Below are 144179 nucleotides of genomic sequence, written 5' to 3' on the forward strand. Positions count from 1 at the left end.
CGCCGTGGGGCCCTTTTGCCTAGGGCACCAGTTGACCTAAGGCCACTCCTGTGCACTGCATGCTGTCTTCTAGGCCACACACTATGACCTACATGGATATATGCACATATCGACCTTCACTGACAGATAGCTGTCCACCCTTCACTAACAGTTGCAGTATGTCCCTTGCCCTATGCACATGTGCAGATACAGATAGATACATACTGCTGCCACACATGGATGATTTGCAGTGTGTAGATTACTCTTCGAAAACATCTACAACATGCCAACACATACATGTGAGTCACATACCTTACCTTTGTATTTCCCTGCTCCATGTGTTATGGTTTTGTAGTTTTTTTTTTTTATTGGTGGTTTGTTTTGGGTTTTTGCCCTCTATTTAACCTTCAGTCTCTGTTTCTCACTCTGTTCTTTCTCTGTCTCAGTCTGTGTCCGTGTCTCTCTCTCTCTCTCACTCTCTATCCCACAGCACCTGCAATGATATAATTGCATGTGTGGACTGTAGGTACAGCCTGCTTTTCTAGGTATCTGCACTTGTGCATGTGACCGCCTCTGCAACAATTGCTGCCCACCATTCAGTAATTGCATGCAGACTGCTGTTTGGTGAATGCATTACTCACTGTGATTGCAGCCCACTGCTATAAAATGCTAGGCTAGGTAGGTGTAGCCCTTTCAAATTTCAAAGGTCGGGCCCATTCCTGTTTGCTCTGGACACCACTGTGTCAGTCTGAAGGTTGGTATATGTCTCTTATCTGATGCTAGGGTTGTAGCCAGTTATATGCATGTTGTACTCATACCTGCATGTTGCTGCTTCCAGTACACACATCTCAGTGTAGACATGAAAGCACCTCTCCAAATGCTAACACAGGATACATGGGAGTATGTACTTTTTTCTCAATTACACAATTAACTGCCATACAAATGTGGTTATTGCACTGTATTCCTGTGGCCAGTATTTATCCTGGTCTGATATTGTGTGGTGTTTGTAAGGTGCTACTGTAACATTATTCCCTGCTAGCATGGTTGGTTCTCCTTTCACAGTCATGTCATGCAATTCCATAACCACTGCTGGTAAAGACCCACAGAAAAGGGTTTGTGTTATACCATTCCTAATTTCCATTTACATTCCCTCATTGTAATGCATGATATATTTATTTCAGAACCAAGTTATTTGTATATCTGTTGTGGCTTAGTGGTAATTCATGCAGTCTATTGTGTCAATGGTCTGGGGTTCGAGACTGGCAGAGGTTTTTTCCCTGCCATAGAGTGACTAAGGCAGTTTTAGGCGGGTTTGCGTGATGCTTAGCAACGCTTAGCTAAGCGCACACATGCACACACTCGCTTAATCCCGCTTAAAAGTGCTTACTCCCGCTAACCCCCGTGCTAATTTCTTTGAAAGAAAAGAAAATGGGGAGATAGGAAAGTGGTGAAAAAAGGAGCACAGAGAGGGAAAGACAGTAGGAAAACAAGCTTGGGATGTGCAGGACGGGTGTATGGAAGGTCCATAGCTGCCCATTTCTTTACCAGCAACAGCTGTGCATATGTTGAAAATTTGGAGTGAAATTTGAAACCTTCCACCGCTGAGAGAGGGGTGAGGACAACATAGTTTGTTGTACTGCCAGTTAGAATTATCAGTGTACATGTCCAATGGACATGTGTGAGAAATGGGAAGCTATGTATGGGGCGTAATTATTTTTCGGGTACAGATTGCCCTTTTTTTTTTTTTTTTTTTTTCTGGGGAGAGTGGAAAGTGAGGTAGCGGAAGTAGGTATATTTGGGGAGGTAGGTTGGGTAGGTAAAAAGACAAGACAAACAAGACACATACAGGGGCGGAGTATGACACATGGGGTGGGTGAACACAATTGACGGGGACGGATGATTGGAAATCGCAAGCCCATGAGCCCACAGATGGTAACAGTGGGACTGAGATCCCCGCCCATGGGCAGTCACCACTGGACCTTCACAGACCCGAGGATCACTGTGCTGGGGGCTGTGTAAGACAGGCAGGCTCACCTGTGAGTCGAGCCACTCTCGCCTCGAGCTGGCTTATGGAATCAGCGACTAAACACTGGATCTCCCTACGTTCCACAACCCGGACCCTTCGGAGGGTGACAGGAGGCCCTTCTCTGCCCATGCTTGCAGGGGAGGAGAGCCCCATCCCCTGCAGTGCTTCCACCCAAAGGTGGCACAGGACCTTACGGAGGAGTGTGGCCTGGGCTGGGCACCAGACCTGCTGGTACCAGGTGCAACTACCAGCTGAGGAGGGACAGGTGGGTCCACTGGGACCGGCCTTCCCATATGTTCTGAGATTAGGTGTGTTTAATTACAACATGACAACAGCACTCCAAGTTAGTTGTAACAGCATGCAGTAATATGCCCATTAACCCAACAAACCAGGGTTACAACAGTTGAACAACAAGCATAACACATGCATGTATTGAACGACAGTGGACATTCCAACAGCATGCAGGGATGATTGGTGGCAACAGGCCACCAAGATTGTGGTGTTTTAACAGGGGACATGCATCAAAGTAAGTGCAGATTTTATATAACAATAGGACATATGTCCCAACAAATGTTATAAGATTAGACATACCCACTGAGGTGTGGAATTGCATTGTTTATGCACATGGAGTAGGGTGTAAGAGGAAACCTCCATTAACATCTTATTAGTACTTTAACTGTACACTACATTCCTATTGACTGCAGGTGTATATCCCCTACATGTATTCTTACACTAGGCAACATGCATTTGATTGTGTTATGGGTTTTGCTACTTCCTGATATACCTGGCCTATATCTGACATGGTAACTGTCCAGGATGCAGATGTTACTGCTTCATACTTGTATTAAATTGACTTTTTTATGTATCTGCACATCTGGATGTGTTCACATGGGTTTTTCACTTGTTTTCACACAACCCTACTTTTCAGGTAGCACACTAACATTTCTGGGGAACACCTTGACAGGCTACTCGTGTGCCAGATTTACCTATGCATGTCAACCATTTCACAACTGTTTAGGACTGTTGCATACTTAACAGCCACTGGCACTTCCTTCATCCACTTTATGTGGGAATGCACTACTGGGGGTTGTCAGTACTTATTACAACAGAGTAACATTTCTTCACTGCAAGGGTACAACAACATTTCTGAGTAATTAGCACATACAAACTGCAAATATTATAACTTTCTTATTTACATTAAAACTCTTTTCTACAGGCTTTCTTTTGTATTTGACATTACACTGCATACAGTAGACCTATTCAGGACATGTTATACCTTTATTGATAGGTTACAAGACTGTTTTACAGGCTCATTCACTTTTTATCTATAACAGTGCATGCAGAGATAGCATTCCAGACATGTTTTTGATTTATTCATGGGCTACTACACTCTATTCCTAGCTATCTGACTTATGATATGTAACAGTACATGCAGAGGATTTATTCAGGGAATGAATGTTTTATACTTCACAGCTACTGCCACTTCCTTCATCCACTTCCAATGGGACTGCACAACTGTGGGTTGACAGCACCTAATACAACAGTACTATTTTTTATTTCAAGGGTACAGCAACATTTCAAAGTAAGTGACACAAACACACTCCAAGTTTTATACCTTTATTAATTACATTGAACACTCTTTTCTACAGGCTCTCTCCTTTACCTGTTATTACAGTGTATACGGAAGACATATTCAGGACATAGTATACCTTTCATGATAGGTTACAACACTCTTTTTCAGGCCTGCTCACTTATATGTTATGACAGTACATGCAGGGATAGTATTCCAGAATTATTTAACCTTGACTGGTGGGTTAGTACACTCTATTTCTGGCTCACTGACGTTTGTTATATAACAGTACATGCAGAGGATTTAATCAGGACATTTTATTGCTGTATTATTGGGCTTAAACACTTTTCTCATGCTCACTCACATATATCATGTAACAATACATGCAGAATATTTACTAACCTGCCTGGTGGCGCAGCCTTAGCAGCCTATCTGCATAGGCTTGCTGATTCATAGCACGAATACCTGCAGATGTGGAGTAAATAAAGGGATATTGAGACATACCTATCCATTATTTAGACTATACTAGCTTATCTTACATACTGCATTCCATGGCTACCTACTTAGTAGTGGGGCATCCCGCATTTGACGGGCATCCTGGATCCACTGATTCAGAAGGTCCTGCTTCCACCTCTTCAGGTCTGCATGGTGATGCTGGACCTGCTCACCAGTCCAAGGGACGCCTGTGGCACTGGTGAGTTCATGAGCCAACCTGTTCCAAGCCTCCACCTTATAGTCCTTTCCTTGGAACTGGCCCTGAAGGAGTTGAGTCTCATGCTGATGGACTAGGAGCCAAACCATATATCTTGACTCCTCGATGCCACAGCGTTGCGCTTGAAAGCATGCACCCTCTCCAGCACCAGACATTCTAACTGCAGATGGGAGCTACAATCAGTTATGGCGAGTATTCCTATGCCGCATTTCCCTCACTTTTCTGCAATTGGCCATTTTTGAATATTCTCGGCTGACTGCAGACCTTCTTAGCAATGGTTAATCATACATTTATTACTATATATATGTTAACAGTTGACGTTTATCCTAAGCTGTTGTGGCTTAGTGGTTCAGTATTTTGATTATGGTGCACAGTGTCCTGGGTTCAAACCTTATCATTGCATTATCTTTTACTACTGTCCAGAAAAGTTAGGGGGCATGGCTGTGTTTAAGCAACTTTGCTCTACGTTGCTCCACATAGCCCGACGGTGCACTGGCTGGTGCGGCGCACACCTCCGCGCAAACTGATTGCGCTGGGTAAAGCGCTATTTAGCTATGGGCAACTACATTGTGCTGGGTAAAGCACAAGTTAGCTATGGGCAACTATACTGCGCTGGGTGAAGCGCTACTTAACTGCAGGCAATTTTATATTGCGATTCTTTAATATATTTATTTTATTCATTGATACTTTGGCCATTTCACTGCTTTTTAGTTATGTTTAAACATATATCTTGGGTATTATTCCATATACTGATTTAAAAAATAAATACGAAAGGGAGTGGTGGGACTCAAACCGTGAATGCCTCTTCTTTGTGCAAACGTTATTGCTATTTGGTGTGATTTGCATAAACATTCTTTCTTATGCTCTTCCATGTCAGAATTGTTAACTGTAGCTAAGCAATGGGCACACCCGCACACACACGTGCAAATACAGGCAGCTATTTTGGGTATTTAAAAAAAAATTAAGGTTATGCGTTTTAGATGTGTGTGGTGTTGGGTGCAGGGACATTTGAGCGGAGTCACTCTTGTTTATTTCCTTTTATTTTCAACACTTGCAGGGGCATGGACATTTAGACTGCTCGGCAGTCGGACACGCCCCCTGCTTTCTTACATGGTCCGTGTAGGACTTACGGTTGGATCAGCATGCCCTCATGCATATTCATGGCATGCTGACATCATACCGTTCAACTGCAGCCTCCGAGTAAGACTTATTAAGTCTTACACGAAGGATTCGTGAATCCGGGGGATTGCTAATATTGTTAATATGTTTACTATTGTAAATTTGTAGAGCTTTTCTCCCCAGGCCTCCACTGAAAAAGGGTACCTGCTGTCCAGTTGGTCTATCCCAGTAAACAACTGTCAAATAAATAAATAAATAAATGTTAAAGTCCAGATTTTGCCCGAAAACCATTCCAGTCACCTACACACATTCCTGTGTAGAGACTGTGTTCATCTGCCATACCCATCTATTTTCTTGTCAAGCACATCACTAGTCAAGCACATAACTATTCAAACTCTTATTATAAACATGATCTCCAGATACATAGCTTAGTCATCTGTCTCTCGGCAGTCCTTACAACTGGTACTTCCAGCAACCTGAGGTATACAAAAAAAAAGTTTTTCCCAAAGTTGAATGGAAAAGAGCGTTCCTCAAGGTGAGGTCTAACAAAATAAGAGCTCAAAGAACTGCAGAACTCTAAGCTGCTGCAGTGTAGTAATGGAGGAAAAGATCTGCCATCCCCCACCCCACCAAAAAAATATATATATCTTGCAGAACTCTATCTGAGCTGTAGGAAAGAAATTATTCAAGCTCTTTGTTAAACTTAATAAACTAACTTAGTGTGTTAGTAACTGAAGCAAGCTCTAACAGCAATTACTAAATACATTCATTGAAAAGCTACAATATCAACCATGGCTTCAGAAATCAAGGCCAGTGCTGCACTCATATCCCATTCACAAATGTTAAACTTGTAGTCTAACAGTTTGTACCTAGAGCAGGCCACGCCCTTCATCCCATCCCACTTATTCCTCTTGAGGGTTGTTGACTCAGCACACTCTAAAGTTCTCACAATATATGAATTTCTGCAGAGAGATCTTCCTCTACTACTAATGGCTCATAGTCACTGCTTGTTGCGGATACCTCCTTCACTGACAACATATCTGAACAGCTCATCACACTTTGCAAGTGTGTCCATATTGCATGGACTAGACAGAGCAGGCAGTTCTGCAATGGGCACTGCTGCAGGCTTCCTTAGCTGTGTAGGTCTTCTTATATAGTAGATAAAGCAACATCATCAGAACACTGTTGTTTCTGCCTATTCAGAGAAGAAGGAGGATTGCTAGGCATCCATTTGTCACACTGACTGAGTGGGAACATTTGTATGAGCCACTTGTTAAATGAATGTGATGCAATTTCTGAAAGGAACCATTTGGATCCTTCGCATTTTATTACCACAGTGGCTGGAAATTTTTAAAAAAGTAGCGATAATATGTGTGTATCAAATGAAACATACCTCAGCACCAGATGTGTGACACTCCAGTACCACATTGGAGAAGTCTTGGATTAGTTTTACTTCTGCTGTACCAGAATGAAGTTGAGTTGTTTAGCACTTGTGAGAAGGAGCTATAGTTTAACAGTTCACTAATGATATCCCAGTAGGGAAGTGTCCATCTTGGTGGTCTTCACAATGCCCTGTGAGCTCTCTTGCTGATGATCTAATGGGGGCTGCCCAAGGCTGCAGTTAGCTGCTCTTCCACATAAGCTGTCACTTAGCCTCCTTTTCTAACTTCAAACAATCAGTTTTTAGGTTCATAGGTTCATAGATTAGTACTAGGCTAACTGCCCTTGCGAGCCATTTTAAGCCTAGCCAATTATCCCTTGTGAGACTCCAACCCTGCACCTTGTGTTTGTAAGGCAAACACCTTAACCATTATGCCACCCTTTTTTGTTTCTTTGATGCCTATTCCATAGGTGATCAATATTTTTTAAGGAGCTTCATTTCTCATTCCAGAGCAATCAGTATAGCAAATCCTGAATAGAGGCTTCAATGAAAGTTGTGTTTCATTGCAAAAAATCAGAAATAGTCAGAAACGATTTATACTTTTTGTAGGTCTCTTCTTGTTAGTGTTTATTTTCTGAAGCACTCACTAGTGTCATTAAAGAGTCAAGCTTTGATTCCCATTCCCTGGTCCAGCCATGAGATGCTGCATCAGAATTAAAGAAATCTGTTGAAAAATAGTGTATTCATCAATAAATGGATACCTTGTCAGTGGCACAATGATTCTGGGTACTATAAAACATTGTGTAAGGCACTTTTCAGTCACAACAACAAATATAAGACAGGAGATTAGTAAACCCATGACCTGGAACTTCACAATAGTGTTCTTTCTACCATTAGCACTGCAGGTTTCAGGTCCCCAAAAGATATTGAAGTAATGATCTTCATAAAACAGATAAAGCAGAAAGTGAAGCTGTGACAAATGAAGTTTGGCAACAAACCAAGTTGTCCCGGGACATCTTCATGTGGGTTAGTAAGCTATTAGTGGATGTTAGGTGAGTTGGGGAGGTGAAAGAGTTAAGTGGAGGCAGGGATAATTGGGAGGAAATGAGATAAGGGTAGGGAGGGGCTTAAGAGGTTCAACAATGTGTAGCTGGGTAAGCAATCACATTTTGGCATGAGCTTGCTATAGGCAGGCTTATGCCCATGACGATCATTCGGTGGTGAGGGATCAGGTAGGCCTGGGATTGATAATTATTTTCAAGCAGACAGGATAGTATTAAAGCAGGGAGAGAAAGTTGGGTAAATTGGTAGTGGGGGGTGATATTGGTAGAAAGAAGGTGGGCAGGAGAAGCTCAAACTGGTAAATGCTCTCCGGTTGTTGTTTGACAGCATTTTTTTTTTTTTTTTGGTGTTGTTGGGGTCGGCGCAGTGGAGTAAGTTCAAGAGGAGAGTCCCAGTTTGGAAGGGCATTGCTGGTGTCTGGCTGGTGCCTTAGGTTCTGCTGGCAGGGCTGTGCTTGGCAGACTCACAGGCGATGGTTTGTGGCATTTTGCAGGTTACCTGAGCAGTGTTGCTCTTGGTGCATGCGTGTCTGCAGTCGGCCTTGTTCTCATTGCCTCTCAGGGGTGCAGGATCATTGAGAATCAGGAAGTGTGTTCAGTTGTGAGTTTTGACATCGGGGCTGGGTTGTCAGCAGTGGCTTCATCCTTGCTGGCTGCTGGGGTGCAGGTATTTTTATTGCAGCGGATTTGTTCTTTCACTCCTTGCGATGGTTTTGCCCCTCGTTTCGGCCGCTCATGCAGGTCTTGGGTGTCCTTCTTTGCTTCATGTTTCGGTGGGGTTTGGGGGTTGGAGGAAGTGGCGGTGGCCATTTTCTGGGCTGCAGGTTTTATGGGGGGAAGGAGGTTGCTACCGAGCATGCTGCTGTAGTGTTGGCAGATAATTCATTAAAAAAAATAAATAAATAAGTAGTAAAAGTGAACTTTGAGGAAGGGTGTTATAGGCTGGTTACGAAGCTGATACAAGTTGTGATTTAATTTTGTGAGTGCAGGTTGAGCATGGTTCTGGCAGCAGTTTTGGGCTGTCGTGGAGGCACGAGAGCACTTTGGCTTTTGGGGTTTGCATTTCAGTCATGCTGTCACTAAACTTGTTTGCTATGAAGGCTCGTGTATTTGGTAAATAATAATATAGGCATGTAGAATATAATTCCCGTGGCCACAAAACGGGATTTGTTTATACTAGAAAATTATAATTTTTTTTTTCACCCATCTGAATATATAGATGTGTGGTTTGTGATTCTCAACAGTCTGCATTGCAGATAATCGGTCAGCCCTTTGTCAGCAGGGCCATGGTGGGTTGAGGCAGTGACATGAGAATGAATTGGATGTGACTCATGGCTCTTGGTTCTCCAGGTTTTCGTGGTGTCTTCAGATTTTGCCTCATGTTTTGGCCTTTTTCTCATGGTGTTTGTGGTTTTTTGGCAAATCGCTGGGATGATCTGAGAATTAACGTCATTAGGTGGTGACATACATTTGAATTCAGAGTCTGTATCCTTCGGAAAATGCATAGTGGCACAGATTCTTTATTTTAGCAGATTTCTAGAGTTATAAGAGTGACATTAGGGATCTGTCCCTATTTTGGGCCTTTGTCCCCCATTGGGCTTTGTCCAGATTTTGTAAGCTAACAGGTTGAGAGGTATGATATAACTATATTGCAAAACATGAAGCATGCTGGGAAAGCATACCTCTCATCCTCCAAGCATTAAGGGTCATAGCATTGACATTTGGAAGTCATGGTGGGGTGTCAGAGGGAGGAGTGCAGTTTTTTTCACTGTGGAAGGATTTTGCATACTGCACCCTGTGTAGTTAGTGGTAATGAGTCTTTGTATAGGGTTAGCTTATGTATCCAGTAAAATGTGTACTGAAAAACATGTCTGTCTTTAAGAGGAACATCATAAATCTAGGAGGAGGCGCAAGGCTAAATCTGCATAGGTATGCACTAATTTCAAGGCCTCACTATGCCTGCACTTAAAGACTACCTGGCACTATCCCTAAACCAAGGCCTCACTACGCCTGCACTTAAAGACTACCTGGCACTATCCCTAAACCTCTCTGCCCCTCTACCATTCAGTCTGAGCACAAATAAACTACAAACCAGCCCAGTTTAGCTACCCGGTGCCTTTATTTCATGATTCTGCTCAGACTGCTCTTCATGCCTTACGGCCTTTACTGGGTTGCATACTGTTGCAGAAAACTATACTCATTGAAGTTTTAGGTAGTTAAATATTGCTCATATCTATATTGATGTTGCTTGTTGAGTATTATCTACTTTTTATCTTTATGCCTGTGTTCATGCCAGTCTATATCTGCAGACTTCAACAGCTGTTTTCAACACTTTACTAAGCATGCTAACCTTATTGTTCTCACTTTATACTATTCAAGGAATACCTCGCCCCTCTTTGTTTTATGGATTATGAACACGTATTGCTTTAAATGGTGAAGTGTGGACTTTGCCCGCATTGTCTGGGCTGAGGTATATGGGTGTTAGAGTTTTGGTCATTGCTTGCAAGCAAACGGGGCACAAATGGACAGAATGTGATACACCTACTAATGGCTTAGTATGGTAGATTAACAGCCTCAACTGGGAAGGTTAAACAGGTTTATAAAAAAAAAAAAAAAAGAAAAAAAAAGTAAGAAGGGAGCCCTAAGTCATAATTACATTTGAAAGAGTTGATGTGAGGAATATTGCAGTGGTGTCCCCTTGATAGCACTGTAAGTTGCTTGTAAGCTATTAGGTTTGCTGTATTTTGGCCATTTGTTCAACATTATGTTTGGTTAGTGTGCCTCATTTGAAGATGGAAGGTTAAGAGCTAGGTAGATGGTTTTGCAATATAGGTTATCTTGGCTTATACAATGCCCTGTGCACTAAGTGATGTGCTTTGGAATTGCAAGGCTACCTTGGTTGTGGATATTGATAGGTCCCTTCAGGTGTGGGGGTCTAGTGGTAACATATTCGATTGGTAGTTAAATTTATAGTGGGTGTTTGTTAGGTTCATTGGAAGCATTGCTTCACTTATGGCTGCTTTGTATAAATGTGTGTGTTGGTGGTACACTCCTTCCTGGGTTGGCAGGTTAGGTTTTTTTTTTTTTTTTTAGATGTTTTGAAAGGTGTGTTATGTATTTTAGATGATTTACATGTCTTTTCTTTCTTACAGATGGGTGTTTTTGGAATGCAGCTGCTATAATTTGGAATAGGTGGGTATAAGGTGGAGCCTTCTCTTTACATCTTAGAGGATTTACTTTTGTCTGTTTTTTGTAGATGGTGGTGTGATGCCTACCAGTTGTGGCACTACACAGTGAGTTCATAGATGATGGAAGCAGTGGTGAGTGAGGAGGTCGCACATGGGTAGCACAAGTGAGCAACAGCTGCGGACTGAAGTTAGTGGATTTCAAAGTTGTTATGTTTTGGTAGAGGATTTACACTGCTAGCCAGAGAAGGACAGGCATTTGAGTTTGTGATCTCAGGGTTAATTTGCAATCGGTTCTATTAACCATTTCAGTATGTTAAATCAATGTTTGAAAGGTGCCTGCAGTGAGCTTGATGAGGTTACAGGTAATGCATTTTGTTTAGTGCTCATTTAAGGTATGTGACCGGGGATGGGGTTCAGGTAGAGGGAGTGGAGTCACCACATTCTTAATAGCATAGGAAGTTATTAGGCTACAGGCCTTGGGGCAATTACAAGTTAGACATGTTCAGCTCTTATTTCTGTAGGTAGCACTTCTCACTCTTGTCCAAAGGGGATATGAGGCATATAAAAAAAAAAAAAAGCGGGGACTGGTTCCATATTTTGGTGCAATGTGGCAAACACTTAATGAGGGTGGCAGGGGTCCTTGTTAGTACCTCCACATTAAGAATTATTGGTATGGTGTATGTAGAATTTATTGTTTTTTTCTTTTCCTTGCAGATTGCTGAAGTGCAGAAGGCATCATGCGGTGGCTTGAAAAGGGGATCAGAAAGGTAATGTTTTTTAATAGAATGGATGTTCTTGTTACTGGAATGGGGCACAATAAAGGTCTGAGTAATCACCTTATTAAGGCATGTTAGAGTGCTGAGTTTACTTAGTGGGAGTTGATTATTGCGCTGGTATAGGGGGCAAGTAAGGAAGAGGTAGGTAGGGGGGCCAGGGGAAAAATTGTTGGGGTGGTTTATGGGGGGTGATCCCACTGTATGAGTAGAGTCACGACATTTGAGAAGCACAGGAACTTATTAGGCTAAAGTCTTACAGCTCTGGTAAGGCAGTGAAGTTTAATCTTTGCTTCTAGGTGCATTGTTTACATGGGAGCTAGAAGGTTTAAGGGAAGATTGGTTGCAGAATAGAGCAGCTGTAGGTCAGGTTTTGATTCTTTACTACAGGTAGAGGTAACATAGGGGAAGTGAACCTTCGAGGGGAAAGGCCAGGGACAAGTATAGTTAGTGATTTCAGTGTTCTAGTTTGGTGGTTGATAAGAATATAGGAGGTTCTGAGTGGGGTGGCCTGGGTTCTAGTCCGGATTGTCATTTGGTAATGTGTGAATTGGGGGTGTTTATGGTTGGGTATGGAGAGTACTTCTTTGCTGCAAATATGTGAATTTTCAGGAACTAGGTCAAGGGGTGCTGGTTTTCTGGCATTTAGGGTTAGGGCATTAAAGTTTTGGAGTTAGATTATTCCCTACAGTAATCGGGTTAATGTACAGCCAGAACTGGGTAGTCTGGGGGGCTAAGGTGATATGCTACAGTTGACAGGGTCGTGGATATGGGTAGTCATTCTGTTCAGGCTGAGCCATGTTTAGTTGTTGGAAGGAAGAGGTTTAAATGAATGTATTCTCTTGGATGAGATGTCCCAGTGGTACAGTGGAGTCATGGGTAATTCTTACTTTTATTAAGGTGTGTTTCATGGAGGGCAGATGATGGATACACCAAATGATGTTTGGCTTAACCCTTCCAGTTATGGGAGGTAGTTGGTTGAACATTGTTGGGTAGAAGGGAGGAGGGACAGCCTGGTCAGGCTGGCTGGCAGAGAAGAGGGACAGGCTTGCCCTCTTCTGTTCCCCCACTGTTGACTGGATATTCATTTCAAGGAGCTGGGGAAAGGAAAATGAGCAGCTGGAGGAAGCTTGCTGAAGAGATGGGTAACCTGAGGTAAGTATGTTGCTTATTCCGTGGAAGGTAATTCAATGAATAGTATATGAAGGGAGATGGGATGCTGCTTCATAAGTAAAGTAAATAAGCAGAGGCATGGACCCTGCTTACTGAGCAGGGTGAGTAGGTACACTGCCCTGATTAGCATTACAAGGACAGGATGGCACTTTAAAGTAAGTGAGCAGAGGTATGGACGTTGCTCACTGGGCCAGGGTGAGTAGGTATGCTGCCCTGATTAACAGTTCAAGGATGTTTATGCTGTGTTTAGAATCAATGATATTATGTTCAGTTGTAAATAATAAAGTTGGTGAACAAAGCTGTGTTATGGAAGTTTTAATAAAGTCCATCAAATGTCATTTGGTGTGATGTGTTTATTAAAGGAGACCGGGACAAATATATTGATTTTGTTCTCAAGCAGTGGATTTGGGAAGTCTGATATGTCTGAGGTCAAAACTGGAAAAATGACCTCCAAGTAGTCTGTAAAAGACATGGACTTAAGGGAAAAAAATACAAACCACAGAGAGAAACTGCCTAAGTGAATTAATGGAAAAGAAAGTAAGGCCTAAAGTACTATTAAATTTAAGTTACAGAACAGTTACAGAACTAGTGGGAGTCAAAAGAGTTGCATCTTATACAGATATAGAGTCGATGAAAGCCATGGCACTGGAACGTGTCAAGTAGTTTCATATCATATGTAGTCCATGTGAAGAATGGTAAAATTGTGAGCAATAACATGTGATACCAGGAAGCAACCTATGTATCTCTAACAGACCCTTCCAAATCATTCTTTCCCAGTCACTCTCTTCCACAACCACTTTTAAGACCATTGACTAACAACATATAATTCTTGAGCCATTATTTTTCTGTTTTTATAAATACAGGTAATTTCACTTGATCTTCCTCACCTTCGACAACACTTATTGATGATCCTACATTTACTTTAAAAATCTATATCCATTTCTGAACTGCAAGCTTTTATTCATGTTGACTTATTGTTTACTCCTCATGCTTCTCCCATCTTCCCATCTTAGAATCACATTAACACAATATCCCTCAAGAAATCTAGTAAATGCTTACACATTGTCCTTCATTTACACATAAAAATGAATCTGCATTTGGACATGACTACCTCTGTAAAGTCCTGAACCAATTATACCTTGTGCACTCATCTCCATGCTGCAGAGATTTGTAACTCCATTGCTAAAAACATCTATTTTCCTAAATTTAAAATACCTTTCCACTAACATCTCTAGCCAGTTCTCAGATCACAACCATTTTCTTTAATGTTACCAAGATCGGTTGTATATTACGTTATCAAACTTTTAAAGGTTCGAATGTCGTATGGTTAACACCATCTGATCAAACTTTTAAAAGTTTGAACGTTTCAATGGAGATCTCTGTACAATGTGGAATGGGAAGATTTCCCTTTTCTGCACTGTAGTGCGATCTCAGAGTTGGTATATTTAAAGAGTGGGGGGTGTGGGGGGTGCAGGGGTGCTTGACCCCTGCTTAAAATGGTCGGGTAAGATTTTTCTGTTTTTTTTTTTTTTTTTTTTTTTTTTTTAAGCTTTTCATACTTTTAACAGTTCAGTCATATGGCTTCGACCATATGACGTTCAAACTTTTAAAAGTTCGATAATGTAATATACACCCATTAAGATCCAATATCCACTTACTTCTCATTCTAAGCTCCTCTTATACACCAACAAATATACAAATATTCACCTTATGCTTTGCTTCTACCATTTACAAACTTACAAGGTTAAATTGTTAAGATCTGAGTGCAGGGATTCAGATGAGATTATTACCAACCAGATTTCAGATAGAAAGTCCAAAAGTCTGCTTTTCCATAACATAACTTTAATTTGTACTTAAAGTTCAATATGTTCTCAGTATGTCTTATATCTACAGGAAACATACTTCATTTACTTCCTGCTCTGAACTAAACATTAATTTCAGAGTACTTTCTTCTCTTTTCAAACTTCTACTCTCTGTAACCATCCAAAATGCAATAACTCCATTATTTATAAATAACATAAAAGCAAGAAGCGATTTATTGAGCTGTGCTGCATTATTCAATGAATGAGCCTTCAGTAAAGTTGTCCCTGAAGAATGCAACTCTGAGTACTTTCCAAAATTCAGAAATTTCTCTAGTATTCCATTCTTGAGATAAGCTCTTCAGAATCACCTCTGTTATAACCCATGCACTTAATTCTCTTGTAACCCTTATTTCTTCTATCTATCATTCACCATTACTCACTTTTTAAATCTTAGTGAAAGTTCCCTTGCCTTACCTTTCCTTAAACTAACACCTGGTCTATCTTTAAAATGTCATCAGTTATCTGTGTGATGCAACATGTGTGGAAGGAACCTTTTAAAGTTACATTTTAGAAAAAAAAAATGTTGAATTCACAACAGCAAATGCATAATAGCATTTGTTGTTGTGAATTTGGCCTTTTGAGTGGAGATTGCAGTATAGTGGGGATCAGGAAATGTACCCTTTCCCTAACTGTAGTGTGATCTCAGAGTTTGTATATGTAAGTAGCTGGGGGGTTGGGGGGGTACAGCCCCCACATGGGGGTGCAGGGATGCTTGCCACCCTGCAAAACATTCGTAAGAGAAATCTGGAAGTGTAGTTAGTTTCGGTGAAAGTCGACATTCCTGAGTGTTGACTTTCTTAAAGTAAGCAGTTTGCACATGTGAGTGTGCGCAAAGTGTTGTTTTCAGCATTTTCGTTCAGATAAGTGAACACTCCAAACATATCATGTTCAACATTTTAAAGGTAAATCCCAACACTTATACACTTGCCCTATACACTTGCATTGTCACTACACTCTTTTGTGCTTAGGACTCTCTTACTTAAAATCATGCCTAAAAGTAAATGTCATATGTTTTCCTTCATTACAAAGCTTATAAAGCTAATTAAATATGTGTACTTTGCGTTGTTACCTTTGCTGATCAAATAAAAATGAGACATATTTATAATGGATTCTGTTACTAAAATATATTCTTTTTTATTACAGCATGTGAATTACTTTGTGTCTCTCATCCACACTGTAGCACAAAAGGTCCTTGGGCAAACCCTGCTATCTTTTAAGTTGATAATAATGGCTAGCTAGTTAGCAAGGTAAATGTAAAGACAAACAGCCAAAAAGATAAAAAGGAAGATTGCAGCAAAAATGTGGGGATTGGTCAGGGGCAGGAAATAGTAGAGCAAGGATGGTAAAATGCAAAAATGCAAAAAAGGATTACATTTGCCACTACATTTTCATAAAAGAGAAGGAAGCAGGAAAAATAAACAAATTAGGTGGGGAAAGAGTGAGGGCATTTACAAACAAATAGCTGCTATACTCAGGAAAAAAATATGAGAAAATGTCACTGATATAGGTTACATAGCCAAGGAAATTATAGAAAGAAACTAAAGGAGTTATGGGAGCAGTCAAATAATATGTTTACACATCCAGACACTCACAAGCAGTTTTGGTTTCACACTCAAGGTGATTGCAATAATAAAGACTTGATATACCTTGCACATTGTATGCAGTGCAAAGTTTTTTATGCTATTAATAAGGACCGTAGGCTATGTGAACATATTAGAGATCATTTGTATTGTGCACAAAAGAATAATACCTCGTGTGATAGTGAAACACGTGCTGCAGTTTTTGGGACATACTTTTAAGTTTTTGATTATAAAGAATATGAAAGTAAGTGATCGGCTGGGGGACATAGTTAACGACACTGAGAGAGCTGAAGTCCAATGGATTTTTGAACTAAGAGCCAATAGAGGTTCTGGTTTAAATGACCATGTCTCCCTTAAGCCGGTCTTGAAAGCTAGGAGACTGAAGTGCTGATATCTGTGTGTGTGCTTTTAAGAAGTGTTTTAACTAACTATGGTTGCTATGTTACAATGTTTGCATGGGATGTAATTGGAGAGTTTGGATTTCTAGAGTGATGTCATTACTATATTAATCACTGTTTGAAACTTGATTTTACTGTGGTGTGATGATGCTAATATAACAATTGAAAACGCTTACCTATTTTTTACTTACACTTGGATAATTCATTAGTGAATAACAACCTGGAATTTATTTCTGTTTTTTTGTTCTTGTTGTGTCATTCTCAAGTCCAACAAAGTGCTGTGTTTCGGTACAAGCACATACACATTTTCTACTGGATTTTCTGCAGCTCTGCACCGTTAATTCTGTGGGGTCTATTATCTTCACTGAGATATATATATATATATATATATATATATATATATATATATATATATATATATACATGTTATATATATATATATATATATATATATATGGTTCCCATTCAGAAGCCTGAAACATCAAAAGCCTGAAAATCAAAATCCTGAAACCAAAAGCCTGAAAATTCAGAATCCTGAAAACTCAAAATCCTGAAAGCCCAAAATCCTGAAAGCCCAAAATCCTGAAACTCAAAATCCTGAAAACACAAAATAGACATACTGATGTCATTGTGGCTTTGCTATTGTTAGCCCTGTGGTGTTAGGTCATGCGTTGGGGTAAGGTAAGTGTGCGGTTGGTTTTATGTTAGGGTTAGGGGCGGTTTAAGTGAGTTAGGGTTAGGGCGCAGGTTAGGCATGTATGCAATAGTGACAAATATTGGGGTTAGGGGCGGTTTAAGTGAGTTAGGGTTACGGTGCGGGTCAGGTGAGTGTGCGATAGTGACGGACCTTAGGGTTAGGGTTAGGGTCAGGGTCAGTTGGTAGATATTAGTGTCTTTATAGTGACATATTAGCATTATTTGTGTTTTCAGGATTTTGGGCTTTCAGGATTTTGGGTTTTCAGGATTTTGAGTTTTCAGGATTCTGAATTTTCAGGCTTTTGGTTTCAGGATTTTGATTTTCAGGCTTATGATGTTTCAGGCTTCTGAATGGGAACCATATATATATATATATATATATATATATATATATATATATATATATATATATATATATAAAGACAGAGATAGCTATAGATATAAATATAGCTACATATATATATATATATATATATATATATACACAGAGAGAGAGAGAGAGAGAGAAAGAGACAGAATAATAATATGTAAATACATACATATCTAGATATATCTATATAGGTATATCTAATCTATATAAATATATATATATATATATATATATATATATATATATATATATATATATATACATTTATAGATATTTGTTATAAGGCTTCTGAATAAATGTACCTCAAGGCCATTTCTGCCTCCATTTTAGGCTTACCTTCTCATTCTTCTTTCAAGGAGGTCCAGGCCAGTCATACTAGGGATGAATTTATGAACATGCATCCAGTAGTCTACATCCTTTTTAAAATGCAGATAGTGTGCCGCACTGCTTAACTTAGACTGGGAGATTATTCCAGAGAAGGGGTGGGTGCTGCATCACAAATATGTCCTTTCTCTTAGTCTTATTTATTAGTTTGAGTAAATTTAGATCTCTGATCTTACTGTTAGCTGGACTGTTTGATTATTGGACTACTAGATCCAGTATAGCATTATAATCAAGATACTTGTCTCCACTAAGCAGTCTATATGAAACTGAGTAAAAATGATAAAGCTTACAGTTTATCATGGTATTTAAGATCTTTTAGACTCCTGGTCTTTTAGTTACAAACCTCTGAGGTCTTTCCAATTGCTTTATACACTTAGTAAGATAGATCCCGTAGGGGGCATTGTACTTGTACTTAATGATGAGTGGTACATCCCATTGTATGTAATGATGAGTGGTACATGCCATAGGAAGCATTGTACTTAATGATGAATGGTACATCCCATTGTACATAATGATGAGTGGTACATACCATAGGAAGCATTGTACTTAATGATGAATGGTACATCCCATAGGGAGCATTGCAGTTAATGATGAGGGGTACATCCCATCGGGCGTATTGTACTTAATGATGAATGGTACATCCCATTGTACTTAATGATGAGTGGTACATGCCATAGGAAGCATTGTACTTAATGATGAATGGTACATCCCATAGGGAGCATTGTAGTTAATGATAAGGGGTACATCCCATAGGGCATTTTGTACTTAATGATGAATGGTACATCCCATTGTACTTAATGATGAGTGGTACATGCCATAGGGAGCATTGTACTTAATGATGAATGGTACATCCCATAGGAAGCATTGCAGTTAATGATGAGGGGTACATCCCATAGGGTGTATTGTACTTAATGATGAATGGTACATCCCACTGTACTTATTGATTAGTGGTACATGCCCTAGGGAGCATTGTACTTAATGATGAATGGTACATCCCATAGGGAGCATTGTAGTTAATGATGAGGGGTACATCCCATAGGGCATATTGTACTTAATGATGAATGGTACATCCCGTTGTACTTAATGATGAGTGGTACATGCCATAGGGAGCATTGTACTTAATGATGAATGGTACTCCCCATAGGATGCATTGTACTTAATGATGAATGGTGCACCCCATAGGGAGCATTGTAGTTAATAATGAGGGGTACATCCCATAGGGCGTATTGTACTTAATGATGAGTCTAATAAAGGTGGGGTAAAAGAAGATGAGGACTTCTTTTGCTGTGGAAGACATACATTTTTTTATGAGATGTGCAAAAAAAGTAAAAGAATTTCACAATAACTGTTGCAACTTGGTGGTCAAATGTCAAGGAGCTGTCTATCTATGTCTCCAGGTCTCTCACAACCTTATCATTTTTAAGTGGTATGCTGTCTGTGCTATAGACTGGAGCTAGGGAGCCTTTACAAAATATTATAATATTATACTTTTTGACATTTATTGTACACTGGCAATTGAAAAGTGTACGCTCATGTTGGAGTGGAGTGCATGTGTGTCAGAACAGGATTTGTATGATGACTCCCAGCATACAGGCATCTACAAACCATGCTAATGAAGACTCTCATTTGTTATGTGAAGATCTGAAAGGCAAATGCTAAACAGCTGAGGTCCCAGCTCAGATCCCTGCAGGACTTCGCTGGTCACCCTAATGCTCTCAGAGGACGCAACCCCTACTCTTACTGTGTGAACCATGTCTGTAAGCTAATTGGCTATCGTAATGCACAGGTTCATTTGGAGATTATTATACTTGCATTTGGATACTATAGAATGTCTTAGCTAGATTAAGGTGCTTTGTGTGGACAGCTTGTCCACAGGTTACAGCATGACTAACTTTCTCAACATGTTTACAAGATTCATTAGAAAGGATCTACCCTTGATAAAGCCAAACTGGTGGGGGTTAATTCTTATATGATTTTTGATATCATGGATGTACACAGGCTTGTGTACATGGTGGAAGCTTTCTAAAGCACTCACCCCTCTCGTATACAGTTAAGCTTAATTTGCCAGCATAAAATGTGAAAATAAGAAGACAATACTTCAAATCAGTCAGCTGGAATATATCCCAGTCCCTGAGGTACACCTATATATTCGACAAGCATCAGTTGTTCACTTAATTTTATTTGCAATCTCTCATTACTGCCACAACCAACTATTGCATATATACTCAAGAGGCAAAATTGCGGAATTTGACAGAAACACATTGATGGACATAAAAAGTATAAAAGAGGTTAAATAGTCTTACAAAAACTTTTCAGTTGACTGCAATGGATATTGCTGAAATTATCCACACCACAGCATATCACAAAGTCCATCTAAATCATATTCTATCACTGCTACAAGCACAAAAGCAGGAAATCACAGATAAAAATGTAACAAATTCATCTTCCTTAGCTAAGCTTCTCTCAGATGTTCTCTTCAGTCACCAAGGTAGTCAACAGTGACAACTTCAAGAACAGCTCAGAAACATCATTTGAACCTTGAGACTACCAGAAAATGCTGAAGGCAGTGCCCCCAGTCAATTTGTAGTTTGTTTAATGCAAATGACCTTAGGAGTAAAAATTGTACCAATTAAAGAATGAGTACATTGATTCACAGCAAGGATTAGGAATAACAAATACCCTAGACTCTTTATTTTTAAATGCTTGAACTTGACAGACAGAGAACTTATTTTACATGAGGCCAGATCAGGGGTAGAAGTGTAAATTACAGGTGCAGCATTAAGCATGGTTCCCAGTTGCAGCACTGTTCTGTTTTAAAACACAGAACCTTGCCACTATATCTGTGGTTTATTTGGGTTTTGCTATAACTTCACTTCCTAGCTATCCTCCATATTTCTTCTGGCAGGAAAGTAACAATTTCTGCTCAGTTGAAGAAGTGGAGAAATATGTGGCAAGGAAGAAGGGGAATTTTATCTATTAATACCCAAAGTTATTAGTAGAATTTTTTAGGGCCTTAACACGGATGACAAAGAGATGTTATTACAATTATTTAGAGCATTAGTAAAGCTTAAGGTGAAATCCAATTTGATCATTATTGTTGGAAAGTGTAACATTGTACTACAACTAGCCCAGGATGAAATACCTGCAGGTCAAAATAATATCACCAGCCATCCTCAGTGTTAAGAATTAAACCTCACTGAACTTTTAAGGATGGAAGAACTACATGCAAATAAGGGCAACTGCACTTTTATGGCACCCAGTTTGGGAACAGCTAGCAGGACTGATTTTTGATTCCTTCCTAAATATCTGCTAAATGCGAATAAAACTATTGAGATTACACCCACAATGTTGTCTGCTCATGCCTTTTACATCTTGAAGATACCGACTCAACAGCCCCATCCAGGAAACTAGACTCCATACTACTTAAATCATCCCACTTTAAAAACTAAAGATGGTCCAATATTGGTAAAACTTTGCAGCAATGGAAGAAAAGATTTGGGCCCAGATGGGTCAGATTAAAATTGCTATAAAATCATATGCCCAAGTGTTAAAGAAAGATTCAACATGAGAAAAGATGAAGCAGTGGTACATGAGTGTAACATGAAATAGAAACAGGTTTAAAGAAAATAGGGTTGCAGATGCAAGCTATTAGGTGATATAATAAACACTGAAAAGAGATTACTAAGAAACCCACATAATCAATCAATACAAGAAAGTGGAAGTATATAAAGCCATGCACTGGGCTCAAGAAATTATCTCACCGAAGCTGACTGCAAAAGGGCTTGGAGAAAGAAAGGAGTTTGGAATGACAATGTGGGTTAACATCAATAACTCCTTAATAACTAACCCCACTAGCATTAACAGAATTATGTTGCAGGAATACATGCATCTTAATAGTATAAGTAAACTCATGTAAACTATTAAAAGTAGCATCCTTTTTAAAATGGCTCTCTTATCCTACAACAAAATGTAGAAGGTAACTGAATCAATATTAGATGCAGAAATTATTGCAACAATTAAGACAATAACATCCAGAAAAGCCACAGAATTAGAAAGCTAACCTTAAAAATTCTATGAAGTACTTAAGGAAACTTTAGTGAAACACCCAACAGTGTTTTCTGAAGAATGGGAATCCTTAGAGGAGTCCTTAGTGCTAAAGGTCTAATGATCCCCAAACTCTACAAAGTTAGACCTCTCCTCAGTATTTATAGACCCACATCATTATTGCAGTCAGAGACTAAAATCTATACCATAAACTTTGCCAGTAGGTTAATTAACCTTTTACCTGATATTTCCATGTATCAAAAAGTTTATATAAAACATATAATAACTACCCTAGATTATTAGAGTTTGGTTAAACGTATAGACTCATTGCTGGCATCAAAATATCAATGCAGCTTTAATTCTTTTAGATTTCAAAAATCATTTGATTCAGAAACCTAGGACTTCATCTGGCAGATCTGTACTATTTCTAGTTTCCTTCCATTCTAAATGTAGATTATTATATAACAACACTCAATTCAGTTATACATGAATTATACTGTATCCCAGCCATGTGTCCTTAGCAAAGGTATGATACAAGGATGTTCACTTCACCCCTTACATTTTTACTCTTGTTCGAGAACTTGTTAGCACGTTGCATGATATAGTCTCCTTTGTTGAACTAAGCTTTATCTTCATGGTATGCACATAACTGGGTAGTCTGGGTTTCATAACACAAGTTTAGTTACAGCAAAGTTATGTCCTGTTTTAATCAATTTGGACCCCTTATGGGGCTCCAAATTAATCTGCAAAAAAAGTTTTTTATTCCCTCTGTCAGAAGAGTCTTAAGACTATCCTTGTCTAGGAATAAGAATGTCCTTTGGCCTTTCAAACATCATAAAATTGAATTGCAAACCGGTATTCTAATACTTACATTATATAGTTATCTGTTGGAAAAAGTAATTCCTTCATTTCTTACCAAATTTCAATTAATAAATGCATATCTATTCTTGTTACTACTTAGATCATTTGAAGAACCATGTCTGGAAAGAAAATCTGATTTTTCTAGCTATAGATGTAAAAGACCTTTTCGCTGTTATACCCAAGGATGAGGGGTTAGAATATTTCCACTATAGTTTACTGTGCTGGTCTAACCTTTCCAGTGATAACACCGACCTCATTTTGGAACTGTATCCTTGATTTTAGAACACTATTACATTTACTTTGAAGGGGAATTTTTTCAGCAATTAAAAGGTGTGGCTATGGGAGCATCCTACTCTCCTACTTTTGTCAATTAAGTGCTTTAGGGTTGCAAAATAGTTTGCACTCGACAGCCACTTAGCAAATAGATTGTATTTACATGTAAGATTTTTGGATGACATATTTGTCTTATGGAATGACATAGTTGCGGAAATCCACGCCTTTACAGACTACCTGAACAGCACCAATGATTTTTTGCAATTCACTTACTCATGGAATAAAGAAAGACTACACTATTTAGATGCACTCGTTTCACACACACCCATGGATTTCAAATCAAAGCAGCAAAGAAAAGCAAAGAAAGCAAACGTTTTGCAATTCCTATTTACGTTTTACAAGTTGCCACCCAATATGGCATAAATTAAGTCTAATTAAGGGACAAGCCGTCAAGGTGGCACATGTGACATCAGATAGGGAGGATGTGTGGGATGAGTTAACCAAGTTAAAATAAATGGTTTTAGCAAAGGGGAATCCAGAACACCTGGACAGTTTGTTGTCAGATGTGTATAATGAATAGGGCAATAGGTATAAACCCCTATTCGGTACTGGCCTAACTAACACATCAGAATGAGACAAGCATAAATATGAAAGGGCATTAGTAGTACAATACAATCAATTCTCTAAGGAAATCAAAGAGATTTAAAAAATGGTGTATTTTTTTAAAACCAGCCCTGCATTATATTCATTAGTGAGGCCTGAGCTGGTATTTATTTCAAAAACTGACTCAAATTTCAAAAGATTGATGGAAAATAAACATGCCACCTTTTCTAAGATTTCCAAGGGCACAATTAAATGCAGACTGTGCGACCAGTGCACATACATTAATAGGAAGCAAGTTGTGGTGCTAGGAAATGTAAGGAAAACAAAGATCACATTCATGATGGTAACTGTACCACTCAAAGGCTAGTTTATGTAGCGATGTGCACAGGATGTCTGGCATTCTATGTTGTCAAAACTGATCAACTCTCAGAACATGTATTTATGAACACACAAACACACACACACACACACGCACACACACGCACACACACACACACACACACACACACACACACACACACACACACACACACACACACACACACACACACACACACACCATATTGCCAACAAGAATGAGAACAGTGCCCTGTGTAGACATTCCTACCAATTTAACAGTTATAGTGAGGTTCACTTTGGTATTTTAGAAAGGATCACACTGAATCCCGGGGGGGGGGGACTGGAAGAATTACTTAAAAGTATGTAAACTACATTGTCAACTTAGACTGGGTGCTACCTTTCCCCCCTGGTCTAAATGACAGTGTCAATTACACCTGTTTTAACAATGAAGGCTAATAAGTTATAGCCCATATTTTTACAAAGTTTTTTGTTACATTTATTATATATTTTTTACACCATTATTTTTAAACAATCAAATGTTTTGATGCACTTTGTTGCACTGCTTTTTTGCTTGGCAGGGACTATGTGTATCACTGCTTATTACTGTGTATTTGTTGTTTGGCCCTTTAAACAATACTACACTGCTTATTAATTATCTAACTACCAATGAACTATTTTTATGCACTATTTAATGGCTCTGTGCTAGGACCAATTTCTTTTGATGAAGTCTCTTGTATGAGACAAAAGTGTTCATTTTATTTTTTCAGGTTGTTTTAATAAATTAATTCATGGAACATTTCTCGACCCTCGTTTGGCATTGATTTTCTTTGGTTTCAGGTTTATTTGTTTGATGCTGCGCCATTTTGTGTCCTTTCAATGCATATATTTTCCCGAATTATTTTATCTAATGAGACATCATTCTTAATTGTACAAATGCATATATCGAAAAAAGTTTCACACTTTACTGCAAATCTTCTGTGGGGTAAATTTCACCCCAATATAAATATAAAAATAGCTCTCACTTCCAAAACAATAGGAAAGGGTTAGCCTTCCTAATTTCTTTAAATATAATGATACCATCCCCAAATTCCAACTTATTTTGTCGACATTCCATCCTATTTACTGGTTACCCATTGAAATAGCATGATTAGAGAGCACTCAGTGAGGAGAAGGGCTTCATAACAACAGCAGCATCTGCAGTCCAGGGGGATAGGCACTCTGGGTGATAAATAAGGCATTTCAATTGGGTTCCATTTCAATAAAAGCACTCTTTGGACTCTGAAAAATGCTGTGGAGCTTCAAATATTTTTTTTTTATTGAAAGTGAAAACAGATATTAGAGTAAAAGGGTTATGTCAGGTTTTATGCTCTTAATAGATATTTGGGACATAGATATAGAAAGTTAGTAGACTCTTCAACAAGAAAAGTATACTCTAAAGATGCTAAACTCTAACAGTGGCAATTCTTGCAGATTTAACTCATAATTTACAAATAAAATGTCCTCAGTGGAATCAAAGAAGATGAAATTATGAACATAATCAAAAAAATGAAAGGTGAATGCTACAGAATTCCACTATAGTTTAAAACTTTGCCATTTCTATAAAGCTCCTGAAGAAAATATAGTGACTATATCAAGGAAACCACAGGGAACTGGTCATACCTATCAGCAGTCTCCACTTTTTTTGCACCAAGAACCGGTTTCATGTAAGGAAATTTTCCATGAAATGGCCCTCGCATGTGCATAATAAAGTGCATAATATTTATTTGACATTTGTTTACCGGTGAGGACCGATCGGACTACAAGTCCACTTTCAGCCAAGACCCAGGGAGAAAAGCTCCAAAGTACAAGACAATTGGCAATAATTGCAAAAAAAACCCCAAAAAACAAAAAAAGCACATGCATTCTGCTTAACAGCATAACATTGATCTACTGATCTGCTATGGTTCAGAGGTACTTAAACCTAATAGCAACCTTAATGATTTTCTAGGTTTACAAGGGCAATTTTTAAAATCTGTCCCTATTATTTCGTTCCATCCAGCATACCTCCGAACTGTACAGATTTGCACAGAATATCCAGATTTTTGCTTCATATTTTTGGTCTATTTATCATTAAATTGTGGTTTTCCTGCAAAAATGTGAGGACTGAAGTCAGTAAATAATGGCAGGCAATTGAATTTCAGACGTCATATCCTTCAGAAAAATTCAAGCTAATGTAAAACCTGTTATTCTATCAATTTCTAAGTTTGTAAGAGCAATATATAAAATGTGACCCTAGTTTTGGTCCTTTGTCCTCCCATGATTTGTGGCTATGTCCATATTTTTTACTCTAACAGGATGAGATGAGTGCTGTCCAAATATATTGTGCAAGAGATTGAGTGGTATGGTCGAGAGGTCTGCAAACTTCATTGCTGCTTCTGCCAGAGATCACTCTCACAATTCTCTCTCTCTTTATGTCGCACACACACACACACACACACACACAGACACAGACACACACAGTCTCTTGCATTCATGCACGCATTTTCTCACACAAGATCATTCTCTCTCTCTCTCTCTCTGGCTCACAAACACACACACACACACACACACACACACACACACACACACACACACACACACACACACACACACACACACACACACACACACACACACACACACACACACACACACACACACACACACACACACACACACACACACACACACACACACACACACACTTTTACTTTCATGCATGTATTCACTCACACTCAGACAGAAAAATACACACACTTTTTTCAGTTTTATTTTACATTTGCTAACCAACAAAAGTGCTCATTAGCAAGAGTAAAATAATGGCTTGGTCTCATACAACACCCACAGACTCTTTTCACACACACACATACATTCTGCTTTCTTGCACTCACTCACACATGCGGACAGACACATAAACACAGTCATACATGTACATACAGGCATCCACATTTTCTTTTCACTGCATGCTTGGTGGCCCAGTACCAAATGATCAACAGCACGGTGGTTGGGACCGCTGATACCTATACTTGAATTTATCCTATTCAAAGTATATTCTGATCTTTTTTTAAGTAAACTGTTATCCAAATATCCCTCCTATTAACCAATTCACAATGTTCAAATAATTTTACAAGTGCAACACTACCCTCTCAGACCATATACCTCAGGCCTGATGACTTTTCATAGTTGCTGGCATTGCAACACATCATTTACTATTAACATATGGCTTGAGCTTGCCCAGTTAAAGGAAAACTGAGTGAGACTGTAATAGAAGCATGTCAGTCAGCTATAAGAATAGCTTTAACCCAAATGATTGCTTGTCTTTCTGGTTGTGGAGAATCTCTTAACCAAACACTATTGGCTTTCCTTCACAGCTGAATTGGATCAGACTTGTATGTTCTGTTCTCAAATGATTAATTTAAATGCTGGGAAGAATACCAGCTCACTGGCACAATCAATTTCTAAGATAAATATAAGTAGATATACATGGTGATAACAACCAAAAAGTGTTAAAATTGAATGAAACTCTTTAGGAGAGATTTTTATTCATATGATATTAAACACAAATAAGCTGTAATCACCTTTGTGCTAGACTAGACAATATAGTTTTAGGGCATATCATCACACATTTTGGCAGCAACTGAAGAGAGCAGAACGGATTCATAAGTAAGCATTAGGTTAGCTGCCTTGTGGGCCATTTTGAGCCTGACTAATTTACCTCTCAAAGGTGATAAACTCTATACCTTGTGTTTGTGAGGTAAACCCCTTAACCATTATGTCAAAACAAATCAGAATGTGAACATTTGTTTTTCAAGTTGATATTTCAACATTAATATTTGATTTTTTTATAATAATATACATAAAACAAAGTTGTACCTTCCTGATTTGACTAGGTAGCAAGCAGCTGTTGCATTATACGTTGAATGTATGTTTTGTGGTGTATACTTGTGTATTCTAAGTGATAATGCTAATCCTGACATTTGCATGTTTTTCTTTGTTTCTCTTGCATTTCCTTTATTCACTTGATACAGATATTAATGAACATTTTGTTTTGTTGTATATTTGAATTTGTGGTGGATTTTGTTTTAATTGTGACATAAAGTATTTGTTTAACAGTTATGATGTGTTTCATGGTTTTGCATACAAAACTTTTTAGGCTGATGGATCTGCAATGTCTAGTGTTGTTGCCAGGTACACCCTTGTGGAGTAGCTTCACAACTATACACTCCAGTGGGACAAAACTAGTTGTTAGGCTTGAGTTGAAAAGGTTGAGGTGCAGGTCCACCAATGCATGCTTAGTGTTATTAATTAGTTAAATGTGTATTTTGTCAGGGCCTGTAGATGAGGTATTTTCTGGAGAGTACATGTTCTTTCATGATAATTGGTGGATTGAGTCAGTCAGGGATAAATGTTACTAGAATAGATGTGTCTGAGATGAAGTGGGCACTGAAGTTATTAGCCAGTATGTTGGTAAAATTCACCTAAATTGAGGTAGTTGTAAATTATGAATACACTTTGAGTAATGATAGGTGTTCTTTCTTATTTTTGTGACATAACTAAAGCAGTCTTTGGCTTCTACACCTAGTCTGAGTTCATGGGATTCCACTGTTTTTCTTATGCCCTTTTATTTTCTTATTTAGCTGTTTGATATTCTCTTTAATTTGGAGGTCATTTGTTCTAGCATATAGATTTAGGGAATTCTTTCTTTGATCACAATGTTTATTAATGCTTGTGGACCACCACACTGGCTTCTTTTAAACCTAGGATCTCAAGGATCCTACCAATTTATTAAATTTATTCAGGTGTGAGTAGAACTTTTCTGTATAACTTTACCATAACATTTGGGTAATGCAATCATACTTCAGTTTAGAGATTTAATCACATAATTGTAAGCTTTTTACACATCTGCAGTCCTTGAATTCTGTGATTTTTCTTTCAAATACATTTCTTTCATAGGTTCAGAGGAGGTTACTAGCCTAAGGGCCTAGGGCCTTTACAAGCCTAGCCAAGTTCAACCCTTGCTCTCTTAAGGATTGAGAGGTATGGTCTATGTTCTATGTAGAGCTAAATCAGCACCAACTGCCCCTATCCAAGAGGGACACAGGTGAAAAATCATGGGGTGAATTTACAGTTTCCCATCCAATCATCCAGTTTAAACTTAAAAATAGTTAACAAAGGTCTGTGTTTAACCTGTATTTGAAGTTTATTCCAGAGAAGCAACCTCTGGAAAACATATCTGTCTCTCCAGCAAGTCCTGTTGATGTCACATGCTAGGTTAAGGTCCCTAGAGCGAGTGAATCCTGTACAGTTTGACTTACAAATATGTATCATTTCCATTAAGGCAGGATCAGAGGTTACTCTGTATGCAAGGCACAGGTTGCCTCTGAGTAGTCTATACGATACAGAGTATAGTGACAGTGATTTCAGTCTGTCGACTTCAGACATGTGCTGAAGACTTTGAATTTTCTTTGTGAGGAACCTTTGACGTCACTCCAGTTGTTGCAGGTACATGTTTAAGTACATACTAAAGGGCGCATTGTACTCTATTATTGGCCTGATGAGAGAAGAGTACAGGGGGTTATAACATCTTCTGTTCTGGAAGCTATGCCTTTGCTTATGAGGTAAGCAAATTAGAAGGCCTTCCTTACCACTGTGGAAACATGGTGATCAAAAGTAAGGTTGCTGTCAAACTGTGTGCCCAAATCTCTAACCACTGATTTAGAGTTTAGGGTATTGTTATTAATATCGTAATCTGCAGCACATTGCTTTTGCCAAAGTGGATGATAAAAATTCAAATGGGGATACTTCAGGGTGACTCTGTTTCACTCCTGCTCTTTTGTCTTGTCCTTAACCCATTAAGCTGTCTACTTAACAGATTAGGTCATGGCTATAATTTGGCTCATAGAAAACAACAGTGTAAGGACTTCTCATCTTCGTTTTGTTGATGATTTAAAACTATATAGTTCATTAGATGAGGAACTGAAAGCATAACTGCAAGTGGTCAAAACTTTTTCAGATGATATAAGAATGTCATTTGGTCTTGATAAATGTGCAAAAGCACCTTTAAAGCAGGAAACTTGCAGCACCGAGAAAACATCAGCTTGGGACAGGAATGGGATATAAAAGAACTTCAGCAAGAGGGAGTTTATAAATACTTGGGAACTGATATTGGATCAACAATAAACGTGAAAAAATGTGAATAAAACAGTAAGGAATATTTTAGAAGCCTTAAATTAATACTAAAAATTGCACTGGCATCTACGAACAAAGTTCAAGCTATAAACAAATTTGCTCTTCTTGGAGTGACAAGTGACTGTCTGGCCCCAAAAGGTGTTGGATAGTTTGATCAGGAAAACAAAAAGGATGCTTCATGCTCATCAAATGATTTATAAAAATCAGTGCACACCAAGACTACATATTCCCTGTTCTAAAGGAGATATGGGCTGCCTCAAAATTAATTACATGTATAGATCTGTGATAGTGGGACTGCATACATATCTGCTGACAACACAAGACCCAAATGTAGTGAAAGTTTTGAAACATGAGGAGAGCAAGTCTAAGATGACTTCCCTACTTAGTTTAGCAGAGGCATATCAGTGTCAAGAGAGAAAGGAAATCAAACCAGAAGTAGATAAAAATCAGGTAGCAAAAGAATGTGCCAAAAAACAAAATAAAGAATATAAGGTGAAGGAGCCTAGGAGAAGGCAAGAAATGTGGAAAATGCATAAATATATTTGCAAGTATAGGAAACTCTTAGAACAGCCTCGTGTTGATCAGAATAGAACACAGGGATGGTTAAAGAGAGGTGAATTTAAACCAAAAGATGGAAAGTTAACATTGGCAGCTCAAGATAGTGGACTACATACAAGTTGGTTTACAAAGTCAATTGAACATGTGGGAGAAACAGATACATGTAGGTTTTGTAAAACAGAATTGGAAATAGTTGCACATATTGTTGCTAGTTGTGATATACTAATGGCAGAAGGACTGTATACTGAAAGGCATAATAATGTAGCAAGATTGTTGCATTGGGGATTGTGCAAACATAATACTGAAGTAGCTGAAAAACATGGGAAACATGAGCCAGAAAGCATCACAGAAAATGATGAAGTTTATAGCACTTGAGATCATCCATTACCAACAGTTCAAAAAACAGATGCAAGAAAACCAGATATAGTAGTCCATGAAAAGAAGACAAAAGCAGCATTGATTATTAAAATTGCTACACCCAGTGACTACAGTGTCTTACGTACAGACAGACAAAAAGTCATAAAGTACTAGGATTTGCAGGCAGAAATGAGGGCAATGTGGAAGAAAAATGCCCAGACAGTTCCAGTCGTAGTAGGAGCAACAGGTCTCATTATTTATTTATTGACATTTGTTGACCGGGAAAGTCCACTGGGCCAATGATCCATTTTCAGTGGAGGCCTGGGGAGAAAAGCACAGAAATATTTACATAACATCAGCTTAACTTTGAAAGTCAAGAAAGTTTTTACACAATACAAATTGAAGTAGATATGCAAGACAAATACAATACAAGAAAATAAACCCAGTGTGTTAGATTTTTAGTAATTTTGTTTATATATTCTCATAAGGAAAAATACTGTTTAATCAATTAAAAATAATTTACAATTATACTTAGATGTGTTACAATACTTGCAACTCCATATGAATTGCTGAAGGAGTCATTACTGGTTACATTGTTGGTGCTGCAAAGAACACTTGTAGCTAACATCAAAGACTGAAACAATACTAATTTCATGAACTTTAATTATACCTTGACTTAGGAATGGGCTCCATTCCCATCATGGTATTAGAAACCCAAAAGACTTGGAGGAATTAAAAAAGACTATAATGCATTTTTTTTGTATTGATTTTAAGACCATGACTTTGTCACCAGTCATTGCTTTGTGTAAAGCCTTCTTGTACAATGTTGACATCATATGGGGATTCAATGGCTGCTCTCAGTTTGCAGTCATCAGAAAACTTTCTTAGCCACAAATCTTTTGTTTTTGCCTGTACTTCTGAGAAGTAGATTCCAAACAATGGGGGACCCAGTATCAGTCCCTGTGGTACTGGTAAGGGGTCTGCTGATGGAGGTGGTGGCTCCTAGCTTGACTGTATGTCTTCTGTCAGTGAGGCAGTTTGCAGCCCACCTGACAGTATATGGGTTGACCCCAGCTGGGCGAGTTTTTCAATCATGCCTGAGTGAGGGATTGTGTCAAAGGTCTTGGCCAAGTCTAGATAGGCTGTATGCATAGATTTCCCTTTGTCCAGGGCTTTGGTGACAGTCTCAAAGAAGGCCACTAGGTTCAACAGGCAGAATCTCCCTTTAACAAAACCAAACTGGGTCCGGACAAGTGCTTGAAGGTCTCCTGTATCCTTGCTGATAAGTTTCATGATTATTCTCTCCATGGCCTTGCAGATAACACTGGTTTGGCTAATGGGTCTACAGTTCCCAGGGTCAGTGGAAGCACCCATCATGTGCAAGGGGATGGCGGTAGCCATTCTCCATTCAGCAGAGACAAAACCAGTGCTTAGGCTAAGGTTGAAAAAAGTTGTTTCTAACTCCTCTTTTAAACCATTAAGAATGCAGCTTGGGATGTTATCAGGTTACATAGAGGCTGTGATTTTTTGCCTTGGAGAGAACGGTTAAGACCTGCTCTTTAGAGATACTAGGTGAAGAATAGATGGTAGGAATGTTTTGAGATATATGTGATGGGGACAGGGTGGCAGATGTTTTCACTGAAGCTCTCCACTAGCAGGTTGGCTATTTCCACTGGTTTAATATAAGTGTTACCATTCAGTTCAGGTGCAAATTTGGGCTTTTCTTTTAAGGTTTCAGATGCTGCTAAAGAATGCCTTATGGTTATCCTTAGCTAGAGATGCTAATCTAGATTTGTAGTTAGCTTTAGAGGACTTTACAAGATGTCTTATTTGCTTGTTCACACTGAAAAGGATATACTTCCAATTCTGAGATCATTCCATCTTGCTCTTAGACAGCAAATTCTTCCTCTTATTACATAACCTGTTTATGGTGGATGCCCACCAGGCAGGTTTGGTTTTTTCTTGAGGATCTTGATTTGTTCCTATCAGGAATGGCTGAGTCAATACCACTGAATAAATGTTTATACAATGTATTGGTGTATATCCCACTATAGGTGTCCTTGTCATCAGTGGGGACAGGAGCTTCAAAGCTATTAATGCCATCTTGTAAGAGGCTGTAGTTGGCTTTGGAGAGGTGTTTTATCCTATTTTTTTTGGGGGGGGGATCTGATGCTATCATTACTTTGAAAAACAATGATTTATGATTAGACTTCACAAGGGAGGGCTACACACTTGTGGTGGTGCACCATTCTACCATTTGAAATGGTTTGGAGACTATGATAGAAAAGGTTACTTGTCTGTATTCTGATTTGATCAGTGAGGGGGATATCTTGGGGATGGAAATACAGATGCATTGTTTCTTAAGAATAGGGTCAAGTAAATTCATTACCAGTTTGGTCTAGAGATATTTTTAGGTTCTTAGATAAGTACTAGGCTAGCTGCCCTTGTGCCCCTATGTAAAAGGAAATAATGACGTCCTTAGATCTTGACACAATCCCTTTGTTTATAAGTTGTACAATACAGAAGGACTTTCTTCCAACAAAGGGGCTGCAACAGCTTTTTCCAGTATGTGGAAGCATTGGAATGAAAGGTACAAGCTGTGTCCTGCAAATGGATGTCTGGAAGATTGTCCCATGCTGACACATAATTGATTCCACCCTAGAAGAACACCAAGTCTTTAGACAATTGTTTAAGCCAGTCATTTTTTTTTTTTTTATACTTTGGCATTTGTTTAGCGATGGAGTAGATTCCAGTTAATTTGATGGCTATTCCTGCATGGAGAGCTCTGTCATACCTTTCTTCATATCTCTCAGAGTTCTGCACACAAGATTCTTAACACCAACATGGGCCACCACTATACTATACTCTTAATGGCCTGTTTTAAGGGTACTAAGGACCCTCAGCCTTGGTCCTTCACCTGCATATGGATATAAATAATACATAAAGAGAAAGAGTGTGATAATTGCATAGAACTGCATTTTTATAATAATTTTAATTGAAAAATAATCATTATAAATAAAAAAAAATTATTATAAATAAAGTTTATTTTTTCAAATATATAAAAAAATTCAGAAATAAAAATAAACAACAGATTAAAACCATTCAACACAGTTAAGAACAAAACTACAATCCTGCATAATTTATCTACATTGTATACATAATTCTTGATTGTTCATTTTTTAAAGTCACTGACACATCTAACCTTTTTTTTAATAATCAGAAAAAGTGCAAAGATCTAAAGTACTGGTATCAGTTGATATCTGATAATAAAGTTAAAAATCTAGATTTCTTAAAACAAGAATTTGATCTAAGAGAAACTTGCTGGTTAGAGGTTCAGACCTTTAGACAACATCTCATTAATAAAATAGATCTAATGTCTATAACAGTTAAAGAATCTATTCCAACACTGATTGATTACTTGATATTAAATTTACAACATAAAGTTTCTGATAAAGGTAAACTTTCATACATACATAAAATTATCAGACAAGAAACTTTTTACAGTTTAGATACATACTGGAATTATTTCACTTCTATTAATGGGGACCCACCAAATCAACAAGATAAACAATATATATTGGAATTTGCCTATAGAACTACGTCTTCCATTGTCTGGAGACTTTATACATGGAAATTTTTACATAGATCTTTTTATACACCTTTGATGATGAATAAAATAAATAATAAAGATAATTTATGTAAGAGATGTAATGTAGAAATTAATGCTGACTGGGCTCATATGTTTTATGACTGTATAAAATTGAAAGAATACTGGAAGTCAATTAATGAATTTTTGCAGGCTCTTTTTACAGATAATTTCATTATTTCTAAATCTCTTATATTATTCAACACACCTGTACCTCAAAGTGTTAAAAAGGTTAAGCTTCCCTTGTTATGGTCTATTCTAGCAGTGGCTAGGAAAATAATAACCAGAAATTGGATTTCAGATACACCTCCTTCGTTCAATGAATTTAAAAATGTTATGAATATAGTGTGCCATATGGAGATAAACACAATTAGGTCAAGAACAACTAGAAAAACATCTTATTATATTGTATGGGATAATTTACAAAATTTGTTAAAAAAATCCTAATTTCAATAGCATGGTATTTTAGTTTAATTAATTGATCTGATTGTAGTGGATGTCTTTGTAAATACTTTAGTTGTTTTGTTGAATGTTATAATCATATCTATTTTTAATTACTTGTATAAAATTGTTATGATATTTCTCTTGTATGTTAAAACAATAAACCTGTTTTGAAAAAAGAAAAAGTGCAAAGAAAAAGTTTAGAGAAAGTAGAATGATAGAAATAAATGTTATATAAATAATAATGTTTATACACTATTTAATTTTATAATTGAACATGACAAACATTTCTAAGTCTTACTGACATAGTTTGCTCCTTCTGTTTAATTCATCCTTATCAAATAATGTACTTTTACAGATATTTGATTTCTGTTTTGCTAAGCTTATTTTACTTTTTATTTAGGAGTAGTACAAAAGCTAATTATTTAGTATCAATGCAGCTTTTCTTCCTTGGTTTCCTCTATAAGTGTTTAATTTATTTTAATCTTTCATGACAAACCTTATTACAAACATACACATATATACACACACATATATATGTGTATATATATATATATATATATATATATATATATATATATATATATATATATATATATATATATGTATACACACACACATATATATATATATATATATATATATATATATATATATATAGACAACCAATTCATTTTATAAAAATATGTCACTCAGTTTGTTTTTTAAGCATAAATGTCTCTATATGTGGTAAGAACTGAATTTTAATACAGTTCAAAAAATTGTAATATACAAATTCCATTTAGTGAAATGTGTTCTGTAGCACACAAAACATAAGATATTGTGCCCTGCGGTGTGTATTTTTCTTACAACAAACTGATTTTATATTAGCATAGCATTGTTCCACCAGACTTTTACTAAAATATCTCCATTGATGCATTTTCGGTACAACTATTCATTCGTTTCAGAGTAGGGAACAGACGCTGTTTTTTTAATTCTGTGGCACAAGGTAGGAACCAGCCCTACCAGTCACAGAGAATTTGCAGACTCATACATCCACATGAGCACATTGGGACACTCTAACATTAGCATTCAGTAGGCTAACACAGCTTGGAATTTGAGAAGAAAACCAATCAAATCAGGAAACAGTCATGTGAAGATGGGTAGAACTTGTGAGGTCCACACATAAGGAACCTCAGATGAGATTACAATTAGAGGATGAAGATCTATAACTCAACATCACTACTGCATACAAAAAAACAAACAAAAAAAACAATGAGAGCTAGCATGCTGCAATCTATATTATGGTAAAAACATGTAAAGCATAATTACTGCTGTCTTTGTGATAAGCAGCATCATGCTTTGCTTTGGAAATTATACAAATATTCTACTACGTATTGATAATTATCTAGTTAAATCAAACCAAATCTGAATATGCTATGCAGAATCCAAAGCTGCATAATGCTCATGGATTCTTTTTGATGCCGTCAGCAATGCTATATGGGTTGGATGCAGTGGCATTGACAAAAAGGCAGGAGTTAGAGCTGGATGTGGCAGAGTTAAAGATGTTATGATTTGCACTGGGTGTGACAAGGGTGGACAGGATTAGGAATAAGTATATTAGTGGGTCATCCCAGGTTGGAAGGTTGAGAGACAAAACCAGAGAGGCAAGATTTCATTGGTTTGGACATGTGCTGAGGAGGGATGCTGAGTATATTGGGAAAAGGATGCTAAGGATGAAGCTACCAGGTAACCGGAAAAGAGGAAGGCCTAAGATAAGGTTTATGGATGTGGTGAGAGAGGACATGCAGGTGGTTGGTGTGACAGAGCAAGATGCAGAGGACAGGAAGAAATGGAAACAGATGATCCGCTGTGGTGACCCCTAATGGGAACAGCCGAAAGATGATGATGATGATGCTCCTGAACAGTCTTTTCCCTCATGGAGATGAGGCATCGTTCTACATACTTTACAGAATTCTTGTACTATGATCTAGTAAATTTTCAGGATGCAAAGTAAACACAAAGAAATACAGCATCTACCAAAATTATGATTGCCATTTATGTGTCAGTTGACACCTCCTTCTGTCTGCCTTATACATTAAGTTTAATATAGCAATAACCCACGCCTTTGTGTGGGTAATGCTGGATTTACCCATGGTTGGTGTGGTTTGGTCACGAGGGCAAAGCCCGAGTGGCCAAACAAAGACAACCGTGGGTAAATCCAGCATTACCCACACCCAGAAGTGGGTTATTGCTATTAAACTATGACATTATTTAAGAAAAGAAATAATTACTTTTCTTAAATAATGTCATTGTATAATGCCTCCTTGCTGCCCTTCCGCAGCTGTCTGGTATTCTCCGGCAGTTCTGATGCACTGCGCTTGCGAATGCTTACGCAGTACATCAGAGCTGTGGGCAAAAGCAATGGAAAAAGCAAGATCTCCATTTTTTTTTACAAACTGTCTCGCTATGTTAAAGGAGTTTAACATAGAGAGACAGCTTTAAAAAAAGCAACGGAGAATGTCCGTTTTTGCATGTGAATGCTGGATTTACCCATGGTTGGTGTGGTTTGGTCACGAGGGCAAAGCCCGAGTGGCCAAACAAAGACAACCGTGGGTAAATCCAGCATTACCCACACCCAGAAGTGGGTTATTGCTATTAAACTATGACATTATTTAAGAAAAGAAATAATTACTTTTCTTAAATAATGTCATTGTATAATGCCTCCTTGCTGCCCTTCCGCAGCTGTCTGGTATTCTCCGGCAGTTCTGATGCACTGCGCTTGCGAATGCTTACGCAGTACATCAGAGCTGTGGGCAAAAGCAATGGAAAAAGCAAGATCTCCATTTTTTTTTACAAACTGTCTCGCTATGTTAAAGGAGTTTAACATAGAGAGACAGCTTTAAAAAAAGCAACGGAGAATGTCCATTGCTTTTTTAAAGCTGTCTCCCTATGTCAAATCCATTTAACATAGCGAGACAGTTTTGAAAAAAGCAACAGAGAAAGCAAGATCTCCGTTGCTTTTTGCAAACTGTCTCGCTATGTTAAACCCATTTAACATAATGAGACACCTTTAAAAAAAGCAACGGAGATAGGAAGATCTCCGTTACTTTTTTTAAAGCTGTCTCGCTATGTTAAACTCCTTTAACATAGCAAGACATTGTCTAAACAGCAACAGAGATCTTGCGTTCTTTGTTGCTATAAAAAAAGAGTTATAATAATGGAAAAAGTCTGGGCGACCAGACCTTTTTCCATTACTATAATTCTGATTTACAACATGCATGCTGACCAATCAGCGTGCACGTTTTGGAATATTAATGGGGGGGGGTCGCTGTATAATTGACAATAACCAATAATTTGCGCCCTAAACTGTTCTTTCTTTGTAACCTTATACCATAACTATTTATTTTTAATTTATTCTGGCAAAAAATGGCTAGTACACAACTTTACTATTTCAGCAAAGTGATAATGACCTAATCGACATTTGGCCTGAGCAGCACGTCTTAGGGAATATTCCTCACCTTCTCCTGGGCATCTTCAATTTTTAACTGCCATCTCCCTTTACAGACACAACCTGTGCATGGCATCTTCACATTTGTAAAGTGATATGCTGTCTGCCAGCTGCTTGTCTATTCAATTCTAACAGCAGATCCTATGGGAATCACAAGTTTTGGCATGCAGAATTATTGCAAACTGCACTGTTTACCGATGCACCTCCAGTTACAAATAAAGTAACACATTATATAATAAAGTTCATTGGCATTAAGGTTTAAAACTATTTACTTCTTGGCTGAGACCCTGCAGCAATGTTGTACTTAAACTTCCTTAGCCACCAGATGATTAATGTTTGACTTTGAGCAAGTCACTTAACTAGACATTGCTCCCAGATGGCCCCTGAAAAGGGACTGTGTGTGTGTGTGTGTGTGTGTGTGTGTGTGTGTGTGTGTGTGTGTGTGTGTGTGTGTGTGTGTGTATCCAGTGGATTTCTCTAGTTGACTTTTATTTTCATTTCTTATCTATGTGTTAATAACATGATTATTTTGCAGCTATTTACTATAACGTGGACTATTTACAGTCTTGTATAGATGACACCTGTTTCTTTGTTCTGTCTAAAAAAATGTCATATACTGTGTTGGCACTGGTCTGGCACAAGCTAACAATGAAACCTTTGTTCTGCTATAGTATTAGTATAAATTTAATAAATTAGTTATGGCACAAAATGATTTGCTTCTACAGATTTATACTCAAAGGCAAAATTTACAATTAAGGTCTGAGCAAAATAATGCAAAGGTTCATTATAGTTGTTGGAATTCTGAAACTAAGCCATTCTATTTAGTGTATTCTTGTTTAGTGTTTTGTGTCATTTTGTCTTTAACACATAAGAAGCAGTTCTCACTAGGAAAAATACAATCATTGGGAGGAAGAGTATTTTATAGTTATGTTGCATGAACTCTGCCACGGTAATAAACTAAACAATTCCCAGAAGCTCAAGGCTTTCAGATTGTTAGGAGAAAAGCACAGATGTAGCAACAGCAATCATTGGAATGGACATGGAAGAGTAATGTTTCCCTTTGTACCACAAAGGCATTTTCCATCATGGAAAAATCATTACCATTTCATAAATCATTTCTCTACAGTTTTTGCATGTGAATGTATTTAATTATTACAAAGACAGTAGTTCACAGTCTTCCAAGGAATGGTTGCTGCTTGTTACTGATAATATGGTGTTCCTAAAATAATTTGAATAATATTACTTTTTCCATTAAACATGTTACTTTTCAAGTTTATCAAATGTTGCTGGTTTATTCTGGATGTCATTCATTAAGAATTCCTTTCAGAAATAGTTTACTTTCACTTATAAGTACAATATACATTACATAGTAATATATTAATGATACTCTGTGACTGCGGTACTTAAGAGTTGAACCCAAGATGAGCAGGAGTACAATCAAAAAGTGAAAGAAATGAAAAAAAAAAGGCAAAGGCAGTGGTAGTACAGAATAAAAAATAAACAATGAGTATCAGAATCTGAAACTAAAATCAAGTCTATACGGGAAGCAAGTATCTGTTTCATCATTTGTTCAAACAATGCACATCAGCAGAAAATTGAGAATTCATTAGTTACTCATGTGTCAGTTTGTGATTAGAGGACACATTTTATCTAGGGGTGTAAACCAATAGACCAAACTACGGCCTTGTTCCTGTAAAAAATATGTCCTATTTTATTATACTGCTATTATAAAATGGAATTCATTAAAAATGATTGCTTTTTTTCAAGTTGTCAGCTTGACATTTTTCTCTATCTGTGGAAACTTTTAAAATGTACTGCAAGTCTGGTTGCCATGATATTGGGGACCATATCTGTAGCATGGTATGCAGTTTCTGCCAATGTAACTGTGGCATACAAAATTAAGATGAAGAGACAAGTAGGATGGATACATTTAAATTAATATACTAGTCAAACTTACAGGTGATTGCTGCACTGGTGGTTGAGTGGCTTAAAAGTGAGAATTTAATGTTGTGGTGAATTGCACTGTAGGGTACCATCTAGTGCAAGCAGCTGATGTTTGGGGTTTTCCACTTTTCTTGCAGTGCAACCATGGAATTATTATATATACTCATGAGGGAGAGAGGGCCCCCCCATCTTAACATGCATGTGGGGGGCTTGCCCCCAGAAAAAAATTGTGTGCGTGTGGTTTAGGTTATTTGGCTCACTGTTATTTGGTTTTCGATAATAATCATAGCAGATGATATGAACTAGAGATATTTTCTTATTTTTCACAGTAGATAGCTTTTTGTTTATTGGACCCTATATAATTAGTGAGAGAGATTTTTTTCTACAGACTTACTTGTTTGTTTAATAAAATATGTAACTATAAATATGTCTGAATTTGTAATGAACTTAGTAAATCCAGGAGGAGCATGGATAAATTTGAGCACCAAAATCATAGCAGCTGAAACGTATGTTGTCAATGGCCTGCAGATAAACAGATATATAATAACTGTCTTTATTCATTCTGCAAGTTAAAGCATTTTGCAATGGGAATACTATAGAAATGAAGTATGGCACCAAACCAATTTGTCCAGGAACATCTTCAGTTGGAGTCAGATAAATATAGTAGCAGGAATTAAGAGGGTGAGGGAGGAAACGGTTAAATGGGAATGAGGGATGACTGGGAGGAAATAAGGTAAGGGTAGGGAGGGGTTTAAGGGGTTTAGGCAAATGTGACTGGGGAAGGAACACATTTTGGTGTGGACTTGTTACTGGCAGGTTTATGTCCTTGACGACCAAAGGTACCTTGGAGGACAGGTAGGCTTTGGGCTAATAAGAGTGAGCAGGGAGGAGAGGGGTAATGGTTCTGGCTATGGATGACTTGGGTGATTTAGTGCTGGTTAGGTGTAAGAGCAATGATTACACGTTACTTGCTGTTGCCGGAATTGTGCTTTGGGTGTTTGAATAGTTAATAGGTAGGCACGGTATTTCTGATAACAGCAGCTATTAGTAGCTAAATAGAAACTTTGGTGGCCTATGGAGGAGTGGATGTTGCTTCTGAGATCAGTTAGGCAGGAGTCTGCTTGAAGAAGGGTTTTGCATAGGTAGCGTGTCGAAATGTGCATTGGTGGTAGTGTTATAATGGTTTTCTTTTGTTGGCTGAGCATGAGTGATGTGTTTTTTTTTCCTCAAACCTGTCATGCATTTCAAGTTCTTGTGGGATAGTGTTAACAGTATTTGCCTTGCTGTGGTTTCATTTTTGGAGTTTTCACTCCAGTTTCATTGGTAGGACAGTCATGTAAGCTTTGCGGCTCAGTTGAGTGGCGGAGCTGTGACCATTTAATGATCTCTGTGCACATGTGGTGTAAGTCAAAGGTTTGGCCTGTACTGCTTGCCTTTCATAGGCCACGAGGTCCTTGAGGTAGTAATGGATTCATGCATGTGTGGTGGGGATTGTAGACTGTAGAATAGGTAGACTGTAGAGTAGGAAGCGTGCCTGCATTGACGGTTGGTGGGGACAGGTGTCCAGTGGAATGGCATGTACTACAACTCTGCTAGGCATACCTTTCCACTGTACAATTAACTTTTCAAGGTACAGATGTTCGCAGAATGTCTGGAATTTTGGTTCATACATTTGTTCCATTTGCTTAAAAGAGGCTGGTTTTCTAACAATTTGGTAATAAAGCAAGTGAGAACATAACAGCACACATTTGAGTTTCAGACTTCATACTATTAACAAAAAAAATCTTGTATGCCACAAAGTGACTGTATATGACATAAAGTGACTGTAAATGCAAAAGTGCCAGAGGCATAAAGGGTGGATAATATGGCAGTACTAGTTTAACATTAACTTATAATTGGTGTTTGCATTGGAGAGGGGCTATATATTCCATATTTGTGGCTCCATCCTCGGTGCATTAGTTGTTTTCTTTGGCAGAACTTGGTAGTGGGTTGGCTGGATAGGTTTCTGGGGATTCATACATAGGATAGGGTGTGTATTTCTCGTTGGGAACTTGGCAGGCTGTTTTCTTTAAGTGCTGGTTCACAGGTGGGGGAAGTGTCATGGCAGGTATATTTGAAATGTGTCCAGATTTGCCTCAGGTTTTGGTCTGTTTTATTCATGGGTAATGGTTGTAGAGTGGTCAGCTGTATAGGTGTGGTGGCAGGTTAGTTTTAGGCTGTGGAAGCTCGAGGAGTTAGTGCTGACAGGCATTTGCTTTTTAGTCATGCCCGTCCCAAGATTCAAGCTAACGTGGCTAGTGGTTCTCTAGTTTCTGGGTTTGTGGGAATGGTGTTTCAGTTGTCCCTATTTTGGGGGAATTGTCCATATTTTGTTCTGGCCATAACTGTGTTTTCTTCTCACTTGGTGGTGAGTTGCAGTGGGATCAGAGTTTTTGCTGTGGTTATGGTTTTAGTTTGGGGAGGTTTGAGTGAGTGTTTGTGTTTCGCGAGTTGCGAGTCACCTAAATTGTGTGGCGTGGAGGAGGGTTATGGCAGGTATGGTACTCGGCTGGGAAAGCTGTATTCTGTGGTTCTATCACTGCTGCACCTTGGTCACTCTTTGGCTCAGGCTTCTGTTTCTCTTAGTTAAGAGATGTGGTAGTATTTTATAAGTACAGTTGTTTCAAACTGCCAGTTTATGTTGCTTGACAATTTTCTCAGCTTCTGTGCCCTTGATTCAGAATTTTATTTGGAATCATGCCTCGTCAGCTGCACTGATTCCTACACTCATTGGCATTTGTATGCGGTCCATGTGAGAAGTGTTGAGAGTGGCTCATGGCTTGCACCTGTGTCAGTGCACAAACAATCCTATAAAATAAACAAAAAAACAAACAAAAAAAACTTGGTGTGTGTTACCCAAAGCACGTTTATCATTAAAGAGATGTGAACTCTGATGCCTTCTTGTGTTTATGGAAATCAAAATCAGCTAATTTCAGTGTCCAGGGTTTCAGGAGGCGGTACCTGCGCTGGTTTGCCATTTCAGTCATCCAATTTGGTTTAAGAGAGGGGGGAGAGAGAAAAAAATAGCTACAGTTATCTACGGTAGTTCTGGTGAGTAGACAGGGAGGTGCAGTATATATAACTAGCATCATACCTCTCAACTGTACAGATTTTCACATAATGTCCAGATTTTATGGGGTGGTGATTAGTAGCAAATTATTAGCTATTGGAATAATGACAGACATTTAAGCTTCAGACTGCACACCATTCAGGAAATCCATGATAATGCAAAAGCTGCATTCACTGCATGGGGTGGGACACCTCCATAGCTATCTTGTGATCAACCAAGCTAGTCTATCCTGTTTGTCAAAGTCCCTGAGTTCAACATGAATTTTAGTTCAAAATATTAGCTTTGCCCCTTGTAATCCCTCCTGAAACTGGTTACTTTTGGAAGCAGGGTAGGGTATTGCACTTAATAAATAATGGCAATACTTAAGGAGGAGCAAATGAGCTGTACCCATTTTCCTAACATTTCAGGGTGCTAGATGTTGAGTACCCAGACCTGATGGTGGCATTATCTAGATGGTAAGGGGTGGACAGAATGATGAGGTTGCCTCAATGACATTGATGAAGGACTTAATTTTCATCATTGGCTAGGGGTATTAGGGCTTGTAGGTTTGAAGGGGCTGCATGACTAGGCACAATCCTTTGAGCAATGTTGCCATTTATAGGGAGGCACAAAGGGAAACAAGGCAGAAAGCTTTTAATGGCTTGTTATCTACCCTGTGACCTCACAATAAAATTAACATATGATTAGTTTAGTTATAGAATAGGTCTTTACTGAAATAAGGATTCAGTTTGAACATGAACTGCTGTGGCCCTAAATGAGGAAAGTTCCCTGGGATGCAGTACACCTAACAGGTATGGGTATGTTATGGAGATATTCTCTCATGCTTCAGGCATCTCAGCAGTCATTGCTGCATGCATGTTGTGTTAGGGATGGTTGTGGAAAAAGCAGGTCAAGGGGGAAGCTACAAAGGTTCCATTCTATGGGGGTGGAGCTTGTGGGCAAGTGTAGTGGCTGGGCAGTTGATGAACAGGGTAGACCTTTGGCATTGCTTAATGTTGTGCTTAAGAAGCTTTTGTTTATATGTGTGGTGAGAATTTACAGTTTTTTTCGTTTTTTGCAGGTGGTGAGGTGCAGAGTGGTCCTCAGTAATTGGTAGGAAGGAAGTAGAGCTGAAAAGTGATGGAGGTGGTCGCAGTGGATGTCCCAGTCTTCAGAGTGGAGTGCAATGATGTCACAGTGGGCAGTGCACAGAGTGAGCAGTGATTAGTGGCCTGAATGAAGAGGAGTCAAAAGGTAATGGATTCTGCTGGGGTGGATGTTCTGGTGGTTGGAGTGGCACACAATGATGTAACTTATAATCCTGCTTTATTCGTATTCATTAAGTCATGTCAGAGTTACTCTGGTTTGGAGTAGTATGGGGCCAAGTGAGGAAAGGTAGGTTGGGGCAGGTTACAACACTGTTGGAGATTGTTTATGGGGAGTTTGTGGTTCCCGCAGTATTGTGTGTGTGCTGTTGTGTTTTTTGTGGTGTATGCCTTGGACTGATAGGAGGTCATATGTGTGTATTTTAAGAGTTGGTAGAGTTTAAGGGGCATTGCAGGTATGCAAGTGCTGTGGATATGTAGGAACTAGGTGTTTCAGTCACTAGACTAAAGTTATAAGGATTAAGCAGGGCATGGTTTTGGGTTGCCAAACAGATGTTTAAGGTTTGTTTTGTTATCAGATGTAAAGATGAAACTTTGAAAGGAAAACTTTAAAGGGGAAATCCAAGGGTAAGCAGTAGATTAAGGATGTTGAGTTTTTGTTAAATGCATTGTATTTTTCATAGAGATTTCCATGGGTTTGTAAATGTGACAGGAAGGTTGGTGCATACTCTTAAGGGGGATTGTTTTTTGGCTTGCCCGTCAGAAGGGTAGGATGACTGGAGAAGGGATGTGGGACTTTGAAGTTGGTATTCCGTTTAGCAAGCATCATAGTCTCACAGAGGAAGTTGTGGGAAATGGGGTCCATTTTCACTTGGTTGGTATGACAGTAGTATGTTTTTTTTGTTTTGTTTTTGTGAAGGAGGATTTACCTGCAATTGCAACAGTTTCAAGGGTGACAGGGTTAGGTTAATTTACTAAATTATGGACAGTGACTCATATGCTGGAAGTGTAGGTGTGATAATATGAAGATAGGCTGACATTGCCTATTATCAAACTAAGTTGGTTGTTGGGGTTAGTATAGGGAGGGTCATTTGGGCTATAGTTTGCAGTTACTGCTTCTTGGATGTATTGATGTCATTAGCAGGGTGGTTTTGGTTGTCATATCTTTTTTTTTCCTTAATGATAGTGGGTATAATGGTGGGATGGACTACTAGGCAATTGATCCATTAGCAAAGGAATCTCATTTTAGTCATTAGCATATCTATTGGGTGGACAAATAGGCTGCAGTTAGGCATGATGGCATGTCACTGACCTTGTTTTGTTGTGGTGACATTGAGCATTTTAGGGTTCTGGTGGTTCACTGTGCTTGTGGGGTTTTACCTAGCTTGGGTTTAATGTTTTGTAGTGCATTTGGCAGGCGATTACCTAGGACTTAGATTGGTCAGGGCTTTTGGCTGATGGATAGGGAGATTGATGGGGGGGTTTCCATTTACTGACAAGTGAGCCATGTGATCGTTGGGTGATATCATTTAAGGGTTGAGTTGGTGGCTTGTTGAATGGAAGGAAGGACGATTGAGGGGATGCTGAATACATGGAGTTTTCATGTTAAGCTGGTACAGGGAGTTCAGATGGAGTTGTTGGGGATTAGGGCTCATTGCCATTTGTTTAATATGGAAGTGATACGGTTTATGGTGGTCATGCTGATAAAATACCATGATGGTCATTTAAATGTCTTATTACTTATAATGGATAGTTGGTGTGATGGCAGGATTACTGCTAAACCGAATTTTGAAAATATCTCAGTTGGTTATATTCATTGGGTGCTAGAATGGGGCTGAAATTTAGCAAGATAGTATGCAATTGCCTCTTTGTGGTTTCAAGGGGCAATGGGGCTTAGTGTTTGGTGTCCAGTTGGCTGGTAATGACCTGGAAATCATTACAAAGCTTCTATTGGTAGTTAGGTAAGTGAGTCTTTAGCTCATAAACAGTGTTTTTGATGGGTTATGAGGTTATGGTTTGTTTAGCATTGGAGAGGGATCAGTGGTTTACTTTCAGCTGTTTAGGCAACTGGCTATTTTCCTTATTTATGTGATAGGGTGTTGGGTGGTAATGACACGGATCCAGTTTGGTTAGAGAGGATGGGGTATAACGAATGATGTTTGGCCTAATGCTTTTACTGGAAAGGCTCAACTAGACTCTGCTACAGTTTGCTGTGAGGGAACGGTTAGTTGCTTTTTATTTGTTATATTTTGTATTGTCTTTTTCTATTTTGTCTACTGTGATTTGTTTTATTTACACTGTGCTTTACTTGCATTCTGCTTTTAACTGCATATTAAAACTTGAAAAGAGACCACAACTCTGTCTCTTGTGAGTCAGACAGAAAATTTTCCCACCCTCCTACCCGGTTATTGTTGTGTTCTTAAACACTACTGTCGTCTGCCTGCTCCTTATGTTAATCCGACCATATATCTCATTTCCTCTCTGCTTATACTGGCTATTGTGAGTAAGCACAAAATTATCATTTTGTGAATCAGTCCCCTTCAACTATTTAAATTTATTGGCCATCCTACTGTATTCCATAGTACCAGAATACAAAAGTGACCACCCCCTTTCAATCTAGCTTGCTGTTTTAAAAATAGTGACTCTCCACTAAAACTTAACTTTTTAGAGGGTTAAAACTTAAGTTACCTACTTTCACATCTAACTCCTCTTGTGCACACTGCAGTGTTTAAGATAAACCATTGTTTTCATCTTACCTTTAAGCATCTATTGCAAGACCACCAGTTATTGGAGAGCCCACATTCTGCCTCTCAGTAGTCATCTTAGGATTAGTACACTCAATCACCACAACACAGCACAAACCACAAGACATACAGCTCACCTACACAGTTTTCCCCTCAACCTAAGCCCCTAAGGCAAAACAGCTTGCCCAATATACTAATCATATATGACTCAATAGTGAGGCACACTGATGTCCCACTCACTAGGTTGAATAAGAAGACGGTAACAGTCAGCTGTCTATCAGGTGCCAGAATCCGACACATAACACACACGCTCAGGTCACTCCACAACAAGTACAAGTATGACTCTGTCACTGTCAATGTGGGTGTGAATGACCTGAAATGCACCTCCCTGGACTACATAAAAAGAGACATGGAGGCGCTCTTGGATTATGTGGCCCAGGCTGGTATGACTCTAGCCCTGACAACATCCTACCATCACCCAGAATGATACCGCAGTACAAGCAGAAATTTATTGATTTCAACAATTCGCTAAGTTTCTGGTGTCATTCTAAGGGGATCCAGTATCTGTCTGCTTGGAATGACATGACTGACAGACCTCGATGCTTTGCCAGAGATGGCCTGCATCTGTCAGCCCTGGGTTTCCGGATACTGGCTAAGGCTCTTGCCACCCCTATAGTGCCTTTTTAGACGATGTTCCAAAGACCAAATTACCACCAAAACAGTTATAAATAAATCAATCTGAGAGTCAAGCTGCTCAATGATAGAAGTCTAAATCTCAAGATGCACATGCTTGAAGTACTCCTGAAAATGGAGAACATCGACATCTGTGCTGTAATGGAGACCTGGTTTAAAGCAGCAGAAAGTGCCCCTGCACTACCAGGTTATAACTCATTCCACACCTTTCATCCCTAAAACATGGACCAAAACTCCAAAGGCGGTGGTGTCTTCATATTCATAAAGGATATACAAACCTCCAGACTAGTAGCCCAGTATAATGCATTTGAGATACTTCAGGTACAACTAACATTGGCTGAGATGGCAAATCAGGTTGTAGCCTGCTATAGGTCCAAACCATGTTCCAAGACTCTAACTCCATGTTCCTAAGCGCCCTGGAAACTATTAAAATCCAACCCAACACTCTCATACTAGGTGACTTCAACTACCCCTCCATCAACTGGGAAAACTACTCATGCACCAATACACTGGCCCAATGCTTCCTGGAATTCATCAATTCCAATGCCCTGGACCAGCTCATTCTTACCCCCATTAGAGGAAGCAAGATCCTTGACCTGGTTATTACTAACATGGGCAACTGTTACTCTACACCAATAATCAGTTCCTCCCTGGTTAGATCCAACCACAAACTAATCACCATGGAAATCCACATCTCACCCCCCCCTTCCCCCGCAAAGGTAACCACCATGGAAAATTTCTCCAAAGCTGACTTTGGGCACCTAAAAACAGAGATGGCTAACATCACAGCACCCATGTCAATGGAAAATAGATGCATGATTGCTGAATCATACACTAATGCACTGTATCAGCATGTACATAAATGCATGGAACTAGCCATACTCAACAGGACCAAGACGCTCTCCAACAAAAAAAAAAGACGCCAATGGTCCCCTGCCATTAATAAACTCTACAACAGAACGAAGAAACTGTTGCAGAAAAAAGGTAAAGTCCCAAGACTGGAAAAACTCCCTTATTAGCCTCAACAAAAAGTTCAGATCCCTCATCAAAACCTCTAAAGCCAGCTATGAAGGCAGAATTGCGGCATACACTAAAAACAACCACAAAGCCTTCTATAGTTATATCAAAAATCTCCATGGCAACACCCAGGTTTGCTCTGAGTTACTGCGCAATGGTACCTCTTATACTGAACAAACAGATATTGCCAACATACTGGCTGACAGATTCAATGCCAACTTTACCTCTTCCCCCCAAAGGACCAATCACAATACCGGAAAAATGCCAGGAACCTAGCATTGCTGCAGCACAGGTTAAAGTTGTATTGTCCAAGGCCAAGAATACAGTTTCCATGGGACCTGACAATATCACTGGATGTGTTCTACATGAACTACAAAGTGACATTATATAAATGCATTCATTAATGTTTTTAAACAGGCTTAAATTATTTTATTTTAAAGTATTTATGTTTATAAATAAAGGAGATATATGTTAGTATATACTTATGAAATCTTACATTTAGTTTTCCCTTTAAATATGGTTTGTCATGCTTAAATGTTTGTCAATTTAGTTAATTTATAAGTGTATATAAAGCTGTTTTCTGATCTTAGTCCACATCTGATGAAGTTGGTACGAACAAAAATGTAATGTACATGGTGAAGCGTTAATGTGGTGTGTTATATTATTTGGCTGAATAAACATCCTTTTACTGCTATCCTCATGGTGTTTTCATATCCCTGGGCACTTTTGGAACTTAATGAACTACAATGTGAATTGGCACCACATCTGTGTGCCCTATTGTTTCACAGCCTCACCTCAGGCGTTGTCCCTACTGAATGGCATACTGCTACAGTCATCCCTCTCCATAAAGAGAGAGTGACTACAGACCCTGGAAATAATCATCCCATTAGCCTGACAAGTCTGATATGTAAGGCTATGGAGTGCATAATTATGGACCTAATAAACAAGGATATAGGGAATCTCCAAACTCTAGATCCCACGCAGTTTGGTTTTATGAAAGGTAGCACATGCCTGCTCTACCTGGTTGACTTCTTTGAGTCAGTCACCAGATATGTGGATGAGGGTAAGGCAGTTCATACAGCCTACCTCAATCTGGCCAAGGCATTTGATACGGTTTACTATTGTTTGTGCGAATGACATTCTGTCAGTTGCAATGTGCTGAAAATCAGAATGTCGAATGCATAAACATTTGTGCACCAGATAGTCGACTCCACTTATGCGAATGCACTACTGCATTCGCATAAGTGTAAGTCGACTATCTGCATGGAGATCATGGTACAGTGGGGAGTAGAAATTCATCCACATCTCCACTGTAGTTCAATCTCGGTGTTAGAATATATAAGTAGGGGGGTGTGAGGGGTGCAGGGGGGGCTTGCCCCCCTGCAAAAAACATGATTTGTCGTATAGGAGTTTGATTTACATCAGCTCCTATACGGCTATCACGTGGTAGTTTTGACAACAATGTTGAATCAAATGCATTGAGCATTTGGTTCAACATTGTCAACGTTAGTTTTTTTTTACTTTCAGTATTACTATTCATTTATTTGAATGGAAAAAGTTTTTCCATTCGAAAAAACAATAGTAAACCATTTGATACCATTCCCTACTCAGGAATTATTGACAAACTCACCAAACTAGGCATCAATCGCCATATCACTAGGTGGGTTGCAAATTGGCTAAGAGATAGAACCCACAGTGTGAAATTAGCAGACTCCAAGTCAGACTGACAACAAGTCATGAGTGGAGTCGTACAGGGATTGGTCCTGGGTCCTCTCCTGTTTGGCTTCTACTTCTCGGAAGTTCAAGCCAACATGGAAGGACTCTGACCAAGTTCGCAGATGACTGTAAGCTGGGAGTCATTATTAACTCCCCCAAGTGATGTAGACATCCTACAGAAAGGCTTCACTGTGACCAATGACTGGTGTCAAAACCATGGCCAAATGCATCGTCATCCCCTTTGAGAAAAACTCAGTTCCCACTAATTACCAAATTGATGGGAGCCGCTGAACACTGAAGGTGTTATAAGAGATCTGGGGACACAGGTTGACAGCAACCTCTCCTTCGACCACCACATTGCCACTCTGGTCAGAAAGTCCTTCTGTGCGGCACATCTCATTACCAATGGTTTTGCATCCAGGAAGAAAGAGGTCATCATCTCTCTATACTGTTCCCTCATTAGGCCAGTCATCGAGTATAATGCCCCATTTAGCATGTACCTCACTAGACACATGCAACAGCTGCAAAGGCCTCAAAAGTACTTCATGAAGAGGATCCTAGGCCTTAAACACATGTCGTACATGGACAGACTCAACAAAAACTCCAGCTATTCTCTGTCTCATATTGTCTACCAAGAAATGATCTCTGCTTGACTTACAAAGCCATGTCTGAACCAGCTCTGTTATAAATGCCACATCTAAAGAAATCCCAATCCCTCCACACCACATGCTCCAGAGACCTCAACCTCATTACCACAATCAACAGAACATGCTGGAGGGACAGGTTCATAACCCCGAGACTGCCCATGCTCTGGAATAGACTTCCCATACATGTCAAGCAGAGCAACTCACTGGCCCTCTTCAAGAGAAATCTTGATGAGTGGATGGGAAATAGAATGTTCACCCTGGAGATCACTCCAATGGCTCTCCTTGATAGTGGCACTGGGAACTAACATCGGCATGATGCCATGGCACTTCTATGGGTTAGGCTTGTAAAGGCTCCAGGGCCATTAGCCTAGTACACACCTATGAACCTATGAATGGTGGTTAGGTTTTTGGAAGTTAGTCATACAGAGGGGGGCAGCCTGATCAGGCTGGTGCGCAGAGAAGCAGGGCAGGCTTACCCTCTTCTGCTCCTATTCTGGTGTTGGATGTTCAATTCAATGAGTTGGGATAGGAAAGTGAGAGGTTGGATGCTGCTTGATAACTAAAATAAGTACAGATGTATAGCGTACAGAATGTATGGTCATGGAAACACCCAGAAAATAAAGACAATGTTCGTGACAAATCTTATAGGGAATCTGCCTCCCACACTATTTTCCCTTCTTGGATGACATGTACTCCAGGTAACTAAAATAGAACAAGACCAAAAGTAAAACAGGGAACTTATCTGATGGCTAGGTATTCAGCACAGCAAAAGGGCATTCAGACTGATGATTGATGATGGTGTTCAGACTGGCAGCAGAGAAGTTCTGGGTAACTGTGTCCGTATGTCATCTTTATGCCCTACATCCTGTATGGAGAGCATCCATGTGATGTATGGCTCATGCTAACCTTTTACTGAATGTATCCCATACATTTTTATTAAGTGTATGCATTCATAAGTACTTATCTACTAATTCCACTGCCCCCCAAGAAAGAAAAGACTCAAGCTTGCACTGTTTGTCTAAAATAACTAGATATTTTTCTTACCATTTGAATAGGCAAATCTTTTTGTATGAGAGATATACTGCCATCCTTAAATGATTGTCTGACTCAAACTTTGTACAGGAAATACATAGTCTAAGCATTTATCAATATGCCTCATCATAAATGAACTACCACCCCTTATCTCTGTATTTCTTTCTCTTTGCATTACGCCAAAAAAGGACTCTAATGACTTAGCACAGCCAATGACCCTTCTCAGTTGTACTCCCAGGTGTCTGCTTTCCTGTTATTTTTCACAGAAACTTGTGAAGTTTGCATACATTTGTCAGTATGTGTGTTTTTACACACACACACACACACACACACACACACACACACACACACACACACACACACACACACACACACACACACACACACATACCTAGCTATACATACATATATCTATATATCTATATATGTGTGTGTGTGTCTTTGTGCATGTGTATGTATGTGTATATGGTTCACTTATGAATGATGAAACTTACTGGAAAATATTAAGATACAACCAAACACCCTAATACTGGGTGCTTTCAACTACCCTGCCCTTAACTGGGAAAACGACTCGGGTACCAACACCTTTTCCCAACGGTTCTTGGAATTCATAAATTCCAGTGCCTTTAATCAACTAATCCATTGTCCCACCAGGGGTTCCAATATCCTAGACCTGGTCAATACCAACATAGGAGATAGATGCTCCACACCAGTGGTCACCACCTCATTGGTCAGGTCTGATCATAAGCAAATCACCCTTGACATCCACATCCCACCCCCACCCCCAAGTAAGGAAACCTCTGTAAAAAACTTCTCCAAAGCCAACTTCATGCTACTTAAGTCAGAAGTGACAAACTTCATGACACCCATGCAGACAGGAGCTGAAAGTTCGACTGCTGAATCCTACACTAAGGCACTGTACGAGCACATCCACTCGTGCATGAATCGTGCCATCCCAAATAGAACCAAGATGCTCTCCTCCAAAAAAAGGAAGCCAATCTGGTGGTCCCCTGCCATAAACAAACTATACAACAGAAGGAAGAAATGTCGCAGAAAAGAGGAAAATCCCAGGATGCAAAAAAAACTCATTTACCAGCCTCAGTAAGAAGCTGAGATCCCTCATAAAATCCTCCAAAGCTAGTTACGAAAATAAAATTGCCAAAGATTCCAAAGACAACCACAAGACATTCTATAGTTATGTCAAGAATCTAAATGGCAATGCTCATATCTGCTCTGAGCTACAACAGAATGGCATTAAATATACTGATCCCAAGGATACTGCCAATATCCTGGCAGATCAATTTAGTGCCAACTTCACCCCCCTCTCACCCCCTAAATGGCCAATCTCAATACCAAAAGGTTGCCAAATTCTGGTAATCATGGCCACACAGGTAGAAACTGCACTCTACAAAGCTAAGAATACAGCATCCATGGGACCAGATGATATCCCGGGCTGTGTACTACATGAACTACAACATGAACTGGCACCTCACCTCAGTGTCATGTTTAATCATAGTCTCACCTCAGGCTTCGTACCCACTGAGGGGCGCACAGTTACAGTTATCCCACTCCACAAGGGGGGATCCACCTTGGATCCCAGGAAGTACCGTCCCATCAGTCTGATGAGCCTGATCTGCAAATGCATGGAATGCATTATCATGGAACTTATAAACAAAGACATTGGCAACCTTCAAACACTGGAACCTACCCAGTTTGGGTTAGTGAAGGGCCGATCTTGTCTCCCGAACCTGATTGACTTCTTTGAATCAGTCTCCAGAGCTGTGGATGAGGATAAGGTGGTCCACACAGCCTATCTGGTCCTTGCCAAGGCCTTCAACACCATAAATCATAAATAAACTTACTAAGCTGGGCATAAATCTCTACATCACTCAATGGGTTGCCAACCAGCTTGCTGACAGTACCCAGACTGTAAAAATAGCCGACTTCAAATCCAGCTCCAGACAAGTGACAAGTGGAGTACCTCAGGGTTCAGTGCTGGGACCGCTCTTGTTTGGCATCTGCTTCTCTGAAGTACAGGCCAAGACTAAGGGACTCTGGCTAACAAAATTTGCAGATGACTGCAAACTGGGAGCCATTATTGAATCATCAAATTATGTGGATATTCTACAAATGGGCCTTACAGAAATAGATGCTGGGTGCCAGAGCCATGGGGTCAAGCTTAATGCCAAGAAATGTATAGTTATCCCCTTTGGGAAAAAAACATGTACCCATGATTTACCACATAGGTGGCAGTACACTAAACACCAAAAGTGTGATGAGAGACTTAGGGACACAGGTGGACAGTGGTCTCACCTTCGATAACCACATCGCCACAACAATCAGGAAATCCTTATATGTGGCACACCTCATCACTAAGGGCTTTTCATCCAGAAAAAAGGAGGTCATTGTCCCACTGTACTCATCCCTCATTAGACCCATTATAGAGTACAATGCCCCATTTGGTATGTACCTCACAAGACATCTGCGATAGCTGGAAAGGCCACAGAAATACCTCACTAAAAGCCAGGCCTAAAGCAGATGCCCTATGCTGACCATCTAAAAAAACTCCAGCTATACTCTGTGGCATATCGTCTACTCGGAGGCAATCTCTGCTTAACATACAAGGCCTTGTCAAACCCTGAGCTGTTGGACATGCTCCACTTAAAGAAATTCCAGTCCCTCAGAGTCATATGCTCCAAGGATGTAAACCTTGTTATCTCAATGAACAAAACATGCTGGAGGGATAGGTTCCTGACCCAGAGACTCCCCATATACTGAAATAGACTGCCCATACATGTCAAGCAGAGCGCCTCTTTGGCCCTCTTCAAAAGGAACCTTGACGATTGGATGGGAGATAGGAAATTCACGCTGGGGATCACATCAGTCACCCTGCTAGACAGGGGTCCAGGGAAGTAAATATTGTGGGAAGAAATATCCGGGGAATTGTTTGGCTAGGCTTGTATAGGCCCTAGGGCTGATAGCCTAGTATCAACCTATGAACCTATTAATGTTGAATGTACCACACCGGCATTAAGAAGTACAAAACTACATAAAACTGAGCAAACAACACCCACCACCACTTTAGTAATGGGTGCTAACCCTAACCCTCTCCGTTTCCCAACCCTAAAGCTAACCCTGCACTTTCCCTTAACAAAAAAAAAAGAAGCTTCCTGTAATACTGCCACTACACAAAACACACTCACACACACAAACCTGTACAAACTGAGACTAAGAACACTTCATCTATCCCCCTACTTAACCCCAACCCTAAACCTAAAATACCCACACTCACTCTAACATTCAAACACATGCATGCTCTCAACTTTTTAAAACCTCACTCACCTGTCTCGACAAAATGTACCTCGACATTTTGTCTATTTGCCTTCTGTATGTTCAATATAAAGCACTAGCCCCAGCACTCAATCACCAAGTGGATGTTCGACAATGCATGTAAGCCATTTCTATCTGTCTAGATACACATACACACACACATATGCATACTCTGTCACACACACACACACACACACACACACACACACACACACACACACACACACACGCACACACACATCAGATCTGCACTCTCCAATAAAGTCTCTTGCCATGTTTCCTAGTGCAAACATCTACATTTTTTTTCAAATTTACAATGGAACCATTCAAGCCATTTGTCCCTCTGTATCACTGTCTGGGTAGTATAAAGAACAAAAAATATTTGTTGGTAAATGTGATAACATTCTTTACCTGTCATGAATTCACAAAGAAGGTAATCTTTTCCCTTTTGCCACTGATGTTTGACTACTTACAAAAAAAAATTGGTATTTAATAGAAATGTTTATTTTCTGTGCGTGACCTGCTGAATGAGGATAAGACACATGGATTTTTTGTTGAATCTCTATCACTGCACATTTTTCATAACCTGCTCTACAAAGTATGGTCCATTGTCACTTTCTCTATCTTTCAGAACTCTCCAGTTTGAGAGAATCCATGTCCAGCGGATTTTAACTGTTGTATGGGGTTATTATTTGCAACTGTCTATTAAAAATGCATCAGCAATCACTAATTCATTATTAGTTATTCTGTAAGATGTACATTGTTACCCCACTGCAGAGCAAACGTTTTGTAGCAGGGCATTAATAAACAGATGTTGGCTAGGAAAAAAACACTTAAGAGCAGCAGATTACACTGCCATGAATCATGTAGTGAAAAAAGTAGCCATCATTTTACACTCATGGCTTTACTGTTTAGTGTGCATAAAATAATATTTTAATTTAGTTATTTTTGTTTTAACATCAACATCCAAATGTAATTGCAGGAACATTTACAATGGCGTGCCATTTTACTTTCCTTCACTATGTGCAACTTAGAAATCAACCTTTAGTGAGGTGTAAAACAAAAACATATAAATAAATTAGGAAAAGGTAATGCAACTACTTGTGTGCGTGTGTGTGTGTGTGTGTGTGTGTGTGTGTGTGTGTGTGTGTGTGTGTGTGTGTGTGTGTGTGTGCATGCACTTGTGCACTTTCTGTCTGTCTTTGTGTATGTTTGTCTGCCTATTTCTGTCTCTGTGTGTGTTGACATTAATACTTACATAACTTATATTTTGGGTATATATTACTTCGGCAATCACTACACATGTTACAGTTACTTTGACACTTTAGGCAGATGAATTATTTTAAATCAAAAATATATTTACTGTATGTACATACTAATAACAATACAACAGATAGCCCTTTACATAAACAGAAAAATACTCTCCAGTGTGGGTATTATAGGGGAAAATAATAGACTTTCAGAGGTGTAGAGGCCACCTGCTGCAGAGTGGTGTGCTATTTCCCCAATAATGTCCATGCTGTCAGGTGCCATTGCTTGTTTGTAGCCGTCCTATGCAGGAGGGCTGGGTCCCATGAAGTCAAGTTGCAATGATTTTCAAGTTCCTGCTGTTTCTAGAACATTTTTTAAAATTATTTACCTGTTTTGCAAGCAAATAAAGTACATATCAACTATGCTATGACACATTTGCTCGTTAGCATGACAAAGCTTACATTTCTCTATCTAGTGCAAAGCCTATAATCATGAGTAGCAAGATAACATGACTGTATTTAATTGCTTTATCATCATGATAGGTACTTATGGCAGTTATATCACTCAACAATACAGGTGTTTTCTTCATCTTCCTGTTCAGGTTTCAGCTTAGCTCAACATGTGGATCATGTTCTTTCTGGTAAACTTGCATCAAATCAGGCAAAGAGGAGGTCATGTCTCATTTTGTGAAACCAGCTCAGTCACTGCAACAAATGGATATGTATTATGACTAGAGTGTTTTTCTTCACCTGCCAATGTAGTTTGGTTAGCTACTGCATTAGCCAGTAGGTGTGCAAGTGAGTGTTTTTAAATTCTGATATGATTTTACCCCAAGAAATGCCCAATGACATTGGGTAATATGCCCCTTGTTAAAAATGTTTTGCAAAATCCCAACATTCCTCCATCTGGTCAAGTGAGGAAACTACATAGACATCATTACTAAACATATTCGCAACTCCATCATACATGTACAAAGGCATGCAAGCCTGCACCACATTCTGCCTGTATCTATATAGTATGTACAGTTATTTTTTCTTCATAATCTAAAAAATATTTTTCCATTCTCTGAAAATAAAAATCTCTAAACTTCCTTGTCAGGAACATTTTTTAATGTCACATCAAGTGTTTATGAGATCAAAGGTGCAAGTCCTAGTATATGTTTAATCTGTATCATAGACCAGTGTACTCCTAAAAAATGTTTCATACAGTACATAAACCCTTTTTCAACTAGATTCATAAAGCCTAGAAAATTAACCTATGGGCTGGAGGTGATATCTGACCTCAGAAACTTTTTCAAGCCACTTTTGAAATATCATAGTTGAAATAGTTTTATCATTGTCAAGTGCCTCTACAAATAAACATTGTGATGGATGAGTTCTGCTTAACAATAAAGAATCACCAGAGCTTTTCTTCAAATTCTCAAAAGTTGCATGGCTTTCAGTGGTCCATTGCAAAAAATGAACAAACGTCTTTTACCTCACATAGCAGAAAATGCAATTTGTTTTATTTATTTATTTTACATTTGTTGACCTGGATTTATGTCCATTTTCAGTAGAGTCCCGGGGAGATAAGCTCCAAGAGATTACTAGACTACTAACATACAGGTACTAGTTGTTATACAGTTAAATACTACACATTTTAAACATTTCAGGAATCTTCACAGTTTATACAAAAAACATGTTACAAGCATTAAATAAGATATTTTAGACTTTATGTACAAGGCTTCATTAGTAACTAGAAAGTAATTGTTAAACAAATGGATAATTCAAGTTTCAACAGTTCAGCAATGCTCACAGTTTAAACAATACTTGTTGCCTGCCTTAGGTAGGATGCTTTAGAATTATATGCAGAAGAATTTAACTAGGTATTTTAAATTATCTCTATTAGGATAAGATATGTTTTTGCCAAGGATAGGCCTTGATCTAAAAAGACACAGACTGAGCAGGAATTAGGTCTTAAGAGAGGATATTTGGGATATAGTATGAGATTAGTCTGGATTTGTACAGGGACATAACCAATGGGTTTTATGATAGAGTTTCAGGTTGTGTTTAAAAAGTGCAAATGAAGACAGTGATGTAAGTTCATGGGGGAGTTGGTTCCAATACATTCCAACGGCATTTGAGAACAGAGCATCTCCTGCCATGTTATTAGATTTACATAATACAAGCAGTTTATTAGATGAGCATAAAGTTGAAAGGTTCTTATATTGGGTAAAGAGACTAGCAAGTATTGGGGCATTGGTAGGTTGGAAAAGGGTTTTGTGCGCAATGGTGAGTTGTTTAAAATGTATCTGATTCAGAAGCTCTAACCAGCCTAATTGTTTCAGATTATGGCAGTGATGGGTCCTAAAGGAGGAAGCAGTAGCAAATCTGGCAATGCTATTGTAAGTGCTGGCTAGCTTGTTAAGGTTATTTTTTGACAAGCTAGTATATATGGAAGAAGCATAAAGAAGTGTGGAGATAAAGTGGGAATAGGCAATAGTGGTTCTGGCTAGTGGGGAGAGAAAGGGTTTTATCCTATAGAGAGAGCCTAGTTTCCTGTTGACAGTTTTTATGGTATTGTTGATATAGGTTTCAAAGTTCAGGTTGTTATCAATGGTTACCCCCTAGAAGTTTAGTTGTTGGATCGGGAGATATGAGTGTAGCATTATTGGATAAGACTGAAAAGTTCATTGGGAGTGATTTACGGGTAGGAGTGAAGAGGAGGAGTTTGTTTTTTTGAGGGGTTCAAGAGGAGGCAGCATTGTAGAAACCAATTTTCTGTTTTATTGAACATTGTCTGGGTTAGAGTCCAAAGTTGGGATTGAGATTTAGCTGAGCAGATTATTTTCAAATCATCTGCATATTATACACAGTTAGTTAAAGGAATAGCTAGGTTGAGGTCATTGATAAATATTGAGAAAAGGAAGGGGCCCAATATAGAGCCCTGAGGAACACCTAGGGTAACTGGCAGATGGGATGAGAGGTTGTTGTCCCATAGCACTGCCTGCTGTCTATTATCAAGGTAGGACTGGAACAATTTTATAGTCTTTGTGTCCAGAGAGAAGGATTTTTAGAATATTGAGAAGTAAGTGGTGGTTGACCATGCCAAATGCTTTTGAAAGGTTGATGAAAAGTGCTGAAGAGAGAAGATTGTAATTACGGTTTTTATTGATGCTGTCAGTGAAGGATAGGAGTGCAGTTGTTGTACTGTGGAAAGGCCTGAAGCCATGTTGAGATTTGGCCAGTAAATTGTTCTGGAGTAGGTGGTTTAGTAACTGTCTGTGGATGCACTTTTCCATTATTTTAGCTAATGGGGAAATTAGAGCTATGGAATGATAGTTAGAATATTTTCTAGAGTTTTCACTCTTGTTTAGGGGGACAATGTAGGAGATTTTCCAGATGGTGGGAATAGTGCTTTCTTGTATGGTTCTATTTATCAGCAATGATGCAGGATAAGCTATGGCTTTGGCTGCTTTTTGCAGGTATTCAGCAGGTAGCTTGTCAGCTGAGGGGGTAGTAGGTTTTAATTTACTTAAGAGGCTGCAGATGAGGGAAGTTGAGACAGGTTGCAGGTTTAGAGTTGGGAGAGAGTTAGTAGTATTGGTTGGAAGGGCAGAGCTATTGGCTGTTAGTTGATTAGCAAGTGTTTGGATGGTCTCAGTGAAAAAGGTATTAAAAGCATTAACAGTTTGCTTTGGATTGTCGGAATTTGATCCTATAGGGGGTGGTGTTGCGGATTGGCCTGGTTGAAGTAGTCTGTTTATGCTAGCCCAGAACTTTTGTGGATTATTTTGGTTGGTCTGTTGGAGGTGGAAGTAAAGGTTTTTTTTTATCTTCGAGTATAGCTTTCTTAGTCTCATTTCTTTTTTGTCTGAATTGTTGTTGGTCTACGGGGTTTTTAGTTGTTCTCCATAGTGCCCAAACTTTATTTCTTTGTTGAATTTTCTGCCTGGATTTCTTTGTAAGCCATGGGGCAGGATTAGATTAAAATTTGATGGAACGCTTTGGTGCATAGCGGTTAAGGATTGTTAAGAATTTAGAGTTAAAGTAGTTTGTTGCTTCGTCAAGTGGGAGGTATTTTATAGGTGACCAATCACATTTTTTTAGTTCAGCTTGGAAGTTATTGGGGTTAAAGTTTCTGTTGCTTCTTATTGTTTTATATATGGTTGGGTTGTGAGAGCTTGACCTTTGCCTGATTATGTAAGTGAGAGAATGGTCACTTACATCATCAGGGAGGGTCCCTACTTTATAGAGTTGTTGATGATTATTTATTAAAATCCAGTCTAGGATGGATTCTTTGTTATTGGGTTTATTAATTCTGGTTGGGGAGTTTTGTGAGAAGCCATTAAGGTTAATATGGGAGGTTGGTGATTCAGTAGAGCAGTCCTTCCAGTCTATATTAAAGTCTCCAAGAATTATTGTCTCTTGGGGAATTTTTGTGGAGAGTTCAGCAAGATACCTTCCAGAGTGGTGGTGATGTTACCAGGGGGCAAGTACATACATATTATATTTAGGGATTTGCTGGGATTAAGTTGAAGTTTGGTGATAATGATTTTTGCATTGTTTTCAGAAGAGGAACCAAGATCTAGTATAGATATTTGCAGCCCTTCTTTATAGAGGATAGCAACACCCCCTCCTTTTTTTACTTTGCGGTCTTGTCTCAAGATGTTGTACCCAGATGGAATAATTTCAACATCTTGTGTAGTGGATTTTAGCCATGTTTCTGTTAAACAAAGTATATCAAAGGAATGAACATCCAGGAGAGCATGGAGGTGGGCAATTTTATTATTTATGCTTTAAGTATTGAGGTGAGCTATATAGAGTGAGTTGGGAGATTTAGATAGGATATTTTGGGTAGAGGGAACATGAATTTGTGGTTCTGTGCTTGTTTTTTTCCAGGTCATGGATTAGGATGAATGTCCTCATCTATTAAGGAGAGGTGCAATAGTTTGTTTAAGGGATTGCGGAGGTTAAAGTAATGGTGAAGAGGTTTTTTAGGTTTTAGATAGTTTTATTTGATATGGGTCAGTCTGTGATATTTAGCAGGTAAATAGCTAGGTAAAGATGTTATATTTATGTGTTCTGGGGAGTTAATTAGAGGTATAGTACTTGTTTGTGCATTAGGGAAGTTCAGCTGTAAATATTTTGACTATTCATATGAGGTTAGTAGGTAGGTTGCTGTTAGAGAAAGTAGGAGAAAGACAATGATTAGGAGCATTAGTTGGATTTGGAAAGATCATGTTTGCATAGTGACTATTAAGCTCACTGATGTTCTTAAAAGAGGAGGAGTTATACTAGGGGTGAATAGAGAGAGGTGTATGTATAATGTTAATAAGACAACTATTATGATTGGATTGGAGAGGAAGAAGGTGTGGTGAGGATGTATAAGCTTAGGAGCAGTAGGGGTGGGTGGGAATTGGGGGTGAGGTAGGGTAGCAGAGTAAGCCCACAGGGCGAACGGAGTGGGTAGAGACAAGCGAGGTAAGGAGCTGAAAAGAACAATCAGTTTAAGCAGGGATTACAGTAGGTAGGTAACCGTAAATACTGGAATAAAGTTAAAAGAGTAGATAATAGAGCTATTTGGAGGGTGTGTGAGAGCTAACCATAAAAATAAATAGATGTTATGGGCTACAGTTTAATAGCAAGTCTGTGGATAAACAGTATATAGCAAAGGTATAGTACAGGTCAGGAGAAGGCTTCAAGGCCTGGAAGGGACAAGTCTGCCACCTGGTGCCCCAAATTAATTGTAAGCAGGGTAAAAAAGGAGAGAGTTTAGGTTCCTAATGCAAGAAAAGGAGTAGTGGCTCCGAGTGTCTTTAAATGGTGGAAAAAGTAGATTAGACTAGTTACAGAGTAGGGAGGGAGTAAAGCTGCTGGTTTTCCTGGCTAGCGCTTTATAGCCCCCTAGATCTAATAATAAGTTATGAGCTATACTGGCCATGATAGTTTAGACACATATTTTCATGCTCCCTTTACTGAGAAAGTACAGGGATAGGTTGCTCAACTGTGGAGACTGAAGGGAGTTTGGACAGGGTCCTTGTTCTTCAGGTCGTTAGTTTCTGTGTCCTAGAGCAGTATACTCAGATTGGAGAGCTGGGATTGTTTAAGGAGGAAAAGAGAGTGAGAAAAATAGTAGAAACAAGATATTTAGTTATTATCAAAGGCATTGTAATTAAACAGAATATTACAAGCATATAATCACGTAGAACTGTATAAAAATGTAGTTCAGGCTATCAAGTTCTCAAGTTGTCTAGAAAGATGCATCACTCCTTACAAGTCTTCTGATCAGTATTATAGCAAGTCCTTATCAAAAGTAAGTCAGCAAAATTCTGGTTAAATCTTATTATTCTAACTAGGCTAGGAACAAGACTAGAGGAAGCTACAAGGTATATATCCAGTTAGGTAACAATGATAGCTGTAAAGCTATCATTAGCGCTAACACTATAGAGCAATAACTATAACTATAGCTTAACTATAGCTTACATTAATAATGTAGTACACACTTTTTATTAACAGCTCATATATATATATATATATATATATATATATATATATATATATATATATATATATATAAATAAATAATGCTGATAGTAACTATATATGTTAGACTATATGTGCTTAATGAATGCAAGTATTGTAAAAGCATAGCATGGTTAAATAAGCATATACAATTATTCCTGTGTGAATGCTATCTGCCAAAACATTTACAATTGTTACAGCAATCCCAATGTTTTTAATCATAGACCTGAAACAATAACCTTAGGTGGACATTGCAGGGAAGTAGATTTCTCTAACTTAATGCAGGGACCTTGGACATAGTAAATATGTGGGAGTGTTAAGAAAAGTAAAGACTCAAGCATTAAAAATACTACATTAAATTACCACTCATATGGGGCATCTGATTTAAGGTGGTGCAGCTTTTACATCAATGTTTAAGAGTTAAGAACACCCTTCAGGTAGTGTAGTGTAAAAACAAATTCACCTAATAATACTTAAAGTCAGTATGTCTCATGGTACACTAATTCATTGAGGATGGACATGAATTCTAATGTAGAAGCTGTAGGTGTGGATATTTAGCTAAGACAAAGGTCAAGTTTAGAGTTAGCCTCTCTGTTCATGTTTTATTTTATTGTTATCTATATTGGCTAGTTGCGATGCAGTCCTAGCATTCTCACATATACCTCTTATCCTTGTTGAAATTTACAAATGTTACTTGTGTAAAAATCAGCCACGTTCATACGTTCCACATTAAATTAGCTAGAAGAGGTGCAGTTAGTGATTACCCTAAGCACCTATTACTTTAGATGCAATCTTAAATGTAGGCGAGTACGTCTCCTCATTTATTTCTTAGTCTGCTTTTAAACTATATTGGCTAGAGAATTCTGTTATGGCTTTCCAGACACTCTACTAATCTGTGGTGAAGATGTAAGTAAGAGCCAAATTATGACTTTGCACAGGTATCCCAGCCCTGATACCGCTCTGCTATTGAATTCTCTAAACATACGTGGAAGTTACAGCAAATTGGTCTTATTGTAAAGACAACAATACAGAGACCAGATTTAGTAAGATGCTGTTTAAATAAGGTTCTTACATTTAGAGCAGTGTGAGTTAGGGAAACAATAATAGTGTGGAAAACAGCTGTGGCTGAGGACAATTGTACAAACTCTATGTGTACCTTAAGGTAGTACCATATCAGATATACTGAATATAGTGGGGTGTCTTACAAAAGGTGAAAATTACGACAAGTTCCTTTAAATTATAAAAACTAAATTGTAGAGAAAGTATAATAAAGTACTTCCTAATGGGGTTCTTAGAGGTAAAACACTGTAGGTTTAGAAGCTATTTAGTTCATCCAAGTTCCTTAAGTGGGGTTGGTCGCTAAGGACTCTCCACATGGATGGTGCAGTTTGAGAAGCCTAGGTTTAGATTGTTCTTAAAATGAGATGTGAGATACCCTTTATGTGGCTTCTCAGTGCCACATTAGCAGGATTGTGTATTGGCCAAATTTATGTAAACTACAGAAACCAGATAATATTGCTTTGCTTAAGAAACACAGAAGTCTCTTAGCGTATGCACCAAAAGTTCTACAGAAGCTCACTTTGATGTACAGTAATGCTACACTGCTAAGGCTAGCACTAACACATTGGAGAATAAAAGTGCACCATTAACATAGAATTCTCTTAGCGTACGCACCAAAAGTTCTACAGAAGCTCACTTTAAATTACAGTAATGCTACACTGCTAAGGCTAGCACTCTAACACATTGGAGAATAAACGTGCACCATTAATGGGAGACACCTAAAAACTACCTCTCAAGGGAGTGTAGTAAAAAGTAAAGTATTTATATATGAATCTACACCAAAAGAAAAATAAAACATATGTTACCATGAAAGCCTAACTTCCTTCTTAAACAGTACATACTACTCAACAATAAGGCAATAGTTCATTACTTACATTAGCCAGGACACTGGGCTAGGAACACACAACAGCTGGGGGTAGTTCTATAAAGGAAATGGCAGTCCAGGACAGCATGTATTTATGGGAAAAGTGGAGGATGTGCGGTAGGAGGGTGGGGGAAGGAGAGATGGGAAAAATGGAGGATGTGAGGTAGGAGGGTTGGGAAAGGAGAGATGAGGGCTGAGAACTAGGAGGGGCTAATGCTACTAGAAATTGGATAGACTGACAGATGTATAGGTAACATACCAGTGTGTAGAAGTATGATGTGAAGATAGGGGCGGAGAGGGTGAACAGTGAAGTAATGATGAGTCAAAGTCTTAGCTAGGTGGGAGAAGGGGAGGAGATGGTATAGGTTAAATAGGGAGAGAGAAAGAGAGGTAAGGAACTGAAAAGAACAATCAGCTGAAGCAGGGATTACAGTAGGTAAGTAACCCTAAATAGTATAGAATAATAAAGTTGCTACTATCAAAACACCAAAAAACACCAGCAAAACAGCCAGTATAACGTAGAAATAATAATATAAATAAATGCCTCTGGTGTTGGCTCCACGTACAAATCGTCGTAGACAAACACAATGTCCAAAGTGCAATATATCAAGTAGCAGAATCTGTTCAGACCCTATGGAATGTCAAAACAAAGAGAGTGCTATTCAGCACAAACAAAACTTGTCGTAAATATAAAGTCTATTCAGACAAATTTACCAAGATTAGTTTTCATTCCTTAATACCATAATTCATAAAGGAGCCATCCAAGTATAAAGAACACAGCTTTATTAGGTCCTCGGTAAGCGCTTTCGCATTTAGCTTTATCAAACCCTCCTCGGTAAGCGCTTTCGCATTTAGCTTGATAAAGCTAAATGCGAAAGCGCTTACCAAGGACCTAATAAAGCTGTGTTCTTTATACTTGGATGGCTCCTTTATGAATTATGGTATTAAGGAATGAAAACTAATCTTGGCAAATTTGTCTGAATAGACTTTATATTTACGACAAGTTTTGTTTGTGCTGAATAGCACTCTCTTTGTTTTGACATTCCATAGGGTCTGAACAGACTCTGCTACTTGATATATTGCACTTTGGACATTGTGTTTGTCTACGACGATTTGTACGTGGAGCCAACACCAGAGGCATTTATTTATATTATTATTTCTAAGTAACCCTAAATACTGGAATAAAGTTAAAAGAGCAGATAATAGAGCTATTTGGAGGGTGAGTGAGAGCTAACTATAAAAATAAATAGATTTTATGGGCTACAGTTTAATAGCAAGTCTGTGGATAAACAGTATATAGCAAAGGTATAGTACAGGTCAGGAGAAGGCTTCAAGGCCTGGAAGGGACAAGTCTGCCACCTGGTGGCTCAAATTAATTTATTGTAAGCTGGGTAAAAAAGGAGGGAGTTTTGATTCCTAATGCAAGAAAAGTAATAGTGGTTCTGAGTGTCTTTAAATGGTGGAAAAAGTAGATTAGACTGGTTACAGAGTGGGGAGGGTGTAAAGCTGCTGGTTTTCCTGGCTAGCGCTTTATAGCCACCTAGATCTAATAACAAGTTATGAGCTATACTGGCCGTGATAGTTTAGACACATATTTTCATGCTCCCTTTACTGAGAAAGTACAGGGATAGGTTGCTCAACTGTGGAGACTGAAGGGAGTTTGGATAGGGTCCTTGTTCGTCAGGTTGTTAGTTTCTGTGTCCTAGAGCAGTGTACTCAGATTGGAGAGTTTCATGCTCCCTTTACTGAGAAAGTACAGGGATAGGTTGCTCAACTGTGGAGACTGAAGGGAGTTTGGCCGGGGTCCTTGTTCTTCAGGTTGTTAGTATCTGTGTCTTAGAGCAGTGTACTCAGATTGGAGAGTTTCATGCTTCCTTTACTGAGAAAGTACAGGGATAGGTTTCTCAACTGTGGAGACTGAAGGGAGTTTGGACAGGGTCCTTGTTCTTCAGGTTGTTAGTTTCTGTGTCCTAGAGCAGTGTACTCAGATTGGAGAGTGTGGAGACTGAAGGGAGTTTGGCCAGGGTCCTTGTTCTTCAGGTTGTTAGTTTCTGTGTCCTAGAGCAGTGTACTCAGATTGGAGAGTGTGGAGACTGAAGGGAGATTGGACAGGGTCCTTGTTCTTCAGGTTGTTAGTTTCTGTGTCCTAGAGCAGTGTACTCAGATTGGAGAGTGTGGAGACTGAAGGGAGTTTGGACAGGGTCCTTGTTCTTCAGGTTGTTAGTTTCTGTGTCCTAGAACAGTGTACTCAGAATGGAGAGTTTCATTTTCCCTTTACTGAGAAAGTACAGGGATAGGTTTCTCAACTGTGGAGACTGAAGGGAGTTTGGACAGGGTCCTTGTTCTTCAAGTTGTTAGTTTCTGTGTCCTAGAGCAGTGTACTCAGATTGGAGATATTAGCCAGAACGCTTGGCCAGGAACACACAGCAGCTGGGGGCAGTTGTGCTTTTGGGCTACATACCCAATATATTCTCTGTAATCATTTTATAGTAGTCGGGAGGGTACATGCTTAATGTTTTTTACCCTGTCAGATATAATTCATCAACCCTGTTATGCACAGTTACCAAAAGATACATCACTTCTGGATGTATGCACTGAATTTTGCTAATGCCCATTTTTAAACCAGCTTTTAGAAAAGCTGTACAGTTAGCGAACAAAAAAGTCTCTCTTCCTTCTCAGTAGTGGTCTAGATGAAAACATCATCAACAAATTGTAGTCTCCCAACCCTAAGTGTTATAAACTCTTAAGTGAAATTTGGTGAAAATATGTAGATGAACTGTGGTAACATCATAAGCAGATATTGATGATTATCATATGTAAAATTAAAGTTATGGAGGTAATAAACCTTATTCATGATAAGACATGAAAATACTTTGCAATTAGAATGACTTTGGCAACATAAAGTAGAAAGGGTTGTTGCCAGACTTAAGGAGTCTGCAATAAGAAAAATAGCCAGCGATCCAACAGAGGCATTAAAGGTATTTCAGAAATTTTATGAAAATTTAGTATAAAGCTGTGAAGTGGAGAACTCAAGAAAAAGTACAAGTAGAACATTTATGGAGAACTTAAATGCACTAAGGTTAGTTGGTCAGCATCATCTACCACTAACAGTTAAAACAGGAAAAGATGAAATAAAAATGCTGATGTATAACCAATCTGCAGGAAAATCTCTAGGAATAGATGCTATTCTAGTGGAACTTTGGAAGCTATGACAGAAAAAATGGCAAATATCTGGATGGTTTTGTTTAACAGTATTTTATAAGGAGGTGAGGCACCAACATCTTGTAAAAAAGGCTGTGGTGGCTGCAATACCTAAAGACAGTAAAGACATTCTGATCCAGCTTCATATAGGCCATTTCAGTTTTAGACCATGATCATAAAGTATTTATGTCTACAATGGCTAAATGAATGGCAAAGGTGATGCCAAAATTGATAGATATGGACTAATGTGGTTTTGTGGAGAGACTGTAAACGTTTGTCTACATTATCACCCTGTCACATACTACTTCTACTTAACAACCACACCCCCTACCTTAACAATTTCTTAATTAAGCTAATTTACCTTTTAGGTCCACCCCCTAACCTTTCCACACCTTACCCTGTATTGCTATATTTTATAGCCTCACTCTTACAAACACCATTTATTTAGTTTATTGTTCACTTCTTCCCTCAAGCTACTTCATCTCATACAACACTTTCTCCTTCTCTCACCTTTATTCTTATGCACCTCACTCCTTCCCTCAACATATTCTAACTCCTTTTCTACACATCCTAATAGACCCAACATACAAATCTATAATCACAAACCTACTACTCTTAACTACAACTCTTGCTTCTCTTACAATACCATACACACTAACCTTCTTTGAACATTTTTCTCTTCCTGAGCAGCACCACCCCTACCAACAAACTCTACTGTTTCTCACATAAACTCCCTCAAACATAATAACATAACCTCCAGTTCTATGTATATACTTCCAAAGTACCATAGATCTAACCATGTTACTTACTTCCTTGTCAAAAAAACCCTAATCAGTTACTACAAAATCCTTAAGTTTGTACAATATCCTCAACAACACCCCCTTTTAGATGGTGATATTCATCCAAACCCTGGCCCCAATACTAATATTCCCAATAACCCACACAACCTAACATCTCCTACTATCACTACCCCTAATAGACCATCAAACTCCCTCCTGATAACTCACCTTAACATCCACAGCATTAACAATAAAATTTCCCACCTACATGCACTCTTAGACGTGCACTCATTTGACATTCTCTGTATTACAGAAACATGGCTAAACCCCTCAACTCTGGACCAGGAGATTACCCCTCCTGGTTATAATATCCTAAGATATGACTGCAAAATCAAAAAGGGTGGAGGTGTAGTCATTTTGTATAAATCTGAACTCCAAGTTTCACTCTTCAGTGTGCTCCTACCCTCAGATACCAATGCAGAAACCCTTACTGCCAAGCTACAAGTCAACAACTCCAAATCTGGCTATCTAATTTGCACATATCTCCCCCCTGGAAATAATATTAATACACTTGAAAACATACTTAGTTACCTCTCTACCCACCTACCTCAGGAAACCATTGTGTTAGGTGACTTTAATATAGACTGGGCAACCTGTAGTTCCCCCAATCCCACCAATCACATAAATCTTCATGGTTTCTCACAGATAATAACCACTCCTACTAGAATCCATAAGCCAAGCAATAAGGAAACCACCCTAGACTGGATCCTTCTCAACAGCCATCTTGATACGTATAAATCAGGAACCCTTCCCGACGATATCAGTGACCATATGCTAACCTATATCATTAAACAAAAAAATTACAGCCCTAATACTAATCATTTTAAAACCTCCCACTCTGAAAAATTCTTTAATCCAGAGAGTTTCCAAAATGAACTGAAAGCATGTGACTGGTCACATATGTTTCATCTTCAACTTGATGAAGCAGTGACCTACTTTAACACTAGAGTCCTTTAAATCCTAGATTACCACGCCCCTTATTGCTCTTCCTGAATAAGGACCAAAATTGCCCCCCTGGCTTACAAAACATACTAGGCAAAAGATCCTCCTCAAAAATAACATTTGGGCCAAATGGAGAGCCTCCAAAAGTCCATCAGATCGACTTTACTTTGACAGTTAAGAAATGCCATCAAGAAAGACATTCTCAGAGACAAAAAAGTCTATTACCTTCACCTCCAACAAACCCAGCAACAAAAAACACAAAAATTCTGGTCAGGCATTAACAAACTTCTTCAGCCAGGGCACTCTAAAACTCCTGCCCCTTCAAGATTCAACCATAATAACTCTAACCAGATTCCTAATGCCTTTAATAACTATTTTACTGAAGCCATTTTAACCCTAGCTAATACTTTACCACCTATCACCACTTCACCATTAAATACCACTAATACTCCAACTCCAACCTTTCATATACAACCTGTAACCACATCCCTCATTTGCAACTTACTTCAAAAACTTAAACCATGCACCCCTTCTGCTGACTGTCTTCCAGCAGAATACCTGCAAATTGCAGCTAAAGCCATTGCCTATCCCATCTCCATCCTTATAAATAGAACAATTTTAGAGAGCAAAATCCCTTCCATATGGAAAGTATCCCACATCATCCCTCTACACAAAGGTGGGTCATCTACTGAGCTCTCCAACTTTCGGTCTATCCCCTTACTCTCTCCAATAGCTAAAATTATGGAAAAATGCATACACAGACAACTACTTGACCACCTTCCCCATAACAATTTACTTGCCAACTGCCAGCATGGTTTTAGGCCATTCCATAGCACAACAACTGCCCTGCTATCCTTTTCTGACTCCATAAACAAAAATTGTAACAATAATACCTTCTCCTCTGCACTATTTATTGACCTTTCAAAAGCCTTTGATATGGTGAACCATAACATGCTTATTGACATACTAAAAGCCCAATCACTTGACACACAAGCACTACAAAGGTTTAAATCCTATCTTGAAAACAGACAGCAAGCAGTACTTTGAGATAATAATCTTTCTACTTCCCTCCCTGTGAACATTGGAGTACCACAAGGCTCTATTTTAGGACCTCTTCTCTTTTATAGGTTCATAGGTTCATAGGTAGGTACTAGGCTATCGGCCCTAGGGCCCATACAAGCCTAGCCAAAAAATGTACCCTGGCTTTCGCCACCCAAGAAAATAATTTTCCTGTGTCCCTGTCGAGCAAAACCACAGAAGTAATCCCCGGGGTAAATTTCCCATTTCCCATCCAATCATCAAGATTTTTCTTGAAGAGTGCTAATGAGGAGCTCTGTTTGACATAGGTAGGTAGTCTGTTCCAGAGTATGGGAAGTCTCTGGGACAGGAATCTATCTTCCAGCATGTTCTGTTTATTGTAGTGACAAGGTTAAGGTCCCTAGAGCGTGTAGCTCGGAGGGATTGGGATTTCTTTAAGTGGAGCATGTCCAACAGCTCTGGGTTTGACATAGCTTTGTATGTTAGGCAGAGATCGCCCCTGAGTAGGCGATATGTGATGGAGTAAAGCTGTAGTTTTTTGAGACGGTCTGCATAGGGCATATGTTTGAGGCCAGTAATCCTCTTTGTGAGGTATTTCTGTGGTCTTTCCAGTTGTTGTAGATGTCTTGTGAGGTACATACCAAAAGGGGCGTTGTACTCTATAATGGGTCTAATGAGTGATGAGTAGAGGGGAACAATGACCTCTTTTTCTGGATGAGAAACCTTTTGTGATGAGATGAGCCACGTAGAAGGATTTCCTGACCACTGTGGCGATGTGATTATCAAAGGAGAGACTACTGTCCACCTGTGTCCCAAGGTCTCATCACATTTTCGGCATTAAGTAGACTACCAGCTATGTGGTCGTTCATGGGTACAGAGTTTTTACCAAAGGGGATGACAATACACTTTTTGGCATTGAGCTTCAGGCCATGACTTTGACACCAGGTATCTGTCTCATTGAGGCCCTTTTGTAGTTTGTCCACATCGTTAGGAGTTTCGATTATGGCTCCTAGTTTGCAGTCATCTGCAAACTTTGTTAGCCAAAGACCTTCTGTGTTGGCCTGCACTTCAGAGAAGTAGATACCAAACAGGAGAGGACCCAGGGCTGAACCCTGTGGTACTCCACTTGTCACTGGTCTGATGTCGGATTTGGAATCTGCTACTTTCACAGTGTGGGTTCTGTCTGTGAGCCAGTTGGCAACCCATCTTGTGACATAGGGATTTATACCTAGTTTAGTGAGCTTATCTATAATTCTAGAGTGGGGGGGATGGTGTCGAAAGCCTTGGCAAGATCTAGATAAGCTGTGTGAACCATTTTACCCTCATCTATGGCTTTGGTGACTGCTTCAAAGAAGTCAATCAGGTTTAGGAGACATGATCTGCCTTTTACAAATCCAAACTGAGTAGGGTCCAGAGTTTGGAGATTACCAATGCCTTTGTTTATGAGTTCCATGATGATACGTTCCATGGCCTTGCAGACCAGGCTCATCAGGTTAATGGGGCGGTAGTTCCTGGGGTCCGTCGTGGCTCCCCCTTTGTGGAGTGGGATAACTGTCACGGTGCGCCATTCAGTAGGTACAAAGCCTGAGGTGAGGCTATGATTGAACATGGTACTTAGGTAGGGTGCCAGTTCATTCTGTAGTTCATGTAGAATGCAGCCTGGGATATTGTCAGGTCCCATGGATGCTGTGTTCTTGGCTTTGGAGTGTGTGTCTTTTCCTGTGCAGCCATGATTATAGGAACTTTGCATTCTTCAGGTATAGAGATGGACCCTCTAGGGGGTGAGAGGGGGGTAAAGTTAACACTGAACCTATCTGCTAGGATGTTGGCAATATCAGTTGGTTCTGTATATTTAGTGCCATTATGCTGTAACTCAGAGCAGATCTGAGTGTTCCCATTTAGATTCTTGACATAGCTATAGAATGCTTTTTGGTTGTCTTTAGAATCAGTGGCAATTTTGTTTTCGTAACTAGCTTTGGAGGATTTTATGTGGGATCTCAGCTTCTTACTGAGGTTGACCAGGGAGTTCCTCCAGTCATGGGATTTTACTCATTTTTGCAACAGTTTCTTTCTCCTGTTGTAGAGTTTGTTTATGGCAGAGGTCCACCAGATTGGCTTCCTTTTTTTGGAGGATAACATCTTGGTTCTATTAGGGATAGCATGATCCATACACTCGTGTAAGTGCTTATAAAGTGCATTTGTGTAGGATTCGGCAGTCATACCTCTATTGTCAATCTGCATGGGTGTCATGAAGTTTGCCACTTCTGTCTTAAGAAGTGTGAAGTTGGCTTTTGAAAAGTTTTTTACGATGGTTTCCCTAATTGGGGCTGGGGATGGGATGTGGATGTCTAGGCTGATTAGCTTGTGGTCGGATCTGACCAACGAGGAATTGACCTCTGGTGTGGAACATCGGTTTCCCATGTTGGTAATGACCAGGTCTAGGATATTGCTGCCCCTGGTGGGGGTGTGAATAAGTTGATCCAAGGCATTGTAATTTATGAATTCTAGAAAACGTTGAGCAAAAGAGTTGGTACATGAGTAGTTTTCCCAGTTAATGGTGGGATAGTTGAAATTGCCCATTATTAGGGTGTTGGGTTGTACCCTAATACTTTCCAGTGTATCAAGAAATGAGTGTGAATCCTGGGGCATGGTGGGGGGTCTGTAGCAAGCTACAATTTGGATTGCGGTCTTGCCCAGAGTTAGTTGCACTTGGATAATCTCGGATGCATTATGCTGTGCAACTAGCCTGGAGGTGTGGATATCCTTAATGAATATGGACACACCTCCGCCTTTAGTGCTTCTTTCTGGGTTAGGTGGCTGAAAGGTGTGGTATGAATTGAAGCCTGGTAATGCAGGGGTGCTCTCTGGAGCTTTGAACCAGGTCTCTATCACTGCACAGATGTCAATGTTCTCCATTTTAAGGAGTGCCTTGAATGAGTGCATTTTGAGGTTTAGACTTCTAGCATTGAGTAGCATTACCCTCAGATTTTGCTTGCTTGTACCTGTTACGGTGGTGAATTTGTCATTTGAACCTTGCCTAAAAAAGGCACTATAGGGGTTGCAAGAGTCTTAGCCAGTATCCGGAATCCTAAGGGTGACAGGTGCAGGCCATCTCTAGCAAAGTATCGTGGACTGTCAATCATGTCATCCCAGGCAGACAAATACTGGATCCCCTTAAATGACACCAGAAGCTTAGCCAATTGTTGAAGTCAATCATTTTGTCCTTGTACTGTGATATCATTCTGGGTGATGGCAGGATGCTACTCAGGGTTAGGGTCATACCTGCCTGGGAAACAAGATTGGAGAGCTCCTCCATGTCTCTTTTCATGTAGTCCAGGGCGACAGGTGCAGGCCATCTCTGGCAAACCATTGTGGACTGTCAATCATGTCATCCCAGGCAGACAAATACTGGATCCCCTTAGAATGACACCAGAAGCTTAGCCAACTGTTGAAGTCAATCATTTTGTCCTTGTACTGTGATATCATTCTGGGTGATGGCAGGATGCTACTCAGGGTTAGGGTCATACCTGCCTGGGATACAAGATCGGAGAGCTCCTCCATGTCTCTTTTCATGTAGTCCAGGGGGGTACGTCTCAGGTCATTCACACCAACATGGACAATGACAGTGTCATATTTGTACTTATTGTGGAGTGACCTGAGTGCATGCATTACGTGGCGGATCCTGGCACCTGACAGGCAGCTGACAGTAACTTTCTCCTTGTTTAGTCTAGTGAGTGGAACATCAGTGTGCCTGACTATAGAGTCACCTACGACTAGAGTGTTGGGTACGTTGTTATGCCTTATGGGCTGTGGTTGAGTGGCACACTGAGTTTGTGGGCTATGTGTCATTTGGGTTGTGTTGGGGGGTGGAGTTTGCTTGTGTTTATGCTTTGGATGTCCCTGATGCTTGGGCAGGTTTTTATTGAGAGCCTCCGCGAATGTAGGTGTGTGTTTTGTGTTTCTATGTGTGTGTTTTGGTGGTGTATGTTTTGAGGGACTATGTGATGAGTGTGGTGCGGTGCAAGTGTTTACCTTCTCCTCTTGACTGTCTAGTCCAGTCTAGCGTGAAGAGAGCTTTGCTTCCAGTTTGGCTATATAAGTGCATCTCTCACAGGTTGTAGTGTTGGGTGGTAGGAGGAGAGGGTTGTCTGTGTACACGAGGCAATTGCTGCATTGCCCCAAGATGCCCAGATTCATCAGGTAGACAGGAGAAATCACTGGGAGCTGACCGTTAGACATGCTTGGATAAGTGCTTATTTATTAAGTACTAAAAACTGCTTTCCACTAGACAAGTGAGGAAAGTTGAGTGCTGTAGTAATTTGCAGCTTATGTAGTGCTTACAATGAGTTCTGAACAAGTGCTGAGATCAAAGAAACAGATTTGAGTGCTGTAACTAGAAAACTGGCTAGTTATAAGAAAAAAAAAACTAAGATAGAAGGCTTCCCTCCAACACAGAAGGGCTTGAGGGCTCAGAAGCCTACAAATAGTCTATACCACTTAACAGGAAAGGCAGGAAACACACTTAAATTTTTTTTTTTTTTCTGTTTCCTAGATGCTCTCTTTGTACACAGTAGGAGTGCCTGAAATCAGAATATGATCTCACTGCACTCAGCCGAGTGAGCAAATGAGATGGGCCCAGAAGGAGTATCCAAACACAAATTTACAAGAGGGGCGGGCAGTTTCAAGGCCACTAAGATTAACACCAAAACAAAAACAAGGAGGGTGAGTAGGACTAACTGAAGAGCAGAGTCAAAACTTCCAGTTCAGTTAATATTCCTGCAACACAGTTAAATCAATTTAAATACTGTATTTTTTGAAAAAAGTGCAGATAAAGCTACTTAAATTCTCTTATATGTCCAGTTGAATACAGCTAGTTCTTAGCCAGCCAAAGCTGAGGTTTTTAAGCAGAAAATATTTCACACTGTACCACTTAAATAAGCAAGGACAGGAAATCAAAGAATGTGGCTACCCCCACACCTGCAATTACTAGCAAATAATAAAATTCAGCAAGCACTGACTAACTTCCAGTTCAGTTAATATTCCTGCAACACAGTTAAATCAATTTAAATACTTTATTTTTTTTAAAAAAGTGCAGATAAAGGTACTTAAATTCTCTTATATGTCCAGTAGAATACAGCTAGTTCTTAGCCGGCCAAAGCTGAGGTTTTTAAGCAGAAAATATTTCACACTGTACCACTTAAATAAGCAAGGACAGGAAATCAAAGAACGTGGCTACCCCCACACCTGCAATTACTAGCAAATAATACAATTCAGCAAGCACTGACTAACTTCCAGTTCAGTTAATATTCCTGCAACACAGTTAAATCAATTTAAATACTGTATTTTTTGAAAAAAGGTGCAGATAAAGGTACTTAAATTCTCTTATACGTCCAGTTTCATTGTTTATTAATGATCTACATACCAAAATTCCTCAAACCACCTGCATACAATATGCAGATGACTCAACTTTAATTTGTTCATCCAAGTCTGTAACCTCTCTCCAGTCCCTCACCCAAACAGTATTTAACAGTGTTGAAAATTGTTTCATGCAACACTGCCTCCTTCTGAACCCCCCCAAAAAAACAAAATTATTGCTCTTTGCTCCTACTCATAAGTCACCTCAACTACACTTCACAGTAACCTCTAACAATGTAATCAACATATCCCCTGACACTACAATCCGTCTACTGGGAGTAACAATTGATAACAACTTTAGTTATGATGACCATATTAATTCTACAATAAAGTCTGTCAACAAAATCTAGGCACCCTTTACAGAATCAAACCCTTCCTCACCCCTTCAGCCAGAATCACTAGTGCCCAGACCCACCTGATCTCTGCCCTGTTCTATGCCTCTGCAATATATACCAATCTATCTAGAAACAACCTCACCAAATGTTCCACCAGTTACAATAACATAGCCAGATTTGCCACTGGCACCCCCTTTAGAACTCACCACTGTCACAACCTCAAACAACTGGGATGGTTAGAACTGCAGAACCTACTACTTTGTCAAAAACTTGTTATCACCCAAAAGATCCTTTATCACCATAATAATACCCCAATCCTTACTAATCTGATTACCCCCTACAAAAATCTTGCAACACTATGCTCAGCTAATAAGCTTCTAGTTTCCACTATTAAATCTAGCAACAAAGCTGGGGACTCATTTTTCACCAACACAGTAGGAAAAAGCTGGAACTAGCTTCCTAGTGAACTTTCATTTCCTGCTTACACTCGTCTTTATAAAAAGCATCTTAAAGAATATCTTAAAACTCACTGGCTTTGTCCCTGCTCTAACCCTGACTGATATCTCATTCCCCTTCTAGCTCTCTCTACACTTCTCTACTCCACTATTCTATGTCGCCTACCTGTAATTATTGATTACCTTCATACTGCTAAAAAAAAATGTATAATAATTTTTTACAATTCAAATTTTTTTTTTCTTTTTTGATTGCTCTCTCTCAAATGATTGCTCTCAGTATTTGATCTTAGCTTTAACCTACTAAAGGACTCTGTACAAGTTTATCTGACCCTCAATGTAAACAATGTGCTGTAATTCATTTGACTATTACTATATATTGTAATCTTTGTCACTGCTAATGCTTGGAGCTTTTCTCCCCAGGCCTCTACTGAAAATGGACATATATCCAGTTAGACTAGCCTGGTCAACAAATGTAAAATAAAATAAATAATTAAATAAATGTAAGAAAATTCCACTGTTGCTGGTGGATCTTGATGCAGGGAAACATTTTGACAGAATAAGGTGAGATTTTATGAATAGGACAATGGAAGCAGTTGCATTTCCAGGTACAATAATAAGGTTAGTCAGAAGGATATATGACGGATTAGAGATAAAAAAGTGAGAGGGTTCCTCACTGATGAGTTGTGTCTGAATGGGGGTGTTCCCTTCCCACTTTGTTATTCGTGTTATATTTAAAACCATTGGCAAAGAAAATAGAAATAGAAAGCCAAGGTTATAATTGGCATGGTGTTCATGAAAATTTGTTTTTATTTGCATTTGATATTACGTTGTACCTGATGGAACCAGAAAACGACATTTCAGTGTATATAGGCATAGCCTTTATTTTATGTACACATACATGATTTGGTACAGCAATATAAAGCATTTAGAAGCATAAATTAACAATGATTCTATTATGGCAGGCAAGGGTATGTGGGAAGAGAATAAAGAGAATACAAAAACTTAGAAACTGGAAGCGGTTACTGTGGATATGGATAGTAAGATGCAAGCAGTAAAAATGCTTTTAGCACCTTTAGGTTTACACATGGGCCAGGTATATTTTTTATCAACTAGAGTAGAAGTTGTGGATAGTAAGTAATAAAGAGTTGAATGATTTTATTTGGGAATGGAGGAGGGCAAGATTCAAATGAGATACTTTTATCTACCCAATAAAACATGGAGATTTAGGATTACCTGATTTGAATGGGGTTATTTTAGAGCTACACAGTTAAGGCTCTTATACATAGCACAAACAGAAAACTACAATTCAAAGTTGGGTGGGATGGTAATGACTCAGGGGGATAATTTAAGAAATAAGGAAAGAATGGGATAGTAGACATGGATCCTTAATGAGAATAACAAAGTCATACAGAATATTATATTCATAAAACAGTAGAAGGTATGCCAAGAACTAAGCCAACTCGAGAAAGTTTAAAGAAGATTCTGCCAATAGAGATGACTGCAGTGTGGGGTACAGAGGATAGGCAAGAGGGGGCTGGAACTTATTGGAGTAAGCTGTCTAAGGAACCCAGGTAATGGGAACAAATAATTAGACAGGGAAAGGTAATAGAATGGAAAGAGGCCAAGAAGACATTTGGATTCAGGGTAGTGATTGCCTTCCCTCTCAGGGATTGATATCAGAATATAGATAAAATCCTAAACGTAGGACCTGCACTGATTGAGTTTTTAATTAAATATCAAAAAGAAGCTGCTATTAAAAAGGGGTAATTAATAGGGCATATAAAATATTGCATAGTAAATATAGGAATCAAGCAGAACAGGTCAGAAATTTTTTGAAGAGATTAGATATGCAGTTCTCAAAGAAACAATGGGAGGACATATGTATGGCTCCCAAATATGCAACAAAATCTAGGATTTTAAGTGTTTCCATAGATACTTTTATACCCCAAGTAGACTCCGAAGTATTTTTCTTCAGGAAGATTGCAAACTGGGAACATATGGTCTGGGAATGTAATGAATTGTCAGACTTTAAAAATTCTCTGCAGACTACTCTGTCAGGAATTCTGGGTGAGCAAATGAGTGTAACTAAGGAAATTATTTTTTTGAGCTGGGATACAGGATCAATATTGTTTAAACATTATAAGGCCTTATTAATTTAATTTTAGTGGTTGCACAAAAGCAATCACTAGAAAATGGAAATAAAAATCTAAACCAACTATACTTGACGTAGTGAATATTGTAACAGATAAAATAACAGGAAGCGGGATCTTTAGAATAATGTAGTAGTAAATTGCATAGACAAATATGGAAATATGGAAATTGTGAGAACAATACAGACAGAACAATGTTGTGGAAAAGGAATGATGTTGAAAAGAAGGCAGGAAATAAATAAGGCATGTAATGTTGCTTATATTATATGATTTACAACAGTATATGGGATGTATAATGCTTGTAAATGTGAGCTTGTCGATATGGTTTGACTACTTTTATATAAAGGGAAGTTTGCCTATGTCAGAAGCGATGATTCAATAAAGATGTTAAAAAAAAGAAAATACTTTGCATTTATTTACATATCCTGGTCAAATGTAGTGATTACCAAATAGACAGCAAGCAACATATACTTGTTTATTAATGTTTACTTCAGTTACTAAAGACCACGACCCATCACTTTTCTTCAATAAACAAATCAGATCATAACAGTCTACTCTACCAATGCACACACTATTATCTAAACTGTTGATTTTTTCCCTCCTCTGAGGACCTCAAAACAGCACATTCCAAAGCTTCCTTGCCTGTCTATAAAGCATGATTAATCAAGTCTTCTGTAGTAATATGGCAGGCCCAATGTATATCTTATAACACAATAACATCAGAGGCTGGATACACCAAGAATAAACATCTATGACATCTACTTAGTGTACTATCTGTTGCATGAGGTTCAACATTAACATTTGTACTCTGATAATTTGAGGTTCTGTACCAAAATAAGGCCACCTAAAGTGAGTGTACTGTGATTAGCTGGATTTTCTTGCAAGACTGTCCTGTGGCTGGTATGCAGATCCTTATTCAATCAAATATTTTCCTAAGTGATTTTACTCAATCCCACCCTTACCAAAAGGCTATTATCAGATGATAGGGACAAAGGACAAGCTGCGGAATGGAGAACAGCAACAGTTACTCCCCTCCACAAATGTGGCCTAGCGACAGACCCAGGGAATTACAGACCAATAAGCCTGACCAATCATCATTATGGACCTCATAAATAAAGATATAGTTGATGTCCAAATCCTCGATCCTACCAATTCGACTTCGTGAAGGTCTGGTCTTGCCTGTTAAATCTGGTGGATTTCTTTGAAAACATGACCAAGGCCAGCGATGAGGGAAAATCTGTGTACACAACATACCTCGACCTGGCAAAGGCTTTTGGGAAAATTCCACATTCAGGCATTATCAATATACTTAGCAAACTGAATGCACTGTAAGATGAGTTACTGACTGGCTCACAAACTGGACACACTCTATCAAAGTGGGTCACACCACAGCAACCAGCAGACCAGTTATCAGTGGGGTGCCACAGGGGTCAGTGCTGGGCTCCCTACTGTTTGGTATATACTTCTCAGAAGTTCAGTTCAAAACTAAGGGATTGTGGCTGACCAAGTTTGCATATGACTGCAAACTAGGTGCAGTCAATGAATCATCAAATGATGTCAGTATACTTCAGGATGGTATCACATAGACAAACAACTGGTGTATTAGTCACAATCTCAAACTGAATGCAAAGAAATGCATCATCATTTCATTCTGCACAAAAAATGTCCCCTCACACTATCAAATCAACAACAATACCCTAAGTACCCATCAAGTGGTAAGGGACCTGGGATCACATGTTGACTGCGACCTTAACTTCGACCACCATGTGTCTACTATAGTAAGGAAAACTTTCTACTTCACAAGCCTGATTAGTAAAGGCATCACCCTGAGAGCAAAAAAAGTTATAACTGCCCTAAACTCAGGACTTATCTGGTCCACAATTGAGTATAACACCCCATTTGGCATGTACCATAGTAAGCACCTACAGCAATTAGAGAGACCTCAGAGGTTTCTAACAAAGAAGATAAAGGGGATCCAGCAGGTGCCTTACACAGACCAACTAAAATCCCTGTCACTATAATCTGTATCATATAGACTTCTTAGGGGAGACTTATGCCCAGCCTACAGAGCAATCCAAGACCCAAACCTAATGAACTTGCTGCATATCAGTAAAGCAAATGGGACTAGGGCTACCCATTCCAAGAACCTAAATATGGCTTGCGACTTAAACATTACATGCTGGTGGGACAGATTTATCTCCCAGCGACTGCCACATCTTTGGAACAGGCTAACAATTCATGTGAAACAGAGCACCTCTATGACTCTGTTCAAGAAGAACCTGGATGAGTGTATGGGGGACCGTAAATTCTTACCAGAGATAGAGCCCACAACCCTCCTGAACATGGGCAGTCAGTATTAAATGCAATCTTGGGTATTGACTATCATTTCTATGGTATTACACTGGAATGAAATGGTTAGGCTTAAAATGACCTTCTGGTCGATAGCCTAGTAATCTCCTATGATAAAGTAATGTCACTGAGGTATATAAACAAAACAATCACAGCCACAATTATATAATTTTTACATGGATTTTCAATCCTTTTTCATCAGCAACAAGGTTATATACATTCTTCCTTACTCTGTAGATTATTTTATTTTTTTGTATACTTTTTCCAGATTTACCCATGCCTGATTGGGTCCCCTACACATGGTCGACATATCAGAATGTCAAAGACCATATGGCTGAGACCATATGATCGACATTTGAAATGTCGATCATGCGGAACTGACATCTCCCTACAGTGTGGAATGGAAACATTTCCATCTTCCGCACTGTAGTGCAATCTTGGGGTTGGTATATTTAAGTTACGGGGGGGGGGGGGTGTTGTCTCCCTGCTAGCAGTGTAAAGGTAAGTTGGGTTTTTTTTTTTTTTTTTGGTTTGGCATGGTCGACATTTCGAATGTCAGTCATATGGTCTCAACCATATGGTCTTCGACATTCTGAAATGTCGACCATGTGTAGTAGACCCATCTGATTATACCTCTATAATATCCTTATAGCCACTATTTTTTCAGTAAAATTATACATATCTTATTATTATATAATTTGGTAATGCTGCATCCATTATGAGTCCATGAGACAATAGTTTAATTATGAAAAGTACAGTTGTGCAAGTAAACTTTCCATCATATTAAATGTTTGAATGATCACTGTTGTAGAAGCTTAACTTATATGGGTTATATGCAGCATAGGATATAACAGAAAACTTCCAAAGTTTCAGGGAACCTTCCATGTACCAAATCATTAGTCACTGCTGGTTGGGGAACCAAGCCCTTCAGTGCTTTCATGCCAACTGAGAAAGGGAGGCAAACCCCTGAGAGGACATTGCTAGAAAAAGGTAAAACAAAATGTCCATAACCTGGCATAAAATGTGCACAACAAACAAGGGGGATAAAGGGAGGGAATTGGCCTGTTGTGAAGTGCAAGCATTTCAAACTTGGATACTATCACAAACTGATTCAGGAAAGAAAGATCTGGAATTGGTCTCCAAGATTTTCTCTTTCTTTGGCACAAAGAAACATTGTAGACTAAAATAATGTTCCCATCTGAGAAGGAAAACTGCTTATACTATCCCCTGAGATAAGACGTGGTCTTCTACAGGAAGGAAGAGAAGGGCTAGCAGGTTCAGCTTCAAAACCCATTTGTATAAAGTAATCCATTGCCAAAGAGAGGAATGGAGAGTCAGACTTTCTGGGAGGGATACGGGGACAAGGTCCCGTAAATAGACATTTCGCCTTATTTGACTGTTCTTTATTTTGGGGAGTTCCAGCTTTCGTTCTGAATCTCCCTGCCATTGCTTTTTTAAATGACTGCTTACCAGCATTCTGCTGAGACTGTTTTTGTTGTTTCTTACCTAGGCAGAAAATCTAGAGAAGGAGGGTTAGAAATTTGATCGATTCCTTGAATCAATTTAGCTCTCTCATCACACTTTTTGAGAACCCCTGCAGCAGAGAATCCAATAACTAAATCTCTATCCAAATGTGAATTGAAAATTTTATTTTTGACATCTTTTTTGAGACTCTAAGAATGCAGCCAAAGCAAACCTCCTCAAAACAGTACCAGAAACAACAGCCCTGGAAGCAGTATCTACAGAGTCATAAACACACTTCAAACAATGAGTACTGACCTGAGAAATAGAAGAAACTAAACAATACAAAGCAGAATCTTCCTCTAAGTTTAACAATTAGTCACTATAATCTTTAGCATATCAACATGGCAATTCTAAATTGTAAAAAATAACAGTTGTATAAGCATGTATTTTCCCAAACTTATCAATAGCTTAAACATCCTTGTCAGAATGAGAAGGCTTAGAATTATCAAAATGTTTGGCAGCAGCTAGATTAAGTAAAGATATAACTGCTGATTCAAGCCCTGGATAAGTGTATTAGAACTTAAAAAAGCCTGAGAAACATTGTGCATTCTATATGCTTTCTTAAAAGACTGCAGGTTAGCTGTCAGGGAAATCATAGGTTGTGTCAGACATATACTTCTCTGCTGACAGAACTGGAGAAATGGGTTCTGGGAATTACAGTTGTAGCAAGTCATGGTATTTTCCGTGTGACTGGGAAACTTTAGTGTTCTCCTACTGAAAACACTGGCATATTTTGTAAGCAGTCTCAGAGAAGGTCTCAGAGAAAGTGAATCTCTCATTGTGAGATTTATACACCATATACTCACCGCAGAGGCTGAGTCAGAAACCTGAGGGGAAAAAACTGCATCTGTCCATTCGTATTCTCCTACGGATTCAGCTTCTTGAAAATTTTTAAGGAAAGAGGAATCCCTGTTTTCTTTTACCTGAAACTACATAATAATAAGGGTCAATAACCTGTACAATACTCTGTACAAAGCCCAATAAATTACTACTGCCCACTGAGACTGACACAGGAGAAGTTAAATGATTAGTTTTCTATCTTTTTGAAAGTTGAAGCAACCAGGCAATAGCTTCCCCTGAGATGGGTACAGCATTCTGACTGAGTAAGGGCACATTCTCTGCTTTTTCTCTCATGACCAACAAGAGTGGATCTCCCTTGCCCACTGATGGGATCCTAACAGCCATAGAGGATGGAGCTAACCCCTTGTTTATGGTGCTATATGGACAACCCCAGAGAGATCCTAGGAAAAAACATTGGTCTAAGGAACCAGCTTTGGCCACAGCATGGTCACCCACCTGTGAATGAGCCAAATTACTATTCTGCTGTAGATGCAAAGGCTGCTAAGTTATCTTTCATTATATGGCCGGAAGAAGGTCTGTCCACGAAACAGGTATGTTCTTCCATAGTCAGGCCAAAAATTATGCTTATTTCCTGGGGAATCGTAGCAGCAATAGTCAGTAAAATAGGAAAATTGCAATAAAGTCACTTTTACCCACAAACAAAAATAGTAAAAAGCAGTTTAAACACATTCCCCAGCCCCAAAAAGTAAAATAGACACAGTTTCTCCACAGAAAAAGTAGTTTTAAGCAACAATTAGCAACTTTTTACCACAAAATTAAAAAAGGGTCTCTGTCTCTGTTTACGTGTACATAAAAGTAACATGATAGTCAATAAACTAATTTTCTGAAGCTTTAAAACAGTTGTTTTACACAGAAAATGAGTTTAAACAACAAAACAAGTAAAATGGAAGGTATTTTCCCCAAACGAACTTATCTAGCCAGTAATGGCACATTGTTAGATGACCCTCAATCATAATACCCACAGAGGAGCACTCTACTCAATTGCAGGAAAAAATCTGAAGGGTTTAATACCCAAACCAGTCTTTTTAATAATTTCAGCTTGAGCTAACAGTTTGGGTGCATGGAAGGTGCACCGAAGCTGGCCAGTTGTTATATCCTATGCAGGAAATAACCCATATAGCTTGCAATGATGCTGCATAAATGCTCAGGGTGAAGAACATCAAGCTTTATTTCACTAATCCATAAGGTAGGAAAAGAGCTATAACTCTCCATGTTCAATATGACAGTATCTGTCCTGATTCACAGTACTACATTTTATGAGCATTTTGACTACCAGGCTCACCCCACGGGGCACAAGATTAAGCAGCATGGAGTTGTAAAAATTTAAATTTTGGTAACTAACATTTAACAATTAGCATCAAAACCTCAGTGTTGATCAGGATCCACAGATTAAGTGCAATATTGCCCACTGCCATCTCTCTCACCTTCTTTTTAATCTGACCTGCTTGCCATTTTTTAAGGGTGTTATACTTTAATGGTTATTTATGGATAAAAGACGAGATTACACTTCATGCCCTCGACAGTCATATCCTTACATAGCCAGCACATCAGGAATAAGACTGTTAGAGGCTTTCTGATGTGCTGGTTTATTTGTTAAAGCCTCTGAGTATAATATAAGCTAACCTAACAGAAAGGCAGTATCCATGAATTTTGTTCACTTTTAGTAGCAGAAGTAAAGTCCTAACCTATAGTGTGGTAACATCTTCAGTTACATCATAAACACACACCATTCCACCCTACTACAAACTGTTAAATAGACATATATCAAAGATTAGCCAATACATCACAAACTGAAAAATATATTTGCTTGTCTTAGCAAGTTAGTACAATAAAACACAAGCAATCCCTTTGTTTATTTTGCCTTTGACCCTATACAGATTGAACGCCATCCCAGCAGACCCCTTGAAGAAATTCTTTATAACTACAAAATGCTTAAGAAGACAAAACCCTGGAATCTCTTGGAATTAGATGATGAAACTGATGGAGGCTGCAGACTGGTCTCCTGAGTTTGTTTTGTTCTGCAAGGCTTTACAGCTCAAACTAATCAATGTAAGCCATATACCTATCTGTCTCCTTAAAAGATGTTTGTAAAGGTAAGTTTATATTTTTTTTATTTTAATGTGAGCTTTGGGTCAGTAAAGACTGAGTAAATCAAAGATCAGTATAAAAAGAACTAATAAATGATCACTTGTAAGATTTAGTGTGATAATGGCTTAGTGATTTGGCTCCAAAAGACTGCAAACATAACCACAACATCAACAATGACAGATGATATTCTAGCTGTGGCACATTTTAGAGCTTATGTACTGGAGACAGCTATTGTAACCAAGTGGTAATAAACCAAGGGATTATTGTAAAGAAAGTTACATACTGAAAGAAGGGGTTTCTTTACTCCCAAATTATAAATACACTGAAAACAACAGACCAACTGACCATACCTATGGAGACCTCTACCCAGTCAATTTATTTTGTAGCTAGAACAATGCAGGAAGAGGAAACCCATGTTAACCCTGCAGGGTTTCTCTATAAGAAGGTGTATCACTTCACATGAGATCTAATACCAGGCCTGATTACATCCTGAGAGCAACAACGTCATATCCAGACTTACCCAGGTATGCAACAATGTTGGTATTCCACAGTGTTTTCACTTTTGGATTTTAAGGATTTTCTATAGGAACTTTAAATTTTAAACATGAATCAGTAAATCTTAGTGTCAACCAAAACAGATCTGTCCCAAAGAGTAGCACATATCCCAATAACCAGCTAGTTAAGCCATATTAAAAAAATGGGAGAAAATGAGGCAAGATAATACCTACTAAATCCAGGGGAATTCTTTGAGAAGGTCTCTAGGACAATGGATGAGGGGAAAACAGGCATACCACCTAACTGCACTTGGCTTAAGCATTTGATACAGCACTTCACTCTATTATAGTTGATCAACTCATCAGACCTTTTATCCTCTACACAACATTGTTTCAGGCCCTATCACAGTACTACTATTGTTCTGCTCAAATTTTTAAACCCAATAAACCATGACAGGAATGCACACAATATGGTTTGGGCTACATTCTTGGACTTATACAAAGCATTTGATACCATTTCTCACCAAACACTGCTTCATAAACTGTCCAATTACAAACCAAAAAAATGGTTTTACAGCTATCTCTCAAAAACAGATCAAAATCTGTAAAATGACAAGATCAGTTGTCTCTTCCTATCTGTTTCTGTAGGTATCCCTCAGGGATCAACTTCAGGACCTGCTTTATTTACCATATTTATTAATTACCTGCACTCTGCCATCAAATTTGGTAGAATCACTCAGTATGCAAATGTCTCTACCATACCATTCAAGAACTCCAAATTCAAACACAAATTCCTTTTTCCAATGTGGAGTCCTGGCTAAATGATGCACAATTATTACAGAATCTATGTCAAACTAAATGAATGCTATTTTGATCTAAACTGCATCCAAATACAGCCTCCTCTAATATTACTTCAACAAACAAAATAAAAATTGATTTAGTATCTTATGCCAAGCATCTGACAGTTATTATTGATGATAAGCTGACGTCTGTCCAACATACCCAAACCATGTTAAAAAAATACCAAAGTTAGGTCCACTTTACAGATCAAAACCTTATTTGGCAAACATCATTAGAAAAAAACACTAGCACCTGCAAATTATTACCAACTCTCTTATACACTTCTTGCATATTTATAAACCTCCAAACATCACAAACAGGAACAATGCTATGGCAAGATGTCTGGTTTGCTGGAAGTCTTCATACTAGAATACATCACTATGAAGTGATAAGAGCTCAAAACTGGATTGAAATTCCAAACTATCTTTCTTACTCTCAACTACAAGAAACATACAACATTGTTTATCATCCAGACAAATGTCCATGCTTACTAAGCTTTGTGCACAAATGTTTACCTGATTATAAATATTCACCTGACAAAGCTTTACACTCCAAAGACAAACTCCTCCTACTACCAATACCATCCCATGATGCTGCTGGGTACTCCCTTTATTTTAACCATGTCACAAAACTTTGGACTACAATACCCCTTTCACTACAGTTCAGTGAAAATTCTCAACAATTTAAATCTCTTCAGCAGTGACACGTGAAAGAAATTTGGATTTGTCACTGCTCTTTAAAAACTGATTAATAGGCTACCATAATCAAAATAGCACTGTGATTTCCATTATATACCCATGACAGGCAACCATAGCCTCCACTGTGCTGTGCTGCTCTACAATAACTGCACCAATGTTCTACTAATCAAGTTTTCTGCCAGCATCCAACACTTATCCAACTCTGTCTTACATAGAATAGCAACTCAACTTCCATATTAACATTAACAGCTAATTACCTTATACCTGCATTTCTTCTACTATAATCACTTATATTTCTGTAAAACCTGTCTCTAGTTCATCTTTTATCTCTCTCTTTGCCATTACTGTAACTTTTTTTACCTGGCAACATATTCCTTTCAATTTTATTTTCAAGTTATCTTAAACTACTTTTTTACATCCACTGAGATAGATAACTGATACATTTTTCCTTCATATAACATATGAGCATCTTATAATTATATCTGTCCTTTTCATCACCTTGTTTACAAATATGCTCATATAATGTCATTATGATTACTAAAGTGTTGTGCTTTTATTTCATTATCTTGTTCTAAATATTCATACAATGTTTTTGATGTTTTTCTCCTGAAGCCTCTGCTGAAAATTGTTTTTTTACCATTCAAATTTTCCCAGGCAACAAATGTAAAATGAAATAAAATACATTTTCTGAATCTGTCTGAGTGCCCAAGACATATGGTAGCATTTTCAGCTGACTGGCTCTTGAAGGGTTGCAACTATCAGTCTTGAAAATTTTTGAAATAGAAACTGTGTAACTACATTGAGATGTGTCCACAGACACTTAACAAAGTATTAATTCGGATGCAGTAATATTGCTATCCTACACATAAAAGTGAACAGTTTTTATCAAAGAAATGCTGAGTGTTTTACAAACACAGTAGGATATCCTGATACAATGACATTTTAGTGATCTGGACTCAAAAAGAAAACTGATAATCCTGCTATAAATGGTGTGCACTAGAAATAAATTAGATGTGCTATGTCCCATTTGATGACTGTTAGTGTTAATAGAAGGAGAATAAATATCACTCTGCTTTACATGAAATTTTCCGCAATCTTCCTTTGGGGCTGAAGTCTGGGTTTTCATTTTTGTCTAAATGCAACAAGAGGAATATTGAAGTTTGGAAATGCTGTCATGGCCTGTAATGTATGAAGAATATAGATATTTTTTTATCTTTTTTTTTCTTTAAAAGTCATTTACATGGTTAGTTTTAACACCGTCCACTTCTTTCATTACAGCTCGGCTTTAATGTAATAGTCCATGGGGCCTTGCAGATTTGATTATTATGGATAATGCAAGATGATGCGATTGATCTAATACGGCATTGCTGTTAAATCTCATTACTCAAATATTCTAAATGAAATGCAGATACCATAGGTTCGTGACTCATCCTGAGATGCATGATAATCTAGATTCTCTGAGGATTACTTGATATATGCAGACTTTGCTGAACCATGTTATTCACTTATAAGGAAAATCTTTGCAAAGATTTAGGTTTTTAATCTCAACTTTGTAAATGCCTACTTTTTGATACTTTAAACAATATTAACTTACAAAGATTAATGGTTACATTTTAAGTTTCAGCACAGTCAAGTGTGCATGAAAGACAAGCTGAATAGAGAGTGTTGTCTTCTCCCACACCAGAGGTGAAAATGTCAAATGTGCAAGTATTGTTCCTGTGCCACTGGACTAATATACTCAGCTGGTTTCAATGGACAGAAACATTTGTTGTTTGTTTTATCTTGCTTTTTACCGTATCTATATCATGATGAATATGCTCTTAATGTGAAAATTAATATATAATGCAATCACTTTAATTTGTGATTATAAACTTCATGATTCTATGTGATGATCATATGTCTAGAAACAGATTTAAAACTGCTGAAAGGAAGGGTGCAGGCAGGCATTCACCATGTTGTATTATGAAACATATATAGTTGATGAATGTATGTATGTATGTTATGACATATACTTTTTAAAATAATTTTATTACATATTGTAATAAGATATAGAGACATATTTACTGTGGTTGTATATCAGTTCCGTATTTTAAGTGGCTTTTTTCATTATACTTGCTTGGTTAAATTAGACTGCAACTTATGGTTGTTATTCTAGGATCATTTTAAGTACTTAAACAATATGAAATCCAAGAAAAAAACATTGTCTGAAATGAGAAGGGGGCAATGTTCCAGAGTCTGGTGCACAATTTCAAAAGTACAGGACATGTTATTGATGCAAACATAGTCTGAATCGCTGAACTATATTAAAGCAAAACTCTAGTAAAACTCAAGTCATTTAATGGAAATTAAGCCAAACAGCCCACTTATGATTGTTAAGTGCTTGTGGGGTGTATTACTGACACAAGTGACATTTAGTAAATAAAACTTAGTGTAACTGCAGAAGAGGTAACACACAATGGAAAACAAACTTTATATGGGATTATTAAGTAATTCCGACAGTATCAAACAACAGCAAATGCAGCCAGGTGTTATGCATATATAATCCTAAGTACTATTGTTCATTATACACTAGGAAAATGTAAAGCAATCCAATCAGACAGCTGGGGTTGCAGATTACAAATGTTATTTCCCTCTAATATATCTGATGGAAAACTAGCACTTGTATATGTGGCACACATACTTTATAGATAGGATAATTCATACAGAAGAATGTATCATTTTTCATGTCAGAAATGAGTAAACACACCATTACATTCAATTCATAGTACAAATAAAATATAGTCCCTGCAAGCAGCTTTAAAATCTATATGAATTTTCATTCACTTTAGAGAGCAACAACACAGAAGATGGTAAACAAATTTTTGGTCACAATCCTTTCAATCATTAAGAAACATTAGTTAATTGCTATAAAATTTTGTTATGTAGGCTAGATCTGTGGTAGGGCTAGCCATCCGGCAGTGTAAACCTTAGCTCTAGATGATTGTTACCGCTGAAGTGACACTCCGACCCCATGTGCAAAAATGGTAAAAGGGGGTTGTGGATAGAAGGATGGATATAGTTTAGATACTAAACAAATTCTGATTAAAACTGATAATTCAGCTACTCCAGCCATCTGACAGCTAACCAGTTAACAACACTCCGCATACTCACTGAGTGTTTAACATGTTTAAACATTGTTAAGATAATTCTATAATATCACAACAATAAATACAGGGGAGAAAGTGGAGACATGGCTGAAAATTATTCCAGAGTGACATGATCCCACTGACGTCACCCTCTGGATCACACCTGGACTATCAGGAGTAAATCTTGCCCAAACTCCCTCCTCTACAGAGCTTTATTCTTATGATAACTCTCACAGACATATCTATCCCTTTGCATTTTTCATAGGTGAGTACAAGGTTGTCTGCCATTGTGGGTCACTTTAAGCCTGGCCATCTTCTCTCGAAGGTGAAAATCAAATCCTATATCTCATGTTTGTGAGATAAACACCTTAACCATTAGGCCAACCCTTAAATTAGAAGACTATTATGTACCTAGCCAATAATCAGGCAGTGACCAAAGATGAGTTTCAAACCCTGTACCTTATGCCTGTGAGGCAAACACCTTAACATTTAAGCCACCCTGATTCTGCTTATAAATCCATAAATCAAGCAGGTGCATTTACATAGGTAGGCAGAAAGGACAGTTATCTATTCCTGAACAAAATTTCAGCATTCTTCCCTAAGAAATAAATGTCTCCATACACAGAAACCATAGCTGCAGGTTTCTGCTATCAATGTTGCTATACATAAGTGAACCCATTGTCTGGCAGTAACTCTAACCCCAGTGCTGACAATGTTTACTGCATGTGTCTTCTACATCACCAAGTTAAAGAAAGGGAATAAAGCCAGTTGGTCCATCACAGTACTAAGATGCAAACTGCAACATCACAGCTAGCAGATGAACATATAGTTTTGTATATGCTCTTTAACTCTGATGCCAAAATTAGCCTCTTGTTTAGCTGTCTTAAAGTGATATAATTCTAGCTTGTGAGATACATAATGAGCTACTGGATTGGTGAAAATCTGTATAAGCTAAACAGCTATCACTCAGCAAGGTCTGTCAGGATTACATTAGCTGCATCCTCTCCCCAGCTCAGATGTGTACAGTTATTTGTAAGGTTGATTATAATAAGACTTATCAAAACGAAGCAAGTTATGCTGACTTTACCCTAGTATATTTCATACTGGGATAGTAAGCACCACTACACTCTACAACTTTAACAACTGACATACTATGTACAGTTCATTCCAGCCACCTTAGTCATCTGCATCATGGTTCTCATCCATACATATTCTTCTTTCTCATGGATCTTGTTCTTTGTACCTTTGCTCCTGGTTTTCAAAAATAAGAAAGCATTTGACTCCTTATGTTGAAATGTCACCCACACCTGTGACAAGGCTATCACCTTACAATTATCTTCACTCAGACTACTAGCAAAAGTCAGCAAGGTAGTAATGTGAACTTAACTTGGACACTGCCATACAGCATAATACACTAGCCTTATCTGTTGTGAACAGTTCACTTAAGCATGCTATTTTCATTACATAAAATGCTAATAGATAATCATCTAACAAAATGTCTCCTATTGACCACCCACAAATCATTACAACTAGGATAGCAAGAGAGCTCAGTCTCTGACTCAAATTAAGAATATCAGGTGGAAAGTGGCACCCTAATACAGTCTGCATGCATCATCACTGATAATATATTATCAAAATGTTCTTTTTGAATATTTAAAACTGTTTTATTCTGTATGTGTATAATCAAGGAGAATTTATACTTTTTATACTTCTTGTTAAGTATAATTTACTCGCTTGCAGTATAACTGTTATTAGCAATCATTTCTAGTGTGTTTATAAAAGATTGCAACATCTACCTTGCAATTTAATTTACAGCTGTAAAAAGATTAAGACCCTCCCCCACCTTCCCAGTGGAGAAATACGTGTGTAAATTTTTTAAATATACATAGATATAATGTCCTGTAATGATTTGCATTGTTTTTTAATTATTTATTTACACTGTATTGGTTTGGTTATTCCTACCAGGTCAACAGCCTCTTTTAACAGGACACCTAAGTAGTATGCATACTGACTAGGGGTAATTCGGCCCCTATTCGCAGGTTATACAGCAAGTGAATATGTGCACATATGCATTCCTAGTGCAGGGTCATTTGGAAGGATGTTGCATGGCATGGGGTTTGTAATGGATGGAGCAGGTGCAAACACCAGCTTGTAGGGAGATACGTGTGGAGAAATTGAGGTTGCAGAAGCTGTTTTTCAAATAAAAAAAAAAAAACTGTTTGCTGAGTCAGAGGAGATGGCGAAAGAAGAATGTGTCATTATAAACCTTGAGATGGAAGGGTTGTGGAATGATGAATTGCATGAGATAATTAATCATAGTGAACTGGAAAATGGAGGAGACATTTCATGGTGTGTCATTATGGAAGAAATACAGAAGGAAGATTTGGGGCAATACTAAAAAGGAGCACTGTTCAAAAATGAAAAAAAAAAAAAAACAAACAAACAGAGACAGTTGAGAGGAATTATGGAGAGCAGAAAGAAAAGAAAATAGATGGCAGCATGAAAAGAGCATTTGTTGTGAGAATACACAGTAAGATGAACAAGGAAATAGATATGAGGTATGGGACACTGGAATACTTCCCTTAGGAGTGAAGCACAAGATGTAAGAGCTTTCATTTTCATAAAGAAAGACATTTTGTGACATCATTTTTGAGATTGTTCATGGTATGGAAAATGTTCTGTGCTGAGTATGAAAATAGACAGAATAATAATCCATGGAACGCTTATGTAGTAAAAGCTTTTTTTCCAGAAACAAAGAAGAAAATACACATACATTTGAGACATAAGTGGAACAGTAGACTTTTACAGGATATTAAAAAAAAATTTCAAAGAAGTAATGGGCAAAAGTTTATGATGACAGGTGTTTATACACTGGGAAATAAGACTGCAATATTGTCTTGATAATCAAAATGGAAAAATTGTAATTATTCCAAGTATTATAAATGCTGAAGACAATAAGGGTGTAGTAAAATATTAGGGGTAGCCAAGAACATGATACTTATTTTGGAAAGTAGGATAGTTTGTAAATAATTGTGATAAAAAGAAATGTTATATGTGTGGGAAAAATCAGGCATGATGCAAACAGATGTGAACTATAATGTTATAAATATAAACAAACTGGGTATTTATGGATAGACTTTAAAGAAGAATTCAATGAAAAAATAGTGAAAAAGGGAGAGGATATAGAGCGAATTGTAAAAGAGCTGAACATAGAGGAAAACTTAGAAAAAGCAAAGAAAAATAATTAAAAGTGAAGACAATTGGAGAGGAGATAAAAAAATCAGAACGTAGTTATGAAAAGATACAAGTTCAAAAGTGGTGAAAGGGAAAATGAACTCTATTAGGAAAAGAGTAAAAGTCATGAAAAGGAAGTTTAAAGGCATAAATTAAAAAAAAATAAGAAAAGGAATCAGTGATATGGCAATGAGAATCAAAGAGGAAAAGGAAAACTTAGTATAACAAGAAAATGATTTCCTTATTTCCTTTAAACTAAGGAAAAGAGAAAGTAATAATTAAAAATATTTCAATAAATATAAGCAGTATTCAAATATGGTAAGAAGGATAGCATTTTAGTAGATGTAATACATGTGATATAGATATAATTGTTTTTAGAAGACATAAGATTCTTAACAAATGAAGAAAGATTACAAACAAAATAAATATGGGATGGAAATGGAATTTGGGAAATTAATACTATTCAGGATTAGCAGTATTATGTAGAGCAGTGAAGAAATTAGATGTAGAAAACAGCAAGAATGGGAATAGCAACTATTCTTGATTAAAAATGGCAAGAGAAAGTATGTAGAATTATAGCTATATATACTTATATCTGTAAAGAAAGGGAAAATCTATTTCAGCAGATGTTAAATTATGTAGTAGTGAATATGAATGTTATAATAACAGGGGGGTTTAACTGTGATGCAAGAGGTAAAACAAAACAGAAAGAAAATGATATAAGGAAAATGGTAGCAGTCATGATGTGGTAAAGTGGCTATATGGAATAGAAAATGCTGGAATATAGAAGAGGTATCCTTAATTCTGAAGCTGATTACTTTATAATATCTGAAGGAATGTTTATAGCAGAAGGAGAAGTCATTGTAACAGGATTTACAGATGATTTGGCAATATGGATAGAGATAAATAAAAATAAAGAAAACATTAAAATAAGAAAGGCAGTAAGAAGAATACATGAAAAAAAGAATGGAATGAAAAAAGGAAAAGGAAAATTATACAGTTGTGGAGAGATTGTGTTGCTATTTGGACCTTTCATGTTAAATTGGTTGGAATGGTGGGTTAAAGAAAAATATAACATTTTTTTTACATGGTGGGTTATATTTAAAGAAACATATAACAATTTTTTACATGGCAGAGTAAAACAAGAAACATGGAAAAATAAAATAGAAAAAACTGAGAAAGAGAGAATACTATGAAAAAGAAAAGAAAAGGAATTATAGAAAAGAAATTATGAAAAGATTAAGGATTTATTAAATAAATTAAGATATTTACTAGAAGGAAAAAAGGAAAACATGTCATCATACTTAATTATAACACTGACAGATAAAGCTATTGTAATAAGATAAATGAAAAATAAGAAAACAGATGTAGAAAGAAAAACAGAGTATGGAACTTTTAGTTAAATATGTAGAAGAATTATTTTTAAAAAGAATGTAATAAAATAGGGAAGTAAAACATTTCAGATCAAGTAAAAAAGGAAGTTGAAATAATGATCACATTGTATGAGTTGGATAATATAGATTCAGTAGCAGGCCCAGATGGAATAGGGTATGGAATGTAAAAAAATGTAATGAAATGGCAAAAAGAATTTTAGTTACATGTTCTGAATGAATTGTTAAATGAAGGTTTTGGTTATAAGAAATTGTCTAGTGGAATATTAAAATTTATATGAAAGAAAAGGAGAAAAAGTAGATACAAAAATGAAGACAGTATTAAATAATACAGATTATAAAATATGTATGAAGATAATACAAAAAGGATTGGAAATAAGATGGAAAATTCAGTAGCATAAAGTTTATATGGTATGAAAGGAAAAGATGCCAGGAATTTCTAAAGATAGTAAAATAAATTGTGGATGACATTTTAATAGAAGAGCATCTATAAAACTTATGGTAGGTGGTATTAACAGAGGTTTTGATACAACAGATCGTGAAATGTTATGAGAATTAATGAAGGTGTATAATTTTAGTAATAAAATTAAGAAAGTTTTTTTTATGATAGTGTATAGTAATTATAGATCAAAAATTCTTGTAAATGGCTGGATAAGTAAAGAAGTAGAGATAAGTAATGGGATAACAGAAGGATGTCTTATAGCATATGAGGTGAATTGTAGGATGAAAAATGCAAAGTATGTAATGCAAACCGGTTTAAGCAAGTCAGTTTTGATGACATATGCAGATAATATTATTATAATAACTAACAACAGTTTATCAATAAAATAAGCTACATTTTATATAGTTGAATGTTTAAAATAAATAGGTATGACACTAAATTAGGATAAAAACCAAAGTGTAAGACATAGACTAAAGATAGGAATAATACAATTTACATTGAAAGAATGAAAGAATATCAGTTTTGGAAATACATTTTGGTTATAAAGAAGAATGTAGAATGCTATGGGAAAAACTTTTAAAGGAATTAAAAGATGTTTTATTGACAATGCACAGATTACCTTATAAGAAAAGTCTAGGTTGATAAATTCAGTATTAATGGAAAAATAGCATATCAAGCATGTTTATGATTCCAGGAATGTGTGAGAAACAATTATTAAAAGTGATGTTTACAATTATATGGGATACTAAATTAAGTCCAGTAAAGAGAGGAGTGTTAGATACAAATAAAGATGTTTAATCCCCTTGTATTTGTAGCTTCTTTAAATTTGTACAATGTATTTAAAAGGACAAATGAGAAAAATGAGAAAATTATTAGTAAGACTGTTTAAATATAAGTATGACAAATATTGGGAAATAACATTATTATACTAGTGTAACATGAGTGCTTCATAGTGAGACAGGAACACCCTCAAAACAATATTCTCATTAATCATCAGAGAATCTCCAAGGACAAACAACAAGAAATACAGGGGGGAGGTCCAAGTGCAGGAATTAAAAGTTACTTATGCTGCTAACACTATTCATTCAAGCTTCGGTGGTTTACTTTTGATCAACTGAGGTCATAAGATTTTTATCTATGCTCAGGTTGATGTTAATATCAATTTTTTTACTTCATTTGAAAAGGGTTTTACCTTCATTCCTGGTAATTTTTTTAAATTTGGCTGTTGCCATTACAGAATTACTTTTATTTACTCTTAAACTCAATGTATATGCTCATTGCAAACAGGATGCAAATAATGCAAGCTTTACATATTCAAAAGAAAAAGTATATTTAATCCTGCTATGTGTCCCTTGACAGCATCTTTTGAAAATGTTTGTGAGCAGGAATTTATGCACTGGATAAAAAAAAAAAAACATTATTCATTAAAAAAGATATCATTACTCATATAATTTAAGTAAAGAACACAGGCAGATTTTAAGAAACCTCACTTTTATTATAAAGCCTGACAAAGTTGGTAGAACCATTCTATTTGGTTCCATGGAATACATAGGCATTTTCACTATGTTGCAAGACATCAGTACATATGTTCACATTTCTCATAATTAAGTAAGTATAGCTTATCCAAACAATTGATTTGTTCCTACACACAATTTGTTGCTAGTGGTTACTGATTCCAAACTATATGATTATCTCCTAACTCCTAATCCAGTCATTACAGCCATTTTCAGAATCCCTAAGGTGCATAAAAACATACAATACCCCCTCTTAAACTGATTGTGGTGGCATGATATTCCAAAACCCATTCCTTAGATGTTTATGTGGACAGGACTCTAAAACATTTTTTTCAAGTACAAACACACATGCTGAAGAACATTTGGGATGTTTTGGCCTTCTGAAGACTCACCTGTGGAATCCAAACTTGTTTTTTTTTGTAACCATTGATGTTATGGATCTGTTTAGTTCTATTCCTAAGTCAGAGGGGCTGGATTTTTTTCACACATCCCTCTTGTCTTGCCAATTTTTAAGTTCTAAAGACATTTTGATTCTTATGGATTTTATGAATATTATTCTTGATAACAGTTTTATATATATATTGATGGAGAAATTTACAAACAAGTGAGAGGTGTAGCAATGATGGCTTCTTTAGCAAGACTTTAAATGTTTTTCCTAGTGATTTTTTTCATCACTGCAATTTATACATCCATTATTTGGTTGGTAACTGAACATGAGTTACACAAGTTTATTGTATACCTTAACCTCACTACTATTTTTTTTAAAAAATTCAAACACACTATTTCTTGTATCACAATTAAATTTCTTGACATGACCATTATATAACTATTTATAAAAAGCCAACTTTTAGTAATGGTTACCGACATTTTCACTGCTGTCACCTCTTTACACAAAAAAAGTCTCATTAAAGGACAGCTTATCAGATTAGCTAGGATGATATCAGACAAGGACATCTTGTATTATGAAGTACAAATTTTGCTAGATATGTTCAAGGATATAGCTTACCTCGATAAACTACTTGAACAGTTACAATTACAAGTACTTTCAGAATGGGGCCACCATTATACACCTTTATTAGGTTCCGATTCAAATTTGTTACAAAATGGTGCAAATTCAAGCACTTATTACAGGAATGAAGTGACTAACAACCTAAGATTTGATAGTGCTGTGATTATTCAATACAACAGGGGTACTGGTTAATTAAAATCAAGTAGTATTAGTAATTGGAATATTTTAAAGTTGAATTCTAATGTTTTCAAAACGCTTGATGATTACCTAAGATTTGTGTACAAAACTTGCAAAAACTTACAAAGTATTTATAAAATGCAGAGGTTGGATGTTACTACTGAGATGGTACACAGGTTGAGTAGATGTGTTTTTTATAAACAATGTAAATATATGATAAATCACAATGCACAAAACTATTGATGAATACCTGAGATTTGTGTACAAAACTTCCAAAAACTTACAAAGTATTTATAAAATGCAGAGGTTGGATGTTACTACTGAGTTGGTACACAGGTTGAGTAGATGTGTTTAAACAATGTAAATATATGATAAATCACAATGTTATAACTACTTTGTCCAACTTTGGTGGGAAAGATAAGAATTCTATTAAAATGACATTTATGAATAGTAACTGTAGCAGGACAAGAATAGCATATCTAGTGATGTGTAAATCTTGTCCTGTGTTTTACTTGGGGAAAACCGATTATTCATTAAAAAAAAGGATTTTTGAACATTGTTATGACATCTGTACTAATATAAACAATGCTTTATATAAACATTCTACATAATGTGATTACTTTCAGGCATTTCAATTTGGTATTATTGACAGAGGTGTCACCACACCTTGGGGTGGTGCCTAGGATATCATATTGGAATTCAAGGAAGCAGTCTTATAGTTTAAAGTGGAATGCCATTGTTTTTCCTGGAGTAAGCAAAAAAAAAATCATAAATTGAGAGCAGCTAAATTGTGAATTTTATATTATACATCTTTTATTTTTCATTATGTATAAATTTTGTAATATTAGAAATGAATTTTATGCACTGTTACCACTTCTTATAATGAATGTATTACTAAGCTGTACTTTTTCTTTAATATTAATTTGACTGTTACTAACGTCATTATTTAAGGATTTATAAACAGGAAAAAATAAAAGTCATATTGCTAAAATTATTCAACCTTATCTTTCACTCCAAATAACAATTCTGCAAAGAACTTATTTTATCCTTAACAGAGAGCTACCAATGCACATGCTTCACTGACAATATGTAACTTTAACTTGCCTCGTCTTTACCTCTGCTTGTGCAACTATACAAGTAAAGAAGGTAACTTATATAGATGAAGACTAATCTCTCTTTTTATATGCATATATTAATTTCTATCTTCCTCTGCTTTTTTCTCTCTAGTGTTGTACTGTGCAGATTTATGATGAATAAGTAATTGATATAACTTATGCTTGTAATCTATCAGTACAACAAGGTAAGGTGAAAGGGAAGCTGCAAGGGCATGACATGTTATTGGGTGTAATTGAGTATTCCTGACCCTAGTACTTGTTTTTTATTTTAATTATTATTATTATTATTATTATTATTATTATTTTGCAATTTCCTAACAATGTGTTCAGCAGCCAGTCATGGATAAAAATTGTCCTAGACCCGGATCACTTAACCAGGTAATACATAAATAAATAAATAAACAAACAAACATACAAATAAATAAATAAATACAGTTAATTAACCTATAATATATTTTAAGTACACTTAGAGATCCCATAACTTTTCATAGCTTAATAATTGTATCTTATTGTGTTGCAATAAAGTAATTTTCTTTCAATACTGAGAATCTTTCCATAATGGGTATGGAGTATATCTAAAGGTGCTTATCACACATGCATTTTAATGAAGCACAAGTTGGGTATCAAATCATACCAAAGAGGATGTGTCCACCTGATTCTACTGCAAAAATAATTTTTCTCATACTAATGAAACAATTAAAATCTGATATATAAAAATTCCAAACACCGAAATATTGACGAAATGTTAACAAAAAAAAAAAATATATATATATATATATATTTTTTTTTTTTTCCCATTCAGTTTGGATGTTGGAGTCACCTGATCAATGACTATATATATATATATATATATATATATATATATATATATATATATATATATATATATATATATATATATATATATATATATATATATATATATGTGTGTACATATATATTATATATAACCAAGCAAGTAGCATACAAACTCTAGCCAACAAAAAAGCTTGCTATGGTGCACAAAATGACAACTCATCCAGTAAAGCCAGGTTACTTTTTACTAAAATTTTAAGGGCTTTCATTCCTCCCAATGGAACTTCATCAGAACATTAAAAAATAAAAAATAAATGAAAGCATCAATTTAATACCTTACATCAAAGCCACATGTTAAATTTGACCCAATGACTAAAAAATTTTCCAAACACTTTCAAACTTAAACACCATAATGTTTTAATTTTAGAATAGAATTAGTAGAACAGGTTTCATTTAACCCTGGGAAATTAGCTGTATCTAACTTTAACTGCCACTTTACCTCACAACTTTACAAATGTTGTGTGGAATATAACATTAATTCTGTCTCCAACAAGGAGAGATTCAGTAAGGTTGATTTTACAGTGGATACAACCACTGATAATTTTGGGACTCTCAAGTTTCAATTATCTAAATTTGTTAAAATTTAAGAAATTACAATTGGAGAATAGTTATTTGGTTAGATGTATTGAATTAAATCAAGTTCCAAAAGGGCCTAGTCTAATCAAAGTACCCAATGGGGTGGTTAAGGATTCTGAGTACTATCAGGAACTTATAGGACTATTTGATAAGACTGAGTGTGACATTATGCGGGTAATAGTAAAGAATAACATTTTATAGATACACACCTTCTCAGAAGAAACTGATTAGTTAAACAGCTCTATTTATGGTGATTTAATTTTTGAGAATTTTATATCTAAGTATCACACTATTTTTCCAATGTTGATAAAGCTTGTGATTCCATTATGCAGCATAAAATCTCTAAGTTGAAAAGAGACTGGGAGAACTATGTTAATTGGGGGGTGTATCCAGGGCCACACCTTATCCATGGCAAAGGACACAGTGATAGCACTAATCATCCAATTGAGCATGTGGTGGATGTGACATCACAAAGTCTTAAAACAGGAGCTGGTACAGAGCCTAACTCTTTAGGGGAAATGGCAGTGAGTAGATCCAAATGGATAAAGAACAAGAAGTATCATCTGAGACTAGTGAACTAGAATTTCAAAGAAAATGAAGAAGATTTTTCTGAAACAGGGAGCCAGTCCAAAGAGGAAGAGCTACAGGAAATTACTTTAATGCCAGTTTGAGGAGGACTTTTTAGATTGGGTAAAGACTGTTTTTAATGATACAAAGGATTTTAAAGTATATAACTATTCTTCAAAGGAAACTGTTAGTGACCATGTGAATGTGCTATCCAGAGGGCTGACTTTTCTACTGACAAGAAGATCTAATGTAGCTAAGGTACTGACTGATTTAAAACTCTATACCAGGAAAATGAATTTATCACTTTGGTTTCATACAGGTAACATGAGTTTACCCAGTACTGCTCCACACAGACCTAGTACATTTATCCCCTCTTTTCATCGTACTTCACAAATGTTTGAAAAGTTATGTAAGTTGGATATTAGACATATTTTGTCAAAGCTAAATTATTGTAAGTTTTTTATTGGTCTAAGTCTGACTTTGCATTATGGAATCAGATTTGCAGTGATGGTACTATAAGGGTCATGAAACCTGATATGGGGGAGGCTTAGCAATTATGAGTAAAGAAGATAGTCATAATGAAATTAATATAGCTTATTCTAAATGTGGTTTACATCTAGAGGATATGTTATTGCAAGAGCAAATAAATAAGAATGAGGTTGATTAAATGATTACTAACAAGACAGTTACAGCTAGTATATCTGGTATTCCCAAAATACATACATGTTTTGGCAAGCCAACTTTAAGGCCTATTGTGGATGTGTGTAGGTGAAAAACTTATTAATTGCTAAATTTCTGGATAGTACTTTTAAACAAGGTGTAAAGAAACTGAAAACATTGTCACCTGTGTTAGCATGCCTGGCAGGAGATTTGTTTATATTTTCAGATTAACTTGCATTGTATGCCAGCATGTCTAATTGTAAAATGTAAATATGTTTTTTAAATGTTGAGCATTTCCCAGTTTAAGCAGAATGTTTAAAGAATCTGTCAGTGTTTGATAAATTTCTAATTGTGCATGTTTGAGAGGGATTTTATAAAGAACAAACTGTGGAGAATCAGCTGAACAGTAGATGATGTCATTAGAATGTTGCTGGTTGCTAGGTGATTATTTGAACAGTTAATTGACAGGAATTTTTTTTTTCAAACAGCTGACTGTTTTTTTTAACTAAGACAGTTGAGACTGTTAAATTGTTTATTTAATCAAGTGTAATTTGTGAAGAGTTGCAGCAGTTACAGTGCTGTGCAAGAGAACTCACCAAAAAGTGTAAGCCTGCCTTTGCCTTGTTGTTATGTGTTAGATTACATCACGGACAGTATTCTCCAGTTAGATTAGGAAAGCCTCGTTTTTTTTTCTAGATTGATGTGCTTCTATCCTACAGTTTAATTTTATATTTTGGTGACTGAATTCTAGTGCTTATTGAAAGCTATTGATTTACATTCTTGTAATCATTTTACTAATTATTAAATGTTTTTCATTACTTTCAATTGTGGCTAGAAATCAGTGTTTTTCTTTAGAGATTAGAGAGTGTTTATACCTGTGTGATACTCCCCAGGTCAGTTTGAAGGCCTGGTCACTTCTGATTATAAATATTTATTTTGATATTTAATTTTCATAACTGGATACACCTTTAGAAGGGCATGACAGCACTCTGATTGGTGGCAGCATTACCATATTATTTTGGGAATGGACACAGCTGGAAATCTGTGGCAGGCTTTCCCAGAAGTTTTTGGACATATTTGATTTAAATTTACTTTGAGTGTGAGTGTATCAGAGGTCTTAAACTGGAATACATTGAAGTGTATTATAAGGAGTTACATTAGGGGTGGACAGAAGTATACAGCCCATTCCCAAATTGTTGGGGTATTCCTGTTGTGCTATTACGGGAAAATAGTGACATATTACTCCTGTTTAAGTAACAGTCTCACACTGAAATCAGTAGTGAGGATTTAAGATTCCTTAATTATTGACCCAGGACAGTAGGGGATGTTACATTCATTGGTGGCAGTCTGGAGCAATATAGTCGGACATCACACAAGGTATGGAAAACTTAACTTTCATCTGTAAAAATTTTTGCCATTTTAAGTAAGATGAGTGAAGTAAATTTCAATGCAGAAGTTGTGTTTTAACAGTGTACCTTTATAAAGCTGAATCACAGTGGTTTGAATGCTCATATCAGTGACTCGTAACTCGTAATCATGAAAGTGAAAATGGAAATAGTCCTTAATGTTCGAAAAACAGCAAATCGAAAAGCAAATTTGCTCTTTTTTGAACATTAATGTTGAACGAAAAAAAAAGAAGTATAAAGCAGGGGGCAAGCTTCTCTGCACCCCCCCATGTGGCCGGCTGCACCCCCACCCCCCTACTTTAGTATTCTAACTCCGAGATCACACTACAGTGGGGAAAGAGACCATTTTTCAATCCCCACTATAGTGCAATCCGCCCCACAATGTCGAATGTACACTGAGCGAATGTCACTGTGCATTCGCTTATTGCACATTTGAACATTTTTTTTGTTTGGCATTTGCAAACTTTGCAAACAGCCTTTTGAACAACTGCTGTTCACCCGAGTGTGAATCGCCTTTCTAAAGGTAAACCGTTTTAACTGTAGATGTGCAGGATTTATATTCAGTTATTCCACATTGAATTGGGATGCAATGTCCATGGAATGTATTTATGCTCGTACATCTTTATCCTCTGTGAAAATTAGTGACCTCACTTTTGGAGCTCATGTTAAAATTATTTAATTTTAGGGATAATTATTTGACCAGAAAACTGGTGTAGGGTGGGGCAGCGTGTACTCCCATTTTTGCTCACTTTGTAATGACACACTGGGAAAACACGTATTTGATGAATAGTGAATTTAAATATCCTTGGTCTTCATATACTAGATTTTTGAATGATATTTTTTATTCTATGGACTGACATATATGATAGGTTGAATGATTTTATTGGGTATAATAACACAGTTGATTTTTTTTTTTTTAAATTTAGCCATAATTTTAATCACAATAAAATTATTTATCTGGATATAGAGATTAGAAAGGATTATGTGAATCAGAATTATTGGTCTGGTGTATATATATATATATATATATATATATATATATATATATATATATATATATAACCAAGCTTCTCAAACTCCTTCTTGCATTATAACAGCTGGCACCCTAAACATAAAAAACAGCTATGTAAAAGAATGGCTAATTCAACTAGCTAGGATATCTGATTTGGAGGTATTTTATAGGGAATGCAATATATGTTTTGTGAAAGGGGTTATCCAGCTGAGTCATCAAGATAAAGGAAGCAGTGTTTACTAAGAGAAGGAATGGTGTTTATGTACCATTAATTGTTCAAAATTGAGGGGTGAAGCACTCAACTACAGATATTTTACCTCCAAAATAGTGGTATGATTATAATAAGATTTTTATTACCACATTTATGTGGGCCATTGTAGATGTTCTTTACAAAAACTGGGCCCTTTTTTTCTAGAAATAGTGACCTACTGGGTAGAGTGGTAGAGAAACCATTTGTGGTTTATAAAAAGGAGTAGGTCATTTAAAAACTATTTAGCAAAAGGAAATTATATATTTCCCATAAAAAGCAAGGATAAGAACACAATGGGCATGGATAAAAGTGTGGTCGCTGTCATTAGTGACTCTACATTTTCTTAAAATAGTATTGAAGTAAAGGGGGAAAATTAGGATAAGAGGTAGATTTTCCTATAATTCAAGAATGGTGGTGTATCTAGCTCAATGCAAATTGTGCCCTGCATTTTATGCAGGAAAAAACTAGTACGAAGTTAAGCGAGTGGATTTATTAGCATCTATTTGAAATATGTAAGAATAAAAGTACCAGTGTATCATGCAAGCACGTCGAAAAACAGAATAAACATTATTTCAAGTTTTTAGTATTAGAACAAGTGGTGTGTAGCCCACAGTGATTGATTATTGAAGATTATTTGGAAAGTTGTGGGCTAAAGTGTCAGTTAAGGTTAGACACAACTAATTTCCTGAGGTTAAATGAAACCTGCTCTATTCATTCTATTCTAAAATTAAAACATGGTATTTAAGTTTGAAAGTGATTGGATGATAGTTTTTGCCATGTTTTTAATTAAGTGTTTTGAATTGGTCAATTTTAACACGTGACTTTGACATAAAATATTAAATTGATGATTTTAAGTTGTTTTTTTAAATTTTCTGATGAAGTTCCATTGGATGAAATGAAATCATTTAACATTTTAATAAAAAGTAACCTGGTTTTACTGGACAAGTTGTCATTCTGTGCACCATAGCAAGTAAATATATATATATATATATATATATATATATATATATATATATATATATATATATATATGTATGTATATATATATATATATATATATATATATGTATGTATATATATATATATATATATATATATATATATATATATATCCTAGATAAAGAATATACTTGTTCAACCAATATATTAGCAATCTCAGTTTTAATATCATTATTGTGTATACCTGCCTATAATATATAATTTTTGCAACAGACATTTTTTATTATAAAGATAAAGAAGCAGTAAGGACTAATAAAACAACATCAACTTGACACTAAATTAGATGAGAACATTTTTGACAGCATAACTATGAGAGCAGATATTAAATGTCAATTTATATTCAGCATGTAAGTTATACCAACTATTCACTGGAAACTGAAGTAAAGGAACAGATTTTAAATGTATCAGAATAAGGCATTTTGTAATCATGTTGGCTAATATGTTTTTCACCAAGACTCCAAATAATATCCATTTCGCTGATCAAATAATATAGTATTTGGATTGAGTATATGATTGATATTATGTAATTGATTAACTAACAGGGCAGGTTTTTTCCTACCATCCATGCACTTGTAGGAAACTCGATCAGTAACAACCTGTTATGGCTGCTTACTGTCCACAGTGCCAACAGAATGGTGAAATTTGTTGATTAATTAAAAGTGTCTTATAGTGTATACCATAAAATGCTTTCACTTATATATCTCTATTTTACACAGAAACATAATTGAGTCTAATTTTAGAAAAAAATATTTAGTCTTTAGGGTTCAGTTATATATTCTTAATATGTTACCAATTTCTGTCTGCTACTTTTCTCAGATCAATCTGTTCTAATATGTATTTTATAGAACTTTGCATTATTTTTTACTTTCAAGAATAGTATTCATACTCTTATGGTCAACAGTGAAATGTAATACTTATTTAATGCTTGTCATCATCTTCTTTACCAAATCTTTATTCTGATAACATGTCTAATAATACAAAACATGTTCCATATTAGGAAACAAGAGGTTATTTGACTGTCTTACCAAGAAATACCTATCTGAGCAAATAGAGATAGAATTTATCAGCTCCATAACCTTGTTTGGTGAATGTGCTAAAGGGTCCTTTTTTTATTGTTGATACCCATTCAATAATTATGAGAACTGCAGAAAATATTAAGCCACAGTCATCTCATTGACACAGCAAATATCGCAAAGCAATTCATAGAAACCTACCCACCATAGAATTTTCTGAATGATTCTTTGCAAAATACTAATCCAACTCTTAAATTGTAGGGCGAATTATTTAATGCAATGAACATTTAATAATGGTAATTGAAACATGTTAGGCATACTACATGAGCAAAGAAAGATAGATACTAAATTAACTTTAATTTTAGTTATAAAGATTTTGAATTTTTAACATCTATCCCTAGACTTTTGTAGAGAATCCATATATTTTTTAATTTTTGTATGGTTTCCATAATATTGATATTATATATACCTACTACAATAAATATATTATAAGGAGTCTAATGAATTTCATATCCCATTGTTTCATTGGCCACTTGAAAACTCCACTGAATAAATAAATTGGCAGAAACATAGTTTGCTGGAATATAGTCATTTGGTTGAAAACTCAAAATATTGAAACATCATGTTGAAAATGGGAATTTGCACTATACTCACTATTGTGCTATCCTAGACATGGCATATAAAATTTGCATGGGATGTGGGGGTGCAAAGGGGCTTGCCTACTCACTGAATATTTTTCAATAGTTTTCAATATTAGTGTTTTAATATTTTCAGGGTTTTTTGATAAAAATAAATGCATTCCATTTTCCTGATACTATCAGATGATCTACATGCACTATTGCAGGAACATTTTTATCATCATTACTTTCACCTTGAATGTCTAGTTTGACAGTCTCCAGAAAAGGGGACATTGTACTTACAAAGGAGAAACAGTGGACACCCACGTTAGCCTACTAGCTAATATCAGATTATTTGTTATATTCCTATTCTCAGTGAACTGAAAGTATTAAAAAACAAGTTTCCAGTTATTTTCCTCAAATCTAGAACAGTTGAATATGCTTTTAAAGCTGTATAGCTATATCTTCTAATCATAACAAGATTTGTATGAGTTTATGTGCAAGAGACAGAGAGTTAGAGGACAAAAAGTTGATACTTCAAAGAACAGAAGCAACATTTCTAAGTATCATGTTATTACTATTTTTAAATTGATTGCTGATATTTAATATAGAATTAAGTGTATAATGATATTAAATTTCATATACCTTTCTTATTTTCTTTGTAAAGCAATACATTTGTTGTCTTCATTGAATATGGAATTATTTACATAAGTATAGCAAAAAAGAATTTTGTAAAAATTATAATATTTCAGCAGGTAAATATGCATGAAGTTTTGCAGGAAGTTGGTCTACAGAAGGCAATTTGCACAATTTAGATGCCTTACAGCCTTTTTATTGTACAAAAGATAAATGTGATAATCATTTCTGTTAAATTTTATACCTTAGAAAAGGGAATTCAAATGAAATATATCTTGAAATGCAGACAGTGTGTATCACTTTATCTATATAAATATAGATATAGATATGAATGTAAAATCCAAAAATGTGTTGTTTTAATTTACTTTCTTGTATGAAAATACATAGCATTCTGAACACTTGCAAAATACTTTCTATTTAAATATTTCTGACACTGCCATGCCACCACTCGCCCAATCCTAATATGTCATAAAATTTAATTCTGCTCTTTTTTTTAGTTTTTATTTTCAAGCTTTATCTCAATTTGACACCATTCAAAAATAAATTTCCTCCATATCAATACTAAATTATTTTCCTTCAGCTTTTTCCGGTACTTTAAGTTGATTAGTTCTACACTTTGTAATTCAATTAATATTACATACTGTATTATATGTCACAATATTTTATCATGTTATATCTTAATTCTTTATCGTCCCTTGACTTCTAACTATTTCCTTAAGTTTTGACTGTTTTATCTAATTTAGCACTTAGCTGATAAAAGTATCTACCTCCAAAACATATCAACTTTTTTTCATAAACATTTCAAGGACTGTAACTAAAATAACTAACTACTGATAAACAGTCCACAGCCATAAAAAGGAAGAGCTTAATTTTGATTTTTAATGAAAAAATCAGTTTTGTGTTATTTTTTATCCCTCCTCATATATAAATAATTAAAAAATCAAATTTATACAGAAATGCATACTCTTTTTATCTACACAATCACATCACCATCATGTATTTACCTTCTTGCTATGGTTATTTTACTCTGAAGACAGATGAAGGATATACATTTATTTCCTAAAAATGGTTTTGTAAATGTTGCACTCTGCCATTTTGTAAACACTATTCTGGCATGAATTCTACCCCGAATTAAAAGGAAAATCTTTCTTTCCTTCCTCTTCTTCATATTCCATACATAGACAAGATGCCACAATAATACCAGTTTCACTCTTTTTCCACAGGCTAAAAGGTTTTATGGCAATTATAAAAATGTGCAAGTATGATTATATGAAGCATATACATTTTGCTCTAAACATAAAGCATGACCCAGGAAATGTTTTCATAAAAAATATTATTTTTGTTCTTATTTCATATGGACGCACCAGTGATATTACAAATATACATACTGAGTTTGCTAGCATGAAAAAATACAAAAATATACACTTTTTGTATACCAAATGGCAAAAGCAGTGTACCCAAATTGGGGTCTATATTGCAAGCATGAACACTTAGGTTGTCGAATATGGCATGATCAACACTTAATAAGTGAACTGCGAGTACACCGAATGCCGGAAACCATGAAATTCAAAATCTTGATTTGGCATAGTTGGCCCTTCTGTGGTATAGCTCCATAAGGTAAGTGTGCAATAGTTACGGACCTTAGGGTTAGGGTGCTGGTTAAGGTAAGTGCATAGATAGTAATGTATGTAAGGGTTAGAAGTAAGGTTTTGTTAAGTGTATGTGTGTGGATTATTTATTTTGTTTGGGTAGAGCTTATTAAGGAAAGTGTGCAATAGTTACAGACCTTAGGGATAGGGTGCGGGTTAAGGTAAGTGCATAGATAGTAATGTATGTATGGGTTAGAAGTAGGGCTTTGTTAAGTGTTTGCATGTGGATTATTTATTTTGTTTGGGTGTAGCTTATTAAGGAAAGTGTGCGATAGTTAAGGACCTTAGGGTTAGGGTGCGGGTTAAGGTAAGTGCATAGATAGTAATGTATGTAAGGGTTAGTGTAGGATTACAAGTAGGGTTTAGGCTATGTATGTGGTTTATTTATTTTGATTGGATGGGTAGTATGTAGCGAGTGGTGTAGTGGGAAGTATGTTTTATTTTCGTCACTGGGTGGAACGGTGTTGGCCAAACAAAACAATTCGGTGATGTGTATTTCGGCATTTTGAGGTTTCAGTGAATTGTGCATTTGCTTAATAGGTGTCGATCATGCTGTATTCGACAACCTAAGTGTTTGCGCTTATAATATAGACCCCTCAAATTGTTATAACTTGTGGTACGTAGAAGAAAAGTATTATTTTTCTGTAACCATATAAGTATTACATTAATATTCCCAGCATAAATCATATCTCTCTGCTATAAAATCCACTTATCTACTTGTCACAACTATAAAACCTCATGGATAATTTTGCCATCACGTAATATAGTTTACTGCAAATGAGTCTGAACCTCAGAGTTACAAGTCTAGTGACACAGGAAGTCCAGCTACAAAACACACAAGATGGTTTTCCAACCTTACAGGAGTACTGCAGCATGCATTTACATTTTACCTTCTTCAACTTTAACAGCTAGAAAGCATGGTATGTTACAAATGAAGAAAATACTTTTCTTGTTAAATACATATATATGTGTGCGTGTGTGTTTGTGTGTGTGTGTGTGTGTGTGTGTGTGTGTGTGTGTGTGTGTGTGTGCGCGTGTGCATGTGTCATGAAATATCAACTGTCCAAAAGAGTGAATCAAAAACTTCAAAGACTAAAATTAATGTTTTTTGTAGGGAGGTTACACAATAGCAGGATAAAGCTAAACTACCTTATCCTGCAGCCCTGTGATGTCAGACAAATAGCTGCCAGCAAGAACTCCATAGAGAAGAACATTCAGTCATATCAGCATTCACTTTTTTTTTACTTCACTAAAAAGCATACACTGATATGACTGTGCACTCTTATTATAACCAAAAAAAAAAAAAAAAAAAACATTGATCCAAAATGATCAGATGTCAGAAATAGGAAATATAAACAAAAAAAAAAAACTAATGTTTTTTGTTCACCCACAACCCATAGTAATTATATACACCAAATCTGAGATTGGACAACAGCAGGTTAAGGGTAAATACCCACTGCCTGGGATTCTAAAACCTCCCCGAAAGTAAGGCTGGCAGAACTGATCATATAATTCTTGAATCAATTCTGCTGGAATTACAGAAGTATGACATTATGAATGTTCAACTATTTAAAGTGCTAGAATACACACACACACACACACACACACACACATATATATATATATATATATATATATACACACACACACACACACACACACACACACACACACACACACACACACACACACACACAGAGGAAGAGACAGAGAGGTGAGGGAGAATGAGATATACAAAATTTTACTGAATTGCTGAAAAAACGACATTATAAAGGCTGACATATGCAAAACATTGATATTCTTCTGCACATGCTAAGAGGATCATCCTGGAGCAGAAAAATAACAAAGGTCTTTTACTAGGGAGTGGTGATCCTCTACACCCACCAACCCACATCCCCTGCTTATTATATATACTAAGAATGAGATCAAACTATACTCAAGATAATTGTACATTTCCTTTAACTCAGGGACTGTTAATCTCAAATACTTGCCAAACATCTGTTATATCTACTAAAATGTGTTAACAAAACAGATGCTAGCAGAATATATATATATATGCTTTGGTTGAATTACATTTGGTTGAAAATGATTTCAGGCAGTTCACTTCACCAAAAATGCATTTCACTGAAAACCCATTTGGTTGAATTCCATTTGGTCGAAAATGGAATATAGCCCCTGCCCCACTGCAGTGCAAACCTGGAGTGAGAATATAAAGTTAGGGGGGGTGTGGGGGGTATAGCCCCCCACATAATTGCAGTGTATTCACTATTATATACTTGTGTATCCATTAAAAATACAGTGAAACATATAATGTCAGTAAAAACTAGTTGCAAAATGTGGGGGGCTATTCCCCCGGCACCCCCCTAACTTTATGTTCTCACTCCATGGTCGTACTGCAGTGGGGCAAGGGCTATATTCCATTTTTAACCAAACAGAATTTGATCAGATGAGCTTTCAATCAAATAAGCTTTCAGTGAAGTAGGCTGCCTGAAATCATTTTCAACCAAATGTAATTTGACCAAAAGCAGTAGACCCATATATATATATATATATATATATATATACATATATATATATATATATATATATTACAGACACGCATTCATCATAAGTTTTGCTTCTGATGAAATGACATCTCAGTGTAGAGGTACTCTACACTATTATTGTTTTCTACAATTACTGTGCAGAAATTCAAAACGTATTGCCAATGGAAACTGAGTAGAATACAAAAAGACAGACTGTTTCAGTAGATACCTCTGAACATGCTGATGTAGTGCCTATCTTTAAAAAGACATATCTAAATCTCCCTTTAAGGTTTCAAAAGGATCCTTTCAGGGGGTAACAAGAGGATGATAGGTTACAAGACCAAAATACATTTTATGTTTTACCTAGAGGAATTTCAGTGCAGTTCTAAGCTGAATTTGACCCCACAACATTAGTTGTTCAGATATTTGGAATGTTTAGTATGGCCAGTTACAAGTGAAAAATGACTGCTAAAATATAGAGATTTTTTTTAACTTCTGTTGCAGTTATGTCTCAGTGAAGAAGTGTTCTGGGTCACTAATTAATTTAGACTTTTGAAGAGAAGTTCAGAAGAGTACCTTTAAAATACAAATGGACTAAAATGCAACATCTCAATCCATTGCAGTAGAGCCATATGAGCTAAAACGACCAATATTCATCTTTGAAAGGCTACATATCAATTCCTTTTAAGATTCCTTTATGAAACTTTCAGTTCATAACAACCATGGATTGAGCTATAAACATAAAAAATGCAATTCTACCTGCAGAGCATCTTGTGTAACAAACCTTGGAATTTGCACTATAGCATTAGCCAACTGAAAGCGTATCATTGCAGCAATAGTATTACAGCTGATTCTTTTCTCTCTCATTACCTATTTTTTTCTTCTATCTAATGAAAATTCAGTAAACAAGTATTATAGGCCATTGAGTTTCTCTAATTAATGAGCAGAAGTTCAGCACAGTAATGTAAATGGAATTTGGGTATAACACAAAGTAGGATTGTGGAAGTAACCTCCATCAAATATAATGACTAATTGCATATCTATGAGAGGCCATATCTCAGTTTTTGTTAGTAGTTTAATTAGGAAAATTTTAAAATAACTGGCAGATCAGACAAAAAAGATGTAAGGGTTTTAATGTAATACTAAGCTGAATCAGACCCATTGTAGTCTTTGCTTAAGCGAGATGACCAGATGACTAGGCCATGCTGCAAATGAAATAAATATGTATGTATGTTTGTACGTATGTATATCCTTTCTCTTAAAATATGGGGAATTTTACTTCTAGGGCAATGGCAACTTAAAAAAGAACTATGCTAAGCCATAACTGTACTCGGAGTATTCAGGATAAGCTCAGCACTGTACCCAAAACTAAAAGAGAATAATGCAGAATGTCAAACAGTGGCAGTAAAGGAATTAGAACTAAAGTCACTTGCATTTCATTAAGAAACTTTCATAAAGAATATGGTGTTTTTCTACAAACTCCATCTTTGAATGCAGTTCTAATCTCAGAGCTTCCAGTGAATTACTCATCTACATTTGAACATATGACTTCAGCTACTTTATTCATAGGCATATTACAAGAGGAAACCACATTGTCTTAAATATAAAATGAGTTTACTTCATATCCAGTGTCAGCTCAACAAAGAAGTATTCTAGGCCATTATTAATTATGAATACTGAGCAGAAGTTCAAAACAACACTCACGATGGAAACAAGGTGTAAGGCAAGATGTGATGTCAATGTGTTATGCAAAATGTAAAAACACAGACCCCCGGATTCATGAAGCTCGGCGTAAGGCTTGTGCTGGCCGTGCGGCATAAATGTGGAGTAGTCACGCCATATGCATATTAATGAAGGCGCGCAGCCGCCACAGCCACGTGCATAGGAAACGTGCACGAGTGCAAGGGGCATATCGAAGTTGTGCAGGGAGGCGTGTCAATGTCGGCTTTTGAGGAGCAACCTAAACTGCTGAATATTATATTCTGCCAGCAATAGTAATCGTACCTATCAGTGTCCGTGGAGACTGAAACGTATGCAAAGCAGAGTCCCTGCGAACAGAAAATGAAGACTCAAACACAAATGCACGGTAGGGAATAACGGGTCCCTACCCATGAACAAATGACAGGAAAACCGTGTGCCTGTAGTCCAACATAGTGTTGATAGCTATACCATGTGGAAGTGAAATGTATCAGATGTTAGCGCGCCACCAGTAGGTACGTCCAGTCCAATGGAGAGGGTCACCAGCCGACCCATAATTTGAGGAAGGGAACATAGCTGTGCAGATGTGTCCATAACAAAATACACGAGGAGAAATGTAGATATAGGTAGTGACCGTATGTCTGAATCATATCCCACAAGCCATGTAATACTCACATACAAAAGGTATGTCCGTATTTCACATACCAAATGTGATAGGAAATAGCATACGCATGTAAACGAAACAGAAGGAGCATATAAATGAGCCATAACAACACGGACACATGTAAGCTGAAAGGAACAGTATGATCCGTACCATCGACCAAGATTACCACCTGTCCCACTTTGCGAGCGACAGTCCCTCTGTGGGCAGATGTGTCCTGACACCAACGTGTAAAACTGGCAAATGTCCAGAGAATATAGGACATCATTCCTCCGTAGACGTCATGCAATAGTTGCATTAAACATATTTCACTGGACGTAAAATACATAAATGTCATAACAAACAGAATAAGATGCCGAAATTCTACAAGAATAAGCTTAGATATAGGCAAGAATTGTAAGTTCTATCTGCCGAACTGACCGTGAGTATGTGTCGGCCTGTAAAATATGCTGTGTTCACCGCAACTGTCACAGTAGGGTTGCCACCCTTACAAATGGCCAAAGTGGGACATGTTTGGTACAGACATCAGACTGTACAGGCCGACACATACCCACAGCCAGTACAAAGGACAGAACATAACTGTTTTGCCTACAGAAAAGCGTATTCCTGTAGCATTTTAGTTGCTTATTCTGTTTCTCATAACAGTCAGGTATTTCAGATACAGAATTAACTGTTTAATGCAACTATCACATAAAATATAAGAAATATGTTTGTCCTAAAATCTCAGGACATTTGCCATGTTGACAATTACATGTCAGGACACAACTGCCCAAAGAGGGACTGTCCCTCGCAAAGTGGGACAGGTGGTAACCCTATGTCACACTGTGGCCAATTGAAAAGGTGGAAACACAACCGTTGACTGTGGGGAGGCAATGTCCACAACAGTTGGACATGTGTAAGGAATAGCTTGGACATAGGAAAAGGTGCCATCCTACCAATGAGTAGAACAGGCTGGCAAAATCCGGAACGCAGCTGTATAATCCAAACGTGTATGTGACACAGTCAAACGGGTAGTATCTGGATACACCAACCAAGTAATGAAAGTGAAGTAAGGGCGTGTACCTATGTGTGTGAGGTATAGCATGTGGAAAGCAAACATGGCAGGGTAGTCCACACAACCGTAATGGTACCCGACACATGTAGGGTAGTTAATGTGTAACTCTGGCCATGTCATGGGCCAACAACCAAAGTAGTGCTCTATGGGGTGTGAGTAATTCGCGTGTGAGGGGTGTGTGTTTAATGGTAAATTCCTCAAAGGCGATACTTGTGTCGTATGCAGAAAAGGTGAACCGGAGGTGTATGAGGGGGCAGCGGGTGAAGTGGAAAGAAACACAACCGTATGTAGAAACAGCTGCAAGACAAGCAGACAGGCCATAGTGTAGAACACAATCCCACAAACATATGAATATGGAAATATGCGAGACAAATGTATAGATACGGCACCGTCACATACCCACAGATGGGTCCTGATGGAACTGGCCATAACAAATGCAACACACCTGGATGCATAATAGCCTACCCAGCATACCCTCCACAACACACAACCTGCTGCCATACCAGAACGTCCACCAAATCCAGCCATACTTGGTCCACTGGTTTGTTGCAAAAACAGCTACACACAGTGATCCCTACACATATGTAGTAGGTATTGTCACCCTAGGCAGTGTCAGGATTGCAAACCATGTATCCGCTGCAGGTAAAAGTCCCTGCACGTTTTTGTGCAGCCACAAAAATCTTCGTTATCTAACTTGTTTTGGTCTTGACCAATTTTTGGGATATCCCTCACAGGATGACCAACTTGTGTAAATAGTAGAATGGGTATGACGACATGATGTCCAATCCAGTAGATATCTGGACACAAGTCAGAATGTGCAGTGGAGGTCCATGACACTGTCCAGCCCTAAGTGGGCATGCATAACCTATCACCCAGGATAAAATACCTCCCCGTGACGCACGTGTCCAGACACGAATAGGAGGGAGAATATAATGCACACATTTGCAAAGTGGAAAAAGGCATGAGGGTGAGGAAGACACTACGTAAACAGGTCAACCCTGATTAAGTGTGAGGGACACTGACTGTGTGCAGTCGTGACTGACCATACCTGTCAACCTGTGTGAGCAAGATATCTGGACAGAGCCGTGAATATAAGGGAGACAAAGGTCCAAAATCAGGGACAATCTGTAAACATATCTCTTAGAAACATAGAATTTGATAGAATAACAGTTTGCACATTGGCATTAATGTCTGGAGTATGAAGTCTGAAACTCAACTGTCTGTCAGCACGTTCCAACTGCAGTCTTTAATGCTGAGCTACTGCTGTGCCAGAACACAACAGCATATTACAGGGGTCCCTGCCATACCACTCAGCTGTCCGGATATTCGCAGAATGACTAGGGTCACCACCTGTCCCACTTTGCGAGCGACAATCCCTCTGTAGGCAGTTGTGTCTTATGAAAAAAATCAAGACATAGCAAATGTCCTGAGAGTTTATTTCCTAATTTACTTTAATAGTCGCATAAAATGGTTATTTTATATATGAATCCTCAATATGTTATGTGAAGTAGCATAAGCAATTCAAATGTTACTAGAATAAGCTATTATATGTACAAAAAAGGTTAAAGTTCAGTACTATGCACGGCTGTAGGTATGTTTTGTCCTGGAAAATCTGACATCTCTACAGAACATGTCCCACTTTGGGCAGTCGAAAAGATGGCAACCCTAAGAATGACCACAGGTTCGCCCCATAGTGTTGGTGTGTGCCTCCGACAATCTGCACCAGTGTGGTAAATAGCTGAGGATTGACGTCACTAAATAATGAGAAATATCCTGAGTATAAGACTCCACAACCTGCAGAAAAGTCATGCTAATGCAAAACCTAGCATTCTATCAATGTTCTAAGCTTGTAAGAGCAATCGTTAAAATGTGTCCCTAATTGTCCCCCCATCATGTAGGTTTTGCGCAGGTTCGGTGCTCTAAGAGGTTGAGAGGTATGGTCCGTACATATTTACAGGAACACTTCATGTCCAAAAATAATAATCCCTGTATGACTGTATACAGGTAATAGTCAAATGTGAATGGGAACACCCCTCACCATAGAGTATGGACTGTAACAGCCCCAACCATAATATGTAATGCCAACAGAATAAGTTGCTGACAGGTGCCCAAACACCTGTGTCTATAAACACAGGTAAAACTTCAAAATAGGGAGATAATCCCTGTCCATATGCTTCGTCTGACATTTGACCTCGGACAGGGAAGTTCAGTTCACCAGGAGGACAAGCTGAAACCCAGATAACTACATGAACAACCTGACAATCAAAGACCTGTATGTGGCTGGACTATATGCCTTGTTGTTCTGCATATCCTCAGAGTGATTAACAATGCAGCCGGAGTCCACAGCAGTAGGCAATAGGGAATGTGTAATATGAAGTACCGCCTTTTTCCCAGCAGGAGAATGGATGCCTGTGTCGTAGGTGAAGCGGTGAGGCATATGTTGATGTAGCTAAGTACTATGGGTATGCATATCAATGAGGGAGGACACCAATAGAATAGTGGTTCCGGTATCCGGCCAACGTGAATGCAGTCCCGGTTGACCTATGACCACTGCACATATAACTTGAAAGTGTAATGAAAGCGTTCATGCAGTACACACATTTAAATATGTAAAGGTGAACGTGTGTTTCACAGTAGTCTGTAAACTGGAATACAGATATGTAACTGTTATGGTCAGAATTATGAAAGTTCACGGAAGCACAATTATCTATGAAACATATGTAACCCACAATAAGGATATTCAAGTGCACCTGCACGTGTGTAATCTGCTCAAAGAATAGAAAATGAATGGTGTTTTCCCCACATTCTATGTACATGGCTCATACCTGTTAAACCCGTAAAGTACAAAACCGGACAAAGCCATGACAACAACTGGTACAAATAGGGACAATCCCCAGATATTGCCCTAACAAACGTAGAAAGTGGATAGAATAACAGGTGTGTCACTAGCATGGATTCTCTGGAGGGTATGAAGTCATAACCTGAAATGTTTGTCATTATTTACCAACGTCAGTCTTTAATGATATGCCACTAACTTGCCAGATAGACACAAGGTTATGAAAAATGGACCAAAGATAAGAGGCAAAGAGCTGTACATGCAGCGGAAATCTGTACAGTTGAAAGGTATGAGATGGAGCTATATATACACATATATCCACAGACATAATCCAAAGCAAATTACGAGATGGGGAATGTACAGACATATGTATATATGTACATATATATATATATATATATATATATATATCTATACACACACGATACATGAATAGATATATACACAACAAACATATGTCCCTGTACATATAACACATGTACATAAATAGATCACGGTATAGCTAATATGGATAGACAGACAGACATGCAGGAAAGGAGAATACACCAATGGTTTCCAAACCATTGCCCGGAAAGTACCAGTGTGACAGGGCCTGCAAGTTCTACACGTTAAACATGAATATAGGTGTCTTTTGCAGGACCCCAAAAATTGATCCTGTATGAAGAGCGAACCTTCAGTGATGCAAAAGAAGTCACACCTGCAACTATGATATAGGTGTACGTGCAACAGTAGCAGGTGCAAGGGTAATAACACATGGGTCGATTGAATGTATGACGTATGAGCTGATATCCGCAGAGTGGTGAGTGCTCGGAAGTGTCCTCACACTTTATTATCGCTCACATTAAACATGTCTAATGGGTACTGTGGAGGTGTGTCAGGTATGGGAATCATGGGTATGCAGAATTGGGAAAAGGTGTTGGTTGGCACAGATCTATTAGGTACGCCCCATGGGAGTGATCAATATGCCTATGTGGGTATAGCACACGTCTATATTCTCCAGAAAGGTGCAACCCATCTACTGGATATTGTGTAAACCATTGGGGGAAGAAGTAGGGACCTATATCAGTGTCATGTAGGCGATTATCATGGATGGACATGCGTACAACCAAGATGGTAACCATACCTCCCAGAATGTCAGAATAAGACAGCTGGACTAAGGCATAGTACACGACAGACAAATAAGGGACTATATTAAATATACCTCAGACAAAGTCAGACCATTGATAGAATAATTGCGTAGTCAGGAATATGAATGTTATGAGAGTTAGTAATCATGAAATAGAAATTTCAGTCATGATTACCTAACCGCACAGTCCGTCATGGCTTGCCAGCAATCTACCAGAAAGGCACATTATCATGACAAATGTAACAGAATCATAGGTCAAACCCCAGGGCATATACCCTTAATGTGTACAGGTGAGAGGTATGAAGGTAACCCATCCTAATGAAATGTACAGAACTAGTGATACTAGGTGGACAGGTGAGAAGAAAGATGTCAGGACAAATGACAAAACATGTACAAGTCATAAGCATGTTTGTCCACAAATGTGAATTACAATGTATGGCCTGTGAAAGTCAGTGTGGAAGGTTAATAGACTCAAAAGATGTGTCCCTCAGGGTGTCATGCAGTGTCACCGATACAATGTCCAGTCCCCCATACTCGTACGTGAGCTCTGCCACTGACAGAAAGCACAAATACCGGCGTACACATAAGGTACATGATGGAATAATTAGTGTGGAAAAGCACCTGTTGGCCTGTGTGAGGAATATAACCCAGTGGGTGGGTGTGTCCTGCAATAGGAATGTACTGGTAACTGGCCTGTGTTGGCACCATGTATTGTGTGTATTGGTGTAAGTAAATTGATGTCCAGTATCAGAAATGTACCTCACAACTGTACGAATGTGCAGATGTATGCCTCATATGTGTGGTGTGTTCCTCTCACAATCTGTATCTGTCTGCCAAATACCTGAGAACTGACGTAATTAAATAATGATAAACATATGTGTTTAAGACGCCAAATCCCTCAGAAAGGTCATACTAATGCAAAACCTATAATACGGTCAACTATCTACGTTTGTAAGAGCAATATGTAGAATCTGCCCCTATCTGTCCCCCCATCATGTTAGGCTTTGTACAGATGTTTTGCACTAGGAGGTTGATAGGTATGATCAGAAACAGATACATGTCTGAGGAAACAGCATTATCGACTGCAAGATAACTCAAAAGGTATGAAAAATGCTGCAGTAGGAAGTTCATCCGCAGGTATGTGCTGACATGTCAAATGACAGCAGTCTACAGGAAGTACCTATAGGGTGTCACCTTTACCAATGATGACAGTGGGACATACCCACAGCCATGCATACACCACAAATAGACATAGCACACAGCAAAGCCTAGGCCATGATACATGAAGCCTCCGGCGTGTATGGATTGAGTGAGAGTACAGCAAGGAAAGATGACTGCCAGGCTATTCAGCAAACACCTGCAGGGGCGTGCAAGACCGCCGGTAGCACGGACAATGTTGGGATTTGCAACATACCCCATTTGCATGTGTAAAATATGCAAATGATGTAATTACGCGATACATGAAACAGTAAGCTGTCCGTGCAAGAGCAGAGTTATGTGCAGAAATGTACCCGGATGTTATGCGACTAACGTTTTGCATGTTGCTAAACGGAGCAATGACATCTGCAAATACAGTATGAATACAGTCGAAGAAGCATGCCAATGTCCAAGTCCAAGGCCAGTGGTGGCTTTGTCCATTGGATATCAATGAACCAGTAGTTGTCCTCCCCCAATCCCTGGTGTGGAAGCATAGCGCAGTGCCACGGGAACGAGCTACACTTCAAAACAAGACATATGGATAATATACATACAAAATGTAGGTTTAGTTAGATGTTAGTACGCCATGCAGATGAATGGCAAGCTGGAGACAACATGGCTACTGCGTACTGGTACTTATGTGTGGAAGAGCTCTGTCAGAGATGTAACGAAGCATTCGTAGGCAATGTGAGGGAAGTGAGGCTGAGGATAGTGAATCACATGTCATGCCATATGGGCCAAGCCTCTACAGTGTAGTGTAGGTTAAGGGGACTATTGGAGTAGAAGATGGGTGGCAACATGAGTGTGTATGTACAAAACACTGTAACCTCACTGGAGCAGTGTCACATGTGTGCTGTCAGTACTCAGTGGAAGAGGCGTGTCATGAGCTATCCTAGGGAACGTCAGGAGACTGACGGCGTACGCCATGGATACCACCGATGTGACCTGCAAACCTGCCCACAGTGTGTCTGCACCCGTGCGCGCCAGTAAGCCCGAGTAAGCATGTGTGCGTGCGTGTTAGCCCGTGGGCGCGTGTGGAAGAACGAGTAAGGTAGTGTATGAATGTTGAAGCCCGTGTAATGTCGTGTATGCGTTTGTAAGCATGTATACATGTGTACTACACACATCACACACGTACTGCACACACAGACACACATGCTGCCAATACTACACACATCAGTGAAATGGCACATGGATGGAGACTACATCATCAGAAGTAACAGTGCTGTAAACTATGCTACAGTGATGGTCATAGCTGCAATGCATCATGCCTGCTGAAGTACACCTGGAAGTAACACACTGTGTGTTAACAGCATGCTTACAGCAATACAGTGGAATAAAGCCACCGTGTGCAGCAGCACCAGGTTAGTCAGATCCTGCATCGATGTTACACATCACAAGTGGTGGCACAGGTGACATCATATGCACAGGGTGTGGTGTTAACATGTCCAGAGCTGTCATAGAGCCATCCAATGTACATGTAGGTGTGTGTGTGTGAGGGACAATGGTTATTGCATGGCCCAATGGTGGTGCAATGGGTGTGTGTATGTGATAGCAGTAGCTGTTTGTGGTAAGTGTGTGTGTCTGCATATACACAGGTACAGCATGTGTCAGCCATATACAGGAGGTTGTGGGACAGTCACAGACCGTACCTGCCAGGCTGTAGAGATCCCCATTACTGGCTATGGACACCCCTCCATGCATCCAACACAACCCAGTCCTGTACCTGTCAATGTCTACACATACAGTCCTGGGATCTGTACCACAACCTGTGGATAAACATGCGTCTGTAATGTTAACCTGAGGTACATAGAATTGACAGTTACTACAGACGAATATGAGCCATACTCACACTCCAATGTAATAACCACTGCTGACTGTTGCCGAGATCTGCATACGACCAGTCAAAGGTGCTGCACTAACATTGTTCCCAATGCCCATGTAATATCCAGCAACACAATAACCGGTCACTACACATGTATAACCCACGATCACTACAGCACACAGTATGTGCACTATCACAGAGCCATAGCAGATGTACATACATTCAAGGTGCTCAAGTACAGACAATGCAGCAGAGTCAAGAGTGATAATCCCAAAATACATATCTATATACAATATACATTATATATATATATATATATATATATATATATATATATATATATATATATATGTATATATATATATATATATATATATATATATATATATATATATAGATATATATATATATATATATATATATATATATATGTAGATAGATGCATACACACACACACACACACACGTGGCAGGGTTGGGAGCAGAACATAAACATAAGCACTGTACCACACGACAGCATTACGCAGTTACAAAACGCGCTACCGTGATCAGTGGATCGCATGATTCACACAGGCACACGTCTAGCCTGCAGACAGCAGCATCAAAGGCAAAGACGCCGCATAGATGTTATGGAGAGTGAATACTGTAAAAGGAATGTACTGTTGTCATGCAGATGGAAACACACACACACACACACACACACACACACACACACACACACACACACACACACTTGGCAGGGCTGTGAGTCGAACATACACCTAACTACCCTAACACACTACAGCATGACGCATTTACAGAACGCGCTACCGACATTACTAAGCACAGCAGTCCCAGAGGCAGACATATAGGTGCATGTCATCATCCGCAAAGGCAAAGACGTAAGTAGCAAACTGCTGTGGTGTGTGGTGTTTAAAAGCAAGACTGCATCCCCAGGCGGACGAGAGCATATGCGCAAACACACACACACACTTGGCAAGGCTGGGAGTCGAACATACACCTAACTACCCTAACACACTACAGCATGATGCATTTACAGAATGCGCTACCGACATTACTAAGCACAGCAGTCCCAGAGGCAGACATCTAGGTGCATGTCATCATCCGCAAAGGCAAAGATGTCGGTAGCAAACTGCTGTGGTGTGTGGCGTCTAAAAGCAAGACTGCATCCCCAGATGGACGGGAGCATGCACGCAAACACACACACACACTTGGCAGGGCTGGGTGTCGAACATACACCTAACTACCCTAACATACTACAGCATGACGCATTTACAGAATATGCTACCAACATTACTAAGCACAGCACTCCCAGAGGCAGACATCTAGGTGCGTGTCATCATCCTCAAAGGCAAAGACGTAAGTAGCAAACTGCTGTGGTGTGCAGCGTCTAAAAGCAAGACTGCGTCCCCAGGTGGATGGGAGCATGACCGCAAACACACACACACACACACACACACACACACACACACACACACACTTGGCAGGGCTGGGAGTTGAACATACACCTAACTACCCTAACACACTACAGCATGACGCATTTACAGAATGCACTATGAAGATTACTGAACACAGCACTCCCAGAGGCATACTTCTAGGTGGGTAACATCATCCGCAAAGGCAAAGACGCCGATAGGGAATGTATGTGGTGTGAGGCATCTAAAAGCATTACTGTGTTCCCAAGCAGCTGGAAACACACACACACACACACACACACACACACACACACACACACACACACACACACACACACACACACACACTTGACAGGGCTGGGAGTCGAACATACACCTAACTACCTTATCACACTGCAGCATTATGCATTTACAGAACGCTCTACCGAGATTACTGAGCACAGCACTCCCAGAGGCATACTTCTAGGTGGGTGACATCATCTGCAAAGGCAAGGATGCCGATAGGGAATGTATAGAGAGTGAGCAGTCTGAAAGCATATTACTGTCCCAAGGTAGACGTAGACAATGATCGGGGCAACCAAATATCTACGGAGCACTATACATAGATACGGGATGCGCCACAGACAGTACACCCTTCAAGACAGCAACCAGTGTGTTCAATGTAGGCATCCATCGTGACATTGAAAATGGACATCTGTTGCCTGGATGACCACCATCGCTATACAGGATGTCAATGGCCATGCCCACACGCTTAGTATCGCACGTCTGTTTGGAATATACTGTGTGTCCATCTACACAATGGCGTACTGGGCATGCTCACACAGCAGTTGCAAAGGGCCATCTTGCATGCACACGGATTCTAAACATAGAAGGGCACAGTATGGTATTACTGTTCCCACGTACATGAAGGCCACTCACATGTATTGACCAGTACACACTCAGGAGCTATCACAGATGTCTCAGGTGCATATCACAGAGGTACACACCACAATCTACAATGTAACCCTCCGACATCACCATGTCATTGGACCAGCAATACACAGCCATACATTAACACAACACCGTGTGACTCATGACCAGTGGACTGTACATAGGTCTACAGCAACTGGGCAGACTACACATGTACTGACAGGGTTCCATCATGTGTTATGCATTGCAATGATACCACTGTACATAACCAGGTTGGCTATACACATACCAGGGGCCCTGGGTCTTACACAGCTGTGACAGATGACTGTCGCTGTACACCAACGAACACACATGTTTGGCTGTCATACATGTAATTGCAGTGGATATGTACATGGACCACACACACAACACATATGTACATAGCATAGCTTTTGCTGTCCTCCATGCAGACAAGTGGCTACAGCAATCATACGCACGCAAATGGAAGGTGGGTCCATGGCTGTTGAATGCTAACAGTACATGAGGCAGTAATGTTGACTGAGGACACATTCCCTCTGTACTAGTTACCCATGACACCCATCATATCATACAACAGTCCATGTGTTATGTATGTCAACACACATGTCCACCAATTGCAATGCATACAAACATGGCTACATGACAGGCATGTAGGACCAACACACATGTACAATCTGTAGTGTGCATGCAGCTACCATGCATGTGCAGTAGCTGATGTAAGTAACTCATCTGTGCCTAACTACATGTGGTTGCAATGCAGCCCCATCATTGACACCTGTATATGGTGACATACTGACAGTACAGTAGGATGTACAGCAGGTATGGATGGATGTGTGTACATAAAGTGGTGATCCACCTGTGTAGATGGATGTTTCCTGGGGACGGCTCACAGGTGTGTCACACGCCATCCTACCATTACATGTGCAAACAGTACGCTGTGTTACCATTACTTGACGGTGGAGACATAAAACCTACACAGTGGTCAGGTGTTACCGACAGTATGTCACTTGACATCTGTAACACTTACATCCTCCCATGTGCATATAGCAGCACAATTGCCGAAGGTAGTGGTGGTACACATAATGCGGCCAATACTGCTGCATGTCTGTCAGACGTATCATCATATAGCAGGTGTATCATTCACAGTACTGCCATGTGTGTTTGCTTGTGTGACCATATATGCCACATATAGTGGGGAATACATCCCAATTGTTACACACCCCTGTACACTGTTGTAGAGATCTGTACATACTGCAGTGTGGAAAGCATGACGTAGGCAGGTGTGGTGTGTGTATCACACACATCAGCTATCCATATGTGTATGACATTTGTGGTCTCCACAATGTGTGTGTATGTAGGTATGTATGGCTGTCTGGTGCATGGAATGAGGGTGTATGCTACCATACAGAACACACAGGATCCCTAACCCTTCATGGTGATGCAGTCCACTACCCTGTTGATGCCATTGGTCCGTTCTTTCTCCGTGTCGCGTTGTGTGGGTTCACAGTACTGTGAAGGTGATGACCACATAGGCAAGGGTCCTCACCTCAACACTATCGGGTGTGCGTTATAGTGTTGTTGACCCCGTGAGTGTGAGCATGTTCCTGTAATGTGACAGGGATTACTGCTACACAGTGTGGCCTCATGCTGTCAAGTGGCCTCTAACATTATCATTGGCCAGACCGCTGTGTACAACCCCTGCACCATGTCAACATACCTGTGATGTGACCTGGTATGGATGTCACGTCTCTAGCCACTGTAGCCTATTAAACTGCCCACATGCTTCTGGATCAGTATATGTGTGGACATCTGTGTTATGTTAGACTTTCCAACAGTCAGGCTGACGCTACGAATAGCATGCTGATATTGCCATATGTGCCTGTGAGTACTCCACAGTTACACATGGGAGACTGCAAACAGTGCTACCTGTAGGCACAAGCAAGTAGACCATAAGGAGGGAACCAGGGCATTATTACCAACATGCTGTTACTGTTGTTACCAAGACACATACTGTGAACATAAAACAATGCATGCTAAACCTGTATTACATGGTATGTCTGGTGCATGTCAACAGTACACAACTAATGTAATATACACGTCTCTTACTATTCACACACAGCTAATGTAATATACACTTCTCTCACTATTCTTACACAACTAATGTATTATACACTTCTCACTATTCTGTACACCCTGTGCATCAGACCATTTGAGCATGTCCCTGCACCAATGGTGTGGATGACAGGGATGCGGCACAGGCTTCATCATATACACAGGGTGATAATGTTTGCCAGGGGCATAGGCTGCACCAATGGATGACATCTTGTGTGTGGGTAAGGGCCAGTGATATGATTGGACATGTCTGTTCAGTATGCATGTGGGTGTTGTGGTGACCTACAGATGTCTTTGCTGTGTGCGTGTATGTGTGCACACAGTTCTGCCTTTTGTGAGGCCTACACAGGGTATTATTGACAGCTCCAGATTGTACAGACCAGGTTGTACAGCTCACTGTGTCTGGCCATGGCCATGTGACCTGTGCCTGCCAGGGGTTGCACAGGCACTACCAGGCGGAGGTACAGCTTGGCTACTGTCCAACGACACACGTCCACTGGAACCATGTCCCCTCTTGGAATGTCCGGGGCAACATCCACATGGCCTGCTGTGTCCTGGTGTGGACAGCGCAGCACCAGCTGCACTGCTACTGCTACCAGCACTATGGGAGCGGGCATCTGAGGTGGCACACTCATGTTGACCTGCACTAGGTGGTGTAGCTGGCCTACATCCACGTGGCCTATACCTCACTCCTACCAGATGTTCCAGCACAGACAGCTCACGCTCACGGTTTGCCATGCCATGGTCAAGGATTCCGACCATGTCACCCAATTGCCTGTCCAGAACATCAGCAATCTGCTGTTGAGCATTTGCCAATGCCTGGATGTTGTCATTTCGGGTACGGATAGCAGCCCACTGCAGTCTCTGCCCTTCTCTGTTCTGCTGTTCAGCATGTGCCTGTGCCGCCATTACAGTCTGGAACATGCGTCTGGTGATACCAGCTGCTGTGCTCTGTCCTGCAGGTGCATGTCTGCCAGAGGTCTTCCTATGAGCAGCATCGGCGACATGCCTGTGTGGCACATCTGCAGTCATTACACTGGCACCATGGTGTGTAGACACACCTTCTGTAGCCACCACACATTCCTGTTCCACGCTAACAGATGCTGACTGTCCTTCCTCTATGGCTACTGGTGATGCGGTATGTGTTGGCAGCAGAACTGTGTGCGGGAAAGAGGGGGACATAGCTGGGATGGCAACCATTGGCACAGATTCAGCCCCTGACAACCCTGCCTGTACCTCATGCATATGTTCATCACTGCTAGTATCTGTGGGGGCACTAACATCAGATGGACCGCAGGAGGGTAACACACCTACATCACCTGTGAATGCAAAGAGAGACTCTAAATTGCAATAGACACACACACAGACACACACACACAGACACACACAGACACACACAGACACACACACAAACACACACACACACACACAGACAGACACACACACACACAGACAAACACAGACAGACACACACACACACACACACAGACACACACACACAGACACAGACACACCATGCATGTGATTTGACAGATGGCATGCAGCATGCCTGTGATACAGCAGAGGGCATGCAGCTCAGACATTAATAGTGTTAGTAAGCACACCTCCCTGGGGTGCACACTACAGCAAGCAGGTGTCATATCAGTAGCCATGCAGTTCACACAATCATGGTAGTATGCATACATCCCCGTGATACACCATGTGGACCAGAACAGGATAACAGTACACATGGCTGATGTGACCTTGACATGTAATCTGCTGACGTGTGCATTAACATGCATACATGTCTGACACAATGGTGTCCTGACACATGTACAGCATCATAATGGGCATCACATTGCGGTGTTGTCTGTATGCCCTACAGATAGAATGCATGTTTAGCAAATGTGCATGAGCATGGAAGGGTAGTGTGAGCCATCTACATTGCTTTACAGTGTGAAGTACAGACACTGTGCCATTGCATGGCATCATGAGGCATCTATATTGCTGTACAATGCATAGTATGTACACATTGCATAGCCATAACTGCATGCATACCCATGACATAACTGTGGATTGTGACCCACGATGCTGAGGTGTATACACACCAAACCATGCAGTGTCAAGTGACAGGTCACTGGAGGACCTACAGATGACACCCCTGCACAACAACTACAGGGACTTAGCTGCCTGGCAACCATGTCCACACATAGCGGACATGTCAATTCACCATTTCCCACATGACATTGATGTACCACACACACAAGGTGCACAGCTAATGGTGATGTCCTACAGCAGCAAGGGAAATGTACAGTATCTGTGGCCGGATGTGGTGTCAATGTCTGTGGAAGCTATACAGGTGACTACTGTCATGCTATGACACAGTCGTGGTGTTCAACAGATCTTATATGGTAGACTTCAGTGACACCTACACTAGCTGTGCACAGGCTTTTAGGATGTCCAGTGTAACACATCAACTGTATAATCAGTCAACTAAGGCTATAATTGGACCATGTGTGGACAATGTGCAACAGGGTGTATACACATCACATCTACAGTGTGGCTACATGTCTCTGGCCATCCCCCATGGCCATGTGTGCACATGTGTTGGCCAAATGTGTGTGATGGCCATCTATCTCACATGTCTGTGTTGTCCCATATGACATATACCCATAGATGTCAGATATGTCACCATCCACAGGGCTATGCAGACAACGGGTTGTATGTCTGGTATGTGGGGTATGGGTCATGGGATAGTGTGACAATATTGCGGCCAGAACACTACTTGTCTGGGACATGTCAGATGGCACATCACAATGTGTGCACCCAATGCAGGGGCATATAACACAATGGTGACACCTGTGGGCTGCCCATATCACAGCTCACTTTGTGGTACTGTTTGCGTACCACACATGTTGTTCCAATGCATACTACATATGCCTCCATTGTAGAACACCTCCACCGTTTTATGCACAGCTGACCACACATAACAATGACAACTACTGTGGTTTCAAGTCGGTGTATCATTTCGTTTGTATATATTGCACATGGGTGGCCTGTGTGAATGATGGGTGATGCAACCTGTATATCGTGACTGGAACGAACATCAAGTGTGCAACTGTTAACTGGCCACATGGCAAATAGATCTATGCTTTAACATGCCTGATACTGATGACAGTCTCACCTGCAACGGACTCATGTCTGTGCGGCACGCCAGAGGTACCTGTATAGGGGTGACACAGCAGTATGAACATTATCCATGACTGTATGACAGCCACAGGGTGCACTGTGCATGTTAACACATTCGCCTGTATAATAGCATATATTATGCACATGTGTGCATACATAGGGTAGCATACTGTAGTATGCAGCATGTGTGTCCACATACCTTGCATATGTTGTTACTTTACATAATGTACAGTGACACATGCAACTAAATGGGATATAATAGCCATATATGCAGTACTGACTTACCAGGCAACTCCAGGCTCATTGGTTGGGAGACACCCACCTCCACGATGGCAGCTAGTGTGTGTGTATGCTGTTCTGAGGGTGTCCCCAGACTGGCCCGTAGCTCCTCGGTGTGTGTGATTGGTGGCTGGGTTGGTGGCCCACCACCTGTTCCACCTTGTTCCCTGGTGATTGCAGTAGCACGCTGTTTTGCATGTCGTATCAAGTCTGTGCAGTGTCTGAGCACCTGCTGGTTGGTGCGGTTATGGCCACCGACATCGTTCACCCTCCTGCGTAGATCCTGCCACAGGTCGTCCCACTGATGGGCATGTTGTGGCACATGGCTGAACAACACCTCATAGTTTTCATGGAGGTATGGGATGAGGACATCATCCTCCTGGCGGCTGTATGCTGGAAGGCGTGTACGAGGCATTATGTGTAAGACATAATGATGGTGACAGGTCACAGTTTCAGAGATGTACAGAGATACTGCTGCACATACATTTCTATGACATATAGTACATCTGCACAGTAATTTTTGCAAATCATCATGACACTGACACGACTGACGTGTTTGTGTTACACACATGTAACACCCGTTATGCATTGGATATCATCACCATATATGTATGTCACCTCATTACAGTGTTCATACTCCATGTGAATGCTGTCTTGATGTGGGCATGTCTATTTGCCTGCACTGGTGTTCTTACCTATCTGCACATGCCTGGATGTGTCCACGGTAATGCTGTTGACCTTGATGCTGTGTATATGTCACATATCAACTCAGACACAGCCTTAATGGACTTGAGCAGTGACAATGCACACATACGCATGGACACCTGTACATGCATGTGTTTTGCCATTTACATCTACACGGCACTGTACAGCTGTTCAACATCCTGCCACGGATCGCCTGTGTTGCACATGTGATAGACATGGGACAATGGCTAATCGGACGTCATTCGCAGGGATGGTTATCAACCATAGCATGCATGGGCAAGGTTTCCTAGCTGTAACAGACAGCCAGTATGCCACCGCGAGGTGCATCAGTGCCACATTACTGATCCAAACAGTTGATACTACATCTACCATGCGGCCATCACACCACGTATGACTGGGATGACACGTGCAGCTTTGATGGACAGGGTTGCATGGTTTGGCGGGAGTATGTCACATGTATGGCACAGGGATCTGTCCAGCATGTGGCAATCCTAGTATTAGGACGGTGGCTGTCCATGGCATATGTCTTACAGATCGGGATATGGACATGTAGCATGTCCATCATCATGGTGTAGCAAATGTCTTTATGCAAGGTAGACAGCATGCTGCATAGTGGAGGTGAGGATTGTGAAGGCTGGTATCGCCCATCCACGCATGGCCATTACCCCTTAAAGGTGATATGTGATTTAATATTGGTCACCCCAGTGCTGTATATGCCTGTCCAATGATCTCCGTGCTCATTGATGGCACCCTGTCATGACATGGGTACCTCGTATGACTACCCAAGGGGGCTGGAGACGTCACCAAGGCAGGTAGGTGTACTGCCCAGCACCATCCCTTACACAGCGTCCATAATGTTGACCACAGCCTAGGTGGTAGTTAATGGGTACAGGGATGTTCACCTAGCGGTGACAATGCTGATAACATCCATCAGAATGTGCACATATGTCACACACCTCACCCACACAGCCCATTCTGCATGTTGTTCACAACACCGACACAGCTATTCCTCATAGGTCATGGCCATTCACATCCTTACATACACAGATGCCTAACATTTGTCTGTGTGGTATGGGCTACAATGAGGGTGGAGTACAACACATTAACCCTGTTCTGCTGTATCTGGCACTGGTGTGATATGCACATGTCACCTGGCACCTTTTGTAGTTGTGAGTCTGTCAACAGGCCACTGGTAGAACACTCCTGTGACATACAAAGGTATTTGTAATCAAACATCTGTACTGTCTTGTACATCTGTACTGCTAACATCTACAGTGATAATGGTTCATGGACATGCACACCATACTCAGCAGGGTTATAGTGCGGTGCCACCCATTATGACTGTCGTCACCACTTGTGGGTTGATATTATCCAACACCCTATCTGTATTGTATGGTCATGCTAGGCACTTGTTCAGAACTTGTGAGCATGTCATGAGCTACTGATTAATATAGCACCCATTCCACACCATTTCCCACAGTTACACTGTCTGTCCTAAAATTTCCAGCTTGCTTATGGTGCAACAGCTGTTGTACACATGTAACGCACATATCCTGTGAGACATGGTTGTATATACAGGCATGTCCAACTGTCAAGTACCACTGCTATTGCCTGTCTATATGATGGATATGTCGTACATGTGGCAATAGAGCAATTGTCTCATGTACACATTCAATGCTCACCTCCCAACATACGACACTACAGCCTGTGGGGGATGCACCTATGCAGACCTGCTGGGGGTAATGCTGTCACCAACCCTGACTGCACCTGACAGTCATGTGGGGATGTGTAACATTCGCAACACACCCCACTTATCATATAGTCTCACATGATCTCCATCACAGGCCACACATACGAGGACAACTTGTGCAGTACCTCTCCATACTCTGTGTAGGCACCAGAGGCAGCCCCCATCATGGAACACAACATCACCAACTTATAGCCCACAAACTCATGTGTGCTCATCATATACAGCCAATAGGGTGTTATAACATACACAACACACCAGTCATAGGTGACTCTGTAGGCGGTCACACTGCCGTTCCACACAGCAGGCTACACAAGGTGATAGTCGCTTACATCTTGCTGTCGGGTAACTGGTTCTGCAACATAACCTATGCACCCATGCCACACCTCACCAGGTACGATGTGAATGTCATTCTCCATGTTAGTGTGACTGCCCTGAGATGCCACTTCACAGACTATGTGTGCAAGGACATGCAATAGCTCACCAGTCTTGTAGCCCTGAAGGTGTGGGTCTAGCCCTGGGGAGCATTATGCATTCATCCGGACCGGATACCACTGTACAACGACTGACTGTGACACTTCAACAGTTGCCTATGCTTCTGCTGTCATTCCACAGGCATCTGGTATCTGTCCGCTTTGACTGACCTGGTCAAACACAATGGTTTGGCACAGATGACCTGCACCTGTCAGCCCTGGGAGTACAGATCACATGTAAGGCTGTGGCTGCTTCTATACTGCCTGTCTTGCACAGTTTCCAATAACAGTCACTGGCAGAACGGGAACTGTCAGGCAAGACATGGGGTCATGTGACACAATGCTTGCATCTTCCTCTGTGACGCACGCAGGCAAGGCACACCTTATAATGCACCACTCCAATATCTCTGCAGTGACTGGGACCTGCCTCTAGGCTCTGCAGAGCACATCTGCAATGACAGGTTATAGACAGACCATACCTTTCAGGCACATACCTGGACCGGCACACCCACAGCTGAGGTGTTCCCATATCCCACTATGTTGTACATGCATCCTGGCTAGTTACTTAGCACAATGCATCATAGGTGCTCCACGTGCAACTAACTGTGTCCAGAACCGCTATACACATTGTAACAAGCTACAGATTCAACAACATACCCCACGGTTACCAGACCTCATTTGTTGGTGTACTGGACAGTAGGGCTCAGACAGCTACTACTGATGTGTGACTGACACTACCCCACACTTAACTGGGATAGCCACTCATGTACCAACACATCCATGAGTCATAACCTCCACTCGGCTGGATCAACCATACACACCACCTCCAAGACCAACATTAACCTTGACATGAACACGACCAACATGTGACTGGTGTTCCACACCTGGGGTTATCCCCTCATTGGTGGATTCTGAACATATGCTAATCAACCTTGTTAGCCACATCCTGGCACCACATCCTTCACGGCATACACAGTACATGAGTACTACAACACCTACTACAGACGTCTTATGACAGCGGTTGTTAACGTCATGACACCCGTGCAGATGGACAATGCACATACAAATGCTGAAACATTCCCCAGTGCACTTCATTAGCACGTACACGACTGCATGGATCATGCTATTCCACACAGAGCCATGATGGTACACACCAGATAACAGACGCCTCTCTGGTGGTCAAGTTCCATGGACATAATGTACAACAACAGGTGGAGGCTGTTGCACAGTGGTGTACAATCCCATGGGTGGGGTAGCTCACTGGTCAGCCTCGGTAGGGCCACGGGATCCCTCATCACATACTCCAAGACTAGCTACGTAAACATTACTGTGACACATTCCGGGGTGTACCACAAGGCATTATGGTGGTATGTCAGTAGTCGATGGCAACACCCACATCTGCTCTCACATACAACAGTCACTCAGGAACATTACAGACCCAGGTGATGTTGGCAACATGCTGGCGGATGGATTCAGTGCTAACATTACTCCCTCTCACTCACTACAGGGCCACAATCCATGCAGGAACATTGCGGTGTCCCTGCGGTCACACCTACACAGTACTAACCTGCACTCTATATGTCCTGGGGCACTTTCCCCATGTCACCTTCCAAAGTCCCAGGCTGTGATGTCCACAAACCTCTGAACGACATGTCTCCCCTCTAGGCCACCATATTCAGTAATAGCCTTGTATCAGACATTGTAGCCCCTGAATGGCACACAGCAACATTTATCACACTCCACACAGGTGGCACCACAATGCATGAATGAGACTATAGTCCTACACACCTGACTGGACTGTTCTGCATAGCTATGGGGCACATCATCAAGGACGTCATTCACAGAGACATTGTTGGGCTCCAGTCCTTTGATGCCACCCGGGTTGGACTTGTTAGGGCCAGAGCATGGCCCCTACACCTGGTGGACTCTTTTCATACAGTTACCAGGGTAGTTGATGATAGTACAGGAGTCCACACATCCTACATTGTCCTCTCATTGCCTTTCAGCACCATTCTCCATTCTGGTATTGACAACATGCACATCCACCTGCACATCGTACCCTATGTCTCAGGATGTTATGCAATGTTGCTCATGGACAGGACACACACAATGAGGATAGCATACCATAGTACCTACTGCATTTCATTTACATTTGGCATACCACAGTCCTCAGTCATTGGGCCCCTCATGTTCAGTATATGCTTCCCTGAGGTACAGGCTAGCACAGAGGGACTTTCCCTGCCTAGCTTTACAACCCCCTGCATACAAAGTGCCATGATTGATCCACCAGCTGATACTGACCCACCCATATGGGTGTTACTGTAACAGATACCTGATATGAATATCATGGCCTCAAGCTGCATGACACAAGGTGCATGAACATCACCTTTGCATTACACCATTCACCCAATGACTATCACATAGGTGGTAGTCCCCTACATACATGTCACATTGTACATGTTTGTAGTACACACATATGTCGCACCCACTCCTGTGGTTACCGTATTGCCACGGTGGCGTGGATATCCTTCTACGTGGCCACACTTATCTGTACTGGGTGTGTAGCTGGTACATAGGCACCCATTGTACCTCTGAACTCAAGACTTCTACACACATTCAAGGGTACACCACCCCATTTAGGGTGTACCTTACACAACAGCTACAGCTTTACATACCACACCATTAACACGCCATGATGTTTATTGAGCTCCAACAGTTAAAGTATGCGGCTGAACTATGGACACCACATCTGTACACAATTGCATACTACATACTCAGGGGTGACCTCTGCTGAACAGACAGGGCCCATGTCCACAACAATATTAATGGATATACTTCACATACGCGACATAAGCAAAAGCCACTGTGAGCAACATGCTCATGGATATGTGCACACACGCAACAATGAGTGGGATGTGCTTGAGGGTTACATTCCCAAACCAGACACTCACCATGCTTTGGAACATGAGTCCTATGTACATCACGCAGGGACACTCAGTAGCACTGTTCATGTGATACCTACCTTGGTGGTTGGTAGACACATGTACGCCAGGGATCACTGTAGTGGCTGTACTGTGCAGAGGTGCAGGTAACACATGGTTCTGCTGTTCACAGGACACTACCCTAGAGAGTTGCCACTGGTGTGAACACTGTAGTTGTGCTTACACATAGACTTGCCAGACTGCATAGTACCCCACTATGAACCTGTGAAGCTATTACATGTCCTTTGTGCATGGTTATTTGGTAGCCCTTCCATTTAGATTAGCTATCATGCTATTGCAATGTCCCATGCCTACAAGCCATATGTATCCTGTTATTGTACATGCCAATAGACAATACCTTTGGTATGCATGATATGCCTATTTTGCTATGTAGAATATCTGACATATCTACCTACAATACTATACATTACACATATTTCACATAGTATCCCATAATGCAAAGCATACTTTCACAGCAGGACCACCTTAGACATGTAATTGTCATTATATGCCCATACACATGCCTACTGTGACAGTATATCAACATATACTATCCCCTGCTATGGCACGTACTTGTTGGACAAATCCTACCACTGACGGCGGGTTGTATGGAATTGTTCTGTTTAAAGCCCTCATGTAGCATCCCTTGTGGTGTCTGTGATGTGTACCTTGTGGCCCACTGCTGGACGTACAGTTTCTACATGCGTTAGTATGCTCAGCAATCACTACATAAATACCTTTTCCCACTTTATGCATTGCGGACACTTTTAATTAATGCAAACCAGGCTATACATACAATAAATAATTAATAAAAAACATGCTATACATAAACTTACATACCGAGTGTTCTACATACCTTGTTATTGTTACGGACTTTCGTCTCTATCTCTCTCACACTGCTTAAACAGCTATTTTGTATGAGCATACAGTTTGAATGTCTGGCAAGTCATCCTTATATACGTCGATACCTGTAACATGTGGTTTCCTCCCGCCAATTGGTGTTCCTGAGTGACTAATTACTTGCATATCAGCTGTGCAGCTACTCCATTCACCAATTACGTGGCAACAGTGAGGTATAATTGAATTCTCCACTTGGGCGTTGCCCATTTGCCCTACCTTCAGGGAGACGGCCTGTATTGTGTTTTGTTATGTGTAATTGCAACTGCTATGCATAGAGACAATTATACTTTGGATTCATGTCCCCTGTGGATTGTGTGTGACAGCTAGAGTATGTGGTTCAACATGTGGGTGTACCTGTCATCCCAACGTCTGATAACGGACTATTACAAACAAAACCTGTAACATCGCCGTTTGTTCCGTTATATAACGGCTGCAATTTTGCATGGCACCTTTAATTGTGTCTCTCACAAGGTATGTTGACGGTTCTGCAGATGTAATTGACTGACTGGATGTTTGTGCTGTTATTACAGTCTGTATTGCTATAGTTTCTAGTGTGGGGGATGTTGGTGGGTGTACGTAGCATATGCAGATTTGTGGGGCTTGCATTTCTACATATTCCATATATATGTGTGTGGGCTCCGTCCCTAATTAAAGAGCTATCAGTTAGTAGACTTATGTTACGGGATTGTACATTGGACTGTTGTTAATTGGTTTCTGTATAGTATGCAGGTGAGGTTGATACTTCCATACCTCCGGAATTGCAGCGATATGTAAAGGGATATGTCTAAATGACAGCTATCCTGTGTATTTCTGTCCCAGATATTTGCAGTCATTGTGGTTGTGTTGATAACAGAACTTCTTTGCCATGGGTTGCCACCTTTTCATATGGCCATTGTTGGACACTTATGGACGACAGCAGCGGTGTTTACAGGCCAACACATAGCCACGGTTAGTACACAGGTTAGCACATACTTTTATCCTCAATACATACCTATTGTGGGACTTTGGCTACTTATCATATTGCATGTAACATTTACGTTTCTTACATACAGGCATAACTATTTAATGCAACTATTACATTATATATGGGACATATTAATGTCCTACAATCCCGGACATTTGCCCTTTGTAATTTTTATGTCAAGACACACCTGCCCAGGGAGGGGCTGTCCCTCCTAATGTGGGACAGGTGGTAACCGTATGCCTACGGCTAGCTATACCCACACCTACCGTAATGATCTACTTCCGAGTTGGCACTAACAGACACATGATGCGGACACACACACACACACACACACACACACATTACAGTCACACAGAGACGCACATGGCACCCTCAACACACACATACACAGACTAAGGCACTCACATACACAGTTGAACACAGTACCTACGTGGATCGCAACATCGGCAGCGGTAACTAAATGTCCCTTCATATCATCATACTATTACTCGCGGTTGTACTGTTCCAGTACTGTGTTCTTTCTGTTTTTCAGCCTCGTGGTTACGCATGTCGGTATGTTACAGATTCCATAGTTGGTGGTATCCTATTTATTTGTACCTCCAAGGTGTTATGAATGTCGTTGACCTATCTATATATATTTGCAGATATTGCTGAATCCGTATATATCAACATATATCACTCTATCGCCCTTTCTATCTGTATTATATATATGTATATATATATATATATATATATATATATATATATATATATATATATATATATCTGATGGGGAAAGTGACAGGCAAGCTACACCTTTCATTGTGTACTTGTTGGTGTATACTGTTTCCTGGACTCCGCACGTTTGTGTCTGTACCTGTCACATTACACACCTGCCATAGGTTAGGGTTACCAGCTGTCCCACTCTGCGAGGGACAGTCCCTCTTTGGGCAGTTGTGTCCTGCAAAATATTTGTAAAGATGGCAAATGTCTTGAGATTTTAGAACATATTTATTTCCTATAGTTTATGTAATAGTTGCATAAAACAGTTATTCTGTATCTGAACCACCTATATGTTCTAGAAACAGAATAAGTAAGTAAACATTACAAGAATGAGCTTTTATCTAGGCAAAACAGTGAAGTTCTGAATTTCATACTGGCCGGGTGTATGTTTCGGCCTGCAGACATCTGACATATGTCCCACATTGGTCATTTGAAGAGGTGGCAACCCTATCATAGGTACATCTTGGCTAGCAATAGTGTTAGGTGATTCTATACATGATTGCGTGTTCTACTCCTGGCAGTGGTCGTTTTACCATTCAGAGCAGGCACTATTAGTACAGGGGTGAATAATGCTGGTTTCATCTGTTCTGGACATCATTGACCATGATCTGAGCGATATTCGGTGAAGCTTATCCCTGTTTCGCGCATATCCATATAGTCATATTTAAACGTCGCTTACCAGCAGTGGGCAATGCATATTCCCGCTAACGTGTGCTACACATATGATCTGATGACCTGCATCCGACATGCATTACTCGTGCCTTCGGGATTACGTTACATCCCTTGCAGGATGTGGGACAGGGAACATGCATGACGGTCACTGCATTTAACACATGTCCATCTGGGATTTGTACACGTGTTATGTCATTTTGTACGTGGAGTATACTACGGCTGTTACTCCATACTGCACTCGCATGGGTAACTCAGTTAGTTTACATATTGATGAGTCCAGTTAATGGTATGTCCATGTGATGTTTACTGGATGTGCTCTGGCATTGGGTATGTATATCACAGTGAGCCACACACGATACTGTGCTACACCTTCAAACGACCGTAGGTGGAGCATGCTGGGGTGACGAATGCCTGTCATGGGTACATCCCATGCCTTGACACAACATCCATGATTATATTATGTGGAGCCCCTCATTAACGCAGCAGGGACTCCGTGCTGAGGGTGTGCAGAACAGTGCTTACACATATGTGCTCCCACAATTGCCTCTGCTCCACTAAGCGACAGTTGGTTACTCGATGTTGTGGCGACAGCGGACACTGTTTGCCCCGTTTGGTGTATGGCCTCTGACAATCGGCCGTCTACCTACCGATGTACCTGGGAACCTATACACACAGCACCACCATATGCTGATAGGCGCATGTACTGTTCAGGTGTTGACATTCCATGTTCCAATAGCTGTTGTGTGTACAATGTTTGAGGGCTGCCTATGTAGGATTCACACAGTGAGCCACCTATACATTACAATTTACAGGTGGTCGTGTTTGTGTGCCATCCATTTTACTGTGTGTGCAGGTGGAGTGGTGTGTCAGTCCATAGGGGCCGACACTGTCAGAGTATGTGTTATACGTTCCCTCTTTGCCAAGGCATAGGCATATTGGGCACACCTCTGTCTGCCTACTGGGGCTTGCACAGTGTGTTCATGGTCTGAATCCCTCTGTGCCTGTGATGGCCTTGGCAATTGCAGTGGGCTATGAGGGCCTTCACCATTTTGTCCCTGCTGCAGCTGTTTCCGCAGGATCATATTATGTAGCATGGCACATACTATGACGATGTGGGCACACATGCCTGGAGAGTACTGCAAGGATCCACCAGATGTGTCCAAGCACCGGAACCGTGATTTCAGCATCCCGAACACATGCTCTATGATGATTCTGGTTTGTGCCTGTGCCTCATTATGGCGTTCCTGCATGGGTGTGTGTGCATTTCTGATGGGAGTCATCATCCACGGCTACAGTGCATAGCCAGCATCCCCCACAAGGTGGCCATGTGGGATGTCCCCCCTGACAAATACCTGATACAGCTGTGAGGCATGGCAGATATGGGAGTCATGGTAGCTTCCAGGGCTGCCAGCACACACATCCATGACAATGCCCTGGGCATTGCACATGACCTGACAGTTGATGGAGTGGAATCCCTTGCGGTTTATGTAGCGCCTACCATGCTCACTGGGTGGTGACTTGATTTGTATGTGCGTGCAGTCTATCGCACCCAGTACCTCCGGGTAGTGTGCCACATGGTGGAAGTGACACATATTGCTGGCCAACTCCTCCTGAGTTCGGGGGAAGTATATATGCTCACTGGCATGTGGTAACATGGCATCCAGGAACTGGTGTAGTACCCTGGATGCTAATGCCTGTGAGATCCCCATTATATCTCCAGTTGGCCTTTGAAAGGTACCTGTGGCTAGTATTCGCAAGCTTACACATACCTTCGTGTCCACTGGGATGGGTTCCCCTCTGTTGTTTCTGGTTCTCAGGCGTGGCCGGCACAGCTCCACTATTTGCTGTAAGATGTCCCTGTCCACCCTGTAATGCTCTACTATCTCCAGATCATGTAGCCCCTGGTAGGTTACCCTTGGTCTGAACACTCTTCTCCTCCTCCATGGCCTGCGGTGGTTGTTGGCATCATCCTCCACAACACTGTCAGTCTCTAACACATGCTGATGAATCACAGCTATGGCAGCTCCCAACATGTACATTTTAAAAGTTCCCCGTGTGTTTACACCTATGGTGCAGTGTTTGGGAATACACAGGTGTGTGTAGGGTGCTTTCACACTTTATACTACTGTGCTGTGAACACCGATGATGTCATAGGGTGTGTATGTACAATCGTAGCTACAGGGTATCTTATGTGTTTTACTACCGGAACTACTATTGTGGTGCCTTTGGTGTTGAATTACATATGGCTGCCGTGGATTACCTCTTGACCTTCCCTTTACATTTCTGCATGTTCCACCTACCATTTTCTGGCATGCATCCAGCAGCCTGCTTTCATTTGTACTTTCCTAGACCTGGCGTATCTTGTGTAATGTGTGCTATTGCCGGTCTACTGTCAGTTTGCTTTGCTCTGCTATGACAGATCTCCTATCTTTGCAATCCAATGCCTCCCCTCCTTTCTTTGCATTCCAATGCCTCCCCTATCCTGTTTTGCAGGTTTCTGCGAGCAGACTTGTCAGCTGCCGTCGATTGGCCGCCGTGAGTTGATTGGTGTTGATTGCTCATTAGTACTCCAATTACCCTACTTCGGTATT

The sequence above is a fragment of the Protopterus annectens genome, chromosome 6.part0 (assembly GCF_019279795.1).
Source record: "Protopterus annectens isolate FY-2018-M chromosome 6.part0, PAN1.0, whole genome shotgun sequence".
In the NCBI taxonomy this organism is placed as follows: Eukaryota; Metazoa; Chordata; order Ceratodontiformes; family Protopteridae; genus Protopterus; species Protopterus annectens.